Source organism: Pagrus major, chromosome 2, assembly GCF_040436345.1.
Source record: "Pagrus major chromosome 2, Pma_NU_1.0".
NCBI classification, from domain to species: Eukaryota; Metazoa; Chordata; class Actinopteri; order Spariformes; family Sparidae; genus Pagrus; species Pagrus major.
In genome coordinates this window covers 28,248,661-28,392,839 of record NC_133216.1, presented here as the reverse complement: position 1 = coordinate 28,392,839, position 144,179 = coordinate 28,248,661, and the positions used below count along the sequence as shown (strand labels likewise).

The following is a 144,179-nucleotide window of genomic DNA, read 5'->3' as shown; positions in this document are numbered from 1 at the left end:
CTGTCTTTCGTTGGAAAACCGCTTGCACGGTCTCGGACACAGCAAGTTGCTGTGTCGTGATGATGATTGTGATAAAGATGTTCTTCTTCGTTTCTTCGAGTGGTTTTCAGGCTCTGACTTTGTAAACTAGATTTAACTTCTTGAATAAAATAACTGAGGAGGATACGTTGATCAGGCAGATCTTCCGTTGTTAGTTAATGCAAGGTAATCTAAATTAAGTTTACTTCTTCAAAAGCGAGTTACGATACTTAACGGTATAAAACAAATTAAAACAGAACTTCGTTCTGGTACAAACTTAATAAAAGAAGCTAATCAATACTGCGAAAAATATAAAGTGAGAAAAATCAACGCGTGAGCACTTCTGATGAGATCGCTGTCTTGGAGCGTGTTTCAAAGTAAAGTAAAGAGCTTCAAAATAAGTTACAAAAGAAAAACTTAAACAAAACTTTTAAAAACAAAACAAAAACTAAACTAAACCTAAACCTGTAAACAAAACTAAACAAAACTAAAAACTGAAAACAAAACTTTAAAAACTACAAAACAACTGACTCGAGAGACGTGATCTCTCCGTTTTTATTATTCGTAAATCGAGGCGTGTCTAGGCGGGGCTTACCGGCTTTTATCTCCAAGATTTAGTGGAGGTGTTAAGATTCACAGACACTCACTAAACTAAACCGTGCTTCACCTTCTCAGTTTCTCACCATGGCTCAATAGATATACGTTGTCTATCATGACAAGGATTATGACGTGATTAAACATTAATTATACATATTCAGCTTAATACTTGTTAAAACAAAGACATATCAGAGTCATTTACTGGTTATAACCATGAACATATTAAACAGAATATTTCTCGTCCAACTGTATCAGGACTCACCACTGGAGGGCACTGTGGTTCCACCAAACCCAGGACAGATTAAACATTAAAACCTGATCTTAGTCAATCTTAATCGTAGAGAAACGGGAGAAAGACCAGTTTTATGAACTTCTCTTACTGTTTCTTAATGTGTTAGAAATAAGATTGTGAGATACTGACTTAATGGTTAATTAGAAATGGTCTGAAATCTGGAAGAATACAGAGACCATTTGGTTTGGAATGTGAGCAGATAAGGTACCAGGCATAAGTCGTAAATTAAAAAAGACAGAGTAACAGCATAGAAAAACACGTCAGAAGGTGTCCGATGTCCACTCTGTGAATGTTTGTGGATCAGAAGTCATAGAGACAGAGAGAGAAATAGGTAGAAAGTGATCAGGCGTGTTACTTAATCTGCAAATGTAAAGACATTGTATTAACACATTCTGAAGACATTCGTTCGTCCTTCCTGGTGAACTGACACAGGTAACTTCATGACCTGTGTGAGGAGGTTCTGGTCAAAGGGGAAAGAGAGTTCAGAAATGGGAGTTTAGTTGTAAATTAATTAAACTGTCCTCATTTGAAGTCTTTATGGTCCAGGAAACACTATCCTCTCTGCCAGGAGATAAGATGGTCAGCCTGGAAGGCGCCTCCTTCCTGTAAATAATCTTCATCCAGATGAGAAGAATTAACAAGAACAACAGGCCTCAATTTAATGCAGAGGCGATGGACAGAGGTTCCTACATATCCCCCACTTCGATCTGAATGACCGTAGTAGCGGGAACTTTGGATCGATGAAGTCATGATGTCCATCGTCGAGGAGCACAGGTGGCACACTTTATGATCAGAGATGGTGTCTGACTTTGGCATGTGCTAAGGTCTAATCATATAGTAAAGAAAGAATAAGGGAAAACAATACTGATAATACTAACTTGGTTAGTGGAAAGTTCTACTCTTAATCTTATAGAATTAAGGAGCCTGTTATAGAACTGTCAATAGTAACAGTTATCAACTAACTGTGAGAGTCGCTATCAATAACTGATCACTGCACTTGAGTAAGAGTGTTTTGCTCTAACTCAAGTGTGTGTTTGTTGAAAAATTTAGATTTCTTGATTTCATATTGGTTTGTGTCCAAATGATAGAGCTAAATTTTCAATGTATAGGATAACGTTCTCTGGTAATGGTGGATAAATTTACTTCACCAGAAACAGTGGGATAAGATGCAGAAGAATCTTATTTATGGCTGAGCTGTTCACTGAGGATCCAATGTCTCTCAGCGTGTCTGCCGTAACGAACTGACAGGTTGTGTGTGAGCATAATCAACTGACATGACTGAAAGGAGAATGATTACTCACGTAAATATTTATTACACGGTTCATATAGATGTACATTTCTGCTTATTTTCTAAGACTGAATGGGAGCAGCTGTAACACAAGCAATATCCCTTCAGGGATCACTAAAGTATTTCTGATTGTAATTCTGATTATAGCAAGGAGAGTTTTATTCAGAACTTCACTGTGGGTTTTGACCACCAAAATGATGCTCTACAATGATTGGCTTATGTTTGTAGCACCTGCTGTTGTTGGTTGATCTGCGCTCTGATGTCTGGGATTTCAGCTTGAAATTCACATTCATGGCGATTTTACTGTGAATAAACTGACAGCATGAGCTGCAGAGAGTCCAAGATTTAAACAAACAAAATATTCTTACAAGCTTTATAGCTGATAGCTTTATCAAGGATCCACCAATTAATTGTTTAGGTCTGCAACTAAATTACTCAGTTCTGATTGAGTGACAGTGAACTTCTGCAACTGCTGTAACCTGTAAGTCGAATCTGTCAGCCTGATAAACACTTTCTTTGTGTGTAGACAACAGCTGGTGATCAACAGTCTGGATTGTTCCTTTGCGAACAATCTCAGAGTTTGGTTTTATATTATACTTTTCAATTTATTATACACTTTGGACCAAAGGGCAAACGTATTAGATTAACCCCCACTTTGAATCAATTAGTTTTGGTTAAATCAAAGGACTGTATTTAGTTAAGCAGTTTAAATTAGCAGGTTAATTTACAAAGCCTATTTCTCAATTCAACTTTGTAAATGACGCGAACAACAGTGACCTTTGTTGACAAAAAAAAAAAATTCTACTCGCGATTGGCACTTTTAGGTGCTTTAAAGGTTTTATCCTTATTTATGACCTATCAGAGAAGTTTGCATCCCTGTCAAGTCCCATGGGGGTTTTGTGTGGTTTCATCTGGTTGCGATGGATCCACTTAAGCGTCTGCTCTTTCTGGCCTTTGTTTACTTTGAGCTTTTGGGGCAGAAGCTTGCGGGCAAGTCTTCTGGTGTTTTGGTTGGCCTTTCTAGTCAGGGGAGCAGAGGTGTAGTACCAAATCTTGTCCCCCACTTTGACTTTGTCATGGGACACTTTTTGGTCATAGTAGGCTCTGTGGCCCCTTCGTGGGAAGGGAGCTCTGTGAAGCAGGTTTGACAGTTGGGCCTGACAGCAAATTGAGCAGTCTTTGATGTAGTTTGCTACATCTTCCTGCATGTGTGGCCAATAGGCTACTTGTTGGAGTGCCTGGTATGTTGCTTTGGCTTTTCTATGTCCTGCGCATGGAGAGTTATGGGCCTGCATTAGCATCACCCCCCTGTGGCTCTGAGGCACCACGAATGCAGGTGAAGTGAGAGCGTCGGAGACATGTACAAGGAGGCCCTCGACAATGCGCAAGGCAGTGCGTGTGTCATGCAAGTATTTCAAGTCAGGACCGGAGCGTCTCGGTGCTGAAGAGTTGTCAGGAGCATTGGCTACTACCTGAGCTTGAGCGGCAATGCCGATCATTTGGGTGGGAGGGTTGGGAAAAAATTCAGGGTCAAATTGCCTGTGAGTTTTATTAAAGGCACCAGGTTTGGGTTCGAAATGCATTATGTTTCGAGCTATTTTATCTAGGTCCCTGTCGGAGGGGTTTCGCGAATATTGCGCGCTTGGAGGAGGGAGAGGCTGAGAGGAGGGAGACCTTTTATCTCGGTCACGCAGGTCCCTGTCAGTCCGAGACTGGACAACAGGATCTATGGGTGACATAGATCGTGGCGGGGACATGCCTAATTGAGCGTTCCTGTGGAATCTGCTCTCTTTGTTTTCCTCATGAGAGTTTGCACCTGCAGGCGCTTTTGGGAATGAACTATACTCAAAGGAGTGTTTTAATTCCCTTTTAACCTCTTTGAGCTCTGCCTCTTGTTCCATCTGTTCAAGATGGGATTCGTTAACTTGGTCCCTGGCTTCTTTTAGTGCCTGTTGCATGTCATGTAGACATTTCCTTTCTCTTTCTCTGGCCCTGTCCCAAACTTTGAGCTTACTTTTTAGCTCCTTATTTTCCTTGGTTGCTTTTCCAAGGTCTTTGTTAGCATCTTCAAGATGTTTAGTTACTTTTTCAAGTTCATATTCTGTTTTATCTAGCTCTAGTCCTTGGGCATGAAGGACTTGTTTGAGCTCTGAGTTTCCTTCCTTCATTTCAGCCTGTTCCTCTTTTTGTGCTTTAACCTGAGACTCAAGTCGGTTAATGCAGTCTTCTGCTTTAGTTAAGGACTCTTTAGTTTTCTCATGTTGCTTTTTAGGGGTTACTTCAGCTAAAGCATTCTCTAGCAGTTGGTCTCTGCGTTTTTGTTGTGCAGACATCACGATAATCATCTTCCCTAACATTTGCTCTCTGGCTTTTCCTTTCATTTCTTCAGTCAGGGACTGGCGTACTAACGCGGACATTATTTCATGTAGCTCATTAGGGTCGGTCTTCTGGATTTTATCTGCATAATCTGGTAGCAACTCTGTGGTGAGATCCAGTATTACTGAATCTAGATTGTCTAAGGGATTCACTAGGCTCACGGTGTCAGAATCACCGGGCCCTGCCATTGTTTTTAGAAGAAAAAATTCAATTCAAAATTCTATTTACTTTGTTTTATTTATTTATTTTATTTGAGCTTTTTAAATTCTAATTGTTTTCAATTAGAGGTTGGGTTTGCTTGGTTAATTAACTCAATTTGTGAAGCTCAAAAACAGCAGACGTTTTGGATTTCAAAGGATTTGACAGCTAATGTGTTAACAACAATGACTAAAGTATTCGATCTAAATGTGTTTTTCGATTAAAAGTACTTGGATGTGTAGTTAACAGCTTAATTCTTTGACTTGCATGCACGTAGCATATATCAAGATCAAATTCCAAGTAATACAACAAAAATTTCAATTGAATTTGGAATAAAGTTGTCAAATCTGGTTAAAGTTGTCAAATTCGTAATTTACAAATTAATTATTCGATTTACCTGAATAATGAGACACATTAATTCACTGTAGTAGTTATTGCAGTATCACAGTTTACCAATATTACAATTTAGCAAGTACCTGTGTGGGATTTCAGTCTATTAAAGCTGAAAGACAAAATTCAATTAATCAAGTTAGCCAGCAGAATATGCTATTCAAATGTATTTGTTGTTAACAGAATCAGCCACCAGGGGTGTTGTCACAAATTTAATATTCACAGAGTTGGTCATTAGAAGAAGCTATCAAAAGAAATAAAAATATTTTACCGAATCGTCCTACAGAGGGCGCTATCGCAACTTCGGAGGTTTTAACAGAGTCGGCCACCAGGGGCGCTATCGCAGAATTTAATTTTAACAAGGCTACACGAAGAAGAGTCTAGAGGAGGGACTTTTAGCTCCGCCCACTGATATACCCCCCTTGTTTTTCAAGGCTTGGGTCAGTGACGGTTTGGGCTCTGGAGGGTTAATTTCTCAGCAAACAAAGTTACAGCAGTTGAGTTCACTGGTCACACGCAGTGAATCCTGCCACTTTAATTTTTGCACCAACAAGTTTTTCAGCACTTCAGAAAACATTCAACCAGCAACTAGCATTGCATTCATTTACTTGTGTTTTCACAATTTCAACTGATAGAGGTTTCCTGTCCTCCTTTACACAGTCAAATATACTGTCTTCTGAACGAGATTGTTGCCATAGCAACCAATCTTGATACTACACGGGGTAGATCAAATAAACCTCTCACTGTTTGCACAGCTGTTTTCTGTTTAGGTAGCTAATCTAAATCAGAACACACGAGGGTCTGAGCAAGTTACAAATATCTCCGGAACATCGCGGTAGATATAGACTTCATCTCAGAATGAATCTCTAAGCTTTGGCACAGCGCAACAGCTTATGATTCATCAAACCGGTTAATTTAAGAAGTGTGCAGCGACACTTATGCATGCAAATAAATCACAGACCTGGTACAACGCAGGATCTGTTCACGAAACATTAACGCACGGCGGCGCTGAACAATTTTAACTCACAGATCTGGTAATTACAGCGCAGAATCTGTACATGAAGCATTAACGCACGGCGGCGTTTAACAACTCTTTAAATCATGGATCTGGTACAACGCAGCATCTACACATTAATTTCCAACATGCAGCGATGTTGAACGCTCTTTATCACACACGGATCTGGTTACAACGCAGCATCCGTACACATTAATTTCATATTAAGCAGCGAAATCAAATCTCAGCGAAGTTTTATGCTCACACACAATTCAAGGTATATGCAGTAGAGAATATAAGGTTAAGTATCGCACTAATCACTCGGTGGACAGCCAAACAACATTAAACAGCTTTGGGTTTTTGATTATTAAAACCGATGTTTGTCTGTAGGAATCAATTTAATGCAGAGAACTGTGGTTTTAGGTGGCCTCGCACGGACGGCACCATAATAATATGTAGGAGATACACTAATAATAAACACTCGTTAATGGGGCACCACCTCCGTTATTTTGTCTATTTGAATAATCCGGAGGTAATTAATCAAATTCGACTGGACAAGTTTAACTTGTATCAATTTTAATCAATTTCAGATCAATTTATTCATCTCATATATGAAGCAGTGAGATTCTACACATATCCATCGGTTCTCCACATTAAAAACAAACCTGCACAGACAAGGACATGCGGTTAAATATGTTTATTGACTAAATAATTCAGGTTGAATAAATGAAATGGCAATTTAAATGAATAACACAGGTAACAGGAAATGTGAAATAACTAAGTAATGGGTTATTAGTGGAATATAGGCTGATGGTGAGATCATGGGTTAGGTTGAAGCATTTAAATATTACGGTAGTAATTTTTAATACTAACGAGACCCTAACCGAATTTCTCTTAAGCTAAAAGATCAGAACCAGAGCCATAAACCATCTCATGTATCATGTGTGAATCCAGCTGTTGTGAGTGATGGAGAGCCTACTTTCTCAGCCGAGTTGCGGGCCGCGGCAGCGGATTCCCTCGGGTGATTTGCAACTCTAGCTGGCGGTCCGATGGCCGGGGTCAGCTCGTCCGGTATCAGTCGGTTGGGCACCTCGGTCCGTTGTCTTAGGAAGAGGGCAGCTGGTCCCGTACCGATCCGGTGCAGATCTTGGCTTAATGCCCAGCGGGATGATACCGCTAGCGAGCGCTGGGGGCTTGTCACAGAGTCTGTCTTTCGTTGGAAAACCGCTTGCACGGTCTCGGACACAGCAAGTTGCTGTGTCGTGATGATGATTGTGATAAAGATGTTCTTCTTCGTTTCTTCGAGTGGTTTTCAGGCTCTGACTTTGTAAACTAGATTTAACTTCTTGAATAAAATAACTGAGGAGGATACGTTGATCAGGCAGATCTTCCGTTGTTAGTTAATGCAAGGTAATCTAAATTAAGTTTACTTCTTCAAAAGCGAGTTACGATACTTAACGGTATAAAACAAATTAAAACAGAACTTCGTTCTGGTACAAACTTAATAAAAGAAGCTAATCAATACTGCGAAAAATATAAAGTGAGAAAAATCAACGCGTGAGCACTTCTGATGAGATCGCTGTCTTGGAGCGTGTTTCAAAGTAAAGTAAAGAGCTTCAAAATAAGTTACAAAAGAAAAACTTAAACAAAACTTTTAAAAACAAAACAAAAACTAAACTAAACCTAAACCTGTAAACAAAACTAAACAAAACTAAAAACTGAAAACAAAACTTTAAAAACTACAAAACAACTGACTCGAGAGACGTGATCTCTCCGTTTTTATTATTCGTAAATCGAGGCGTGTCTAGGCGGGGCTTACCGGCTTTTATCTCCAAGATTTAGTGGAGGTGTTAAGATTCACAGACACTCACTAAACTAAACCGTGCTTCACCTTCTCAGTTTCTCACCATGGCTCAATAGATATACGTTGTCTATCATGACAAGGATTATGACGTGATTAAACATTAATTATACATATTCAGCTTAATACTTGTTAAAACAAAGACATATCAGAGTCATTTACTGGTTATAACCATGAACATATTAAACAGAATATTTCTCGTCCAACTGTATCAGGACTCACCACTGGAGGGCACTGTGGTTCCACCAAACCCAGGACAGATTAAACATTAAAACCTGATCTTAGTCAATCTTAATCGTAGAGAAACGGGAGAAAGACCAGTTTTATGAACTTCTCTTACTGTTTCTTAATGTGTTAGAAATAAGATTGTGAGATACTGACTTAATGGTTAATTAGAAATGGTCTGAAATCTGGAAGAATACAGAGACCATTTGGTTTGGAATGTGAGCAGATAAGGTACCAGGCATAAGTCGTAAATTAAAAAAGACAGAGTAACAGCATAGAAAAACACGTCAGAAGGTGTCCGATGTCCACTCTGTGAATGTTTGTGGATCAGAAGTCATAGAGACAGAGAGAGAAATAGGTAGAAAGTGATCAGGCGTGTTACTTAATCTGCAAATGTAAAGACATTGTATTAACACATTCTGAAGACATTCGTTCGTCCTTCCTGGTGAACTGACACAGGTAACTTCATGACCTGTGTGAGGAGGTTCTGGTCAAAGGGGAAAGAGAGTTCAGAAATGGGAGTTTAGTTGTAAATTAATTAAACTGTCCTCATTTGAAGTCTTTATGGTCCAGGAAACACTATCCTCTCTGCCAGGAGATAAGATGGTCAGCCTGGAAGGCGCCTCCTTCCTGTAAATAATCTTCATCCAGATGAGAAGAATTAACAAGAACAACAGGCCTCAATTTAATGCAGAGGCGATGGACAGAGGTTCCTACACTCTCATTCATCTTCCACTGTAGCTGGGCCCTGAACTCTCCTCACAAACACCGACACATCCTCTGGCAAATGCAGCTGCTCTTTTGTTCTCCTTTGAAAGACTTTTTTAATTCCTTTAACATCGGAAGAAAGAGAGCTCTTACCTGCATACAAACTTTTTCATGTCACTGACCCACATACCATGCAAAAAAGGGATAAAGACGTACGTCTACGGATAGACACACACAAGACTACATCTGCATGAACATTGCAAAAATGTGTCCACTGTGACTTCATTTCTCTCTCAAACACTGCTGCAATTATACTGCAACTTCTTTTATCTGTCTGTACACAGTGATACAGTTTGGATATACTAGAGCAAGCTGTACGTGCTGCAGTGGTTTGCAGTTTTTCACTTGTCAACTCTTACAGATGACAGTACTCACAGTTACTTACAGTAACTCCTGCAGATGAATAAGACATATGTACAACCCAGGTTCCAACAAAGTTGGGATGCTGTGTAAAACATAAATAAACAGTGTGATCATTCGCTAATCCTTTTTGAAACAAACTCAATTGAAAACAGTACAAAGACAATATATTTAATGTTTTACCTGATCAACTTCATTGATTTTTGTAAATAACTGCTTATTCTGAATTTGATGCCAGCAATATGTTTCAAACAAGTTTGGACAGGGGCAGCAAAAGAAAGTTGTGGAATGCTCCAAAGAGACCGGTTTCGAACATTCCACAGGTAAACAGGTTCATTGGTAACAGGTGATAGTTTCATGATTGGGTTTGAAAGAAGCGTCCTCAAAAGGCTCAGTCATTCACAAGCAAGGATTGGGTGAGGTTCACTACATTGTGAAACACATGATTTTATAAAGTATATTAGTACATGGGCTCAGGGACACTTAAATAAAACACCATCTTCATTTTTTAAAGTAATGCTGACTTTAAACCTGCATTAACTGTTTTTGGTCTTCTTCCAGTTTAAAATAATTGGTAGATTGCAAAGCTATGCTTTCAAAGCATTCCTCGACACTATTCGGCGGGTAGTGTCCAGCGGATTTATCAAAGCTTTTTCACAGAAGAATGAGTTGATGATCACTGAGTGAACCAACAGTAAAGCTGCTGGCTGTAAAAACAAAGCAGCGCACTGAAAAGATATTAAACGCTCCACAGAGCTGAGGGAAACTGCAGAGATGAGTGATAATTCTCTGTGGATTCAACACTGCAAGCGACTCTTTTCACATTACATATGGTAATGGGATTCATTGTTAATAAAAAATCTAAATTACGAAAAACTGACACAATCTGACATTGAGTCTTTGTCTTAGTTCACCAGCACCACCTCCATTGTCAGATTGTGTGGCCGTTTGTCAAGACCAAAGATATTTTTTCCAACACCTCATGCCAATTTTCCCGATTTAGATTTTCCACCAGGCTTGTTTGTTGCTGGGATCGTGTAAACCTGGTGAGCAGGACTGGTCAGGCCACACACACAAACACACACACACACACACACACACACACACACCCTGCTCCACTACAGTGCACCAGAAACTGGACTACTGCCACTCTAATACACACACACACACACACACACACACGTAGTTACAACATATTCTCTCACTCACACTCTGTCTCCTTCTTTCACACACATACACACAGTGACATAAGCCTCTCTGTGTTGGCAGCCACTTTCACGCTCTACGGAGAGACACTGCAGGATTAACTTGAAGGAATGTGTGTGTTAGCAGAAGTCAGTCTATCAATGGGACAACCCCACCTGCATTCTAGTTTTCAGTATGCGTCCTACACACACACCCACCCACACACACACTGTTGTGCTCTACTATAACTTGCTTACATACACACTAAAACACACCAAACACTCACTTCACACATTGGGACATGCTCACTTTGTGTACTAACGCGTGTGCTGACATTCACGCAGTGTGTCCAGTCACCCTTTCTAACACTCTCACCGGGCTACAAGGAGAGAGTTGACAAAAATAAAAGGAGTCAGCACAACTGGCAGCTCCCTGATGGAACGGACACAAACTGATGATGTAAGCCTAAGAGACAAGGAGAAGTATAATGTATAGTAATGACTTCCCAACCCAACCCAACCCAACCCACTGCTCGTCAGCTCACAATTAAATTTTAAATCAATAATTAATACATAAATAAATGTAAGGATTACAGAATGTTTCTGTGGCCAGTTTCAAACAGCTCTGAAAATATCACCTATAGAGCTGGTAAAATGGTTAAAAGAATCTATGAAATGACTGATGTGAAAACAGGAACTTTTTTAGATGCTTTTGACTTCATAATAGTCAGCATGTTTGAATCATCATCGTCATCATATCATGGATCAGAAAGATGGGGGCATGAGATGAGAAGTTATGTAAATAGTAAGATATAAAAGAGAAAAGAAAAAAGGAAGGGAACAGAGGAGGAACGGAGAAAAATCGCTCAGTCACGGTGGCACTAGCCAGGAGCAAAACCTTACTGTGCAAATTAACCTTGAGAGTCTGCATTGCAGGGAGCGAGCGAGAGAATGGAGGGGGAGCAGGCGGGAGGGATGGGGTGAAAAAGACAGAAGAAGAAGAGACAAAGACAGAGGGCAGAGAGGAACATTAAAAGAGGGGACAGTGTGAATAGGAGGAAGGGGGTAATGAATGGAGGGAAAAAGACGGGGTGAGTGAGTAAAAAGATAGAGGAGACAGGAAAGCTGCGGGTGAGCGGCGCTCTGTCAGGAACGAACCATCTGTACATGTGGAGGAGACGAGTTAAGGGTAACGACTGTGGGCGCATACAGGAGCTGCAGAGTCAAACATCACATTTACACCTGGTGTCAACAGTGTTGTTTGCAGTGTTCCAGGTGTTTGCATTCACACCTGGAACTAATAGGTGCTCTCTTTATCTTGATTCCAAGATAATGTTGAACCTCAACATTCAAAACGAAGTGATAACTCTGTATGGACTTTACCAAGAGGGCTTGACGTGCATCATGACACAGCAGGAAGACATGTAGTCAGGTAAACTTACAACTTATTGGGCAGTTTTTTTCTCTTAAAGGGACAGTTCTGTGGCTGTGAGGAAGCTTTGTCAGGACTGAGGGAAAAAAAACCTGATGATGTCATTATCTCAGCATGAGGCTTGAAGACAACAGATATGTAACAGAAAGCACTTACAAACTGTCGATGTAGTGTTAAAGATGCCATGGAGTTGCATGATGAGTAGTGTAGGATCCAGTGTTTTAAGAAGCATGAAACATCCCAGGAAGTAAAGGTCAAGATATCTCAGTCTCTAATGCTTCAGTTTTCATCTTTATTTTTCTGATAGACAGTTTTTAGCATTTTCTGTCTTTAAGAGATCATTTGACAGTGAAGACAAAGAAAGTGACAGAGAACGGTAAGACGTGCAGTTGAGGTCCCTGGCCAAAATCAAACTGGGGAGGTGGTGGTGATGTGTCATGGCCATATAAGGCCTTTAAGCTGCTATACGGCATTTTTGAATGCGCAGAGAGCAGGATCCCCTGTTTGCTGTTACAGCTGGCAATTATCGCTGCGCCTTTATGTGGTGACGTAGAGTGGACGGAGCCAATTGCTAAGGTTTCCCCATTCATTTTAAGGGTTAGGGTAGAGGGTAGTCCATTTTGACCGCAGGTGGTTTTGCAAAAAAAAAAACACAGCCAGCTGCAGCGGAAATGTTGAAGCTGACTCAACTTTTGGAGAAAAGCAGCTTGACGTCACGATCTGGTGGCCAAGCATATAAGCTGGCGATCAGACTACGACTGAAGCCACAGTGAAGTGTAAAGTAATTTGTTGTGTGTATTCACCCAGTTTGGCATTGTGCACCAGTTTAAAACACATCCGTGGATGCCGACGATCACTGTAGGAGGGCCGTGGTAAATGAGGTCACACTGTACAGACTGCATTCACACCTTTCTCAATCATAGTGTGACTCAGACAACCTTCAGATGTTGTCCGATTGCAGTGCGTTAATTTATACATTGCACTACCACGCAGGTAAGCTTAATGTGCTTAACAGTTAATAATTGAAAACATTAAACAAATAAGATACAAAAACATACATAAATATTCCTTACAATTAAATAACATTCAGCCATCCATACAATGCCCACACATACAGTTTGGAAGTCTTTCTCCCGAGTTGTCCAAAGTGATAAGATATCCAAATGCACGCTAACAGTCGGTTTAAAATGGGTAAGAAAGTATATTTCTGCCTGCAACCAACAAGCATAATTATCTTTTTGATATCAGTTGAAAACTATTTCCAAAGCTGTAAATGGTCTGGTTAAATGCAAAGCTCTTTTATCATGTTGAGTCCATGTGAATGAACAAAATAGTTAGATGTGTAGTTAATCATAGGAGACAGAATAACCCATTTTAAATGCATTACTTTAATGTATAATACTTGAAAATAAACACTTGAAAAACACATGTTAATGTGGAAGTTCTCCTTAACTTAACTATAATTCAGAAACACGTAAGGTTTATGTATAGTCTGTATTCATTTAATGTAATCAGGCATTAATTAAAGTTCTTTAATCTATACACGTTGTACACATTATACACTCATCAACTTTGCATTCAATTTGACACTTGACACTGAATGTATTAATCCAATTAGATGAAACATTTACATCTGATTAAAATACATGTGACTTTTACAGCTGTTTTCTAGTCACAGTTTTAGGCTTTCTTCTTTTTTACTGAATGTGTGATCTTTCATCAATATATTGCATATCTTCATAAATTCTATTGCCCCCGGGATGTGAGTCATCTCTTCAGTGAATTCGTTGTCAGTGACCTATGGCCTTCAAACACTCCCTTTCAGCTTGAACTTTGAGTTTAGCAAAGCGGGGTGATTGTTTCCTGTAACATTTATGTCATAAACAAGTTGCACAAACAAACAACTTAAGCCTTACCGGCAGCGAAGCGTGCCTCCTGTTCTCCCTCAGTGAGGTCAGAGTATGAGTTGAAGTCTGACTCCAGAGCTGCTGGAGTGTCGATAGGCTTACACCAGCCTTTCCACTCAATCAGATGGGCCACTCTGCCCTGAGCCATTGCTGTAGGCTTCGTCACATGGTCCTTCACTACCTGGGAAATACCTACACAGACAAACACAGGGGTTGTGCTACAGTTTTATTTTCATGAGCCAGCATGCTTTTACAGTATGTACAAATACGCATGTTGAACATCAGCTGTATTCATTAACTTTCATATGTTTAATGTCGTACTCACCATGCAGAGAGGATCGCGCTAATGCAGCAATCTCTTGAATGGTCAGAGCTCTTCTTGATTTTGGTAACATTTCAACGGTGTCATCAACATTCACCTGAAAGGACGAGAAAAAAAAAGGTGTGACTCAAGGGAAAAACCTGTGCAGAAGCTCAGCTCAGCATAAATGTGAACCAGCCTTTCAATACACCCTGCTATGACTCACAGGAAAACCCAGTGTTGTCTTTTCATGGAGGAGAGACTCCTGTGTTCACATTACTTCAACAACTTCAGTGTACTTCAAGGCCTTAGAAAGTGAAGGTTCTCTCTTTACACAGCAAACTATGATTTTAATGAGTCACAAGCTGTATGCCAGCAACCACACATGGGCACTAGGCCAGTATGATATGAGGAAAATATGTCAGTATTGCAATGATGCTTTGTCTTGTGATAAATAGAATAAATATTTAAGAGTGCATATTAGCAATACAGCTCCTTTTAGGTACACTGCTATAACAGACCCAAAACATTGTTGTACTGTTACAATGATTGACCGGCTGATTGACTTTTAAAGGGATAGTTCGGGTATTTTGACGTGGGGTTTGTATGAGGTATTTATCCCTCATCAGTGTATTGCACCTGCAGTAGATGACCGTCAGCTGTCCGCCTGTGTGGAGAAGCAGCATGTAGTGGCAGCAGGAAGCAGAGCATTGTGCTGCTGTAAACGGTGGGACTGGCTAAAATACGTCTTGCTGCTGGTAGGGTTCACAGCAGTACAATGCCCTGCTTCCTGCTGGCACTGCACGCTGCTTCTCCACACAGGATTAAATGATCTAAGTTAAGCATGCTGTGTAGACAATCAAAGTAATTGTTCAGTATTTTGGGAAATACATTTACTCTCACTTTTATCGTTTGAGTTACATGAAAACAATAACATGTTTTATTTTGTTTGTTTAATCTGCCAAAAATGAGAGTGTCAAAATGATGTGGGATTACAACATGTGCCAGTCTATTGCTTTGCTGGGTGGAGTGACTTCCTGGAGGCTTCTTGTCACCGGGAAGTTGCTAGGCATCCAGCAGAGATTACAGCTCCTTTAATGTTCCTAAAAAGCTGAACTATCCCTTAAACAATTAAGACCTAACATCTGTACAATTGATGGTTGCTGTGTTCACGTCTGGTTTGCTAGTTGGTAGTTGGTGGTTTGGTAGTTGTAGCCACATGAATTGAAGTGGCTTGTTAAATAACTAGGACTACTAGTTTGTTCTCATGCTATAACTCAGAGTATTTTTGCTGTATCTATGGCTTCAGAGGAGCAGTGATAGAAAGAAGTATATCTCTGGTTCTACATTGGCTATTGTATATTTGTACATAACATACAGTCAATTTCTCCATGGACCTCTCCAGAGGTGCCACATGTGGCTTTTAGGAGATTTCATTTTTGCAACTGCAAATATGCAAGTAATTGCATGGAAAAACATTGTGAAAGGAAACTAGAAAAGCTCTGTTTCCAGACGGTTAGGTTAGTAATTTCCCGCAGTGAGGTTAACAGAACCAGACAGTAGACAAAAGATGAACCCCCTCCTCCCCGTCATCAAATCTGTCTGCTCTGTAAAGTCAAACCACAGAGGGAGTATCGGGTGTTGACAATTTCTTTTGTCTGCTAACTCTTTTTATAGCCCTACCTGTACTCACGTGGGAAGCGGGCACGTCAACAGCAAAGGCCACATGCCGAGTTGACGCTATCATGTTGTTCCTCAGTATGGGTCAACACACCTGGCTGACTGAGCAGCTTGATAACGGTTTTAGGCAGGCTCAGTATATCTCAACAAGTGCAGCTTGATTCCAGCCCTGTGGCGACTGACCGCAGCTCACTGGAGCTCAAGTTTCATTGAGAGAAACAACGCTGAGTTACTTGACTTAGACAACTGCACCACTCGTGAACATAATAAACATTTTGATCTTTGCGTTAATTTGAAGTTAAATCTTCCTTTTTTTTCCCTCCATTCATTAATGAGTCAACACTCAACACAGAACACTTCTGATTTGCAGCAAATTAAAAAAACACCAGGCAGCACGGTGAAGCATCCAGGAAGCATCACCCTGACCTTGTCCTGTCAATTCCACTTAATAGCAACCAAATTCCAGCCGAATAACAAACGACAAAATTCTCCATCACAAAGGCCCTGTAAGAGCTAAGGGGGATCCCGAGCTCGTGATGGTATCAGCGGCTGCCGCGAGGCGTGATAATCCTCTTGTGCCACAGAGCAGCTCACAGATCAGAGGGAGGATAATCTGGAGATAATGTGACATATACCCCCGAGGAGGGTTAGAAAGATACATTGTGTTGGTCTTTAAATGAAAAATCAGATGGATGTTAGGACAGTAAATGTTGTCCACACACAGCTGGACATGTTTGATTTGTTTTCAAATCATCGCCCAGAGTAATCGTTTCAGTGTGGCGTGGAGGATTTTATACATCTTCAGGGATATCCAACTCAGACACTCCTGTCTCGCCCTGTCTAATGACCCTAAAGTTGATTTTATTACTGTTTTTCCCTGAGGTGTATCCCAGGACGATGTGAACGCTGTTTCAGAGACAAGAATACTGTTTAGAAAGACAACTAGTCATTTTGGAGGCACTTAACGGTCCAGTTCAAGCATTACATATCAGTGTCAGCTTTTAGAAAATTGGGTCCAGCCGTACGCTTGAACGTCACCTTGCTACACAGCTCCAGTTAACAGCACCGCCGGCTCTGCTCCCCTCCCCCCTCCGCTCCCCCACTGCCCTACTGAACAACAGAGCGAACACAGAGGAAGACATGAGCAGCACTCAGAGCAGACCGAGCGCTTCAATTAGACTGCTGCGCCGCATCCTTTCCATCACACGCTCCAACGACGTGCAGCGCATACATATGCACATTTACACAAAAAAATCTAAAATACGGACCAAAGACCGAGCTGAATTTTAACATTTATAACCCTTAGGTTCAAAGCTTAACCTCATACAGGAACATACTACATCACTCACGAGACTCGTGTATAGTTACTCTCAGAGGAATAGCAGTACAAACACACACATAATGTCAGGACAAGGTCTAAATCTTCACGGTCTGGTGAACACAGACAGTCAAGAATTGGTCGTGATGCTGCTCAGGTGCAATCTTTGCTTTTATATTATGGTTAATTGTCATTTTTGTGAGTCAGTGCAGGCAGAATAGTGTGGCTTCGAGACATCCCAGAGAGAAAGCATGGCAGATTCTTCGACACAACCTGAATGTTAGGATCCGAGAACAGGCAGAGTGCAGGCTGACACGAAACTGACCTCACTGTCTCCCTACCTGCGTCACCTGCACACACGCATGCACACACACATGAATACACACACACACACACACACACACACACACACACACACACACACACACACACAAAAGAACACCTCAATGATTTTAGGATCATGATTTGTTGAAATACATTTTCAAAATGTTTATGTTAAAGTCCCCTCCAGTCAAAAATTTGTTATTTTTCTTGTTCCTACAATTGAATGTTGAGCTTCAATGTGGAGAATGAACAGAATTTTACACTAAGTTCATTTTCACATTCATTGCTCAAGTGTACATTTTCTCTGTGCTCATTCAATGTCTTACTTCAAGAGCAGGACCATGAGCATGATTTGTGACATCATAAAGATTTTTGGATGGAATCTGGAATTTGAATTTTGAACTTGAAGCCTCCAGGACACATACAGTATACTGAGAACGTACTGTACAGTGAAATAGGAGACATCTTGCGTCCAGCAGTTAAACTTGTGAAACGATGGTAGTTTAGCTGTGGTAGTACTGTCTCTCTGCAAACCTGTGTCAGAAACACATTGTAGAATGTTTGTGTACGCCGTAATACATGTGTAGATGGATTCTTTAATAACTTTCATTCTTAGTTATATCAGTCACATCTATGGTATGATTAAGCCTGAAAAACAAATATTAGTGGTTCAGCAAACCCTTTTTGTGGAGATACAGTTATCACACATTGCCACAAGTTTCCAAGACATTCGTATTGATTGCTCTATTTTGGGGCAAATAATATTAAAAATTTGATATGAAGTTATATCAGCAGAAATCTGATTTGTGCCGTTGTACCGGCTGATTGAGTCAAATACCTTTTTCTTATTGTTGTTATTCTTAAATGTCAACTGCAAAAAATACAATGGTTCAGCCTGTTGCTTCAGTTTATTTTTGCTCAGTAGCCCAATCCCTCAATCACACACACACACACACACACACACACACACACACACACACACACGTGGTAGTCATTATACAAAATTACATGAGAAGTCATTAATGGCTTCGGTGGAACGCACTGCCGTGATATTTGCTTCCCTGGTGGAAAATAACCTGAGCATCCTTCGTCTCTGCTTTGCCACGTCTCTGCCTGACTGTGCGTCGCCTCTCTCTCTCTCTCTCCCTTTTATTTCTCTCTCGCTCTACCTCTCAACTTTTTCCACAATGGGAACATTTCTATGGCAACTGGTCACCATGGAACAATTCCTCCTGGTGTACCTGCGTGCCTGATTCACTGATGTCACACACTCTGAACGCCAATCGGCCGCCACGACAGCCACATGAAAGACTCCGGCACGTGCAACGCTCCTTTCATTTACTGTAGATGCTGCAGAGATGAGGCCTCTGCATCCTCATAGCCAAATGTAATCCCTTTGGTAGCGTGAAATATCAAAGGGGAAAAATGCCATATATCCATTTAAACAAATGAACTTACTTGACTTTCATGACTTGAATTATTTCCTCACACAAAATCTGACCAGATATAGCTAACATGTGTCTTCCCTGAAGTGTAACGCATAAGACAGTCCCTGCTCTGTAGAAGGGATGTGATTAGATCATCAGCCTAGCCAACCTGTCTCGCACAGTACCCAGTATTCAATAACAGACCAGCCCATGAAGAGAGAGAGGCTGCATTTCATAATGGATCACTTAGGCGCTGCTAATCGTCGCCTGGCTGGCTCACTGCGACACATCCCATTCACACCCAGATGGTGCGCACCGATGGATAAAAGAGGCAAGGTGGATTCATCATCCTCATTAATCATCCTCATCATCATCATCTCTGAACCGATTCTAAGCATCCGACGAACTTTAGTTCCACATCCTTGGTTTAAAAAGCCCAGGCTGTAGTTTGCCTTAAGGTCCAGCATTTCTGGACAAATACAGTAGGTTATTAAATGTAGCACTGAATAGATTTTAACGCAGCAGAACCCATTTTCTTATGGAGCCACCACCCTTACAAAGTGTCCTCCAAACCCCTTCTTTTCTAACTTATATCTTATCTTATTCAGTGCTACATCAAAGGGCCTGACCTGTGTTTGTCATATGAAACCCCACAATGAAGTGGTCAGAAACTCTGGTGCAACCAGTGGACAGAGATAAGGCTTTTCTCTGGTCTTTTGAAGCTCAAACAAACATTCAAGGGAGCCATTAGAAATGCAGCATCTCAGCCATGCACACATGGTCCAACTGTGCAATCACTCCAGCCGTTGAATAGTAATCTGTTAAGCGGACATTTTGTGATATATTTTGTCCAGAGGCAAGAAGCGTCACTGACATTCCTTTTTGAAATCTCAAATGAATTGCTAATCAGGCCAAATGACTTGCAAATAATTAGAAGGCAACTGGTTAACAGTAATGAAAACTAAAACGGAGAAAGAAAACATATTAAAGATATGGATGACGTGATTAATGAGGTAATTATTAAACCAGGAGGGGTTTAGATAATAATTATCTGCTTAATGTGGCCAATTACTGAGAGACTCCCATCTTTGATTAGGTGTATCTGGTTGGTGCCTCACTAGGTCATGATACACTAGGTTGGGGTAGCTTGGCTTGAATCAGGTGAAGTGTACAGAACATCCCATAGCTTGTTGTGTGGTTAAATACAAATGTCTATGGAGTGCTGGGTTCTTGGAAGTGAAGTGAGTCTGTAAAAGCTTTTAGCCCACATTTAATTTAATGCAAAAATGTCCCCTCTACATGAGTGGGCCTGTTCTCTTAAACGGCACCTGCATGCTTCCACTAAATGTAATGCGTCATTACCTTCAACTGAATGGTCACTATCCACTATAAATCACTGAGGGGTATCATATATGAGCTGGTCTCTCGAGGAGGGGACAGTGCACGGGGTGTTTGTGGAGCTATAGGAAACAAACTGGACAAATCATTGAAAAAAAGAGATTGTTAAGGGCACCTGGCTGAAGTCCAGTGCGCCCAAAGGTGCAGTCAGAATCAGTCTGCGCGCCAAGCAGGTCCGCGTGCTCCCCAAAAGCGCGAGGTCAGACAGGGAGCTTGCCGCGCTCCAGTCCACGCGCAACGAACCGTCGACCGCCACTGTCAGGAGGGAGAGAGCCACGTGAAGATTACAGCAGGTGAACAAGTCGTAAAACTCATAGAAGCCCCGCACTCCAAATGAAATAAGTCAAATGAATATTATGATAACAACGCTTATAAATAAAACGGCATTGTTCATAATATCTGTTTGAATTAGTGGGGCAAGAATGACCGACTGTGAGCTTTAAGGATTGAGATAATCCTTAACGTGTTGTTTTATGGTCAAAGTTGCAGTCACCATGCCAACCCATGCCTCCACGGGCATCCACTGAGGGGCGATGACCATATAAGGGGATGTGATGTTGCCGTATCTCACTGCAGTTCTGCCAAAAGGAAAGCCACATCCAAACACCTACTTAAATAGACAATGTCCCAAAGTGTAAACGTAGGCCTACCAGCCAATTCCTGTCCTGTCAAAAGACACATGGGCTGCGAATACAAATAAAGAGGGTTTTGAAGGCAACCGTGAAGCAGAGGCTCGTGTTAAATGTGAATAGAGAACTCCAAAAATAGTTCAATGTTGTTTGAAGATTTAATGTTAAATTGCTCTTGTGTTGTAGGACTTTAAAGGCGTCTTCAGGCTTGTACCACGCACTTTCACAAAGCGTTTTTATTCACACTGCCTTCTTTTTATTATGTATGGTACAAGTCTAAATGTTGAGCTCAGCGTTCACAGAAGCCTTTGTTGCAGCGTACTCCGCAGAGACTACTTGTAGTGAGATAACATTGGGTGGGGGGGGTGGGGGTGGTATGTGTGAGAGGGGGGGTACTTCCATGCACTTTAAAGCCATGCCATGTCATGCAGGTCAGGCCCCTCGCAGCAGCCCAAGCCTCTTTGATATTTTATGAAGTCGGTTGCGCGTCGTCGGAGGGAGAGAAGCAGTGGGACACGTAAAAAGCAGAGAATAAGGGACATGCCTGTGATGGCATTATGACATTTTTACCTCCCTGATGTTTTAATGCACATTCTCTGACGTGAACAGGCCACGTCATCAACAACAGAGCAGAGGCACGCTGCGGGACGAGCGGCGCTACACGGAGCGCAAATGTCACCAAGCAGCCTCCTGGCTGCAGACGTCACACACCAGCCTACAGATGTAGGACTGCTCGGTTGACTACATGAGTTTAACCTTTCTGCCAGCTGCCCTCGTCATGACCTGACAGGCTCGTGGACCATGAGGCGCTTATAGACCTGCTCCTGTTGATTTTCAGCACCTGGACAGCTCCCCTGCGCCACATGCCGAGGCGCGCTCTCTCTCTCTCTCTCTCTCTCTCTCTCTCTCTCTCTCTCTCTCCACACACACACACACGTGCAGTCCTGCGCGTGCTCGCCACTCTTCAAATCAGTTCTGCAAAACGAGATTAAGAGGTGGGCCTCTAAATGTCAGTGCCTGGCTCCTCTTTCCGGCCCTCCACTGCAGGGAGGCGTTTCCAGTTACTGTCTGTGAAAAGAGCGACTCGCTCGATTAGTCGCCAGCACCCATCTCAAATATTGAGTCCAATATCAAGACCGATCACTCACCCCCAGGTCAAAGACCTGCCGTTTAGCACGCCGAGCTCAAGTTGCCCACCAGCAGAATTCAATATGTGCCGTTTAATTGGGTGTGATGAGATCAGATGCCCGGGGTGCATTGTGTCGCTGAATCTAGGCCACCTTGCTCAATGAAAGTATTGTTGAGAGGAGTGAAAGATGCGCACGTGTTGTGTATCAGACTGATGTCCAGAATGTGACAGTCATCCGAGCCCGGTACATGTGGGCTGCGGCAGCCCCGCTAACCCGGAGGGGATTCACGGTGACACGTCAGCGACTAATTGTCAGAAAAATGCTCACATTTCGCACGGACCTCCAGCCTTTGTTGAGGGCTTTGTTGGGCGGCTTTACTGCCCTTTACAGCGACACGCATCAGCCTTTTTTTTTAGATTTTAAACGACAACATAAAGGCTCTGCATTCAAGTCTGCGATGCAGCGGCCGTGAGCGAGACCAGTGGATGCAGTTCAAATGGCACGGCTGCAGGCTGTAGATCAAAACGGAATAAACACATCTGAGGGAATAAATTGATTTGATTGAGCTCAGAAACACGAGGCACACGTGACCACAGCGGGCGCGATCGAACTCGGAGGTTTGTCCTCTTCGCTTGGAGGACCAGACCGAAACTTGTGGCGGCGTCCATGTGAGGCCCCGCGGTCCTCCTCCATCTGTGGCAACTCTGTCCATTTGTTCGACGTCTTTTTATCTTAATTGATCTCCTTCCCCCTGTCTGTGATCTTTTCTGGAGCGGAGCTGCAGCTCCCAGAAAAAAAGTGTGTCCTCTCCCCTCAAACCAAATGAGACTTTCAGTCTTTCTTCGTTTTATTTTGATATATTTTTTCTCTCGTAGATATTTATTTATTTTGACTCAGATCTCTCTCACTCACACAAACACTCCTTCTCTCTCTCTGTAGTTCCCGTTGTCGTGGAAACTGCAGATAGGGAGACCTCGGCCGTGCATCTCTCTCTCTCTCTCTCTCTCTCTCTCTCTCTCTCTCTCTCTCTCTCTCTCTCTCTCACTCACTCACTCTCTCTGGTATCTGTCGGGCTCTCTCGGAGACTTAGGAGCGAATCAACACAATTAGGTCAAGACCAGCGGCAGCAGTGTGATGTCACACACGTATACAGGCTGAACGCGAGTCAAACAGGTGGCTGCCATTGACCTACTGTATATTACACTCTTGATAAATGTGCACGGTAGCTTTATGTGGGATTTATGAGTCTAGGGCATGTCCTTACGCACTCCGCTACAAGGAGACAGGCACAAGGCGCCATAATCATCAAGTGACTGAGGCGACAGATTACATAACCAATTAGAGTCGGAGAGGGGGGATCTGTACGCGCGGATATGACGGATAGATCACAGTTTGAAAGGCTGTAACAGTTACATCAGCGAGCGCACCGTGTCTGTTTGTGCGTGAGAGGTGGAGATGGATGGATGTAGGGCACGTTTTTGATTTATGGGGGGGCTACAGAGGAGACCCGGTCAAATAAATAACACGATGTGGGGAGATCTGGGGGAGACACGCGTCAGAGGTCGGGGTAGCACATAGAGGACGGGGGCCCTCGGCGACATTTAGCCGCCAGCGGAGCGCCGGGGAGACACGTACGGCAAAGGTGTAAACAAGCGTGAGAGCACATAGATGCTGGCAACAGGGAGCTTGTTTCTTGGCAACGAGCATGATGATGTATTGCTGCATGTGCGCGCCTGTAAGCACCGATGGAGTCCGTTGCGGCTGCGAACTAATCCGTGTATTTTACTTTAACACCAGGAAGAAGTGGATCCCCCAAATTCTTCGAAATAACGAGTTATACACCTGAAGACTTCCGTCGGTCGCATGCGCAAGGATACGAGCAAAAAAAGGGTGTCCTACCTTGCAACTAAACTGGGTCAGCGCGGTCAGAACCATCGTGTCCGGTCGGGTCTCCTCGTCACCAATATACGAGCTGTTTAATAACAGCGTATCCCTCAATGGTGTCAAGAGCACCTCTGTCTTCTCTGCCTCTGACTGGCGTGCCTCGCCAAAAAAGCTTCTTGCAACTCTCGTAGCATCGCGATGTTTAGGCTGCAAGATACCAGCCTCTCAAGCTCTTCCCCACCAACCCCAACTAAAAATGCACCCCTGCGCGCGCACACACACACACACACACGCACACGCACACACACCATTTAACCTCTAACAGACTGACATTTAAAAATCCCCCGTTATCTAAAAACGCGTTGTTCTGCTACATGTAAGGCTCCTTATTCATATGCATATGACTCAGCAGCGCTATCATATGTCTCGCATCTCCGGCACAGCATGCTGTGCACTACAAGCACCCTGATTCACTCCCAGCCTCTGCACCCGCGAAAGGCTGCAGCAAAAAAACAAATGCGAAAATATTTCAGGCTCCCCTCCGGCGTGCAGTGATGAGAGCAGATTTAAAACAACTCTTACCAACTGGCGCTTTGGAGCTGATACAGCCCATACTCGCAGCTGCATGTAGAGCCTCTTAGGAGAGCAAGCTATCAATTTTTTTTTCTTTCCCTAATTTCCTTGTGTAAGAGACGCAGAGCGTACCTCACTGATCGAAAGCCTCTGTCACTCTCCTCATCTACGGAGGCTCCGCTGGGTTCCGGTACGCGCTGCTGTGCTCACACCGCCGGAGTGACGCCGAGGGCGGGGGGAAGTCCAGCCATCACTTCTGCTCCGTGTTTTCTTCTGTTTTGTTTTTTGATTTGCTTCAGATCCATACACATGCACAATGTTTGTTCAGCTTTGTTGTTTATATTTTAGTAGCTTTCAGTTTGGAGTCTCTTGGGTGAGCCTCAGCTCTACGTCACCGGTTGAAGGGTCGGGTCCTGCGGTTCAGCACCACAGAGGACGGACAGCGCTCTGTGAGGCGGCGGCAGCATGGGTTTCTCTCCCGGCTTGGCGGCTGCAGACGCTGGGGTTTCCCCCTCTCGGTTTACTGCCGGTCAAGTCCACGCCACACACCAGCACGGAACCCCGCTGCTGTGCGCTCTGTGCGCTCTGTGTGTGCTCTCGCCTTCGCCCGGTCAGGTAGTAGCTCACTGGAGGGTGACACTGATCCAAAAATCCCACGCTTAACTGCTTATATACAGCCCACACGAGTTTCCGCCTCCTTCTACTGTTTTCCCGTGCTAGGTAGAAGCGGGATGAGATGTGATTGGCTGGTGTCACCTTACATGTCACACAGGGAGAAAGGGAGGAGTTAGCGGTGCGCGCATAAGAGATGCAAGTTGTCAACGAAGGATTGCATTTCTCCTCATCTGTGTATCAGCTGACATGATGATAAATGAGGAACATCCTGCATGTTTCAACAGGTCTGGAAGGGAAAACTGCAGAGTTGGTGATGCAGAGAAAAAAAATAATAACAAGGCATCCAAAGACACTTTTGCAGAAGATGAGATATGAATTCATTTATTTTTTTGCTGTCGAGAACAATCTAACAGTCCGAGGGAGAAAAGGTCACGTTGCACCTATACATGCCCACAGGCGTCTTTTACGCATGGTGTTGTGCAGTGATGCAATTATGGCAGCATTGTGAGGAAAGTGACATTTTTCACACGCAGTCTGACACGTTTCAGGACGGCAAGACCCCGTTTCACACTCCCACACTGTGTAGTGGCCTAGCTGCGGGCTCACTACGACCTCTTGAGTCCATGCGTCCAAATGTGGGCTGCTAAAAATAAGCTGTGACATTCCCTGTTCATGCGTGTTCAACCAAAGTAACCCAATACAGCACTGGTAGAGGGCGTGAATAAAAAACAAGAGGGGTCTATTGCGAGGCCTAATTGTGGCCTATTTGTAAGCGACCTGCTCTTCTCTCCAGGCAGGTCGGCGCTCAAGTACCTCATTTGTTCCTCCGTCTCTTTTAACGCCCACCAGGACTCTAAACATAGACCCGCAGATCTGATGACCCACTCCTCCACTACTTCTATTATCTATTAGCGGAGGAAACATCCGGGCTCCTATGATGGGCATTTTCAATTCATCCCCCGAAACAGGATGATGTAACGGCCACTGGGTGCCCAGTGGGGGCTTGGTTATATTTCAAGACTACGAATCGTATTCCTCACATTTACCCGTGCACAATACTGTTACCTTATTGAACTGGATCATTAGCACAGTGAGATGTAATGTGTGGCACTCATTTAAAGAAAGGAAAAGATTAACCACACACCATTCAGCAAACACACGCCCTTAGGTCTAGATTTCCCTCTGCACGTCTCTGGAAGACAGACACCGGTGCATTGCGCTGACTTTAGTGTCTTATCAGTCATAATATTTCCACAAATGGTCCCCAGAAATGTGATTATGCACGGTGGACCTTTGATGGTTAATGATGGTTTTTACATGCATGAACTTCCATTACAATCCTTGTTTTGTTTTTTGTTTTGTTTTTTTGCGCTCACAAGACCAAGAGAAACAGACAGAGATGTTTCCCCTTTTCAAACCACTTAGATCTGTACAAGAATACAGCCTGAAGCCTCAACAATGGTGCGATAAGATCGCAAGAAACACCGTAGCGCGCCTTCGGTGCGTAAATGCGCGCGACAGAGCCGGAGAAGAAAATGAGGTAGACCATACATGTAAAGCCGGGGGGGTATTTTCACTGTGAATGCATCATACGGTGTCCTAACAAGTACCGTACATGTACTTATCCAAAATGTGCCAACTTCATCAGCAGAAAAAACACTGTGGAAGTGGATAGACACAAAGACATAACTTGGAAATAAACTGGAGGAAATGTGCAGCATTGCTCATCACACGTTCAACATGTGGGAGGACAGACATTCGTCACACTGTTACTTTTGCTCATGTAAGGTCTGTGATGTTACAGCTTAAAGCGCAGGAAGACTGTAATCTTCTGTACCTCCTCTTTTTCCTGCAGTGCGCACTCAGCTCCCATTTCATAACACATCAAAGTTGCGGTAAAGCCACAGCTTATGCAGCCTGATCAGCCCTCTCTCAGTGTGCCACATGGTACTTAGTCCGGTGCTTCAGCGCCACCGAAAGGAAGGCTGGAGTACAGGCAGCTGCGGGAGGCACAGGAGTGCGGAGAGCCTGTTGCGCAGTACAGTGCCTGTAAAGCTGAGAGGCCGCATGGTTGTGGTGGATGCTCTCCCAAGAGTAGATTCCATTTTCAGAGCCTCAGGGTGTCCTGCTCTCAGGGGTGCGAGAAAAAGGAAAAATAAAATGAAGACGAGAAAAGTAATAATACATTCCGTTTGAAAAACAGACCTCATGCACAGTTTACAACGAATATGTGTTTGAAAATAAGTTTGCCTGTACATAGAACTGGCAAAAACTCGTGTTTTTGTTCGTAATGGTGGAGCCACTGTGAGATTACAAGCCATCATTCATCTCCAAATAAACTCAGAAAAGTGTGACTTGGTCATATGCATAAAGGATGCATATGGAAATAAATGATTGTGTGAGGATATAAACTATAGTTCAGTTTTAACATACATTAGAATAATGTTAAAGTTGTAAAATGAGACAAGATAAGGCTTCATTATTTATTCTGAAAAGAGATTTATCATGGTGCAAGTGAGTTTTTGCAAATAATTGTTTTACATACAAAAGTCAAGAAGGATATAAAGTGATAACAACCCAAATCTGTCTTTTTACCGCTTCAAGCCTGAACAGAGATCAAAGTTCACACCAACGGGAGCTCCTCTTTTCAACAGGAAACCCTGCTCCTCTTGACATCACACTGCGTCACCATGTCACACATTTGCATAATCTCCACCAAGCAGCTAGTTTGGCAGGTAAGAATTGATTCAGCACAGTTGCTCTGTTGTTGTCATCTGTGCTGGCTCAGGCGTGTTTGAGGTGACCAGTCAGAGCAGACGGGGTATTCGGGAGGTGGGGTCTTAAAGAGACAGGAGCTAACAGAGCGTTTCAGACAGAGGGGGAATACAGTGCTGCAGTACTGGACAGTATGAGAAAACTGATGTGTTTTTTGAGCACTAAAGGATGTAAACCTATTCCAGGAGTAATTAAAAATAAAATGATAAACCTGAAAATTTGCACAATATGTTTCCTTTAAGTTAAGATTGTTTTTTTGAGACTGGCTGTAAAATTTTTCCTAGTTGATTTCAGCTGGTTACAATGGATTCCAATAGCAACAAGTTTTCACTGAAAAAAAGAAAAAATCTATAAATAAAAACCAGGACCAGGAGCTTCGGTGCCTGCAGAAGAAAAAAATGTTCACCACCACCTACCATCGAGCCCACAGCCTCTAAGCTGAAGAACGAGCAGACCCAGACTGACAAGGAGGCACAAGAACAAACCCTCTGACCCAAGCTACCAACAGCACAAGCAATCAAAGTTGTTGGAGCCAAACTTGGAGGGTAATGTTAAAGGGCTTTTGACCCAGGGTGAGAGAATTAGCTGTTCCCTGCTGCAGTGAGCCGAGGACAACATAGAACAACAAGCCAACAAGCTCAAGGTCACTAACACAACTGGAGAATGTCCTGAAGTGTCCTTAAAAATAAAGAGTGATTTCACTCAAATATTAACACACCATTTCCAACAATGGTCTCACATTCGGCAGCTGTTGTACAAATTTGAACGTATCCGTGGTTTGCAGAAACATAAAATGGCAGCATTTTAATATGGCAACATGGGCGGAAAAGTACATCACCTTTTTTTAAAAGTTCTCCAAGTCTTGTATGTATAACATTCTGACCTGTACAGTCACAAGTAACTAAAGCTGGGAAATCAATGTAGTAGAGTTAAAAATATACTGTATTTGCCTCAACAAAGCAATGAAGGTATAAAGTAGCCTAAAAAAAAGAAATAATCAGTTCTTCAAAATACGTCAGTGAATGTACGTAATTACTTTATTATGTTGTAATGAGATCAGATGATGAAAGACATGAGTCATGGTTCCTGATTGCTGCCTCCTTCATACCCATAAATATAACTTCAGTACCAGACAAAAGAGTTTAGACCTCTACTTGCAACTCACCTCAAGCTGTTGAGTCTCACTCAACCAAATGAACTACAACTGTGTCTTGACTGTACGTGTGTAAAAGACGAGAACAGGCACATTATCTGAAACAAAAATGAAGGCTTCCGGCCAGTCTGAGCGAGTACAAGGAGAGTCAAACTCAGGTCTAATAAACTCCAAACCCCAACAGATGTCCAAAATAATTAGCACAATCTGTCACCCAAAGATAAAAATAGATGATCTTTAAATATTTTTGCATTATTAATGGACTGCTGTAGTAATGACAGCAAACCCAGTTGCCTAGAACCTTAATTAGCACTGGAGATATTGGAGGAGAGGATAAAAGAAGCCATGAGTCATTTTGACTTTTATCTTGTATCACAGGTAAAACAGTTATCATTTTAATAAACTGAAATCTCATTGGCCTCGACAATCTCAGCATCCTGTGTCATTCTATGCCAAATATAAAAAGGTATATAATCTTGCAAATATGATCTGACATACAGCGTGCTGTATCTGAAAATATACATGTAGAAGTACTGTATGCTGGCAAGCTTTTTCAAAGTGAAACCTGAGGAAATCAATGGATGAAAGCACCGAGGAATGAACACCAAAATAAGAAATCATCCAAAATAAGAAAAAAATCTGCCTGCCAGCACCTCCAAAGTTCACTAACACGTTGTATCTTGTTTTTTCAAATCTGAACTCTAAAAGAAATGTAAAAAAGACAAGTTACAGCAGAAGCTGCTGCTTCTGGCTCCATATTAAAAGTGCTTAGATATAAAAGTGGAATACATCTTCTCATCTAAATCTCGGCAGCAAAACTAATTAGTGCATTTCACAAAATGCCAAACTGTTTATTTATATGTACAGGGGGGTGAGAAATCCATAACAACTGTATTCTGTAGCATGTACATTTAAACACATGAAGCTTAATGCAGAAGAAGGAAAATAAAAAAATCCAACTTTGCCAGTCAAAGTTGAATTTTTGATATAAATTGAAGTGTAAGAGGGTTGTTTTTCTTCTTTACCTCAATAAGCTCCCATCACAATTAGCTGAACAATGCATTGTTACAAGGCTGATTTGAATAATTAAGGTTCTTCAGTATGGTATGAAGGAGCCATAAATGTCAATACGTGACATATGCAGTAGTATGTACGGATCAGATTATATAAAGTGACACACAAACTATATGCTCAAGGACCGTTTTATTGGAATGATACAGGGAATCAATAAAGTGCCAAAATAAAACAAGATACATTTACATTCAAGGGGTTCTGATCAATAAGGTATTAGAGTCAATTTTCTTTTAGTAGCCAAGTTTAAACAATAATGCTTCTGATGATTTTATACCTTTCTTTTGTGACTTCTAATAACCTAATTCTCTCTCTTAAAAAATGCTCTACAAGAGGCAGCGTGGTTCAAGAGGCCACAGTGGTACACATCCACCCTGCTGAAGTCTTCCTGACTGAATCCCTGCCCACTCCTCTATGGCCCTGAACTCTGACCTCCCTGATGTAGCAAGCGGAGTGAGATCAGTGGGGTTCAGTGAGAAAAAAGGGATCTTACATCACCACTGTAAGTGCCAGCAGCACAGAGAGAAGGCTACTTAGCAAAGCTGCCGAGCCATGAACTGCCTCAGCTCCATTCCTGTCGTTGATCAAGGTGGTGTGAACCACAGGTGCTTCGGTTTGCCTTCCCTGGCAGTGCCTCTGGTCGGCGCCCACGCAGGCAGCGTAGGCCATGGCGTGGGCGATGTAGTTCTGCTCCTGGACACCCTGGAAAAGGTGGGCCATGGGTCCACGTGCGAGCACTGCCACATCCTCTCCACTGTGGGTGGCTGACTCTGTGGGGACGGCAGCCAGCTGGACGTAGTCTTTAGTTTCTGGAAAAGAGACAGCAATATTTCATTACATTCATTTAACACTTTGTCCAAAGCCACTTACAATGATAGTACTTATATTACATTACATTAGTAACTTTATGTAACCAAGAAATTCTTTCAGAGTTTATTACAGCTGTTTGTATGCATACAGGGGTTGTGCTTTCATAAGACAAAAGACCAAAAAATAAAGTTACACTCAAACTTTTAGAGACTGATCCAGCCTCTCGGCGCCCTCCCAGCTGTGACAGATCACAGTGAAGGCTGTTATGAGAGAGATCTTTTCAATTAAGTCTGCATAAACAAAACAAGCACTTATAACGAAGTACACCTGGCTCTCTTATCTTTCCTCGTTCCCCCAGAGGCAGAGTTTTCTAATTTATCAGAGTGAGAGCATTTGACACACCGGAGGTCAAACTGACCTGCATTCTGGCCCGCACACTTACATGAGACACAGATCACACATATAAGCAGCAAGTAAGAGCATACATTATAGTGTTGTTGTTTCCGTTATAGTGTGTTTGAAAGTTATACAGGGTGTTAGTGAGTCTCCATAACATTGATAATAGCATCATGAACATGTTTATTGTTAGATTAACTGTTAGTAAGTGTTTTAAAAAATAGTTTTTGTATACCTTAAAGGATAAGTTCACCCATAAATAAAATGTAGTCACTATCTACGCTGATGGAAAGTCAGGTGACATTCTGTAGTTCACAAAACATTTCTGGAGCTTCACAGAAAGACAATGTTGCAGCATTCTCCTAAAAAAAACAAAAAGAGACATAAAATGGCTTCATACTGCCCGTCCAGCGTAATGCAAGTCTTCAGAAGCCCTCAAATCTCAATCAATTTGGGATCTCAGGGCTTATAGAGATTTAGTTTACACCAGAAAAGCTTTTTGGGTGAACTTATCCTTTAATAAGAAATTGTTTTCACCTTCGATCCATCGCTGCAAGATGGCTAACTAAAGCATGGTTAGCTGAAAGTATTCATATTAATAAAACAACAAAAAAGCCTCATGAAGGTTTAAAAATGAAGTAATACTTAAGTTAGTCAAATTCAATAAATGTGTTTGTAACGCTAATATAAACAGCTATACGACACCAGCAGTCTTAAACAGTCTATCAACTGCTTAAGTTTCTTTTAAGTGCCTATAGATGTCAATGATTTAACTATGAACGTGCTTATATGCTAGTATTAACACTTCTTATTCTTAGTCCTGTTATTGTTAATAAGCATCTTATTAGGATTCAGAATTACCTATTAATTAATGTATATTACAAGGACCGTAATATAATGTGTAACCGGATGCCAGCTAATGCAGCTTTGACTGAAGTGTGACTGAGTTTTTCTGACTAATGCAGAAAAGATGAGGTGAGACTTTAATCATCCATGAAGAGGAAGGCCTTACATGCTACTTTCAATTCTTACTTGTACAGTAATCTATTGATTCTTGTTGTCATATTACCTTAACTGAACTGTCACTTTCTTTTCTGGTTTTAAAAAACCAACATCGCAAACTAAATTAGTAAAAATGTCAGAGAAGGAGAAAGCACACCTGATTATATTATAAGGAAAGGTTATACTGTATTATAGGAGATAGATCTAAACTCAGGGGGGGGATGTAAAGGTCAGTCCAGTTGTTCTGAAATAGTTCTCTCATCCCCAGTGTTTTTGTCCTCACACAAAAGATAAGACACACACAACATAAGGAAAATTAAGAAGTAACTACTGTATGTAATCAATCAACTATTCAATCGATCTATAATCAGCTATATATGATATTGCAGAGTGGTGCAGAGAGAGCAACCTCCTGTTCTGTAAAACAAATTGGATAAATGTTGATTTTAGAAAAAAGGAAAAGACATTCACCCCCTGTCCACATCAGTGGAGCTGAGGTGGAGCAGGTGAACAGTTTTAGGTTCCTGAGAATCAACAGAGAACCTTTCATGACCATCACACATCACCACCCTGGGCAGGAAAGCTCTGAAACAGTTTTATCTGCCAACTTTTACAGGGTAGAGATAGAAAGCACCCTGCCATGGTTTGTTGTAGCTGGTCAGGGAAATTGTTCAACCGAGGTCTGAGATATTCTTGTAAGGAAAACAAAGAAACATTGAGTTAGTCTTACTAGTGTCGACTTTTCTGATGTCTGGGCGCGTGCCGTTGGTGATTTTGTGTCCGGGTCCATTGCCATACATCAGAGTGGTATAAGGCAACACATCCTTCGCCCACAGGGGAGATTTACCTGGAAAATACAGAAAGAAAATGGAACATTACCTTTAATTTATCTTTCCTATTTTTCTCTGTTTCTTCTCTCAGTCTCAAGGTGCTAAACACATGAATAAATGAACACACACACACACACACACACACACACATAGGAGGGGGGGGCTCAGGATCCCCAGGGTGCTGTGAGAGGTCTACAGCTTGTTGAGTGTCTCAGTGTTTCTCTCCAGATGAGCCATTAGCCTGGCGAGTCTCCCCGCTGATGAAGAGCTCAGAGTTTCACAAGCACATTAATCACTGCTGCACCGCTGGGAGGAAGAGGAGGAGGGTAAAATAAGGATACAACTGGAAAGAGAGAGTAGAAAGGTGGGAACAGCACAATACAACACAAGTGCTCAATCAATACACTCTTTGGAGGCAGACACAGATGATGTTTGTGGGCCGAATCTTTAATGTGAACACCTTCATGCCACAAATATCATTGTTTTTCTCAGGATTTTATTCTGGCCAGGGTGGAAACACCTCTGAAACAGTATGCATAGTACAATTCAGTCCAAACAAGAAAAAAATCTGGGAACTTAGCTATCTTAGTATATCAACAAACCTTTAGATTACAGCCTGCAAATTACAGTGTAAACATTTTGTACATAGCAGGTACTAATTAGTACTAATTAGTGGGTTCCTACTAAAAACAAATATAGTCCTTTAGGAGAGACCTAAAAATGTAATTACACTGCAAGTTCTTTTTTTAATTCCCCAGTGCACATTAAAGTGTAAAGAGTACAGACTCAGCCTATATTTGGTTTCACATTCGGAATCTTTAACATCAGTTTTGATCAAATTGATCCTAAATCGGACCCCAGAACACATTATTGCTCCGCGCTATATTTACATCATTCTTAAAAAATACATTTAATCATTTTTTATAGCTGCAGCTATAGAGATACAGTAATTTCCAGGGTTAGCCTCATGATGTGAAACTGAAGCAGCCAAAAGGAATTCAGACACCATTCATTTGATTATTTACATCTGTGCTTTTCCTACTGTCTTCTGTAATAAAGGTCCATTGCATGAATACATAAATTGTGCTCTGGTGTATCATATAAAAAAGTGAACAACCCTGACATCCAATACAATATAGAGAAAAAAAATAATTATTTGAACCCTTGATTAAACCCTCTGTCCCTCTGTTAATGTCATAGGTTCAGCTCGGGTTTTAAAGGTGTAATTTGTAAAATATGGACAGAATTCAAAGGTAGCTCCAAAAATATATAGGGCAACATATCACCAGAGTAACCTACAGCTGCTGCTCACAACACTCTTTGCTGTAGTTGTCTATTGATTCAGCCAGCTGTTGTTAGCTAATTAGCTCTCTTAGCTGTGGTGCTAGTTGCCTTGTTAGCTTACAGTACTGTACTACATCCTCAGATCATGGAGGAGTCGTCGTGGAAAAAGGGGCTCAGCTCAGCCTGGCTCAGCAGCCTTCCGGTGTACACGGCTGGGACTGAATACAGCCTCGGTGACTGACAAAGGTCAGTTTGAAGACACAGTATGATACAGTATGGAGATGATTTACAGCAGTTCTGGCCAGGACTATGACTTCAGGGATGAGAAGACACAGCAGGTGGGAACAGAAGAGGAAGGCAGTGGCAGAGGACCGTGAGAGAGTCGGGCACCAGCAGCAGGTGATCTTACTCGGTGAATTAAGGATTAATTTTGACCAAACCAGAGGTGATTAAGGAAAGACTGGCCAAGACTGTTTTGGTGAGTTTGATGAAAAAGTGTGTTTTATGCTGAGTTAATGATTAGTTAATTAAGCTCCTCTTAGTTCAGTAAAAGAGAGAAACTTGAATTCAGAAGGTGTTCAGTTTGTTTTTATCTGTTCAGTAAGGAAAATAGGTGTTAAAGTGTTTCCTTTATTTTGTTTACTCACATCTCCCAGCTATCAGAAAAATATCATACAACCGTCTCTTGCAGTACAAGGTGGCATTACGAGACAGGAAGGGCTGGGGCTAGCTGGTTAGCATGCTTACTAAGGTAGAAATCCCTGCACACAGTACACAGACGTCTTTGACATAAGGTCAACACTGTTGTTTCTTCACACGCTGTTGATAATGTTAGTTCACTTTTTAAATAAACTTTACCCAAAGCCTCTGGGTAAAGGAGATGGAACAGTGATGGAGAGGAGACAGAGAGCTGAGGGAACATAGGTAAGGAGCAAGTAAGGTTGATAAAGAGACGTTCCAAAGGGAGATTAACTGCAGAGAAGGACTGACAGAGCGAGAGGAAGTTAAGAGAGTATAATGTAAAAGAGAGAGAGGCATCGGCGTTGATGGTCAGAGACAGGTAGAAGGAAGAGAGACAAGAAGAAAGCGAAGGACTGAAATAGAAAGGCGAGGGAGAGAAAGGCTGCCAGCTATATGTGTTTACCCAGGCTGTAATTGCCAGGGAGAGAAAGCAGAGGAAATGTCAAGCTGCTGGTGGCAGAGGCACACTGAAGCTGAGAGGGAACAGGCAGACACACTCACACTCACACACACACACACACACACACACACACACACACACACACACACACACACAAAATGCCACCTTGGTTGTCTATTGTTGTGAGATATAAACACATGTGGAGGAGAGGGTAGATGGATGGGGCAAGGAATAGAGGTAGAAAGGAGGAATACAAGGAGCTGAGGAGTGAGCTGATGCAATACCAAATCAGTATAAGACATTCAAAAACTTGATATGGCAACAACTTTTAAAAGAAATAGCTGTGAGCTCATAATTACCCAGAATGCTCTGTCCTCGAAATGGGTATCCATTGAAGGTGAAAGGGTGGGAATGGTCAGCCATCACTATGGTGAGAGTTTCATGCTCTTTGGTGAGTTCAAGGCCCTTCGCAATGGCGTAGTCTAAAGCAACCGCCTCATGGAGCGCCATGTACGCCCTGCCAGCATGGTGAGCCTGGTCAATACGCCCACCTGACCACACAGAGAGAAGAAGGGGTTAATGAGGAGAGGCAGTGAAGTAAAGGCTTCTGGTACTGATCGGTACTTTGAGTGACAAAGAGGACAACTGGTTCTTTCCCTTAAAAGTTATTATGTTGTGTAGTCTATACATCAAAAGAAAATTGTCTTAGTCATTTTAAAAAAACTGTTCACAAGCCATTTTACACAAATGATTCGGCACTTGACTTGAGGTTTGCCGTTACGAGACTTTAGACTTACTCAGACTTGACTCAAAAGTTTGGTAAATCACTGAGGAGGGTAGTGAATTGTAATTTTAATGAGCTACTGAGACTGTTCAATACCAGAAAACACACTTGCAAACATTGATGCACACAGTAGATGTGAGGTGGAGGTAGATTCCAAAGTTTGAGCTTTTGGGATCAGTTAGAAATGCGATACATTTCTCTTTACACTGTTACAGGTGAACAGATGACTTATTCATATGGAGGCGAGTCTGAAAAATATCTCCTGGAATGGAACAAAGATGAGGAAAGGTTGCCCACTTTCTCCCACAGAGAATTTTAGATTCACCGTCTTGCCGGGGGATAATGCTCACGTATTTTTATTTTTAAATTCAGCCCATTCTTCTGCTCCTGTCCTCTCCACAGGCCGTATTGGAAAGTGAAGTAGACTCCAGTTAATAAGTTGTGGTCTCAGTGAGCTGTCAGTGATTGGGTGCACCATATGCCTGCTTCTATTTATACATTTGCCTGTTATTTTAAAGTCATTGTGAAGACACTTAGTAGCACAACAGAGTCCCCAGGCGGCTGCCTCAGATTAAAGGAGAGATGGATGAGGAGGCCAGTGAGGTAGCCGTGTGGAACAGGAACACGTCAGCCAACCATACGCGGTAAGCACACACTGCGGCAAACTCATTGAGCTGTATGCAGAATCAATGTCAAATCACTTGATCCACTGCAGGTACACACTGTTCTCTACCATGGTGTTTTCTGGAGGTTGGCGCTACATCAGATACCACGAGGATCACCTCAAAACAACTCAATATCACTGCTGAAGGTGCTATAATACAAATGTAAATGCACAACAATTACCAGTGTGGTCGTTTTCTGGTCACTTGGGACCCCTTTGTGATTAGAACAGGATCAATAATTCAATTGACCCCCCGAGACTAGCCAAAGGCTTTTCCCCTATTTTTAGCAGGACCTTCACCTCTCTGGGGATGTCATTATCCAACCCTAGATGGATTAAGTGATGGGGAGTGTGTGGAAGGTGGGCGAAGCGGTTGTCCTCACCCTCCACTAACAGAAAGAAGCCCTTAGGGTTTTTCTGGAGGATGCGGATGGCCTTTTCTGTAGTTTCGACAATGGACGGGTCCATATTTGGGTCCCTGTCTGCCTCAAAGCGCAGATCACCTGGTTCAAACAGAGCTGGGCAGAGAGAAAGAGAGAGAGACAGATTTTAAAAAAAATGCAACAACCATATTTTTTCATGTGAAAGTACAGTATGCTTGTTTTTTATCAGCCCACAGTGAGTGGAGGTGCAGCAGAGAGGAAAGTCCCATCATCCTCCTACTACTACCACTATTTTCAGCACACAGGAAGTGATAAACCACAGTGTGGGGGGAAAATCCAAAGTCTCCGCAGCAGCAAGAAAGTCCAGGAAAAGCTTGATGACTGTCTTTCGACATTTCATCCACACCGTCACACATCATGAAGAACAGATGGAGCCCACTGACATAATGAAACTTAGCTGTTGAAAACCATGGGGCATTAAGCAGCTAAAGATTCACATATTTACATCAGGAGTTGGTAGAGACAAAAATGAAGCAGTTTAGAATTCTTTTTTTAACACAAATAAATTGTGCCACACATGCAAGCAGTTATTATTGTGGTGTGTTAATGATACGATGAGCATATTATTTTGAATTAAGAGTGTTCAAAAGACATTCACAAGTCACTATGATACGAACACAACAATCATAATAACATGAAAATAACAGCTAAATGTTGATGTTGTCATAGTAAAAAGAACTGTGTGCTGCTGACCGTAAATTTGATAAAAGACTCATGCTGTGAATGTTTCAGCACCTTGAACATTATGTAGGTCAGGTACAGTATTTTGAGGTAAAACATCTATTCAAGACTTAATACAAGATGAAATCAGGAGCCTGGAACCTGGTGAGTAAACGAAGGCCACTGCAGGCCTATTGTTGGTTTGTTCATCAAGCCCTGAGGGGAATGCTTTGCCTTCATGTAACACTCGGCTCTGCTGGAAAGCAAAGCATAAGAGGGCAAAGAGAAATGAAAAATAAAAAATAAAAAATAACTCACCCATGAGGTAGTCAGTGGTTTCAGGGTCAACAGCATCAAAGTCTGTTTTGTTCCACACATAGCGGGCGACCTGCGTGACACACAAGACACATTCCATTCACAGACAAAGTGGAAGGAAGACGTTAAAAGTCTTTCGCTTGAGTCACTGAGCGAACTTTAGACCTTTTGTAGACTGTACTAAAATACTTTTCTCGCAGTGTTTATTGACAAATGATGGTATCAGTATTACATGAAATGACAAGCTGAGAAGTTTTTAACTCTTTAAAGCAACTTTAACTGTAACTTCTGGGTGATTTTATTGATTGCAGAAATTGTACTTGTTTCTAAAGTATCTAATTAAAATCATTATTTTCGATTTTATTACATGAGCGGGGGAGAAGAGTATAGAGCTAATAATCACTTATTTTAATAAGAAAATAAGTTTTGGAATGTGGGAGTTATTCATGGATAACAAAGCAGAAAGTTATTCTGGTGATGAAAATGTCTAACAGCTCCTTTCATTCAGTGTTTCGGATGTAAACAAGTGTGGTAATGACACAAATCAACAATCGATGCTCATTCAAAAGTGTAATGTATACTAGCTCACTCTAAACATGACATAAATACTGGTACTGGTAAATACTCTTTGAAGGGGAGGCCCCTAGGCCCTGAAAAAGTGACAACATACTCGTGTCTTCATTTGACACCTTGCTGCCTTTGTAATTTTGCAGCCTCCTTTTGGTATGAGACTCCCTGAAGCTGTTGCTATATTTAAAGGCTTTTTTCTTGGTCTCTGAGTCTTAGTTAAACAAAAGTGGTACCTTTCCAAATTTCATGCTCTGCCACTCATTGATGAGGTTGCGTCCGTCTTTTCTTTTGCCCCTGGAGGCGTAATCCCAGGGGTATTCTGGGTCCTTAGTGCCCCTAGGGGTCATGTACTTTCTACCTCCACCAATAATCACCTAGAAACAGACACACACCAGCACAAACACTCACATTCAAATGTAATGTAAATTCATTCTGAAACAGAGTACAATTGTCAAGGGATAATACCATAAGAATGATCTGAGTTATGGAGAAGCTTACATCTATGTCTGTGTTTGAGAGGAGCTGGGAGGAGATGTCGGTGCAGCCATCCTTCTTGGCACCTGCAGGCATGTCAGCATCACTGTACCACTTCCTGCTGGCGGTGTGGGCGTAGGTGGTTGCTGGGGTGGCATGTTGCACCCGCGTGGTTGTTACAATGCCAACAGACTTACCTACAAGATCAATTTGTTTCATGCTTAATGTGTAGTAGGTTTATATAAGCCTATATGTACAGTAAAATTTGCATTCTGCTGTATCCTTATGTAATATATGAATAGCTTTCAGGCTGAAGTCTGAGCAGCTAGTAGGGTGATGATTGAGGCATTAATCAGCAACTTTCGAAACCCCCTGTAGATCCTGAATATCATAATTATATATGGGGTAGTAAATTGTCATTTAACTACCTTGATGCCAGGCACCTCTCTTTAAATTACTCTTAAAGCCTCCCAGTGGCAGCACAGAAAAGACACTGTGGCACACAGCAATGCAGTCCAGGAACACTGAGATGAATGGGCTGGAAGCAACATTCAGACTGCACCAGTTTTCAGTAGGATTTATCATTTTCCTCCTGTGTTGTGCCATTCGTGCCATCCTCTCCATAAACATAATGAGTTCCCTCCCCAGACAGCTTAACAACCATTCACACCTGGGCTCACCTAGCCCTAACAACCCACATGAAGGCCGGGTGGGTCAACGACCCACAAGTGGCCCTAACGACTCTGAAACTCAGAGCTCACACGTGTCCTTAACGACTCTGTAAGGACACTCCCACACAGAGTTTAAAAGCCTGCAACTCCCCTCCAGTTAGTTAGAACTGAAGAAGCCTCTTGGACGAGAGGTGAAACATCTTCAACAAACTGAAACAAGTCCAGTTACCTACGATACAGCACTTAAAGAGTAAGTTAACACCATGCTGAAACAGTGTTTTGCTGCCCCCAGTGGTCAAAAGTTTTCAAGTCTTTTTCCAGCATCACTGATGTTTGTGGTTTGGTGAGGTCAGGATTGTGCTCTGTTGTACCTGTAACCGCAACCCAGTGATGTCACGGGGTCCTGGAGCACACCTGTGCATCTCTACAGCAAGTTGGGAAGTTAAACCACTGGAGGTCAGCAAAGACAAGATTTTCAAGGAGTGTTACTGGAAAAACGTACTCTTTGAATTAAATTAATTGACAGAAAATTAATTGTAACAATTTCGATTTTGTTAAGCAAAAATGTTTTCTGGCTCTAAAACGTGAATATTTGCTGGTTCTTTTATGATGCGCTGTGGACTGTTGTTTGAACAAAACAAGACGTCATCATGAAAACATCACCATGGACACTGGGAATTTTTACAATTTGTTGTTAAGATTTTGTAGGACTTCAACAAGTGTTATTCCATTGTTTCATTCAGAGGACTCAAGCAAAAATATATGCAAAGTCAAATAAAACAAAAAACCCACAGAATTTATTGTTGCAGAACTGCTTTTGTTTCTTCTTGCCCTTTTACAAATCATTTTAAAAATCATTATCTTGCAATAGTGATCCAGGCCCCCCAGGTTGGGAACAACTGGCTGAAATGTTCCTTTCTTGCCACATTAGTTGAGGACTTGGCTGTAAGGACCATTTCTAAAATATTGTTTTGAGACATCAAAGACTAAAAACCACTTTCTTATTCTATGTAACACACACAAGTATTCACACACCTGAGTGTCAGTCTCCGGTGCTGTGCTGGGGTCAGGGCCACGGCTCTGTGTGTGTCTGTTATTAGATATTCATGGCCACTGATAACGTGGAACATGATAAGACTCAAGGTCCTTCCTGTGCAGCACATCACCCTGCAGTGTAACTTGTAGCTACAGGCTGCTGATGCCCCCGGCTCGAGGCACTGCAGCTCACAGCAGAGCGCTCAGCTGTAAAATCAGGTTGTGCTGAGGCGGTATAAGACCTGAGGGATTTTCTTTTGTCAGGAAGCTGAACTAAAGTGTGACACGGCAGGGCTGTGTCAGGTGTCTGCCTGCTCCCTGACAAAGAGTCACAAATTCCCATTTGTTGGTTCAATCACAGCACCGTTTGAAGACAGCCTGCATTATTTTCCCCCTCAGCATTGTCTGTGCAGCAGAGAGCTGTATTTCGTATGAGTCAGTCTACATTTGCAGAAAATTGTCACTATCACTAGTAACAGTTGGTGGTGTTAGTATGAGAATTAGTTTGGCATTTATAATAGTATGATAGTACACATGAGGATGGCATGCCCATTCTTAATCTCTTTTATAATATTGTGATTGGGCTTAACAACCTTCACAGAGCACAACATCAGACTAGGAGTTGTGTATCTGGATCTGGATGTGTGAGCCTGATTGAGACCTATCCACACAGACTCAGTGCTGTGATTGCAGCCAAAGGTACATCTACTAAATACTGACTTGAAGGATGTTTTCAATTTAACATTAAAGATGTTTTTTTGTAAATCTGATGATGATGATTCCATTTATAAAAGCAATAAAAGGGTAAAACGATTAAGGGGGGGAATGATGTATATAAAATAGTTTTAAAAAATGGTTTGGTTAAGCATGTTGTTATTCACATTGTACTGTGGGGCTTACCAGCATCTTTGGCCCACTTCAGGATGGACGTGACCTCGTTGCCCTTCTGAGACTTGCAGACTCCGTTGCGGGCGGCTGCACTCACTCCGAGGGTGTTCAGGTTGGTTTTCACTCCGCACAGATACGCTGTGGCTGTGGCTGCACTGTCTGCAATCTGGAAGTCAACACTGTAGGTCTGCACAACACACACACACACACGCACGCACGCACACACACAAAGATGAGGCTGAAGAAAATATACTGCTGGACAGCATGAGATTAAACTTTAATGTTCCCTGTGTGGAAAATTGCTCTTGCAGCAGAAAAAAGAAAAACAGAAAAGAAAAAATGAATATTACAAGCAACAAAATAAGCAACAATTACATATCTGTTCCCTATAAAGTAGTCTAAATGGAGCCCTTACAATGAATTTGTTCTCTTTATATTTTTTTCAAATGAATCTGAGTATCTTGTTACTTGTTGTTATTGAAAAGCAATACAGTGTTAAATAAATGCACTTTTAAATAGGTCTAATAGCAGCATATATGCAGGGTATGCAGAATAATGGCAGGAGGGTACATTAGTTGTGTAACATTAATAGGTTAATTGTATGCTATCTGTGTAAAAACCTTATTTAAATGTCTAGAGTTGAAAGGCATTAACTGTATCTCTGTTTTGCTAAGCGTCTTTCTGTCTAGCCACTATATCAATATGATAGATAAACTCACAATTAAACAGGTTTAAAATCTGTTTTTTAAGCCACACCGATGTGAATTCCACATTTTATTTCCTCCGTTTTCCCGTGATAACAAGTTAATTTCATTTGTTTTCTCGAGATCTCGAGTTATTATCTCGAAATAACAACTGCCGTTTGCCTGAGATAATGGGATCATTTTCTCGAGATCTCGAGATAACAAAACTAAAATTATCCCGTTATCTCAGGAAAACGGCAGTTGTTATTTCGAGATAATAACTCGAGATCTCGAGAAAACAAATGAAATTAACTTGTTATCACGGGAAAACGGAGGAAATAAAATGTATGAATGCATGGCCCTTTAGGGCTTCCGTATTTTCAGGATGTTCAAAAAGGGATATTTGTCGACTACCGATGATAGCTAGGGAAAACAGTACATTTGGGTATTAGCTTTAGCTAAAGCTAGCCGTGGCTGTCTCGCAGCTAGCTTCGTTTGCTTTATCTGTGTAGTTGATTGTTTTTGTGTAGGCAAAGAGTGAAGTCTAAAGATGACAGCAGCAATACAAAGCCAGAGTAGAGTAACTACACAGCCAGTAGTAGGCTGAGTTATGGCATACATTGTTGTCACAAAAATTACACTTTTCTTTTTATATAACAGTACTTACACATCTGTGTACAAGTGGAGGAAGAAAATGTAACTTTAATTAGTCTAACTAAACTCTGTCTACATTTTAGAAGCATAAAGTTACACCTCTCTGTCTCTGGCCACAGGGCTGACCACATTTATATTGCAACCAAAGGCAAAGAAAATATTCATTTTTCGTTTGCGTTACTTGAGCAAGTTTGATCACGAGGTTATACATTTGTAATTGCCGCACGAGTAATGTGAATAAAAATAACCGTGAACCACATCAGTATGAACCATCAGAAGGATGCCGAAACAACATGATATTGTTATATTTTCATAATATGTGTATAATGAATAAATAATATATCTCTCTATTCATCCACTTAAGTGTGTGTGTGTGTGTGTGTGTGTGTGTGTGTGTGTGTGTGTGTGTGTGTGTGTGTGTGCGTGTGTGTGTGTGTGTGTGTGTGTGTGTACCTTAGCCAGTCCCACACTAGGGAAGGTGTCCATGGTCATCACTGTCTCCTCTCCAGTCTGGTTCTGCAGCTGTCCCTTGAGAATACGTGCTGCTGTGTAGGTTGTGATTCCCATACCTGATGCACACAACACACACACACACACACACACACACACACACACGCACACACACACACACAAAGATGAGGCTAAAGAAAATATACTGCTGGACAGCATGAGTTTAAACTTTAATGTTCCCTGTGTGGACTTAAAGTAGTCTAAATGGACCCCTAAAAATGAATTGTAAACCAATCCTTTCAATATCTTAATACAATTAATTTGTTCTCCTTATATTATGTGCTAATGAATCTGAGTATCTTGTTAGTTGTTGATATTGAAAAGCAATACAATGTTAAATAAATGCACTTTAAAATAGGTCTAATAGCAGCATATATGCAGGGTATGCAGAATAATGGCAGGAGGGTGTGTTCTACTCATTCCAGCCTCAATGTGATTAAATGACAGTGTTGCATAATCTACCATCTCCAAGGAAAAACAGGATGTTCTTGGCCACATTGGTGTTGAGCTTCCTGTCCAACACTGACTGCAAAGTCTGCTGGGCCTGCGACCTCCAGAACTCCGGGTTCTCCTCTTCCACTGTAGGTGAACACACAGATCAGACTGGGTTTGATACAGAAGTAATGGTTAATGTACTTCCTCTCTGAACAAACTTCAACTTTAAATGTGACTGATACAGAGAATCAAAGGGCTGGTCTCAATGTGAGCGTAAATTAAAAAAAAAAATCCAGCTGACTGCTTTTTGTTCAGGCCTTCTGGGACTTGAATGTGGGTGTGTAGCATGTTTGTTTGTAGCTGTCACACCACCCTCACATGCTCTCTTATCTACTGAAGTACATCTCTCTGTGCTGTAACAGGTAGTTTGTTATGGTCGTCCAGTAACAAGCAGTATGCTGATGGCAGCAAGTTACATAACTCCACAAGTACTGAGTGTGCTCGTCTGAAAAAGTTTGGAAGCCCTTTCAAAAACGAGTGGGTAGAAAAGTGTACAAAAGAGTAAATGATTTCAAAGGATGAAAGGAAAGGTGGAAGCTGAGGAGCCATTAAGTCAAAAAAGGGAGACGGAAACGAGGGTAAAAGACAGAGCTCAAAGTGAGAGACAGCCCTGAATGGGTGGTGATTAGTTTTAAAACAGAACACAGAAAAAAAGAACAGAAGTCTAACCCCCGGGTAAAAAAAAGGTGAGGATCATTAATCAAGCTCAGCATTTTCAGGCCTATGTGATCTTAAGGAAAACAATGCTAGTTTGTGATAAGTTTAAAAAAAAATGATACAAAAATGAATTAAAAAATAAAAAACACTGTGTTCACTACTGAAAATCTGCAGTTGAAACTTGAAATAGTTTAAGTACTGAAACAGTTGATGTTGCTGAAGTGGTAGTTGCAATACAAAGTTTAAGTGGAAGTGAAAGAAAGTTGATGTGTCAGCTAAAGTACATTACTGAAAGCAGTAGTTGTTGTTGCTGTGCTGGGTGAGACCTGAAAGTATTTTAAGTGTCTTTTTTGAAATGTAAGCAGTTGAACTGTCAGTTGAAAGAGTGTGAAATAAAAGCACTGGACGTGTCCACTGGTAATGTGTAACCACTGACAGCAGTCGAGTGTCAGCTGAGGAGTAAAAGTTGTTCAATTTCAGTCAAAGTAGAAGAATTGCAGTCACACTACACGTGTGTGCACTGTGGTAGAAATGTCAGTTTCAGTGTCAGACCTGATATTAGTTTTCAGCAGAAGTAAATTCAGTTTAAGTGTCAGTTGCCATGTAACTAGTGAAAGCTGTGGAAGTGTGAGGGAAAGTGTACATATGACACATAGAGACAAGGAGCATAAAACGTGAAAAACTGAGAGGTATGAAAAGGTTTACCTAATTTTATAAAGTACAATAGGTTACAGTGCTTTAAGGTTTGAGTTTGGAGCTGAAACTATGAATGAATTTGAAAGATTTGAGGAGGAATTGGCAACATTCAAAGATGGGGGAGTTTTCAGAGCTAAAATTGTGGGAAAAAATGTAATATTCCAAAAGTATGATAGCAAGATAGCTAAAATCTGAATAGAAGCACAGATCCTTAATGAGATGAGTTTGACTTAAAACTCCTCAAGTTTGACTCAAGTTTCCAGAAGATATTATTAGAACATAAAAAATACACATATATGAGTGAGCACCACTGAAGTAGATCTTTTTTGTCTTACCTTTGGCACTGGAAGATCCAAATGCAAGCAGCAGAAAAAGAGCAGAGATGGCCACCCTCGTCAACTCCATGGCCACGTTCAGGCTGGAGAAGTGCTGCTCTAACCTTCCCAAAGATCAACTCTTCCACTGAAATAGGCTAAATCTGGTCTCCGGTCACACAAGCTGCCAATCATCGTTATCAGCATGCCATAAATGCATAATGACCAATGAGCCTTTGGCAAATTTACAACCTCTGACTGGAAAGACTGTGTCATGGTTGGGTTGGCAAAAGTTGGTAGGAAAAATTTATAGAAATCCACATATAGCTAAATGACAAAACAGTTAATAATGAAGAGCTGATATTCTGTATATGTGTTGGTTTGATCCAAAATAGTTTTGGACAAACAGTTTAAATCTAAGAAATTAATTATTGACTGCAGTTAAAGCTTTAATGATGATAAAAATGTATTTAGAGCATTATTTATGATGCTGTGCTGAAGATCAATGGATTGATAATGAGTGTACCAAACAACTGTGTGTGTGTGTGTGTGTGTGTGTGTGTGTGTGTGTGTGTGCGTGTGCGTGTGCGTGTATGTGTGTGTGTGTGTGTGTGTGTGTGTGTGTGTGTGTGTGTGTGTGTGTGTGTGTGATGTTTAATCATAAGTGCACTGTATCTGACAGATAATGCAGCAGTTACGTAAGTGAGAAAGTCAGAGTCCACTGGGACTGAGCTGGATGGCACCACCACACAGCCATCTATTTCCCAATGAATACATTAGCAAGAGAAGAATATTTGTATCAGCTGTCATGTTTTGTTTGATTGCTTGTTCAAAATGTCTCCATCACAGATCGTGATTAAATAAGAGGCAACACAGCACCTGATGTTTGTTTCACTTCTTATTCGACAGGTACAATGCGTCACACGGATAATGGAACATTTAGCAGAGCTAATGAACACCTAATGTTCCCGATGAGTTGACTAATTAGCCTTGTAAATGTGGATTGGCCCTTGGTGATGAGGACTGTGGTAATATGGTGATATGAAACATTTTTTTTGTTCTCTTTCAACTGTCACTGGAAGCAGGGAGAGCTACTACAAGGGGGAAAAACACACATATGGTAAGGGATTCAATAAACTGTATGTGGGCGTCACTTTGGTGTAACCATCATTCATAATGAAGAGAAAAAGATTGTAAAAGATATTTAAAAAAACAAGTATGAGTCCCAGAGAGAAACCTGGAGTGCAGCCTCAAAACTCAGTTATAAAAGTAGAAAAAGGTGGAAGGCACCATCTTCTGCAGCTTTGCATTTTATTAAAGGGGGCATATTATGCTCGTTTTAGGTTCATAAATTTACTTTAGTGTTACTACTAGAATAAGTTTATATGCTTTGTGCTCAAAAAACACATCAGTTTTCTTATACTGTCCAGTGTAGCAGCACTATAGCAGCACCCACGACCCCCACCCATGTCTGAGATGCTGTATTTTAGCTCCTGTCTCTTTAAGGACATATTTTTACATATTTCAATCTAGCTGATGTGTGGCTAATATATCAGGTTTCTTGGAGAAATGTTGCTCTGTCTTCATGATTTGATCACCTGCGTTCACACACTGGAGTAACAAACATGAGTCATTAGTCAGTGTGATGACAGATGGGTGTGGGGGCTTCAGGTGTGATGAACTGACATCACAGTTGAAACAATTCAGGCAATCCGGCTTTTCACAAAGATATATTTATTCTTAATGCTACAAATACATTTCCATTCATCTGTAACACCCAAAACAAAACACAAAAGCATTCTGAACACAACTAATAGAAACACTAAAAATACTAATGGACATTATAAGCACAAGTAAACTGCAGATAATGAGACAGATGTCGTTAGTAATATGAATGTTTTACTCTGTATTTGTTCAACATGCTGCTAGTCTAAACTCAAAGGTTTTCACTCAGTGGACCATTTTTCGTCTTTAATTTGACCCTCATTGTTATAAAGTTACTTGTAACAGTTACTCATAAAAGTAATAGAGTATGTACTGTATTACCTTTAGTAGTAAAGGGTGGGATTTATAAATAAACCTGACTTTGACCTTGATCACACTCTCAGAATGCACAGCACCTGACTGCAGCTCTGTGAAGGAGAAGCAGTGTGACAGCTGAATGGGTTGGTGCGGTACGCTGCAGGTCGTGTGGAACCGGCTGACATGTCGTCAATGATGCCGGTGAAGAGACGTGACCACACCGTGTCCTCACTGGTGTGGTACTCGGCAGCCAGCAGGACAGCAGACTGTTGCACACACCCGCTGCCATCTGCTACAGAGTTATGATTCATGATGGTATGATGTAAGCTCATTACTTAACTGTAGGCTACACACGGCGGTGTGTGTTTGTGTATAACTACAATGATCCCCGTGGGAAAAAAAAAACAGGTTGTGGCAGCAGGTACACAGGCAGAGCAAAGAGAAGCAAAGAACATTACAAAACACACTATTCTAATGTTACAGGAATATAGAGGTCTAAGTGAAAAGCAACTACCAAGACTCTTGATGCTGACGAAGCACAGATACCACGTGAGACCAACGGCGTTATACTACCGGCAGACAAACCCTGTTATAAGCTGGAACCATTTTGTCAGAATTTATGCACAGAGATGAACAAACAACAAAGATTAATGTAAAAAACAACAAAAAAGTGATACCATCTTTGAGTGAAGTTATACTGTATATAACACATTCACATAATATAATGAGAAATCCTGAAATTTAAGGAAAGCAATATGTGGAATATAAACTGTCTGTTGCCATATTTTTCCCCACATCAGTCCTCCCATAAGACAACATTTTTGTGTGTGTGCACTTAGTAGTGTCTTGGGGTTCAGTTCAGCTGCTGCTGTGGATGCTGAGGTCAGGGCAGAGAGGTGCTGGCAGCTGAGCTTTACCACTGACCTCCAAAGCAAATCCTGGGAGACTAAGAGGGGTTGAGGGGAGATCTTCAAGCTGCCAAAAAAAAGAATGTTTCTCAGTGTAAGTGTCATTATATGTTGGGCCTACACTTAAAGCACAACATTTCCTATATTCCCATGGTAGCAGATCATATATAAGATACTCCTGTATCTCTAAAAATAGCATTTAGTTATGTCAAGGATACTTTAAGTGTCATATGGTATGGAAAGGTCAAAGCAATCAAACCCCCTACAGTTGCTGATTGGTCTAGCATTTATCTTCCAATGTGGATGTTCCAGACTATCTTGCAGTTAAAAGGGAGCTTGTGAGCTGTACAATGGTTCAGTGTCATTTTTTCAGTTAGAATTTTTCCCTCACTGAATAGTTTACCGTTGGTCCAATGGATGATGGACGATGAATGTGCTTTTCACTTGAATCATGAGACTGAAACTCCAGTCATTATCTACCCAGCCCGATGCTGATGATACGTTGGGGAAAGTTTCGTAGTCAACAAAACATTTCTGGAGCTTCACAGCAAAACAGGGTTACACCATTCTCCTAAACACCTGAAGCAGATGTAAAAGAGCCACCAAAAAAACACAACGAGAAGATATCTGTCTTTATGTTGCGTTCTCTTGCTTGTGCAAGCCGTACTAGCATCCACATATTTACTCCTTGTTGTCTGCATACATTTCATCATACTGTCTCTCCAGGTGAGTGGAACCATCTTGCTACTGGTGAACTTCATCGCTCTTCTTCAAACCTCACAAACGACCAGACTTTTGTCCAGTTTTTCTTCTTTCTTTTAAAATCCAAATGTTCATATGAGTGAATCTTTACACCCCTGTTGAACAGCCATGTGAATGTGTGTTACATGTATGTGTTTTCCTCTAGTCATTTCACACCTGTCACGTTTGTGGGCTACAGTTTATTTCCTGTTTTATGTTGAAAGTCTCTCCTCATGTGCCTTGTATTGTTCAACACTTCCTGTCTTTGTCTTGTCGGTGTTTTCCCTCACTCTTTGTCAGTTCGTCTGCGTTCTTTATGTCTGGTCCCCTGTCCTGTCTCGCTCCTTGTGTCTTCCCTGTGTTTGCTGCCTGTGTTCCTTGTGTTATCCTGGTTTCCACTTAGTTTTGTTTTTGCTCTTTATATTTTTTTGCTTTTGTGGCCTGCCTTTGTTTTTGGACATCAGCTTTGTTATGAAAGCTCAATTTTTGTTTCTGCGACCCGTCTGTCCTTTGTGTACATCTGTGGATTTGTTTTTGGATTTCTTTCTCTACTCTACACGCCTGTACACTGATTCTCAGTCTTATATAGCCCATGTTATATCTAAAGTTGCAAATCTAAAGGAAACTATAGTGACTTTAGATTCTGTAAAACATCTCAAGCAATCTAAGTAAGTCTAAAAGGTGCAATATATATAAGAATTTTAGTTTAAAACATTCAGAAATGAACAAAAACTAGAGACCATCGTGTGATGGGATCCCACCAGCTGTGATGCCGTCATCAAGTTCAAATTCTGACTCGTGACTACTGAGGAGTCATGGGTAGAACCAAACCCATCTTTGAGCTGGGCCTTCATTTTGACCTCAGCTTCATTAGGTAATCATTCCATACATTTCTTTCCATACCCCCTAACTCCTGCAGCCCCTAGGCCTGGCTTTGTGAGAGGACAGCCAGTGAGTAGAAGACAATAGTGATGTGAACATTAGTAACAGTGCAACCAGTCATTATTCTCATTACTGCCCTCAGTGTGGTTTCAAAATAACATTTGTGTCATGATTTCGAGTGTTGGTGAGGATTTTCGGTGTGTTTTTCTGCCTGTGTGTGATTCAGAGGTGCAGTGGAGGCTGGCAGTGGTTCCTGGAGGTTTGGAGCTGCTGCCTCACATACCTGCAGCGGATCTCATTATCACTCCAGCTTAAATACTCTGGTCTACTCTTCACTCGCTGCCAGATTGTTTTTGACTCTACTCCTTGATCCAACCTTCGAGCCTCTATTAGATCCGTGAACGCTTGTATTTTGCTCTCCAACCAACCTAAACCTGTTTTCTTCTCAGCCTCTCCAGTGTTGGCGTCTTCCACGAGTTCCAGCCTCTCAACCCTCCGGGCCTACGCACCTCAACCTCCAGCCTCCACTCGCCCTGAAACTCTCTGAGCCAATCCACCTGTGTCTCACTCGAGAATAGCCGCAGCACAGCCACCACAATCCTCAGTGCTTCACCTCAAATAACCCCTCTGCTTTGGGAGCCCTCCTGCAACTCTACCTCTGCCAGCTAACTCAGGACCTGCACTTCTTTCTGACCTTTTTTGTTAAATAAACCTCTTAAACCCTTCCTGGTCTGGTTGTCCGCTCTTTTGTCCTGCAAAAAACATTTTCAATCGTCACAATTTGTCTTCCATTTTCCCCCATGCCATAAAGTAATAAAAATACTTGGGGTTCTCTGGTCTTTCATGACTTATATCAGATATACTTGATAAAAGACGAGGAAGCCCAAGTACTGCCACTTCTACAGAAATGGCTTATTTTAATTTATAATGGAAACTGAATGACTACATGAAACAAATGTTAAGAACTGTATTAGATTGCATCACATGGCACCGAATCGTCCTTGTTGGATGGGCACCTTTAACAGTAGGATGTGACAGCCAGTGGTTTCTGTTTCTTTTTAAAGCCCTGAAGGTCAACATGCCACCACATCAGCTCTTTATTAAACTGCTCAGAGTCGCTATTCAATACGCTCTAGTGATCATATAATGCTCCAAGTTCCCCGGGTAAACACTAAATTTGGGAAAACTTTATTTATTTGTATTCTGTCATATTTTTATGTACTCATTCTGTTTACTCGCTCTGTGGTTATGTTCCCTGTTTGTTATCACATTTTTGCACCTATTCTGTTTTATTATTTGTGCTCTTGACATCATTGAAAATGAGAGCTTTCGAGATTTAAACAAAGGTTGAATGAATGAATGAATGAATTGTATCGGAGCCCCTGTAACTAGATATGTAATGTGTGTCAAATGTACTTTTAAGGGAGAGATGCACACCATGACTGTTAAAAAAATGTGATTTAACATTTAATTTGTCAGACTCAAATGAACACAATTAAATACAGTCTGTGTACATCTCTGGATTTGTTTTCAGTTTTTTACCCGCATAAATTGACTGTAGAAATAAAGATTTAGCTTGTGACATGTATTTTCAAGCAGAAAGCTCAAATATGAAAAGGTTGGTTACAGTTGTATTTTGATATGTTTTCTTTTCTGTTGTTTGAGGTAAATTAAATTAATGGAATTAAATTCATTGATTATTCCTGAGGACATGTACAAGCTGTCATGAAAAACTATGTTGTACTCTATGTGGGTAGTAGCCTAAATACAGGACAATGGCCCCCTCTAGTGTATTTATGGAGCTCCACTCAAAGTGAGCGTTGCAAAAAGAGACAGATGCCGTGACAGACACAGTGAGTGAGCTCACCTAGAAGTGGGGCTTATTTGGGATTTACTTGCTTGAATTCACCAACATTACAAACTGAGATGAAATCCTGCAAACACTTCTAAAGCACTCAACAGATGTGCACAGAAGGGTTTCCTTTAAACCATTTAAAACTCATTAGCAGGCAGCAGATGCAGATAAATACTACAGAACAAATGTATGTAAAACCTTTTGCAGATGGCTTCAAATGGCTTTCCTGCAATATCCACAAACCATCAAGCAGATGTGCAATCTTAAGTAAACCAGAAACTCTTCTCCGTGCAGCCTCCTGCTTTTTCATATGCTCGAATAAAAAGCCAGTCTGTTTGCTCAATTGTGTTTGCAGATGAAGGATGTTGCTGCGGGGTCGTACGGGTCACAGAGGTTCTTCTCTGTCGCATGATGACATGAAAAACATTCACATTTAGCTCAAATGTTCACCTCTACACATCAAACACATAGCCAATGTTTAGCATGCTCATGTTAATAATGCAACAGGAAACCTCTTCTGTACGTGAAGACTGTCGAGTGTGTCCACTGATCTCAGCCTTTACCAAAAATGAGTCATGCGCTGGAGGATGGACGAGTAAGTGGACAATCATTTCCCTTAAATATGATAAAAACAAACACTTATTCCTAATGATGATGGATAAGCTGTGAACTTCATGACACAGGCTACATGTTGATGAACATCTTTATCAACCATCTACCAGTGTTATTTATTAAAACCTTAATCAACCCATCATAAAGAGACATTTGTTAACAGTTACTTAATGCGTATTATTGTATTAATTAACTGTTTGTAGTTTATGGTTATTACCGTATTAACTAATATCAATCGCATCTTTATAAAATATTAAATAATGTATGGACTAGATCTGAATTAACATGAACACCATTAGAAAAAGATTACTAGACACATGAACTAACTGATAATTAACTGTTACTTAATGTTTATTACTGCATAACTACTGTTTATTACTGTTAATTCATCCACCATCATATTGTTGCCACTGTTAATGGAATCTATATAAACTGTTAAATAATGTATGAATTCACACCTTAATCAACATGAACACCATCAGTAAATGGTTACTTGACAGGTTAGTTAAGGTGCAATATGTGAGAATTTTAGTTTAAAACGTTCAAAAATTGAGCAAAATTATCAACAGAATGAGAAGAAATATAAGTGTTGACATCAACAGCGTCTATGCACTGTGTTGAGGAGGTACTTAGTGTAGTTAGCATGGTAAGCAGCTAGCCCCGCGCCTAAAAAACTCTTTCTCCCAGCAATCCAAAGCTCCTGTGCAAACTACAGTAATAGTAGCTACTGTAATGGATGTATACAAAAAATACAGTTAGCAGCATGTAGCAGTCACTCTGGTGATAAGTCGCCCCTATTTGCTGGGAATATGTATTCAAGGTGACCGGTTCTTACATATTGCACCTTTAACTATTAACTGACTATTAGTTAATGCTTATTGCTACATTAACTAATGTTAATTAATGTACCCATATTTTCAAGTGTTACCTTTTTTTTGTCTTCTTTTTGCCGCAAACATCTATGGGACCTAATCAAACCCTATGGTGGACAAACTCTGGCCCATGGGCCCCACGTTGGGCGGCCCTGCCATAAAGCCACATTGCCAGCATGGCTAATGAACCCGACCCTACTACACCCTTTTGTTGGTATTTAAATGTCACGTGCATCTTTTCAACCTTTTCTCATCTCACTGTGTAAAGTCACAGATAAAACTGAATTAAACATGTGGATTCTTCATCAGATTAATAGCATACAAATGCTCAAAACATGCTGATCCAGAAGGTAAAATGCTGCCTGTGGGAGCTCACTCCCTCTGTGGAATCTGAACTACACCAAACTGAACTGTACGGTTGCCACGTGACCTCTTACCAATTCACAATACCCTGTACAAATATGCTTTGGAGGGATTACATGGAAAGGGAAGATAGGTACACCTGTGACGCAACAGTGTGGAAATGTCATCTGAGAACTGGGTCCAGCTGACTGTGATACTGCAGCCGAGTGAAAGCAGGTTAAAGATAAGACGATTCCCTCGAGGCTGCATGTCAGCAGGGAGAGAGCAGGTCTCGTAACAAGTGTGATAAGCTGATAAGGGTAGTTTAAAATGATGGCCTGACTCCGGGTAAGGTTACACAGAGGTTGAATTACAGCCTACAAAGGTTTCTGCTGTCGATCCATTGTGCGGAGCGCTGTTTAACAAAGGACATCTGAGTTTTGGTGTTTGGTTAAAAGGGAAACTGTTAAGAGGTAGATGTGACTGCAGAAGTCTGTGGGCTGTGCAGCAGAGCGCTGCAGTGATGAAAAATAATCGACTGCCTACAAATGTTCAAAGTAAAAATGTGGGAACGTCGAGGTGCTGGGTTAGGTTTTTTTTTTTATTTGCCTGACAGAGTTTGCTGAGCATGCACCCTCTCAAATGCATTTAGGAGCTGTCCAGCACAACCACACTTTCTATTTGAGGCTGGTGCTGGGGGCTGAGTGTTCAGGCTGAGAGCCCACTGCCCTCCCCCAGCACTCTGCAGACTTGAACTGCCAACTTTACCTCTCAACCACAGGAAAAGTCCACAATACAGGCTTATTCACAGGCATGGGTTCCTCAGATAAAAGACAGTGGTACACAGAGCAGCTTTTTAAAAAACTATGTTGGGTAACAGTGTAAAAGCTGGCGTCTGTGTCACTGCTTAAAGTCTCCCTCCAGTCAAAAATGTGTTTTTCTTCTTGTTCCAACAGTTGAATGTTTGAGCTTCACTGTGTAGAATAATGTATGTGCAGAGTTTGACACTAGAAGGCTCTTTTCACATTCATTGCTGAACGTGTACGTTGGAAATCTGATTTTAAGAGGCGGGCCTACGAGCATGATTTGTGACATTACAAATGTGATCTAATATTCAGCATATACAAGTGTGATGTGGAAACTTGAAACCTCCAGTGCACATAGATTGTGAGTGGACTGTACAGTGAAGTCGGAGACATCTTGTGTCCAGCAGTTAAACTTGTGAAATGAAAAATATTTGCATATTCCTGGAATTTTTAATGAGGGAGAAGGAATAGGTGCTGTTTTAATGATTTTAATGAAGTAATTATAGTTTTTTTTTTGCTTAATAAACACCTTAATACATGTGTGGAGGGATCTTTAAGAATGCAGTGTGATATGTGAGTCTTTGGTCTGTGAGAGGAAACCAGAGCATCCGAAGGATATTCATTACCTCTCTCTTTCCTGCTTTAATTCAGACAGATATCGTGTGCATGGAACGTACTTCTCACTGCATAGCTACTATATTATCATGTACTAAGTCGTGTCTAACCTTTATGGGTGTTCTTGACATTGAAAAGAATAGGGACCCCAGCCATGATGTATGTTGTATTATGCTGTTGAAGGAGTTCACCCAGAATGAAAATTCAGACATTATCTACTCACCCGATGGCGACAGAAAGTCAGTTAAAGTTTTGTTGTATATGACCTCTTTAAAATGTACATTTTGACCAATGAGGTTTGGTTATACGTAGCACATTTGTGCTTTTAAGTCTTGTTGAAAAAGAAGGAAGTTTGCACTATTTCATATATAGATATATTGCACAGTATATGGATATAGTTGGTGAGGTGGACCAGTTTTAGTGTTTGAAAATTATCTGACCCGTTTTTGTTTTGTCAAGATAGTTAAGGAAATGCAATGAACATTTTGTACCTCCTGTGTATAAAGTGTTAACTATTATTATAGTTTTGTAATATTTCAATGAATTTCTTGCTTACATATTAAGTATTTTCAGTAGAGTAGTACAAAAGCTATAAGACTCTCTGACAGAAATTCTCTTACCAAATTGTTGACCTTCTATTTTGCTAAAATGTGTCCTTTCTTGTGGTGCACTGACCGATTGGTGCAGTCGAGTATCAGCGCCAGGAGTAGGTTACATTTCATTTAATCTCCAACAGCTAATGCTGGTTATAAGTGAACATCCATTCTGTGTGTCTGGGGTGTACAGGACAGCATAAAACAGTGCCACAGCTGTAAACCCTACCTGCCACACCTACACTACAGACACCAGCTTCATACTGTATCTCAGTTTAAACCTGCACTTGTTGTGTTGAAGTTTGTGAATGTTGGATCAACTCAGACCCCCCTACATAAGGCTACAACTTGCAGAAAATGCAGCATAGTAAATCAGAAATAATTCATTAGAACTGCCTTCATATAAACACTCAGATGTCAGTGTACTGAGAAAATACTGCACTGCTTCAAAAAAAATTAATCTGTTCAACATTCAACACTACAAAATCATTTAGTTGCAACCATATGGAGCTATATAAAAAAGAGACTGATAGAATCTCATTGCAGTCCTGTGTATGGAAACCATGACAGGATGAAAAATTGAACTTTGCAGAAACATTGCTGTGTTTCTTGGCTGTTTGACCATCTTAGCCAACTACTTATGTAACCAAATAATGAAGGTTCAACAAAGTCTTTCTGGAGTTCCCCAAGAAGTCCAGCACTGTGAAACCCCGTCTGCAATGATCACTTTAGAAAGGACTACATCATAGATGTGTCAGCCATCTCGATCTACAGTTATACAAGCCAGCAGGCTGTAAATCTGAAGACACTGCCTCTGGGACATGGAGTACTATTAGTGTTCAGTCCATTATATCACTGTGTTAGCAACTACAGCCCCCACAAATTCAGGACTAGTTGGTGTGAATGCTAAACTGTGACAGTCTTGTTAAAACTAGGTGTTCACATAAGCAGCCTGTACAGTTCTATGGCCCATTTAGTTTTACAATTCTAATATGCAATTGTTTTAATTTTCAAGTAAAAAAAGACAAACATTTGCTTGTTCCACCTTCTTAAATATAAGGATTTACTGTGTTTTCTACATCATTTAAGATAGCATATTTAGAGTCTGGTTTTAGGACTGTTGGCAGGACAGGAAGCAATTTGAAGATGTCACTTTGGGCACCAGGGAAATTGAGACGAGACTTTTTTTTTTAAAACATTTTTTGACATATTATAAATGAAAACAATGAATCTGAAAATAATCAGCAAAATAATTTAAAATGAAAATAGAACCTTATTAAAAGGAAAACTCCACAGGGCACCTTCTAACATCCCTCAAGGTCAGGTAACAATGGTGCCATGTAGAAATTCAGACTTCTGATCAGAGCTGCTGGTTTTACCATTTTTTTCAGGTTTCCTGGGTTGACAGCCGGTAACTAGTACGGAATCTTACTCTGGTTCTGGGCACAGAGCTTACTTTGAATGGCTGGAGCAACACAAACAGCAAGCTTTTGTTGTGCTGCTACAGTTAACGTACACTGGAAGTGATGAGCTCTGTTGTGGATCAGAGAGGCCAGTCCTACATGAGCAGGAGAATCAGCCTCCAAACAGTCTTCAAAAACGTACAAGTATGGGAGCTTTTCTTTTATTGGCAACAATCTTTATTATCTCTTCCAGTTTTGGATGTGAAAAGAGGCATTAATTTTCTTTAATTAAATATCTTTTTAATAAAGTAAAGCAAAAAAATATTTACAAATTTTCAATTAAACTGTAATCAATGACTTGGGTTGGATAATTACAAGCACCTTCTGCCAGCTGAGGAGAGAAAAATATAAATACAGGGAAAAGAGCTTTTTTTCTTTTAAAAGAAAGAAAAAACAAAACAAAAAAATAAACAATCCGTCATATATTTACAGAACTCTCCTGAAATGCATTTCCACTTGTGGAAGCAGAAAAGGCCTTAGGATTCGTACTGTTAAACTATCTTTAAGTCCTTTATTCATTAAAGATGATTTTTGACTGTATACTTTTTTTTGTTTCAAGTTTCAATAACGATATTTTATCTTTTTAAAATCTGACAACAGGCTTTGTAGGAAGGTGCAGCCATGAACCCTCACTCTTGCTCTCCCTTTATCAGTCCACAGTTTGTTTTTTGAAGCGCAGGAAACAAGTGAAACAGACACACTGGAAGGTAAACTGGGGAGATGGGGTTGGGTTGAGGGGTGTCGGCAAAGCATAGCCACTCCCCAGCAGCAAAATGGTCAATGTTCATCACCCCTCCCCATAGTGACACCGTTCTCGTAAAGTCTGCGCGAAATCCTCGGGCGTCCTCAACCGTTACCTTGACTCTCATCTGTAATGTCTGTTAGACAGCTCTCGCCACTTTTCTTTGTAGTTTTCTATTTTATTACAAAACACACACTCCAATCATCCAACACCGGAAAAAACAAAAGCTAGCCGTCTACATAAGCGTGTCATGTAGATCAAACAGCGTACATGTGACATGACAATGTTGCTGTGTCGTGTCCACATGACAAAGGATGAAGTCATCAAAAATATAGATGTGAACAGCCTTTTAAAGTTTCTTTTTTTAATATATCTGTCATTAAGCAAAGTGTCTTGAATAGTGTTGCCGTGGCGAGAAAAAGCCATTTGAAAAAAGGAGATAAACCTAAAAAAAATACTGAAGGAAACAGCATTATCTCCCACGGCTTGAAGCGTTTCTCGGCATTCTCTCTCATATCTTTCCTCTCTGTTTTTATTTGTTTCAAAAAAGACATTCGGTTGCGCAAGGAAAAACAAGAAACCCAAAAACAAAAATGAAAACAAAATAACATGATCGAACGTTCGATCCATAACACAATCTCTCCCAGTTGAAGAATTTTTTTCTTGCTTTTTTCTGTTTATGCAGAAGGATTTTGCTGATTCAGAGTCATCTGAATCATCCACAGAACATTCACTTTCTCTAAGGATCCTCTCTCATCTCCCAATAGTTCTCCCAGCGGTCCGAAGGGGCCCTAGCTGTTGTCGGACTCGTCCTCGGCCTCACGGAGCCAAGTGAAGAAGGCTGTGACGGACTTGAGGGCCACGCCCTTGCCCTGCTGCTCGGCGGGGTCTTTGCTGGACTCCCACTTGTAGAAGGCCTCCTCTTTGATCACGTCTTCGTCATAAAGACTGTCAAAGAACATCCGCAGCAGATCTGATAGAGGGAGGAGAGAGAGGACATGTTTACAAAACATTTCATGACAATTTAATCAAAATTTTAAAACTTTCACTTCAAAAAGCCTAGGAAGATATACTTATCAGAAAATAATCTGGAGAGTCATTTTACTTCCATTATTTTTATAGAAATAATGCACACAAACAAAATTGTAGAGTCTCTGAAAGAGCTCACAAATTTGTGGTTACTAAAACAGCTACTTACTGGCAGGTTGCTCCATCTGCACCATGAGGGCCTGCAGGGCGTACAAAGCCTGCAGCTCCTTCTGCTCATCCTTCAGATATTTCTGCAGCAGCTTGGCCCTCTGTTTGATCTTCTCACTGTCCACCCTGTAGGGGTTCTCACCTGCAGGCAGGTATTTCAGGGAAATCTCATTTAACAGGACTCCAAAGGCATGGGTAATGAGTTTGCACTGACCTGACATACTACAACAGTTACGACACTTGACTATTTTTAGTAAATCACTGACAGATTTTCATTCATTCATTTGGGTCTACACCAGCATATTGATTAGTTTAAGTCTCATTGTTATCTGAGTGCACTATCAGTAGGCTTAAATGAGTAATGTTAAGGGTACATGGTGACTCACAGATGACTGCTGACTGGCAGACGCTTGTCATCAGAGCTCTGACAAACAAGTTGGAGGAGGTCTGCTGCTCATCAAGGTTGGCCTGCAGCACACAAACACATGTATTTACACACACGGAGGAAACTGGAGCTTCGAACAAAAAAGGAAATATGAACTAACAACATAATGTTGAAGCCTGCACACACTCGAGTTAATCACATTATTATGTCGACATCTGAAAAGCTTTTACGGTACATTTTAGTCCAATCTGGCCTTAGGTTGATGTTTAAATAGCAACCTCATGACCAGTCCTCACTTTAAGAAACAACCTGCGATGAGTTTGGCTGATGTCATTAATATGTCATTTCAAATAAAAGGTCATGCTTGACATACACATGACTGAAACCACATTGCAAGCCCATAAAAAAAGGAGGTTAACACCATGAACGGAACCAAAAGGAAATGAAGATGGAAGTAGAATAATACTGGGAATTACACACAAGCAGGAATACGAACCTCAACCCAGTCAAAGATCCTCTGGTTGTCGGCCTGTTCCTGGATCATTCTGTCCAGCTGTTTGGTCAGCTCTGCAGAGTTCAGCTCCTTCTTTTTGCTTTTCTCTGACTCGTCGCCCAGTGTGAACTCCACATCCTAGTCATCACCATGGAGACAGAAAAGGGCCTCATGCTCATATGTTCAACATAACTCTCATATTACATCTACTCACTACTCTTTTTATTCACTAGCTGAAAACAGACTCACATTGAACTTCAACACAATCAGTTCTGACTATAGTTATATGGAAAACAGGTTGTTACACTCTTTGTTAAGATAATCGTCTACAAGTTTTTGATTCTACAGTACAGTCATTGGTCCCTTCTATAATAAATGACTAAAAATGACTTAGCGACTGCTCACCTTTTCTGTCACAAACTTGTTGACGTCTTCATCCTCTGGCAGGAAGTCTTTCCACTCGAGACCAGCCTCCCTCCACATTGTACCCGCCTTTTTATGGCTCTGATGAGAAAGATGCAGGTTGGATGTAGACTGATGGGCACAGTCACTGATCAGAACGTTGCCAACATGTTGCTAAAGAGCTTTTCCCCATCTTGCATCTTAGTATAAAATGTATGCATCCCAAAAAAGATACAATGTAATATAGCTAAGGAGATATACTAGATTGGTTCTCACCATTCCTTTGCAGAGTAAAGAGAGGATTTGGACCAGCAGGACTCCAGCTTTGCCCAGAGGGATCAAAGGCTTTGAAATCTCCCTGGGGACAAAAAAGGTCAACATAAGTTTGACATCCTACTAACAAATTAAACACAACCCAAAACTTTGTATCCTCTTGCACATTTCATTTTCTAACATGTTGAGGGGCCGACTGAGGCCCGAGACTAACCTGAAAAGTTCTCCCATGGGGATGCCTCCCTCATGGAGCATAGGAGTGATCAGTTCTGCCAGGTACAGCCAGATGTGGGGGATGTCTATTGCCATGTCTTCAGCCACCTCCAGGATTTCCTGAAGCCTGAAGAAACACAGACAAAGTGAACTAACAGATGAGAAAACTGAGCAGTATGGCACCAAGCTGACACATACATATGGAAAACTTAAAAGAGGTTTTTTGGCCAAGCACAGTAGTTTATAGATTTCTCAATTTCAGCGACTGCTTCAAATCATTACTTTTATTAGTGAGTAATTGAAAACTACTTGACTACAAGTTAAAGCTGGCATTTCCTCCTGTGGGCTTCAGTTCCTTTTTAAATCCTGCTGTTATAAACTTTATTTCACCACATGAAACGTCTTACACACGCTATATGTAGAGCTATATTCCTTCTCCTGCTGCACCACCTCCCTGGGGCTCCATACTGACCCTTTATAGTACTGCAGTGTTGGGAGGGTGCCTGTCTTTATGAGCTGGTGCAGCAGCAGGCCCATGTGCTCCCTGGCGATGGTGCTGCGCTCCAGTGTCGACTCCAGCCCGTTTCGTACGAACACAAACAGCAGCTGAGTGCTGTTCATCTCCTGCACACACTGCAGGGCCTCCTGTTGGGGCACAGAAGGACATACAGATTGTTCCAACTGTTAAGCAACACTAATATAACTGTGCCTGTAATATGCATGCACAAGGGATTTATAGTAAACAATGAACGCAGGTACAGGTTTTTCTACTTATTGATAGAGTTTCTCTTTGTTCAGCGACAGGCCTCCTGCAATCGTACCAGAGCTGTATTTATTACTGCTAAAGCAAAATGAACATTTCCTGCTGCTGCTGCTTCAAATTAAGTTTTCAAATGATCAACTATGTTGTGACCATTATTGTGAAGCAGCCACAGGACATTGACCAAGGTAATGAACTTTCACAGAGGAAAAACGTTGACTAAAAATGAACCTGAAAAAAGTAACACAACTAGATGTAGATCTGTACTCCTCATCAGTGCATACCTTCATGTCGTTGATATGGAGGTACTCCTCGATGATGGCTGTGGACTTCTTGCTCAGCTCTTCCTCGGTCAAGGCAGGCTTTGTGGGGGTCTGGGGAGGTGGCGGGGTGGCTGTCTCCCGCTTCGCTGCTCACACACACACACACAAAAAAATATCAATGACAATCCTTTTCCACAAATCTGAATTTATGCTAACTTTAACAAAAACTTGCAAAAGTGTACATAATTCCCAAGGTTTTTGTGTTGTAGAACTGATTTGAGTGGAGTTTGCAGAGAAATTTGTTCTTAGACAACTCTCAAATTTTTTAAAAATTATGTTTTCATTACGTAATATCTACACTACCGCTGTATGTCATGTCACCTACCATTCTCTTTGCTCCTGGCTCTCTCTCTGCTGCTTCTGTCTCTGTCGTCAGTCATGCTCGCTACTCTGCGTACGGGATCGGCCGACCCACGCTGCTCCCTCTCCCGGCTCCGTTCTTCATTCTCCCGGCTGAAGCTGCGCTTGGTGACCTGCAGCCGGTTTCGATCACGGTCGTCTCGTCGCTCCTCCCGTCTGTCAAATCGGTCGCTGCCTCGATTAGAGCGATCGAAGTTATCGCTGCGCTCTCGACTTGAGCTGTTTCTGCAGAAGTACAGAAGGAAAGCAGAGTCTCAGATTAAGAAAACATAAAACACACATAAAGATATACAACTGCAAACTCTGTAGGGCCCTGTACAGCCCTCGGATCCTTGTTGGTGAAAGATTCTTTCTGTCTGGTTCTCACCTCTGAGGAACCCGTCTGTCTGAGTCCAGTGCAGAGCCTGCTGAAGATGAAGACTGCTGTAAGGCTGAGAACCTGTTCAGAGTGCTGGTGGCTGGGCGGCCCCCCGCTTCTGAGCCTGAGGATAAAAACACACATGTATTACATTTGAGTTTCAGCTTTGAGGTGCTTGACTCCATATTTATTTACTGCATAATAACATCACTCTCACAAACCTACCAGAATCTGCAGGTTTGGCGCTGGTGCCACCGCTGCTGCCCTTACCCCAGCTCCCCCATGTGCCTTTACCTCCTGGGGCAAGCAACTGATTGTTGAAATCAAGAACAGGAGTCTGAAAGAAGAGACCGTTGCTTAAAAACACACTTCCTGCTAAAACTACAAACAGGATACAACATTAAACAAATATTAAAAGGTTTCTCTCATAGGTCCTGTTTCAGGTAAAGTGATGTTCTGATATAAAACAAGTCTACGACAGAGTGAGAAAAGATAGTTTGCTGTAAGTGACAATAGACTGATTAAATACATTGTACGTAAGGTGAAAAGTCGCCTTCCTCTCCTACCTTAGTGATTTTGCTAAGGCGAGAGGTGTCAATAGGTCGGTTCTTGGAGATGGGCACTGTATTCCAGCCCTCGTCCTGGGGAGGTGCACCACGGCCTGGTGTGTGAGGGCCTCCACGACCCCCTGGACCTCCGCCACCCATCCTGCCTCCAGGACCTCCGCCTAACTCCTTCTTGGAGACAAGGACTTGCTGCACCCTTGCTTGCTCCCTGTGCTCCTCCATCTCAGCCTCTTTGTGGATCTGGTCGATGGTCTTGGGGCCCTGGTCGCCTCGCCGGGGAACCCAGTTGTTCTAGGATGGGGAGGGAGAGATTGAGTACAGGGCAGAGATGACTGATGACAAAATAATTCACTGACAGTTCCAGTTTTTTGATGATTTGACCTCATGGGACAGAACATTTCTGTCCATATCATTAAGTCCTCTTACTTGTTTTACATTTTTTAAGATTTAATTCCATGTTTGGTAGACTTGTATTACAGGTGACACTAGATACCCCTTGCCTATGTTGTTCATAGGAGAGACTAGAAAGGGATTACGAGATCAACGTCCTAGTGATTCTTAACTCTTTTCTTTAGCCTTTGCCTAGAAAGGAAATAAAAATGTGTGTTTCACTGTGAAATCGGGCCCATGTGCTGACTTGAAGCAGCTGATTTTGGCCTGTAAAAACACTGAAGACAGCAGGTTTTGTAACACCATGTGGGCGGGACTGGGAGCATAACTACAGGACTGCAGCATTCCTTCAGAGAAAGAAAGAAGCAGCACGAGAATGAACTGGCTTTATAACACTGTACCTGAAATGACCATGAGACACAAACTAATGAAAACAGTAACGCTGTGTTTAATGAACTTGTTAAAATCCTGTTAATTCAGCTAAAAGTAGAAGTGAATTAATGCGCTGCTTGAAAAGATGGTGGAGGGCGTGTTGAACAGCCTATGGCACACACCAGCGCTGCATTAAAGAGCTGAGGATGACATTTCTTTTTTAGCCCGTATATGAGACTCACGGAGGCCAGGGCTAAAGCACAAGTATGGCTGTCTCTGGGGCTGTGTACAGCACCACGCACAGCCACAGACTACATCTTAGAAAATGCTGCTTTAAAGTTGGTTTAGCAGGTTCTCTGTCCATACTGAAATGCCTACATAAGAGAAAAAGGCCAAAACTGAAAGGAATGGATGTGTTTTCAAATGTAGCCAGCTTAGAGTAAACAAAAGGACCGTTCTCAGACCAAACCCTCCCCACTCCCACTCCGTCACAGAGTGCCATTTGTAGTCACACTCACAGCTGGATGAAGCACACTTCATTAAGGTGCAGTGCAGTGACGAGCTTTAGGCAGCATTTCTTCTTTGTAAACATCTTCATTTTGACTCTGATGTTTATAAGCTGTTTGGTTTTTGCAACTGTAAAAACACTTAACACTCAAATGAACGTGTTTTCTTTCTTCTAGACTAGAGGAGGGTATATTTGTAATGTTACCTTTAAGCTGTCTGGATGACAATGGTAAATGTTTATTGTAGTTTGAGCAGGCTATGTTTGTACAGATCAGTCACATGGAACCCCAAGTGGCTGCACTACCTAATGATGCTAACACTAGCTAGCAGACGTTAAAGTTGCTAACACTAGCTAATGTTAAGGTTGCTAATGCTAGTTAGCTAACATTAAGGTTGCTAATGCTAGCTAGCTAATGTTAAGGTTGCTAACGCTAGCAAGCTAATGTACTGCCCTAACGCTAGCTATATAAAGCACAATAATGCTTTTAAGGAAAATAGACTTTTATTCTTCACCTTTCTAAAAGCTCTAAACATGTATTATTTAAAAAAAACATCTGTCTAAATAAAAATGTCATCTATATGACCTTTAATGTGGCAGACTCTCTGCAAGGAGGCACAAACGGAGTGGAAGTGGGTATGTAGAGATTGTACTGGGTGGTTTGGAAAAGGCCTATAGTCCTGTAACACAGTCTAACAAATGAAAACTATCATGGACATTTACTGTTGGTGCTCAGTCTTAAACTCGTTTGTGCTGTGTTTATGCTTTACCCGTCGAAGGTCCAGCACATCCTGCAACATGAAGCGGATCCTGGAGGAGGTCTTCCTTTCCTTTATGATTTTCTCCATCTGGTTGAAGTACTGGTCCATACGAGGCTGAGGATGACCAAAACAGTTTGATGAGTCTATCTTCTACACTATAGTTTGAATCAAAACTAGTTCTAAATACACATTTATAAGCATGCATATACATGCAAGTGTGCATGTGTGTTGTACCTTGGCCTTCTCAAAGTCTAGGTCCTTGCCGATGGTGGACAACAGTCTACAGAGGCACTCCAGGGACTCCTCGTCATGGTTTTTCAGCAGCTTTACAATGCAGTCATGCATGATGACCTCTGTGAGCATTTTAAGCTTGAACAGCTCACCGATGAACTTGATATTGCCCAGTGAGCGCCTCCGGGCCTTGTCTTTAGAGTCTTGTAGCTCCTCAATGAGCCGCTGCTTCTCCCCCTGCCAGAGAAACAATGTAGAGGGTTGAGTAAAAAGGAAAATGTTAAGGATGGATGGCAACTCAATTTTTATGAGACGGTATGACACCTCTGAGGCAGCCTCCAGCTCCTTCTGCTTCTTCTCGAAGATCTCGTCATCATCTTTATCCTTTTCAAACTCCTTCTGGCATCGATTTAGCAGCAGCTTGCGGAAATTCACAGTGGCTCCCGGCTTATCTGGGGTTGTGACTTTAAGCTGGAAAGAGCAGGAAAAATGTAAAAAGAGCAGGAAAAGACAGGGTGCAGGGTTATGTATATCTTATTTTCTCCTCAGTTCCTCCATCCCATCAGTGGTCCAGACCTGTGGCACTAATTAAAGGTCAATCACGAGACATTTGAAAACCACGACTGCCACAGTTACCACATTACTGCATCAGCGCTGGGCAGAAACAAATAAGGAAACCAACAAAGGATGTCATATTGGTTTTTAAGGCTTCTACGAACATAAAGATTTTTTTTGTTTTTGTAAAGTATTTTGAATTATAAATGAATCGTAAATAAAAACGTCACTATTTTCTAGTGTTTCTTACCTATTTCCCCCTATTTAAATGATTGTTGGTCACTATCATAGCTTGAGGACCTTTATCAAACACTAATTTCGTCATGTGTTGTGTTCTTTCAGCAGTCAGCGGATTTTTGAAAGCTCTGTTGTGTCATTTCCTTCAGTCAATGACGCTGACAACAGACGGGTCTACATGCACTTAGATAACCAATGCAGAGTGTCAGCTAGTAACACCTTAATTATGATACAATTTCCTTATCAAATACCCAGTTTATCAGCCCTGGGTGAGGTGACTGATAAAGGGGCCCAAGGTAAGATACAATGCCCCTGTGCTGATAATCAATCTGCCATATAGTGATATAATAGGAACTGACTGATCAGTCCAATCAGCAACTTACTTTTGTCAGAAATAATGTGGTACTATTCTCCCATGACAGGAGAAAGTGAGTATGTTACAGAATTAAAACATTTGTTGCACTTTAAAGCTACACTAATATTGAATATATCTTATGCTTTAATGGGAACATTTCAGATTTTACTTTAACAAGAGAAAGACTTCAAGAATGAGGACTATTCTCTTCTTTGACTAACAAACAGTATCTGAGGAGCCTTCTGACACGACTGATGAAGTGTTACTTGTCTTCAAAAAGTATTCTGCACAAACAGATGCAATTCTTAGAAAGACTAATTATGTAAAAAATACTTGTCTTGTGTGGATTTAGTTTAGTCACCAGAAAAATATCTTAGTCTAGTTTTAAAGCATTGACTTGCAGGCTTCGGTACTTAGACAAGACTTATGACTGAATGCATCATATTATATCAACACACCACTGAGCGAGCTGCACACCTAAAACTCAGTCCTTAGAGTAAAAATTCAAGCTTTTTCAAGACATGTTTTCATATTGTGTGGCAACACTTACCCCCATAAGGCAGCGGCACATGTTGGCATAGGCCACCGAAAAGTCTGGCTCGGAAATGGCCTTTTCGAAGGTAAGATCTATGACTCCTTTCAATCTCTCCTCAGTGTCAATAGTCAATTCCGTCACCTGTTTCATAAGCTGTTGAAACTTTTGAGGGGTCAGTTTGTTGAGGATGCTGCGAACCCGTTTAAACAGCTCCTGGGTCTTAACGTTTTCCTGATCGTTCTCCTCCTCGTCTCCACGGCCGCGAGTACTTTTCTTCGTCGACGGTTTCCAAGCCTTCTCTGCCTTGTTCAGCTGCACATCGTCACTGAGAGACATGGTGGTGATGATTTTCCTTGGCTCTTTCCTTTGCATCTGCTGAGAACGACGTGGGCCACCAACTCCGATGCCCATGCCTGGAGGCTAGGAAAAGGGATGAAGTATTTTACTTCAATGTCTATGACCTTCAAGTGCAGAGCTCTTGGATCACATATAGAAAATGTTAACTTACTGGTCCTCTGTTTCCTCCTCCCATGCCAGGCCTGCCGAGGTTGGCGAAGGAGGGTGTGAAGTCGGGGCCACAGTTCATTCCTGGTAGACGACTGGGGTCTAGTTGACGCAGTGGGGCCTTATTAGCCTAAAAAGACAGAAATGAACATCAACTGAAATCTAATTCTGATATTATCTGAGTCATAATGCCGTCATCATTTTGTCTTTATATGTGTCTGGTCACAATTACATCCAACCTGTGCTTCATTGGTGATCATACAACCAACAAAACTAACTTCCACTTACTCATAGTTTAGGTTTCTTTTGCTCTACAAAGGACAGATTGTATGTGGCGAGGGAAGGGGAGAGGCATTTATACAGCACCATTTAAGTTACAGAGGCAATTCAAATATACTTTTCAAACAACAAGAGGAAATATATGGCCTTGTCTTTAGTGTTAGATGTTGCACCTTGTCTAGGACAACATCACTGATGGCTGGCAGGCCCTCAGGCTTGTTCATGCTGGCCGAGATGAACTGGAAGCCCAGAAGAAACTCTCTGTCGTACTGCTTCTTCTCCTCTGGATTGATCGGCTTCCATTGTTCTGAAAGAGACACCAAAACAGAAAATGAGCAGGATGTCTTTGTTTGAAGACATTTTAAAGTTACAAATTCCTCAGTATCAATTCAGAATGAAACTGAGACATAGTGTCAACAGAAGAGAAAATGACCATGGGGCAGTATAACTGTAAATATTGTCATGGCTCATAATGTCCACAACATGGCAGATAGGCTTTCACATAAAAAAATTAAATAAATAAATAAATAATTAAATGAATAATAATAAATAAAATGCTGTGACCTAAAATTCACCTACAATTTAAAAATCACAGCTTCTCATGGCTTATTGTTCAAATATTATGTGTTGCCATCACATAGGTATCGTTTTTCACTGAAAACTCATATCAGCGGAAGCACAATCAGCTAAAACTCCACTCCCTCATTTTCAACAAAGCTAGCATAACTGTAGTCAGCTGACACATCGCTGACTCATGAACATAGGTTAGATAAGAACATTGTTCACAGTGAACTGCCAGCATGTGGCACTGAAAGGTATCAAGTTTCAGAGACCCACCCTCTTTGTACTGGTACTTCTTGTCAGTGGAGGGTGACTCGGGGGAACCCGGCTGGATGTTCTCGGCGTCCAGCTTGTCCTCCTTGTCCTCCCAGGTCAGGTCTGCCTCCTCAGGGGCGGGAGGCGAAGCAGCAGGTGGCTGGGTCTCCGGTGCTCGGGTGGGGGCTGACTCGGGCTCCGGTGGGGCCACTACCTGCTCCTGGTTCAAAGATAGGGAAGTGGTTAGGAGTGGCTTCCGGTACATTAAAAGGAACAGCTCAGCCAAGAGTAAAAATTCTGTCATTATCTACTCACTCCCATGCCAATGGAAAGTCAGGTGAAGTTTCGTAATCCCAAAAGCCCCAAGATCTCAAAAAAGTTATTTACACTCTCGATAAGTGGTCGAGCTTGTGTACCTACTTCAGATGGGGTACGCACTAATGTTTTTAGTTTGGCAGTTACAGTGAAGATTTTGGCTGAAAAAAGAAAGAATTTGGGATCTCTGAGCTTCTGAAGAGATGGATAGTGCTGGATAAGCTGTATGGAGTATTTTTGCTGTTGTTTTATTGCATTTTAAAACAAGTCCCCAGCTTCTTCAGTTCATTAGGAGAATGCCGCAACCTTGTTTTGCTGTGAAGCTCCAGAAATGCTATGTGGACGATGAAACTTGCCCCCAACTTTCCAGTGGGCAAACTGTTCCTTTCAAAACAGGCTGTAAAAGCATTGGAATTACTGCGCACACACACCTCTTTAAAGGCATCCAGTAGGTCTCCCACTGCCTCCTTTTTGTTTAGATCCTTCATCTTCCTCTTTTTCTTTGGCACAGACACAGCAGCTACAGGAAAACAAACCGAATCAGTCCCAGCAGCAAAACCATTTCTGACAGAACAGTTTCTATTAATGACGGAGGACAGAGATTCAATTCTATTCTATACTATCAAATATTTCAGCACGTTGTCATTAACTGACCTTGCATAGTAGTTTCTACAAGGGCGGGGGTGACTGTCTGGGGAGGAGGAGTGTCCTCCCTTTCCTCTGCTGTGGAAGGGGGGGGAGTGGGCACCGTTTCTGGGGTGCTGTCAGCTATGGAAACCATCTCTGCAGGAGATGGCTTCTCTTCCTCGGCGGCAGACTGGGGCACAGGGGTTTCTTCTTTGACATCCAGGGAGACTGGAGGAACTGTTTCTTGGACCTCAAGCTGGGTAGGTGCTGCGTGGACAACTGGATCAGCAGGAATCTCCTGGACAACGGCAGCAGGAGCAGGCTGGTCAACAGGTGCAGGTGCAGCTTGGACAACAGGCGTAGGTGCAGCTTGAACGATGGCTGTGGAGGTGTGTACGACAGGCTGTTGGCTGATGTCAGGCTCAGCAATGGGACTGTCATCACGCTCAGCCGAGCTGACAATGGGCACCTCAGGGTCTTGGGGGGCTGGCAGCGGCAGGCCGTTAGGGAGGCGGAGCTCCTCGGGCTGTGCGATGGGAGACTCCAGAGGGGCTTCCAAGTGACTGAGTGGCAACACAACCGACAGTCTTTCTGGCTCCACCTCTGTAACACCGTTAGCAGTGGAGGGAGGTGCAAGAGGAGAGTCCGAAGAGACAGCTGCCTCTTCTACTTCAGCCTCCTCCTCTTTCGCCACCTCCTCCATCTCCTCTGTGGCTTTCTTGTCTGTTTTGTCTTGTGCAGCAGAGGTGGGCACGGGGTCAGGCATGGGTGCAGGGTAGGCGGGGACCTCAGGTGCTGATTGAGGGGGTGGGGTGGGTTCCCTGGGGGGTGGGGGAGCATCCATTACATCTGCAGCAGGAGCGCTGGGTGCAAGTGTGGAAATAGTGTCGAGCGGGTTGTCCTCTGCTGCTGATAATAGTGGGGGTGAAGAAGGCTTAGTGTTCGTGTCAGAGGAGGTTGCCTCAGTGGGGATAGGGTCACTCTTAGCAAGTTCAGGAGTCTTTGACAGAGGAGGGGGCGTAGGCTTCCCGCTGTCATCTGGAGGGTCAGAAGAAAATCTCGTTAGACTTCACTGCAGCAGCTCATGTTTTCAGAATCCACACTTTTTCCTGCCCTCTATACAGAGCATCAAAGGTATTTATGGAGCCTTTATAGACATGAGACCGCATTCACAAACACCTGATGTACTGTAGCATCAAACATTCCCCAACCACATACTTATTTTGAGCCATCCACTTCCTGTGTTCATAACAAATATGCCTTGGTTCTGTACAGGTACCTCAACACTATCAAAAATGGAACGAACAATAGAACAGTGTGAAATAAGCCTGGCAAATATTAGCAGCTGAAGTAAAATCAGAAAATATGCAAAATTATAATTGCAAAATTGTAAATGATTTACTTCAGGGTTCATACAGCTTTTAGGAGTGAAATACAAGCACTTTCAAGGTACCTAAATCTAAAATATATTATTTATCTATTTTCATTTAACCCAACCAGATTTATCCTGCCGGTCTCACTCACTTCTTGCGAACCTTTAGACTACCACTGCCCCAGTGAGTACTTTAAAATACGTACTTTACGTATTTCAGTCATTCTTATCATGGCTATTTAAACAAACAAATATGAAGGGATAAAATGTTTCTTGTTCAATTACCAAAGATAATTGGTTTAAATGATTTGACTGTCAATGAAACACCAGATCATGTTGAAAATCAAGTAAATTCAAATTAAAGCATACTCCTAACCTTGAAAACATAACAGTTAAAATTAAGTTTTTAAAAAACTTTCAAGACTTTATACAAACCCTGATAGTTGTATCTTTTTGTGACTGTGTTCAATGCTCTGTATGTGGCACTCACCTGGTCTAACCACTGCAGGTGTAGCAGCAGCTGTGACGCTCTCACCGTTGGCCTGGGCCACTGCTGTACTCTCTGTTCCAGATATGGCTGTCTGTTGGACACACATGAATAGGTAAGGTATGACTTTAGTGGTGAGGACATCACTAACTTTTCGCGATTAGGGGGAAAAAAAGGTTCACGTTAGTTCCTAGTTGTCTATATGAGCCGCATGTCAGGATTCTCGGAGCAAATCATAGATCAGTTTGATTTTGACAAGCTGGCAATCTGCAGCATTCCCCATAAAGTAGTAACATATGGACAGAGCAGACAAGTCTTCTTGAATGTATTTAACATTCTAAAATAAATCAAGTTGATAGTGACCCTGTATAAAATACTTAAAATACTTTTTAATATGGACTAGGGTCGGGGACTGACAGTTATTTTCATTGCCAATGAATCAATTAGTTGGTTGGTCTAAAAAATGTCAGAAAATGGTGAAAAACATTCTCAAATGCTTGTTTTGGCCACAGCAAAAAAATATCCACTTTTACTGTCATAGAGGAGTAAAGAGACCAGCAAAATATTCACAGGAAAACTACTCATAGAATTACACGATTATCAAAATAGTTTGCAATGAATATAATAGTTGAAAGATAATTAATCGTTGCTTCTGTAATAGATCCTATAGAAGAGCAGTTGTTGCCAGGTAACAACTATGGACAGTTAACTGGAATACCAGTATCGAGTATAAATAAAGAATAAAGTGACTGCATATACAGTCTATGGCAACAAGTAATGGGGTTCCCCACATACACACTAAACTATTGATGCTCACTTCATGTCATAATGGATCTGTTTCATGTCTTTTATAGCTACATTTTATGGTTTGCCAGAGTAAATTATGAAGCTGACCTGTGGTGGGGTTGGGGTAGAGCCACTGCGGCCCCCTGACATAATCTCCTCTGTAATGTCTCGACCTCCTTGGTTAGGATCTCTTATTCTGATCTGTGGAGGAGAGGGAAGAGATCTGCTGTTAAGACGAGAACACAAATAATGAAAGGAAAGAAAGGATCGAATAAAATAATCTGTATGTGAAGGAAAGCACTCGAGAACAGGCTACTTTCCTACTACAAATGAAGAAGATAAAGGATAAAGACAAAGAGTTATACTGTTTCAGGGTGAGGACAGTATAACGTTAAATAGGAGTTGCCTTCCCATGATGCAGCGCCTACAGTGGTCAGCCCTTTCTGCATCTATGACTCACTAGCTGCCTCTGATTCAATGAAAGCTACATTTCTCACATTGTGAACAGAGGCACACCAGATCCAAAAACTAACCGCCATGCAAATTCCTCTGCTCTGCAACTGAATGCGCTTCAGCCTGTTAGTCACCAGTGAATATGTCTGACTGAGCGAGAAGCAAGTTAACCAACTTTTAGGCTAATTGTCAAAGAAATTCTAATGCTAGTTTAAATTGTCGTGACCCGTGAGGACTGCAGACAACATACAGTTTTTCTTGTACTCGCACACAACACTCAGAAAAACAGTCACAATCTGATCACTCTTACTGTAGGAAGTCAGAGCTGTCATGAAACTGGGGTGAACCACAACGCAAGTGACACATGTCGTCACTAGACAAGGATTAAACTGCAACAGTTAACAGTGAGCTGCTAAACACGGCTGCTCCCTGGCCTACTTTTGACTTTAAGAACAACAATATTTGCTTGTTGCTACTGACCTTTACCTGGTTGAGTCCGACAGAAACTCCCCTCCCGGAGGATTACTAACCCTAGCGGGCCTCTCTCATCCTGGGGCTGAAGTAGCTGTTCCAGCAGACTCTGGAGGTGGACTTTAAACCCAACAAAGCAGGACGGTGGCTGGACGGAGCCAGTGTAGTTTCATCTCAGCTCAACTCACACGCATCCAGGCTGCGATAGAGGGCTACACACCGATAGAACGGGACAGAGCAGGGCTGGGCCTGTCAGTATGCTAGCTAGCAACTTGACTCTCTCCCTCTCTCATACGCTGAACAGAACAGGGAGGGAGAAAAAAAAGGATAAAGCGACTGGCCTTGTAAAGCTATGGTATTGGAATGCAGAAGCCCGCCCACAGAGACTAACAGACAGTTAAAGGGGCCGGAGGGGCAGGGTAGGGGGGGAATGGGAGGGTTTCCAGGAAAAAAAGTTATCCTTATCAAATGAGCTGAAGCTAGTACAGAAACTCCCCCTTTTTCCTCACTCTCTCTGTCTGCTCGGTCATCCAGCACACTCAAGTCGCTCCTCAGACTTTTTCTTTTTTGTCATGCTCACCCCTTCTAAAAGAAGAGGAAACCAGTACACAGGAGGAGGAGGAGGGGGTGCCACAGCAGCAGAGGAAGGCTGGTCGGTCAGCCCTTCCGGCTCAGAATGGGGAGGAGACTGGTGGCCACGTGGAGCTGAGCTATGTGCTGACATGTCCTTCACCCCCTCCCCTCTAGATATTCTCTTTGACACACAGCGAGAGCGAGAGCAAGAAAGTTTCAAGTAGAAAAAAGACAGTTTGCAAGGCCACAACTTTTGCATGTCACCAGATACTAAGAGGGACAAGATTTGGAAAATGGTGGCAATTAAAAACATGACCACCATGGGCTAGAAGATACTTGAATACTCATTTTAAAAATAATACAGTTAAAACACAACCGCTCCTTCTCTTTCTCTATATGACTTGCATGCACTACAAAAAGGGTATGTACCTTTGGGTAATAAAATAGCCTTGCAGTTCTACATACGTCTGTCCTGTTGACAAGAAGCAAAATCTCTACCTGCTCTCTATAAAGTGCATCACTCCCAAAAACCAATAATACAAAGCTTGTAGTGTGAACTTATTCACACACAGACTCCTTGACTTACAATCTTATGGCTGACGCACAAACATCACACCCATCCTCAGTCACTGCCTGTCATTTCAACTCTCACGATGTACGTTATACATTTTGTGGGAATGTCTGTGACAGAGACCGTGAGTGTGCCTAGGGCCTTGAAGCCTGTATTGCATCGGTAGGGGCCCATGGGAATGGGCCAAAGTACACCCCAGGCAACCACAGTCGCTGATAAGCAGCTGAGTTCCCCAGGGAGAGGGATCAGACATTGTGCAAATCTTGTGGCAAAAGAGTCCCAACATTTAACACCGACAGCATTTTCCTGGCAACACACTATATAAGGCCTAAATTTATGAAGGTTTCTACATAAAACTACAAATGATGACAACATATTTCTTTTAACAAAGCACACATTGGATTTGGAAAGTCTAATCTGCTGAAGACAAACAGAACAGGTACTTTCCAGTCTCTATGTAGTCACAAAACTGCTCAGTCAGGCCAAAGAATCCCAAACCCACACAAACTATGGCTAAATCTCTACGCTTAACAAAGCTAGTTTCAAGACACATAGAACAGAGTTGATAAAGAGAGCACCCAAGGAAATACCATGCAAATACAGCCGTTAGATAAACATGTCCGAAAGGTTCATGTTTGTGCCTCTGTTACCATCGATTTTTACAAAAGGACTTTTACAGAGATGATTCAGTATATACACAGCTGTTTTTCTCAAAGATTAATAGTATGGCAGCAATCTTTGGTTGAATGAAAAAAGTAGCATCTTGTGAATAAGCAACTTAACAGTGCAGGAGACAATATTTTTCATTCTAGCTGGATGCAAGAGTCTGAGGAACCTGGGAAGGTCTGAAAATAATTTCGAAATGTAACCTGCGTCACAGAAGTCTCAAATGTAAAAACGATGATTACATGAGAGGCACAAACTGGGGCTGCAGTTCACAGAGAGCTACCACATACCAGGCGAGGGCCATCTTAGAGAGCAAAGAAACACTAGACATACTGTAGAACTAGGGAATATGTCGCACAGGAGCTGAGTCTTACAGCATACCAAGTGGAGGTCAGGTTCACCACGATCTTTTTCAATCTGTAAACTGAACTCTATGGTCAGGCTCAAGAATGACTCTAGAATCATCTATAGAGAGATTACAGCATCACAGACTGGCTGTATTATCTAAAAAACATCAGGTCCTTGACTAAATAAACGACTTTAAAACTGAAAAGGTCAATCCAAAACATTAATTTTTCACATTCCTCATTTCCTTTTCTACAGTGATTCTAACATGACTAACACTTGGGCTATAGGCTATAGGCTATAGTAGCCTTCAAGCCCCCAGCAGAGACGAGGAGCGTTCAACAGAGGTCTGTTAATCTCATTTCTTTCTAATTCAACACATTTTTTTTCTAGTCTTCAGACCCAACCGATGATGACTGAAGTTACATCACTTGAAACAATCAGACATCATATAGCTCCCTCTGGAGACAACAGTTAACTGTTTAAAAAAAACACATATGCGGTAATCCCAGAGACCTGATGTGTATTATAGGTGGGGTTCCCCTTTAAAGACAAAACAACTATTTTCCAGGGTGAAAATCATCCAACTGCATCAAATTATTTACTTCCCCCCCACACACACACTAAACTGTGGTTGTCCCTCAGTGATTACCAAGGCAGCTGGATTTGCAGGATCATGAAATATCATTGGGAGATCACGTTATCTCACAAGCTATGCACTTGTAAACGAACACACATCTGTTCAACCAGGCATTGTCCTAAGAGGAACTACTGGCAGATACAGAGGGCAGCTACAGGTAAAGTTTAGGTGAGATGACCAGCGAGAGAAGAGACTATCTGTTTGAAAACAACAATGGCAGCTCCCTAAGAGGTTAGTGTGACTGCTGCTATAGCATCACTTTTATTAGAACTGGAGTGTATATTTCATTGAAAGAAGAACAAAGAACGGCACTGAAGGCTTTTCTCATATTCGCTCTTCTCTCGACTGACTTCATGAGGAGTTTGATTACCAACTGGTTCTGCTGGTGGGAGTTGGTCTGATTGGTTGAGGTTAGCCCGTGATAGACAGAAAATCCGTCAAATCACCTGCCATGGTATCGTGCCTATTCTTTTCCAAACAGTTTCTAGCAGCAATTCACAATGGAACGATTATTATAGTTTCCAATGTCAAAAGTTGTGGATGGTTGGCTCGTCTTCTGGGCTCTCCTAAAGGATTCCCCAAACTCCTGTTTTTTCAGCATTCTTCTGCCTTCTGCCTATTGTTTAAAATGTCCTCATCTTAAAACAATATAAAAGACCTACTCAGGTTCACTGGTAGTTCATTCTGCTTCATTCATAATTTGTGGGGAATCTATAAATCATAAGTAGGTAATGTGGAACCCCTGAACCAGAGGTCCATTCTCAATAATCAATTTCAAAGTCTAAGATGAGTTGTGTAGTAGAATGCTGACATTCTTCTGCCTCACTGCCTGCAGTCTTTTCTAAAACAAAGCTTGTTTCCTTGTTGTAGTAAACAACGACATGTGTGTGCTGTGTGTAGAGAATATTTGATCACGCAAAAGAGAGGCAGTGGACAGTGAATGCCAGCAAAGCAGAGAAAAAGAAGTTATCAGTTTGTATATGTTGTGGATCGGGCAGTAATGTAGAGTGTAGATCACAGTGAGTCAGTGTGCCAACACTTAAGGGCACTGTCCGCTGATCACAAAACATATCTGAAGTTTAGATACAATCACCGGGGGTTACGTAGGTTCAAATGGAGGGTATTATACCAACGGTAGTTTGGTGGAAACTTAGCTAAAAAACAGACTTGCTGCAATCATGTGCTCCCACTAGAGCCTTGTTACTAGGTGGAAACCCATAGGTATGTCCCATATTTAAGTTCATTTAACTTAGAAATAAAAAGGATGGCTCCATTTTATATTTTAATATAATCACTAGCGACCTTACTTCCGGTTAGGAAGCTGTTCCATAGATCCCAATGGGCATTATTTTACAGAAACAAACTTCAGCTGTCTTTTGACTAACATGAAGGTGTGCAGTCAAAAGCTGCTGATGTTCAGAAGTGATATTTTATAACACGTCGTCTAAATGTTTCTTCCTGCTCCTCACTGACTTTACTCAGAGTGAATACTCATTTTACAGATGAGTGTGACTGTCCGTGTACCTGTCTATAGGAGCCTCCTGCATGCGTGCATGTTTAGGTAACATTTAAAGCAGTTGCATCAGCACCAAAATACAGAACATCACATTGACGAAGCATGTTTTTTTTTCTCCTACCAGACAGAGAGAAGAATGTAATATGCAGAGTCTGCATATCACCAGGTGTATATGCAGATGTCTACATAAAGGATGCTTGAGCTAATCACAGAGTAGCTGTTTGAGGCTGGACTTTTCTCATGAGCAGAAAACCCTCATCTAATGTATTCAGATGGAATTAACATAAAAGTGCAGTGCCATTGATGAACAGATTTTATCCAAACAGGGCTAATATAAAATATTTTCATTTTAGGTTAACTTTTCGAAGTTTGTGTCACTTTCCAACTAACATTTCCCAAACTCCTGTTTTTTCAGCATTCTTCTGCCTTCTGCTATTGTTTAAAATGTCCTCATCTTAAACAATATAAAAGACCTACTCCAGGTTCACTGGTAGTTCATTCTGCTTCATTCATAATTTGTGGTGAGACTATAAATCATAAGTAGGTAATGTGGAACCCCTGAACCAGATGTCCATTCTCAATAATCAATTCCACCCTAACCCAAGTCTAAGATGAGTTGTGTAGTAGAATGCCGACTGTACCTGTTTACGTTCCCGTTTGGTGTGGATATGTTGGGGAGGTTGAGGTGGTGGTTGCTGCTGTTGAGGGGCAGGGTTCATAATGACGGGTGCCGCCTGCACCGAGGGTGTGAACTGAGGCTGGGCGGGGTAGTAGGCCCCTGCTGTGGATCAGACAGAGAGAAGAATGTAAACACATACTGTCTTAATCTTATAGCCATAACCTGATACAGACACAAAGGACATATACACAACTTAACACCACAAAGCTAGAGTTGACACAACAGCATTACAGTCTATATTGCTATTGTTCTTAAAGGCTTGTTCTGCTGCCATGAGGCAGTTAGAAAAGCTGCATCCAAAATGTGAAGGTTTGTTTTCATAATGATTTGCAGCAACAGCTGTAGTTCTAAGTCCCAACAGTTATAATGTCATTACGGTGATGTAACTACACTTTATTAAAGTCTTCTCACTGCCAAGAATGGATGCGTTACACTTTAGGCATCCCTCAAATGCTCTAGCAAAGAACAACTTAGAATATGTGTAAACATGCTTCACTAAACTTCAATCCCTACAGTACAAAAGTAAACAATGCTTAAGTTCGGCTTCAGGTGTGCTGGCAATATTCCTGTGAACACTGTAGACACCTTGCAGGAGGGAGCTGGTAAAATCAGCAGCATTTAGTGTATTGTCAAAACTCTTTGTCGAAACTGGAAAGGGTAATCTTAGGATTAAGTTATTATTAATGAACAAATAATTAAATGACAAGTTTGGGGACTTAAAAAGGACTAATACAGATCTATTAAACTCTACAAGGACAATCAGACCAAGTCATCAGTCAGCTTACTGAATAATTTAATTATTGTCAAAATGATGATTTGCACAAATCAGGCCAGTATGATTATCGACCAATCGTTTCAGCTGCAGCCCAGAGAAACTGGTGACTAAGTCTGGAAACTAAGTATCAGGTGATTGTAATCTAACATCTTCAGGAAATACCACAAACTTCAATTGCTTACTGTCCAAAAGGCTCTCTTCTCATTGCTGCATCTAACCATTGCTACAGTGGAGTATTACATGTTAAGATAAACTGCAACTATCACCTCTGTCATGATAGTTCCAGTAATCCACTTGGACGTACATCGAAGCCTCAAATCTGCACTTTTGTGCCATCTCAAAACCGCCCTTCATGTTCTATCTGAATGAAAGTTAACAGTAGCAGACATGGCACCTGGAAGGCCCAACAGGTAGGCCTTCAGACCATGACACAGCAGTCTCTGCATCGGTGTCCCTTATTTCTTAACACCATGGATATTTATTATGTTTGCAAACTCATAAAGCAAGCTGCTACCAAATAAAAAAAAAAATCCACAAGTTCACAGAACTTCTATTAGCCTTCCCAGTCAATAATGTCAACAAGACATCAAACCTTCTACATCAGATTCAGTGAAATTACCTGGCCTTGTAACTGGCCTCGGCTGCAGACCAAAACCAGCTGTAGCCCACGTTCAACAAAAAAAAAAAAAAAAAAAATCCACAGATTGAAGAGGCCTCTCCTTCAGCCCCGCTCAGCTTGCGCCAGCTCTGCCTCTCTCTCCCTCTGCAGGCATTTCAGTCTAACTCACATTACTGAGTCTGCATTGTTGACCAGGAGCAGCGCAGCCTAAATATAGTCAAAACCCCACACCGCCTGCCGCACAAGAGGAAAAGGGGGGAAGACAGGCAGAGAGAGGGAGAACAGGAGCATGCTCAAAACCAGAAAACTGGAATGAGACTTTTCTTGGACGGTGTCCCGATATAAATAAGAGGCTCGAGATATGACTCACAAAGTGCAAGACATGGGGAGAGCAGATGGGGGGGGGGGGCTGTAAAGAGACACTAGGAGACACCTACCCTCAGAGTCCTGCTGCTCTTGAGACCCACGGTTCCCCATGCTGAATGTCTGCTGAATGCAAAAGTGCGTATGGACAGAAAAAGGAGGAGAGGGGGTTGCTCTTCAAACCCCCTCTCTAACTTCTTCCTGTTCACTCTACAGGTGCCCTCTCAGAATGACTTCTTTTAATGCTCAGCCCTCCCTCTTCCAGCGTGTCTCTGTTTTGCTCCTCCCTCTGACCTTCCTAATTCCTCCCTGCCTTTCACTTTTTTCCCCACCTTCCTCCCTCCCCTCCCCTCCCTCTCTCTAGCGAGCCCTGGCAGGAAAGCAAAGCTACTGAGTTGTGTAGCTCTGATTTGCTTGAAGACTCCCCCATCTCTCCGCCCTGGACAAATGATACGATCCGTGCTGGCAGGGATGTCACAACCTACTACAAAGGGGGCGGGCTACAAGTATGTACATTGGAAGAGTGAAGCAAATCACTGAGCTTGAGGGGTGGGAGTCTTAAAAATAGTCACCATACTCCGTCAGCACTGTGTATGTGTGTGTGTCTCTATCTGACTGCTAGAAAAGGACTCAGTGGTCAGAGAGACTGCACCACTTAGAGGACAGGGGGGGTGTTGGAATGATATTCTGAGATTGTAAGTATGCACTTACCAAAATTGTTATAATGGGCATTTTCAGTCCTCAAGGCAAAAAACCTGATTATATGCCAATCTACAGTAGATCTGTGTAAATTTGCTGTCTTTTTGAGATGGTGAGACTTTGCCCTGAAAGACCCTTCACTTTCAGAGCCAGTGTCGTGGTCAATCCCATAAGAGACCACTGTTTGAGAGTTGTGTCTCAGTGTCACATGACCAGTTATTTAGGGTCATGTGCCAAACTAGTATCATGTCACGTCATGTGACTCGCAGAGTGACCACTGTGACACACCCTCAAACACAAACACATGGAACGTAGTGTCCTGTGGGGTCATACAAATATCTGTCATACATTACCACCAGTAGCTTATTAACCAATGTGAGGAGAGTAACTTATCTAGAAAACAGATCACTAAGTCTGGCAGAGTCACACCAATAAACATGACAGACATATAAGATCTACTGCGGGCCTCTGGTGTGCTGCCATTACAAGGAAAGGCAGTAAAGTAATTTAGAGGTGATCCAATTTTCTGGAAATCACATTTCCTGTTTGTGTGATCCCTGTCAAGTTTTGGTCCAAATTATAGAACTAGAAGTGTCTCCATCAGGGTTAAGCGGATATTTTCAATAGAACATTTTTGCTGTTGTCATTTTCAGCTGTGATTGTAGCATTTAAAGCAACAGCTTCAAAATCAATTTGATAGTACAGTGACTTGTAATAAGTTGAATGGTGGATCTGTCACAGCCACTCCACCCCCCTAGCATGTTTCTGCACTATGTAACTTCAGTGAGAGGGTAGGATCAAAGCGCAAATACATGTTTACTTCAAGATACAGGTTTAAAAGACATTATCTTTGTTATGACGTAATGACCTTTGTTTGTAGTTAGCACCTACATTATGTCTGACAAATTGTTACAGACCTGGGATTTGTATTTACGACAGTGGTGTTGCTCAAACTCAAACTGTGCAGGCACAAAATCGCACAAAACGCAAATTACTACGTTATGTTACTGTAAAGATACAGCATATATTTAAACATGGTGGTCCAACCTAGCTGATGTCTCCACTGTGCTTTGCTTGTGTCTTTGATTAGCCAAAATCTACCCAAAACATCTCACCACTGGTTGGACTATCTGCTAGCTTTGGGTAAACTCAAGCTGTCATTTTTAGTCTGTGGCCCAACAGGAAAATTACTTCTCTGAATGAACTTTAGTATGATGTCGTTATTAATGAGCTTTGATAAGCATCACACATGCATTTTAGATGAATGCACTCTGAAATAACATCATGAAAAAAGACAATTAAATTGAAGGGCTGTCACATGACTGGCTTCACAACCCAACAAACATTTTGTAAGCGTGGGATCAAGTCAATCTAAGGTTTTTTGTCAAACTTTTACAGATCGACACGCCAGAAGCAGTTGAGAAAATACCACATGACAATGTAAGGATTTCTCTTGTATACCATCTCAAATTTAGAAAATTCACTACCTTCTCAATGTTAATGATTGACAGATAGAAAGCCTTAATATCACAATGATGTGAAAAAGCCTGAGAGATGCTCACTTCATCCAACAGATAACACGAATGCAACGATTAATCATTTTCTTATGCAAGCATAAAATAATACAAAAGGCGAATTAATTGGTATTTGAGGTCAACTGCAACTCAAAGAGTTGATCAAACTATACTCAAATCTATATTGTATTACTCCAGAATACATTGGTGATCCAGGTGATGAAGTTTAGGGTGAAATTTAATATCAAAATGCATAGTGACCATGTACACCATACAGTGCATAAACATGGATGTGCACAGAGCATGATATGGGAAGCCTAATAGGAAGAACTGTGTTTTACAGTCCTGTATTCAGGCCAGTGCATTCTATTGCTGATGAGCTACAGTTTAAACAAAGACAACACATAGTTCAGATGCCTGCTAGTGGGGGGTCAGCAAGTTTGTTTTCAGGCCATCATCACTTCTTGTGTGTACTGACACTCAGCCACCTCTAGAGGGTGTGCCAACACATGGGATCAACAGCAAAAATCTGTGATGCTGTACGTAGTAATATGACAACAGAGTATGTTTGGAATAAACTCAAATTAAATGTTTTGTCATTTGTATGAACTATGATAGATACATTATTTGTGTAGTGTATTATAGAAACATGCTCTCACACTGTTATGTAAATACACAAAAAAAGAAAATTAATCTGTGATTCTCGATGCAGACGTCATCTATGCTCACAAGCTTTCATTTATTCATCTGGAATACTCTTCTCACTAAACATGCTTTGACTATGATAGTCAGCAAATTTTAACTTTTCCCAGAATGTAGCCACACCCCTCAGGGACAACACAACTGCACTGTGTAACTGCATTTCATTATGACCATATGCTCTGTGTTGGGTAGGAAGAAAGGCATTTCAGCCGAGTTCTTGTGAGACAGTCTGAAGAGATATTGTTGTTCTTTGGTTCTGAGAAACTTAGATGTTTAAAAAAACAAACACATGTGTGTATGACTGGATGCATTCTTAGCAGGTACAAGGAGTTTCTCTCCTGCTGGTCTGTTACGTCTCATTGCTAATGTTCCCATGCCTTCTTAAACATTAAATACAAGGAATTTTCAAAGACTTTTCAGGGCAAATTCCCAGAATTTCAAGGAGCAAAAATGACAGTTTGAGATACGGATCAAGGTTAATTACTGTAATTATAATGAGAAAACTAGCAGGCTTTACAGAAGCTCACAAAGAACAATTAAAAACAGATACTTGAATGCATGAACTTCTCAACTGTGCTGTGTTACAGTGACTGAAGAAAACCGTAGGAGACACACAGACAGACAGCGGAAAATTTCAAGGAGCTATTCTGTAAACATTGATATGAAGAGACATACAAAACAAACAGGAAGGCTCCCGCACTAAAGGCTTAGGCGTAGGCCAAAATAGGACAGAAGATGGACAAAGCTCAGATTTACAATGCCACCGAGAATGTCACAAACAACCTGAAAAATATATGGACTGGACAGATACAGCAGTGATGTGATGCTGAGATGTAAAATTATAACGGGAAAAGAATTGTACACAACAATTGCCTTTACTGACGTGATATGCAGGTCATCAGTAAGTTGCAGGCCACTCCCAATGATCTTGGGACTTTGGCTATCTTTGTCAGTAGCCATTTTGCCCACACTGGTGAAACATTTTTCTTGTGTCACATTGAGCAGTTTGATGCTATGTGTTTCTTGTTTGCATACCGCTACTTTTAACTTTCATAACTGTTTGGCAACATATCTACTGTGTAATGACATTAACTGAGCTGGACTAGAGTTTTTGGTGGAAACATGGCTTTAGTGTCTGCCTGTGTTTGAGTGGTTAGGTGAGGCCCCAGGTAGAGCCTCTTACCATAAGTACCATATTCAGCGGGGCTGGTGCCTGGGTAGAAGCCCGGGGTGCCTGCTGGGACAGGGTATTGCTGGGGTGTGGCCACATAGGTTGCTGACCGGTACTTAGAAAAGGAAAAGAAGAGAGAAGAAGGGCAGCAGGAAGCGAGGAGGGGTGGAGAGACAAACAACAATATTAGATGTAGTCATAAAAGCAATATAAATAAAGTGTAAACAAAGGCCTGCATTTTCATTTCATTCTCTTTACATTACACAGCTTAGGGCCATTTGAAGGTACAATATTTTGTGGATGCAATGTTTATAGAATTGATTCAAAAAAGAAAAAGATGACAGATGTCACGACGAGAAATGTGGGGTGTAATGTTGTACCATCTGGCTTGGCTAAGAAGAAATTCAGGCAGCATCACTAAAACCAAGTCTGTGCCCCCTACCTGTCCCGGTATGAAGTAGGCGGGTCCCTGTGGTGAGCTGGGGAAGGGCAACTGTTGCCCGGGGATCATCATCATTTGGGAGCCAGGGCCCGCCTGGTAGACGTGGGTGGGTGTCACAGGCCTCGGGCCACTGCTGGGAGGGACACCCCGCGGCCCGCTGCTGGGAGGCAGGCTGGCCCTGTTGGTGTAATAGGGCTGGAGAGGTGGCAGGTGGGAAATGAGGGAGAAATGTGGAATATGAAGGTGGTGACAGACAAAAGAAAGGTGAGAATGGAGGAGTGATTGAGAGGATGGGGAACAAGGACAGATGATAGAGGGGGACAAATAATGACAAAAGAGATGCCACAGGAAAACGTGGCAAGAAGAATGGGATGCAAAGAGGGGCAGAAGAGAGAGCAACAAATGAAGGAATTATTAGTTATCTCTCTTAAACCTCTGACATAAAAACCATCCCACATTCCCTTGTATAATTTTTTGTCTTGGTACAAGTGGAGCTGGCTTGTCCAGCCTAAAAGCTAGGCTCATAGTTTGTCCATGAATCTATGGCTAGACTCCAACTGGAAACATATTGGCTCTGCCTGCCAGAAGAGATAAAGCAGCTAATGCTGGTTCATTCAGAGCCTTCTCATTGACATTCTGCTGCTGGCCTGGGAGCTAACCGTCGTAGCCAGCAAAATGACACCAAGCCAACAAAGCACAACACTGCCAAATATTAGACACACACATGTGCACTCCTCAAGAGGGTGAGAATAACAAAGACATGGAGAAACTGGAAGAAAGAGGAAATTGAGTTACCTGTAGTGACCTGAAGCCTCCCTTCAGCAGCGCAAACACAGATGACACACAGACACACATCAAATGGAGGCAAGGAGAGGGTGGGAAGAGAAGGATTGAGAAAGAGAGCACCACAATCAGTTAGAGCAAAGCCCCCAGAAACTGTCCATTCTGAGCCAAGCAGTGAATTATCAAGTAGCATGCAGAGAATAGGCAGAACAGTGTATCCAAATAAACTACATCTAGTTACTCTCAACTACTAAAATCAACAACTATAACTGGAGGATGGGCATCACATAGATGTTTACTTTTTTCAACCAAGAAAGAGAGCAAATAGTTTTTTGGGTTTTTTTGTTGTAAAACTAATCGCTCTCTCCTAACATTCTTATAAAGGCTGTTTTCTGGTATTTCTTTACATAGGACATCTTTACATTCATCTTTATATTTAGCTACAGCTGTCATTCATTAAAGAACGATTTTATTACTCAAATACAATCCCAAATGTACAGTAAGTGCAGTGAAAATTAAATGAAAATACCTCTTCCGACATAGTATGAAACATTGTTAAATCTCTATTACCAGCAGTTAATATTTTCTGCCATCAAGCTAAATTTATCTTAGAATTTTTGGTATACATTTCATGAAACAAAGAATGTTTGTCTTTTATTTTCAATTGGGTGGCAGTAAGACTGGTTTCAAGATTGGAAAACTATCTTTCTATCTTTCTTTATTTTCTTTATTTGTTTTACGTTTCCTAAAAGCAACAATGGTCACCTCAAAATATTATCATGTTATGATATAAAGGTATTTGGTCAAAAAATATTATGCTATTGATTTCAAGATTGCCTAGCATTAGTGTAGCTCTCAGTGAGGATATGTACACTTATGCACTTTTGGTCCTAAAGTCAAAGCACACCTTGGAGCCTGTCAATCTTCTCTACTATTTGTAATATGTGTTACAGGTGTTAGTCAGTTGTGCTGTTAGTACCTGTTGGTGTATAGGCCGGGGCCCTGGGGCAAACTAGAGGAGGAGAGGCAGACAGGACAGAGGTTAAAGACAAAAGCACAAGATCCATGCTTCACTCTTTACTGACAAGCTCCTTCCAGTTCTGCACCTTTATAAACTGCACTTTAAAAATCTTCTGTTCAGGCAGTCTGAAAACAGGAGGAGGTCTTAGATTTTTAAAACCAGTCCAGGTCAGGTTTAGTCATGTCAATTGACAGGTACTGCATGTATATATATGTTTTACACACATATTTTGTACATATAATGTTCTATAATCAGGGCAAATGGGGGAGCTGTAACAATAGTGACAACTGCGTGGCAGGTTGACACAAACTTGGTGCGCCAGCTTACACTGACTGCGTCAGACTCAAGTCGGGTTTGGATGTAATAAACAGAACGCCTGTCTAGTTTGGGTTTGGCTGTATGGTTGGGTTTAGACAGAAAAATGTGACCTGTGCTGCACTCTAAACAGATAGCCATGCCCACTGTCATAACGACAATTTCTTCTTGAGTGTTTATTTGTTTTAGACAACTGACATTTGCTTACCAATTTATGAACAATAATATTTTAAGAATTATTGAAACACTAAACATGCATCACATAATTAACCTGACGAGTACAAAAAAATTCTCTGAAAATTGGGGCTGATTCAAATGCTTCGAAGCTTCCATCGTTGCCATGGTAGTAGAGGTCCAAATCGGTATTTGAATGTTTCTTATCTGTTTTTTAAGAGGAAGGAGACGCTGCATCAGCTGCACGGAAAGGACGCAAAGACTGATAAAGAGGGAAAATGGAGCTCCTCCATTGCATTTCATTAGTTGCAAAACCAACGCACATAAACCAGGTCCCTGCATGTGATAAGACTGCACAGAACAGTATCTTTAAGCAGAAAACTATCCTGACAAGGGAGAATTTCTGCTCTCGAGGAAAGCTCTTGAGGAAGGTATACCCCTAAATGCTTCAAATATATGGTCAATTCTCACTGAAGCTTCAGAACCCCAAAAATGGTATCTGGGACAGAACTACTAGAAATTATTAAAACAAAGGAGTAGGAGTGAAGGAGTTAAAAATCATATAAATGATGTAGATAGGGTCACTCAGTGTGAGCATGTTGCAAATTAAGCTGGGATACTTTATGAGGTAGAGTGCAAAGGATAGGCGGACACTGACACTTAAAAATGGTGCAGAACTGGTGAGAAGTAGGCAAATAGACATGCAAGCATTTTAAGAATTTCACAAACTGATTTTGGAGAATGTCAAGTATTTTTTTCATTTGGAAGATTTCAGATGGGAACAGTGAGCAGCGATAATGCCAAGTTTGCACACAGTGTGAAAAAAAGACCTTGGCACCAATTATTCCAATTTTTTAATCCTTATTGTTTTGTCTGTCACTTATTCGACAAAAGTGAGAGTAAGGCATTAAACAAAGCAAATCTTAGGATCCACCACAGAAGTTCACTCAGTAACTTAAGTGTAAAAAGTAATTATTTTCTGGAATAAAGCAAAAGTCCACCATTGTAGGTGTGCTGTGGGGTGGGTGAGTCGTGGGCTGGCCTACCTGTCGGGGCTGTGGTGTTGGGTTCATTTGTGGAGGTGGGGTGGCAAACACAACAGAGGGGGGCTGCCCAGGGGGAAATGAGGGCTGCAAGAGACAGGAAGTGATGTCAACAGCAGAAGAGTGGGATGCAGGAGGAATAGGGAGTGAGATGTGGTCAGCAACCGTACTGGTACTGATGTCAAACAATAGCATCTTTTCATATTGAAATCTTGTAGTGAAGGAATGTGTGAAAGAGTGTTCTTTGGAACACACACTGCACCTTGAGCAGGAGGAGGGGAAACTTGATTATACTCTCATTTTAATAGTTGACAGTAACGATGAAGATGCTCTAAGCTACACTGTCAGATGCCAATGTGACGGCAAGGCTTGGAAATTGACATACGGGCTGTTGTAAACATGGCCACCTGCTGCAAACATTCTCCACCAGAGAGTGCATTGTTGTGTGATCTGCTTTCCATTAAGTGCATAACAACGCTGTCCGACAGCAGCCCCTTTTCTTTGAGAAACAATGTGGGAGAGACCAAGCTGTTTTAAAAAGGGGCCAATAGAGGAAGTTAAGTAGCCGGGTTCCTTACCTGTGAAAGGCCAGGGGAGGGGGCAGGGTGGGGGTTGGAGGGGGATCCTGTTATAGGCTGTGGTGCTTTATTCATTTCATGGAGTTCTGCATGGGGAGGCAGATGTGGACCTGTGTATAAATCTGACAAAAGAGAACACGGTGGTTAAATGGGTCTCCATTTTTAAATTAATAAAGTGATGTATATTTAGTAGGTTAAAGTTTACTTGAATAGGTCTTTGGAGTTAAGCCAACATTCAGAAATAACTGGACAATTTAAGTCAACGTTGATACCTCCTGTTAAAAGTCACATAGCAGCTCACTTTTATACTTACATTTATGAATCTTTAGGTCCTAAGTGTGGTTACACTGAGGAACGTTTTTTCCTGAAAGACAGACAAAAAAAGAGAAGCCTTGTTAACATTACAAGCTTACAAGGTAAATTTATTGTATTTTTTTAAAACACAAGGGTTTAAAAAAATGAAACTATGTTTGAGTCCTTTGTGCTACACCTATATCACAAAATGGAGCATTGATGATAATTGAGGAGTCTCACAGCCTGGGGAATGAAGATGCTCCACTGCAAACAATGAGCATGTATTTGCTAATAGCACATTTCAATTTTTTTTTTTTTTTTACTGAAAAAATGACTAGGTACCAAACAGATGGATGTGGATTTCTTACGACATAAGAACAGCATATAACAGACAGACATTTTCTGATGATACAGCTCAGCAGAACCAGTCCAATGTGATGATAGTGTCAAAATCAACATACAGGCAGAAAAAATGATCATATGATAAATTGGTGTGAATTTGAATTGGCTGGAATTTGAATTAACTAGAGATGATCTTACAATGAGCTCACATCAGCCGCAACACCTAAATCAGCGTGCACACATGGCATGAGAAAAGTGAATTAGGCAAAACAGGTGAATTGTGCCAGATCCATTCAATATGTCTTTCCATCCTCGCATGCTCATCTTTTAACCTGTTAGTATTGAAATACTGTACGTGTTATGCGGAAATATCCCACTGTGTGATACATGGAATGTACAACATAAAACATGATACAAATGACCTGTTTCGCCAAACTGACTTCTCTGGTGTCTTGTGTTCCATTGCACTATAAATATGGATTTGGCGTCACGGCTGGTGTGTTCTAGGGTTGGGCGATAAAATTTTCCAACCAGCCACCGTCAGCACATCAATCAGCCATTGCCGATATATTCGCGCAGGTGTGTGCCAGCACTGCATGCTTTTTCTGCAATTATGGAGGAGCTAGTTGTAAAAAGGCAAAGACAAATCACAAGTTTGGGATTTTTGTTTTGTTTTAAACCAGACGCAACCAGCAAGTCAAAGGACCTAACTGAAGCAATTTGCAGCCTCTGCAAACGTTTGGTACTTCAGCCCTGTGATCTTCAGTGCACAGGGATGAAATGGATTTGTGCTGGAAAAAATATGGATACGAAATGCTGCACATTGCATTTTTCAGTTTTTGAACTCGTGTATAGATAAAAAAAAAATAAAAATTGAGTGGCGGAGCTGCACTGCTGGTCAACTTGCTCTGGTAACTTGCACGCAGAGCCCCACTCCCCAGGCAGTCTGCCAGCATTTCTTTGTGCTAAACAATTCTACTCCTACTCGACTTGTTTCTATTCACAGAAAGAAAACCACAGATTTTGCCCGTTCCTATTTTTGGAGCTTACAGGTTAATCATACATTGAGTGAAATTTTCATGGAGGCGCACCATTAATTTAGCAAAATAAAATGTCAATAATAGACCAAAATATGGGCTCCAACAAACCAACTGCCGATGTGTTGAGCCTATCGCCAATAGAAAATATATTTGTCCAATCGCCCAACCCTAGTGTGTTCCCATCACAAGACGATCCATAGTTTGCCTCATATCTTTAGGGTTACAGCATGTTCAATGTATAGTGGTATGAAAATTGACAATTATCATACTGTGTACATTCGTTTATAACGATATTACCAAGAACACTTCGACATGCAGACCTGGGGAATCGAACCAGCGACCTTCCGACAACAAGACACTGGCTCTACCCCTGAGCCACAGCCGCCAGTTCACGCTAAAATAGGTGTACCATGACCACATTTTGCCATGCTGACACAAGAAATACCAGCCACACTGTCGCTGCTGGTAGCCATAGTTTTACAAACAATAATTCTTGTTAAATCCATTGGCATGGGATTAATTAGTTAACAGGGTTAATCCAGGTGAATCTTAACCAGCATTGCCAGAGCAATGTGCCTCGGGTTAGGGTTAGCTCACATAACAACAGTCAATTTAGCCCACAGGGTCTAGTTCAGCTAACTACTTCTTGTTTTGCATACAACCTTCGTATCAGGACAGGCAGAAATAGGTTACAACTTATCTGGTAAGCCAAAAACCTTTTCAGTTTTAGATTTATTACAGAGAGATCCACCTTAAAAACAAAGCAGGATGAATCAGTAGTGGATCGTGGTTAATGGATCATAGTTGGCAATGGGCCTGGAAGACATTAATCAAGGCTTTAATCAAGACTTGTGAAGAGAGGGTAAAATTACACCAACACAACTAACTACAAACAGAACCAAAATGTAAAAACAAAACTTTCATTCTGATTTTGTGCTTTTAGATCAGCAAATGTATGCATTTAACAATGATGGTTACCAGAGGCAAAAGTGAAACGAGTTTTGTTTTGTCCATCTGCAAAAGAAACTACAGAGCATTACAACTGGATGTTAGATGATTGGAGGAAGAGGAAATTTAAAGTTAAACTTTGTGGAGAGATAGATAGAAAGAAAGCGGCAAGGAAAGGGTTTATGGTCAGAAAAGATAAACAAAGTAAATACTACCTTGTAAGGAAAAGGAAAGAAAATGCAATGCAATTTTTTCGGGATGTCTCCTAACTACTTTAAGTAGACTATCTCTAACTTACATTTGTTAATCACTGAACAAGCGGATGATTCATTCATTTTCTCATTTGATCCAGTCACAATTACAACACAATCTACGTTCAAAAACAACCGTGTCACTGTTTGTGAGCTTACAAAATGTTACATGACACAGATAATATCATGTTACACAGTAGAACTTGTCTGCTTGATGTCAAAACCATTTTTGGCCAGCGCTTTTTCAGCTCAAGTACAAGTTCCTCCTTGTCTATCTAGGTGGATGATTCCATACTGAGAATACAGAATATCAATGTCTTTTAACTTAGGAAACGTGGTCAGCAGCATTTAGATTCTGATACTTTATCCTACCAATATAAGATATTGGCATTGTATCTGTAGAGATCTTTTATTTATCTGTAGTAAGACTGGGCAATATATGATCATATATATATATATATATATATATATATATATATATATATAGTTATGATATGAGACTATATAACATCTTTGGATTTTGGATATCATTATATCGTGATAGGCATTAGAGTTGTCTTTTCCTGGTTTTAAATTCTGCATAACAGTAAAGTGATGTCATTTTCTAAACTTTCTAAAATGTTCTATTTGTTCTAATACTTGCCTTTAACCACTTCGTCATTATATCCACATTATTGATGATTACTTATCAGAAATCTCACTGTGTGAAAGCACCAATAGTCATCCCTATAATATTTTTGCAATATCGATATTGAAGTAGGGTGTATTTGGCCAAACATATTGTAATATTTTATTTTGTCACCTAGTCCTAACATTTATGAAGTGCTTTTGAGAAGATTTCAAAATATTGAGGTACACATTGTATGTCGAGATATGGCCTAAAAATATCATGGCCATACCGCGCAGCTCTATTCTGTAGCTTAAAATTTATTTACCTCCCCGAGTGAAACAGATTCAATTCACTTTTCAATATATAAGATAACATGAGGACTGAAGGACAAATCAGTAACCCAAATTGGAGACATTCATACACCCACACCCCAATGTTATTTGTATATCTACAGAACCTTTCGTCCAATCTAATTCACACTTGGCAGGTTTGTTGTCGAATTAGGTGCAATTTGGACACGTGACATGTTCAACATTAAGTGAGTATACAACAAAAGCAGAAACGAGTGGAGAGACATGGTTAACATGGGTTTTCTATTTTTCCACAAGAACTGGAGGTGAGATTTTAAGTTTCTGTCCACAGTAGTATGCTAGCTAACGTTAGCTACAATGTTTAACGTTGCTTGGTAGCACCATCAGCTGCTCCAGGATGCCTCTCTCATCAGTTGTTGCAGTTCGGCTCAAAAAGTACAGATGTAATCATCCAGATTTTAAATCCAGAGGCTAGATCTGTATACCCCTTGCATTACCAAACGATCTGTGTCGAACAGTAAGTTTTGAACAGGCACTTCACTAACGAACCAAAGTTCAATTGTTTTTATCTTCAATGAACATGCCTCAGTTCAAACCTCCTACAGCAAGAGAGATTTTGTATCCACTGGCAGACTTCCATTGGCAACTTTTACAATTGCACCAGCTCTGAAATTTCCTTTGCATTCATACTGATAACACCTTGACATTTGTATTTGATAAACAAACCCCTCATAATGCAGTGCTTGTCAGAATGGTGACTCTTGACATGTTTTAGTGCATGTTTCACCCCACTGACTCAAGGGTAGGGTTTCTTGTATATTTCATGAACTCAGCGGTAACAACACACAAAACTCTCTCTACTCTTTCCAGCAGTCAACGTCGCCATGATGTCAATGACAGGGAAATGAGCCACATTCGAAATCACATTCATCCGTGGACAGGATTGCTGTAAATGATCTCAAGCTATACTGTGTATTCAACGTAACTAACTAATTTTGATCAATAGAACTGACTTGCAATTTGGTACGGATGCAGACCGATTTTCAATTTAACATCGAAATCATGACACCCCAACTCAAAGGTCACTTCCTGATTTCACTGTAATCATCTTTCTTAGATTATATGGTTCTTGCAATAGAATAGAAATAGAATAAGGACAGCACTCCAATCAAACTGTTTATTCTGGCCACACAGACGTTTCGGGCAAGACGCCCTTCTGCGTGTATCAGTGGTATGTTTGTGTGTATTCTGGCAAAATCACTGTAAAACTACACATGTGTGCTAATTATAGGTTATCCAACGCTGCACAACAGATATACCCTAATAGGGGGAGCTGTATCCTTTGGAAGGAGAGCAATCGACCACACAGGGGCTCATACAAACAAAACAAAATCTCACAACAGAATAGCACCTAACTGTATCACAGAAACAACAGAGCACATGTTTGTTTCACAGGAAACAAGTAAGTGAAATCTCCTCATTCAGTCCCTTTGGAATCAGAGTGTTGAGTGATTGCAATAGTGACACATTTAGCATTTATAGTCAAAGCTTATATTTTCTCTGCCATTGCCAAACACATATGTACACACACACACACACACACACACACACACACACACACACACACACACACACACACACAGCAGTGTAAAAAGCCTGAGTCATGATGAATCAGGGATTTTTTTTTTTTTTCAAAGAAGAGGAAATCACGCTGCATAAATAGTTAGAATGATCACTGTTGCCATGACTATATCAATACAGACAAAAGAAGAACAAAAGATAATGGCTAATGGAGCGAGGGTTTCCATATGGCCAGGTGAAATCCCCTACTTAAAGAAACACTGATTGACAGACATCGAGGGGAGGCTCATCCCCAGTATACTGGAGCCTTGGAAGTAACAGAGTGGCAGCAATATACGTTAGGGTGAGGTAGGTAGGTAGAGGGGTGTCAGGTGACAGTTCAAAGGCTCTTCCACCAATAGAAAGATGGTCAGACTGAGTGGGGCTAACTGGGAGATGAAATGCTGAGTAAACAATCTCAGGGCTAAAAAAGGGGTCTCAGACTTACAACCTACACTGCCTCACAGGCTTTACTCTTCTCAGCGAGGAACCCAAACAAAACCTTTACTTGTTTGGGGAAATGCTTTCCCCTGAAGTTGTAAGACAGGGCCGGCTTCTCTAACAACTACTGTGCCAGTGACACACAACGTCAACACCAGGCAGGTTAGTCTGCAGAATTATTTAGAATATCAGTAATCCGCACAAATTCGGGGTACAGTCACTACGAGCATAAGGGGTACCATAGAGGCCCTCATTTTTGCAGGAATCTGTGCTTTAGTGGAGTTATATGAGCTAACGCACCCTCACCCCACACTCTAATCACACACAGTCCACTCATTTGAGCTGGTCTGACATGCACTGTGGAGATCCAACCACCAAACCACGGCTGGTGAGACATTCTCCTTCAACAGTTGCATAACTCTCTGCGTTCACTCCTATGATCCTCTGAGAAGCAGAGGGGGACAAGAACATTTGCTGAAGAAGCTGGCTTTCATGTCATCTATAAAGGGTGTAGTCACTGTCTGTGCACACATGATCTAGACTCACTGTACCAAGAGCAACTGTTGTTAAATAGCTGCTTGCTGAGAATGGACCTTACCAATTGTATCTACGCTGAGAACCAAAAGCACTTCACTGCCTGGTGACGTCAGCGAAAAAAAACATGAGTCATGGCTTCATGAGTTCATGGCCTGCTGCAGATTAACTACTTTGCAATGTCATAATATACATTGCACATGATTACCTATAAGAACTACTTAAATTCCATTTGCACACCTTAATTGCTGCTCAAATCCCATTACCCATTACTTATGGCTTTAGTAACTCCTCTTTCACACAGTTCAATGGCCTGCAGCCTGTGATAGCAGTCTGTACCTGCCACAGAGCTAATGTGTTCGCTGTGGTAGTTACATGGTGACACAAAAAGCTCTTGTGGTGCTAGTAGGGATGCACGATATACAACGGACAGATAAATTATTGGCCCAATAATGGAAAATTTACATTATCTGCAGATAAAGAAATGATAGCCGATAAAACAAAGCCAAATTGCTTTTGTTGACTTCACAAGTGCAGCATCTACACACAGTAGGGGATGGTATGCACCTTTAAAATTGTTTTGTGAGCAGCCAATAAACACAGAGAAGAACAACAAACACGCTGATGTTGCACTCATAATGTCAAACTGCTGCACCTGTGTAGAGCCACGCAATGTAGACAAGAGCCAACCATGTCCTCACTGGTGTGAACGTTTGGTTTTTTTTTTGTACAAGAAGAACACAACACGAGGGAAAAAGTCCTCAAGTTCAACCATAAAATCTTATCACAGCTTTGGAATATCAAGTAAACCATCTTTGTTAATTACATCTTAGCCTTTCTTGCACACAGGTGTGCATAAAAATGTTGGTTTCTATTATCGGTTATTTTATTGGTATCGACCATGAGTCAGGTAATTATCGGTTATAATATCGGCTGAAAAAAATCCGTATATACTGCTCTTGTTCAGTTATCCAATCATATATTAGATCAGGTCGGACTTGTCAACCGTCACCCTAGCAACCAAGAAGATGGAGGAGAAGCTTGTTTGGTAGTGTCTGTCTATCCTGAACAGAGACAGACAAGCCCATTTATGGTAGCAAATTGTCTGGACACTGAATGTTTCTGGTAAGTGTTGTGCTTCTATCGCTCTACGCATGGTAAGTTCGTTATAAGCTGTGTCGTCAGCCCTCTGTTACCGTACATACATACGCTTTTAAATCCATCGCCATTCACGCAGCGCTTGAACATCGTTCAGTCGGACTTCCATGCTCATCAGCTGTCTGATTGGTACTACACATGTGCAACCCTCTAAGAGATAAAAAAAAGAAGTGAGATGTCTCACTCCTCCGCAACTTCCATTATCAGCTCCAGAAATAACCCATGATGCATTTAATTCAGAATGATATTGATAAGGATTTTTTAAAACATGTTTTGAGGTCTTCTGGATGTAGTCTGATGAAGTATATGATCTGCTGCTTTCTACTGTTGCCTGTTTTCCCAGCATGTTCTTGGTGACAAACTTGACAGACACACAAACAAACAAAAGACAGAAAGGCAGTCTCCTCTCCTAGCAAGGGGAAAGAAGTCAAACAGCTATTTTCAGCGAGTTTACCAGAATTAAAAAAAAAAACACTGAACATGCTAATTTCGATGTAAAAGTGGTAAAACAACACTCAAAATGTTAACATTCACTTCAAATAAGAAAGCAATTCAGTGAACGGTTCACCTTGTATGCACATAATTACAGCATTATCTTCTCGACATGTCATATATCGGCAAAAAATGTTTATTTCAGGCCGATGCCGATCTTTCATTTGAAAGCCTTTACTAGCTCATCACTTGCCGACATAACTGTGCATACCTAGCTTTGGTCCACACTTCATAACCAGAACCAACACATTTTGATCACATTAAGGAAAGGTAAAACATAAAACTACAGCAGCTTTACCAAACACAAAACAAAACTGAATAAAACAGGGATAGATTTGACAGAAGACACACATTCTTTACAATACTGCTCTGCCACTGACATTAGTCAACACCTGAAACAAAATTGGTTTCCCATCATCACATTTCCAACCATTAAGTCCAACCAGCGAATGTGACTTCCTTGAGACATTGTACAGACAGAGAAAGTTCAGCTCCGGTGACACAGCATCACACCAGCACAGCCTGTTCTACCCAGCCCACCCCCCTCATGTTGCTCCAGTTAACTCAAATCCTGCCAAAACCCACACATGTCCAGACTCTAGGCTTTCAACTTTCACAACAGGAAGCTCAGTTGTGTCCTTATGTCAGGCAAACTGTGATAGCATGACTCTGACACGTCATGCATTTGTCTTGCGATTGCACTTCTGCTATTAGTTTCGTTCACTCTGACAAAAGCATGTCTGAGATCACTGCAGAATATTCTCCTGGACTGATACGTGGTAAACAAGGATCAATGTTTATAGACGGACAGGGGAGACACATCTGCATCGAGTAGCTGTATGGTGATCATGCATAGGAAACTGCATCCATTTTGGACCCACGTTCTCTGTTAAGGTCACATGTCTGCAGTCCTCAACATCAGCCCCATGCCTGCAGCAGCAAGCAGGCTGAAGTGATCAACAAACATGGACATTAAACATACCACTGATGCCGTCCTCTAAACCAACTATCTAACTCAATGTCAGTGTCAGAAGACAGCTGCGATGCTCATGCCAAAGCTAACTATCCAGCGGTGAAACACCGGTGTTTCCTCTGCTTTAACAGTGCGTTACTACTGCTGTGGCACAGGGGCGTGTCTGCCTGCGTGTCTACTCACACACGCAGCGTACGACAAAGACAGCTATTTGCATGGCATTACAACAAACCCACACTTATCGAGCGATCGGTCTAGCCAAAAGATCCACAAATATGGGTGCGAAGTCGTGCAGCTGTGTGATGTGCCGTTAGCCATGTTGCTAACTTTCCTAGGCCCAATCTGGATTTACCACGTGGTTTCTCCTGCTATTGGCGCGATGCACGCCCCAGCTGCCGGCTGCATGTCAGCCACACCTCAACAGATATCAGCTATGACAACAATCTATTTCATGAAAAGCATGAAACATACCAAACACACGACGCTTTAAGGAGTCGGCAGTGAAGACAGGCGTGACGACGCTCGTATCAATGAATGGGAACACTAACCTAGATAACTGTCAAGCTAAGGAGGTGGCTCCAGGGTTGTTAGCTCATAAATTCCTCTTCAGAAGCTCAATATGCGACTCAAATTCAGCGACTAGCTCTGCTCGAAGGCTTTGGCTAGCTACATATAAAGACAGCAGCAGTGCTGTCAAAGATGTCGTGACAACAATGAGTACTGTAACTAACGTTAGCCAGAATGAGTCAGACACCTCCGTATCATTTCGCAAACATCTCGCCCAGGGTAACAGCAACATCACCACTGCGACGACAGCCTACATTCACACTGATGCGTTACAGAGGGGGCTGTTTATTGGGGGATGCTGTTGGGAAATTATATTTACCAAGTTGTCGTGTGGCATAGCTTCCATTACACCGGCTAACCTGGAGGCACAGCGACCTGTCAACCACCTCAGCAAGGCCCTAACGAGTATGTCACAGCCTTCAAAGTTCAAAACAAGTGTCCTGTCAAATCAGTCTCCAAACCCTCCTTCTCCTCATTTCTTAATATATGACAGCATATATTGTCACATAGGCCTATTTTTATGTTGTCTGGGTAACTAGAGGAGGGACGTGTGTTTGGCTCGTGAACACAGAGACCCTTCTGCATGAACAACAGGCTGACTGTTCACAGCTACATCTTTTAAGCACCTTTCCATTGCTTTGCCGCCAAACATAAATGGTTTCAGATATCTGGCACCAACATTACATGGCTATCAAATGGTTTCAGGTATCAAGTTATCAGTCTGCTATGTGTTTACAATCCCACTTCTTACACAGCCATGCTAACAAATGTGAAAACACAAGTTCCCATCACTTTCTGCTAGGAGTCTGGCACCAGGGCAATACACGGCTTCAACAGAACCAGAGTGATTTATCCCACTGCCAGTTATTTAGCCCACTGTGTGGCTAGTTAGCAAACGATTGGATAGCTAGCGGCATAAATTACGTTAACGGGCGAAAACGACAACATTGAGATGCGACAGTCGGTCTGCCGCTTGCTATACTTAGTACATTACACACAATATACTGTGTTTCCAAACGTCACAGGAGTAAGGACTCATCTTTGAGTCCATCACAGTATTAGCTTGCTAGCCGGACTAGCTAAAGTGAAGAAAGAACACCCACGTCGCATTAGCATTGAATGCTAGCAACCAGCTAGCTAGCTAGCTAATCCCTGAAAACACAGCAGGGACAGCACTCAGCAGAAACCACTGAAGAAAGTCACCACAGCTACGTATATCTCCAGGCTAAAAGGCGACACATACACGTGGAGGTCCTTCCGGAGTCTCTGTGTAACAGCAACATGACACTTTTGTGAAAATATGAGCATTTAAAATAAGAATTCAACTCAGGACCGCGGCCGTTACCTTTCTCTCCTTGAGTCCGCAGAGCCGGACGGACGGAAAACCTTCCCGGAAGCCGGTAGCTAGGTAATTCCGGCAAAATCCCATCACGTGAAACTTTCCCAGCAATCGTGATCTCGGCTGTAAAGACTGTCTGCACACATCCATGCTGTGTGTACACACCTATTGCGTTAAGATACATGCTTAACTAGATACATTTTGATTTTCTATAGTTACCCAAGACATTTCAACTTCGTTCAATAAATAAGTTTCCATTCTTATGCTGACAGAAATAAGGACTGCCCATCTCCCCCTCAGGTTAACTTCGTTATCATTTATAAATTGACCATTGATACACAGTTTTATAATTCATTTTAAATGACGGAGATGTATACACAGGAGAGGGATGCAGAGGAAATACGTTACATCACCTTCTTAGAGGTTTAGAAAGAGACACTCAGGTACATTAATAGTATCTTTTGCAGATTTCTCCATAAATACACACACACACGTGTATATATAGTGTGTTTGTATAGAATACCCATAAGTGTGTGTGGTACTAAGACTTGTCTTTCCCCCAAGCGTCCGTAGAAGTGTCTGGTGTTGACTGAACAGCTCCTCCTGGTGGAGAACCTGCAGCCTGCTCAGCTGTGATCAATGTGCTTGTCAGTATTGTGACAGGTGCATTTATAAAACATAGAATATCATGGAAAAGTTCATTTTCCCCCTAAAATAATCTAAAAAGTGAAACCTTCATATTCTAGATTCATTACACATAAAGTGAAACATTTCAAGACTTTTTATGTTTTCATTTTGATGATTACAGCTTACAGCTTGTGAAAACCACAAATCCAGTATCTCAAAATATTACATTATTACATAAATCAAAAAAAAGATTTATAATACAGAATGTTGACCTTCTGAAAAGTATTTTCATGTATGTACTCAGTACTTGGTTGGGGCTCCTTTTGCACAAATTACTGCATCAGTGCGGCATGGCACGGAGGCGATCAGCCTGTGGCACTGCTCAGGTGTTATGGTGGCCCAGGTTGCTTCGATAGCAGCCTTCAGCTCGTCTGCAGTTGGGTGCGGTGTCTGTCATCTTCCTCATGGTCAGCAAACCAGTTACTAGTCCTGCTTTTCCAGCAGGACTAGTAACTGGTTGTTATTACTAATGTGTTATAACTAATGTTATTACTGTGGACGAGCTGAAAGCCACACATACTTTTCAGGTTGACATTTCTGTATTATAATCCTTTTTTTTTTATTGATCTTACATGTAATATTATAATATTTTGAGATACTGGATTTTTGATTTTCATGGGCTGTAAACTGTAAGCATCTAGATTAAATTTAAAAAAGGCTTGAAGTTTTTCACTTTATGTGTAATGAATCTAGAATATATGAAGGTTTCACTTTTTGAAATGAATTAATCTTTTATATTATAAGCCAGCCATGACATACAGTGCTTTGAATCTAAATGGACAACACAACACACAGCACTCGCATTTCCACCATGTGGATCTGAGTTTTTATTTTGGATCAACCTTTTACATTACTGTAACAAAACCAAAGAAAACAAAACAGAAGAAAAAAAACGTGATGAAGAGTACATACTTTTAAATGCTCTAATTACAAAAGAGGACCAAGAATGTAAGCTGTGGGGAAAAACACATTTGAAAACTGATGTGGACTGAGCAGTTGTTATTCATTTACTGATGAAATATACAGAAGTGAACAGTTCCCACTTTTGAACGGGCCCCGGGTCAGTTTAACAGCTTGTTCAGCGCATGTGGGATTGATGGATTAAAATTATAACATGAGGAAACCATCTATGTAGAGAGAATGAGGTCCCAGTTTGACCCTCCCTGTGTCATCTCAATCCAATTAACCAGACCCAAACCATCCATTTTTAATGACTGCTGGAGCTGGGCCACAAATGGTGACGGTGAGAAGACTCAGAGAGGAAGGATAGGCCTGCCTTGCTCTTTTCAGCCACGCAATAAACTACTTAATATAACAACTGCCAAGAGCCATGGAGGGCTATCCTTTTACACAGAGCAAGAGGCAAATGCCGATGAGAATGGGTTATTTTTTGCAGGGGGGCAGTCTAGGTTTCATAGTTGGGATTCTTGCGGAGGATAACAAAGCCTTCCAGGATGGGGGTGACGGGGAGGTACTCCTCTGTGGCCAGCTCGGCCCTCTCTCCATGAGCCAGCAAAACCGGTGTGGTGTGGGTCTGGAAACCTGTGATGGCCTTTGGCTTACCCGCCTGGCCCACGACATCCACAGCCTGTAGACAGATGAAGGAAACAGTCAGAGCTAAATTCTTGGATTTTGGTTGCTGATCAAATTCTCTAATTTCTCAACAACGTATTTATTTTTGACTGAAAACACGTGTTGGATGTTTGTCTACACATCAATGTCCTCAAACAATTAAAAATACATTTAGGGAAATCTGCTCATTTGGAGAACTGATACCACTTTATATTTCCTGTTAAATGTGAAGCTACAGCTAGGAGACTATTAGCTTGGCGACTGGAGGCAGGCTCTGTCCAATCAAAATATTTGTTTAAGCCATACAAAAACTATGAAAAAATAACTACAAGTTGTGGCTTTACAGGGTTATGTGCCTGTTTCTTGAGCCGGTAACCTGTGACTTCCTGTAGTCTGTTAGTTGCCTAGCAACATAATAGTGACGACAAGATATAACGTGTTAGGATGAGATGAGATAGCACTTTATTTATTCTGAGGGGAATTACTAAGCATGGATCAGTGAGCATTAGAGGTCCTTTTAGGTAGACGTTGTTACCTTTGGAAAGATCAAAGCTAACCGTTTCCCAGTCTTTGCTAAGCTAACTTGCAACACATTTCAGACATGAAAGTGGTATCAATCTTCTCATCTTATTCTCAGTCAGAAAGCAAAGGTCCCAAAATGTTAAACTATTCCTTTTAGAGTCAAGCAAGTTCAAGAAAATTAGATGGTTGCTCTGTGTAGTAAAATGTAGATTACACACTGTGTCTGGTGCACTTGAAAAAAATTGGAAAAAGAGTTCTTTAAAAACTAGAAGGCAATCCAGGCACTCCTTTAATATGTTTTACATGTGTAAAACATATTAAAATATATAAAAAAGCCTTTATTATAGCGACAGTTATAAAAAAGGCAAATCATTAAAAAAGCCAACACTTACCTAAGTACCCACTTTGACAACTAAGTTTAAATATCTAACGTTCTGTTTAAAGCTTAAATTTTTTAATCTGTAAAACTTAACTAAAATATTCCCTTAACATTTGTAAGTCTAGGAGAGCAATAACTTTTAAGATATATACAGTTTTCCTTTGACTCAAATACCTGTCAATATATAATAATTGGACAAAGCAGAATTTCTACAAATATGCCTGCTGGACTAATTCTGCTAATAATAATAATTCTAGGCTTCACCTGTCCAACTCTGACAGACACAGGCAGTGGCCGTAGCTCCTCATCGAAGGTGACCAGCATACGTGGCTGCATGGCTGCTACCAGGCCGTAGAGAATGTAGTGAGATTTCCCCAGGATTACTGTAACGCACACAGTGAACACAGGGAGAATATGAACACAGAGACATCACTGACAGAAAAAAACCTTCAAATATCAAAACAGAAACTGACAAGTTGAAGTGTTTGTGGAAGCTGAGAGCTGAGGCTAAAATTAACAATTAACTTACTGTTCTTGACGTCAAGGAAGGAAACAAGCACTGTGAGCAGTCCAGCCACGGCGACCTGACTCATCAGCTGCCTGTCGCTATGGTAGGGACAGAGTGTCAGTGTGCCTTTGCCCAGGTGAGTCAGACCCTGTGGAAGCACAAACAGCACAGAGTCAATAGTAGCTCATACACTTACCCAAAGGTTCACTGGTGTCTGGTACACAGTGCCTTTTGTGTGGCCGCCTACCTGAGCCAGTCGGACCATGAAGAGATTGTTAGGGTCTTTGGCGTGATACTGGGCCAGCTGCCGTAGCATTGCAGCCAGGCGGGCGTTATTTGTGCCTGAGGAAATGGAAAAAACGAAGAGGATGTTAAATATATCGAGGAAGTTAACATTGGACGCACTCCCAGACAAGGCGGTGGCCTTGTGCATCATTGAAAATGATACACAACTTACACCTTCAAGTAGCTCAATGCTATTTTAGTGGGGTCAGCTTTTATTTATAAGACACTGATGCATTCTGATGAGGACTGACACATTTGTCATTCAAACATTTTCAATTTGCAGAGTTTCAAACTTTCAGCACACCGAACCTCTATGTAAAATTAATAACCATTATGAAACGGTAATATTCACAGCAATTCTAACATGACCAGAAGTTATAGCAGATAATGTATTATATTGGTTTATGGTTATAATGGCATAACTCTGAGACACTCTGAGCAACGTATCTGTTTGTACTCAAAATACGAAAAACTAGTAGGTATTAACATTAAACAGATAAGGCTTTATTTTGTTTTTTTCTATTGTCCAATGTTGCATCAAAATGAATGTGTTTTGCAAATTTATTTAAAAAACATGAAAAAAAAAAATAAAGCCAAGATAAGTCATTATTAGTAACTATTACATCTAATTAGTACTACTGTGCATTAAAGCACCCAAGTCAAGAATTCTGAAACAACCACACGATTTTAATGTCGCAGCCATTAACGCACAGTTAACATTGTTAAATGTAATGCTTATAACCAGACTTACCACTGCCCACCATGCCCATGGCAAAGATGGAGTTGTGGGACACCTCTGGGTCAGCATCGTGAGAAAACTTGCTGAGGGTGTCCAAGATGTTCAAACGAGGGTTGGACACAGAAATGAGAGCCAGGGCAAGTGGCACCGCTCGCCTCAGGGTGGGCTCGCCATAACGCAGCTGATGATATAATTACAGAGAAAATAAGAGAGGTTAAAACACGTAAATACACACAAAGACCAAGAGAGGAATAACAATCTGGCTCCCATTATTCTAAACGCCTATATAGCTGTCACATCCCAGTATATAACTGACAAGAAGGAACTTGTTGTGCCATGATCTTATTTTAAGTACGAACAGAGCAACTAATGCCAGATTCTAAAAGTAAAGACAGAAGAACAATATATGGAGTAGGATCAAAAGCAGAGATGAAGTAACTTGCATCAGAAGAAACAACACAAACAATGGACAGAAGCTGAGGTCTGAAAATATGAAAGCACTGTTGCTCTCACTTTCACAGTGTCTTTTTGAACAGACATTGGAATAAAAAAATGTTATGTAGATCAAAAGAATAAGAAATGAGAGGTGGAGAACAATAACATATTCAGTAAAAGTAAACAAAAGAACAAACAAGAACAGAAAGCTGACAGTAAGCTGTGCTACTAACCAGGTGTCCAAATGTTCGCAGTGCCATTTCAGAACCAATCTCCTCCCCCATGGCAATAAGGGCAATACCAAGAACAGCTACACCCTGAGAGTAGAACATAACAGACAACCATTTCTTCTTTTTTCTCCACAACACAAAAACTTCACAAGCATCCATAATATAGCTGAAAAAGGAAAAGTTATTAGTGGTAATTATTTAGTCCTTACCTGGTGGGAGCCCATGTCAGCAGCAGTCTCCTTCTTATCTTTGTCCTTCTTATCCTTCTTGTCCTTGTCCTCCTCCTTTTCCTTCTCCTTGGCTTCGTAGTGCTCACTGCAGATATGGAGAAGCTGCTGCACCTTCAGCACATTTCCAGAACCTGAAATGGAGACGAGGCGAATTGTTCCAGTGAGTTAAGACCGTTTTGGAGATGCGAAGATTAAAACCAGCCAACGTTTGCACTAAAGGCAGATGTTTGGTTGGCTTACATTGATACCAGGGTGTCTAAACGTCTCAAGACATTTACATTTATTTTTTAAGATCTTTTCAAAATGATTTTTTAACCAAATATTTCTTATTTAACCATTGCAGGTAAGTATAAAGGTAGGTGGTATTAATCCTGTGCAGATGGAGGTTTTATGTAGGAATATGGTTATTTGAGTTAGTTAGGTTAATCTACATTTTGCAAACAGGTAAGTGCAAGTATAGTGAGAGGACAATATTAGGTTTATATATATTAGCAGTTACTTTGGTGACATACTGCTACGTATTTCTTTGAAGTATGAATTCAAGAGGTGGCCTTTAAAAGGCCCAATATTTATAAAACTGAATTTAAGACTTTTTAAAAGGATATGTAGACACCCCAGAGTCCATGCAGAGATCGCGTAACGGCTCTCTGCACAAGTAGAAAACAAACTAATTTTGCAATGACTGGAAGATGGTATTATGAGACTGACCTGCGTATGCACAGATATCCACTAGTGTGTTGGCAAAGCTGCGGAAAGGTTCAGGTACGACCTGTAGAGCTGCCAGGGTTGTCTCAATCGCCTCTCCTTTCCCTATAGACAGAGAATAACCAACAGAACGGTTACAGCAGCTTAATCACAAGAGAAGGACAGAAATTATGCAGTGGTAATGGATCTGACCTCTAAAATATATCTTGAGGTTGAGGAAAAAGCTGTCAGACACCACATACTACTTTGTTTTTCACCAGTTTAAAGAATATCTAGTCATTATGTTAATATCATAGTTAGTCACTCTGAGGCCTGTGAATGCCAATGTTTACCCAGATGGTTGAGTCCCAAGCCTAAAGGCAACCAGCGGGCATACGAGTCCTTCAGCTCCTGTTCGTTCTTCTCCATGATGGTCTGGACGATGGTGGAGGTCACGTCTCCGTTACAAGATCCTACTGCGATCATACCGCACGCCAACGCCGTCACTCCAACCACCTGGAGATTAAAAACAAAACACTCAAATGTTGCTAAACCAGACATATGTAGAGTGAGACTACGCTTAAAACAAAACACTCATCCATACCTCCATGCTGGATTTGGAGTCTCCCATGACAGGGAGTAGCAGAGAAAGGACATCTTCTCTGTTGGAGCCAGCATAGGCCAGGCCCAGTCTGAAATCAGGACCACAAGGATTACGAACACTTTATTGATAACCAAACGAGAGATTCAAGTGTTAAACAGCCTGTCTTTGTGTAATTTAAAAAATGTCCCTGTACATATGCTCAAATGTTTAACTTTATTCATGTGAACAGTCTCCTTACCCAAAGATAGCTCCTATCCTCATGATGTTGCTGTTGTGAAGGACGTAGTCAGACAGCAAGGCGAGTGCTGGGTCACACTCGTTCCTCACACCTGAGTTGACAATGCCACAGGCCAGGAGGGCACCAGACTGCACAGACACAGAGAGACATGACGCAGGTGTAAGAAAAACAAGATGATAAACAAGGAAACAGTTTTTCCTCCTAGGTAATAACCCTAGGAATGATCATAAAATAGATAATGGCTGCTTAGCCAAACTCAACACCCCATAAAGAAGCAATCCTAACAGAGTTGCACTCAAGTCAATACAAATAATTATGCAAACTTTACGCGAATGTGTTCTGACTTTCTTTGACTGATGACTTTATTAAAAAACTGCCAAGACTTATTTTTTGATGGCTCACCTTAAAAAGGTTGTGATATTATGTGATGGTAATATATGAGCTATATTATGGGAAAGTTTCCTCTACTTCCTAGCCTGATGTTTACCTTGATGTAGTCCTCGGAGGAATATAGATATTTGTCGATCTGGGTCAGACCACCGTCGACATCCCACAGCAGGATCATACCCAGGGAGGCTGCTGCACTCAACATACCTGAGGACATAAACATCATCTTTAGTCACTGAACAATCACAATCAGAAATCATTGTGAATACGAGGGTGTCGATATATCAGATAAGAAAAGTTCAGTAAGTAATATGGCTACAAAGCCTATTGAGTACTACAGCTACTACTGTATGTGAGAGTACTGGATGTTCTTTTACCATGGTCTTTGTTCTTGTACAACCATTTGTTGCCATCGTCTGTGAGCAGCTTGTCCTGTCCAAAAGCTGCGTTGACAAAGCCATTCACGAAGGAAGAGGCCAAGTTCATGCGAGCTGAGTCCACCTGGGAGCCACTGCCTCCAAACCCTATCACATACAGCACAGAGGTCATGCAAAACCAATGAACAATCAATACACAAAATGTATTTTCAGTCACTTCAGCCTGCAAATCACGAAATACAACAGCCATCCTTAATTTACAGTACATATTGTCTTTATGTAGACTGATTTAGACAGAGTTATGTCTCTGTCACAGACCAATACCTAACTGAACATACACAAATTGTGGATATGGACTCACTGTTGTTTTCCAGGTGTGTTTTGTAGATGTCATCAGGCACTTTGGGTTCCATGATGTCCAACTGAGGAGGACAAGACGTGTGTTATTAACAAAAGGTGAAATTAAATCCCTTTCCATGAACCATACACCATTTTTTTTTTTGCAGTGCCACCCCTCCCTCTCAGTTCCTAGTGATACAAATCATGTTGTGCCATCAGCTTTAATTCATGCCGCCTCCATTCACTTGTCACCTCCTCCACTGGTAATCTTTTCAGTCTTATCCCTAAATTCCAGCAGAAGCGCCTCCGATCTGCCACGGCAGCAGAGCTGATGGGTTTCACTCTAGTCTATGTGTGTACTTCCACTGCAGCTCCGGCAGTCCGGACCCTTCCCTAGCAGATACGCAAGGCTTCTATTTTTGCCGGATGCCGGCGCACGGCACATCAATTCAGCCGAATTCAGCACAGAGCAGACAGGAAGTCAGACACCGAAACAAATCACAACATCCGGTTATTTTTCAGAATAAAACACTCTCAAGTCTATTCTAGTTTTACATTTGTTCTCTGCTCTACACACTGGTCAAACTATTTCACGTTCACAAATCATACAACACACATTGTTATGGTTAACAAGGGGTTGCACATTTAATTGACCATTCGGTATACACAGAGTTCGCCTAGATAGTAACAAAAATAATTTGCATATCTATATTCTATGGCACGAAATAACTCTGTGATAAACTGTATGTATCACGTGTCTGCAGCTGATTACAGTCCAAGCCTTCAAGCTGTTGATTGTTAAGTTACCCACTGGATTGCTCGACAGAAGTCCAAAATTATTTTTTCTTTTAATTCTGCGCTTTTTGATGCTGTCGCAATCCATTATCTGAGACCTTTGTGATACACAGCCCGAGAAGTTTCTTATCAGCAGCCAAGCTTGACAAACATGAATCCAGCTTTGAGTTTGTCTGAATTTTTGAGAACATAGAAATGTACCACTTTATAGGGTGGTAAATAACTTTTAAATGCAGAAAATTCCCAACATGCCTTGAGAGTAAAAAGTTAAAGGTTTTGTCTCAGATGTCCTACATGTCTCTTACCTCTCTGGCCAGGGCCAAGAAGTTGCTGTTGAGCTGCACGTTGGACATGATCTCTGTCAAGTCCTCGTAGTCCTCTACGTCCTCATTGAGCTCCAGGAACATGCCATGACGACCCAGCATGAAGGCCATCTGCTTCTGGATAACTCTGCAAGGGACCAAGAGTTTGTTTCTTCATACATCAACCAAGATGACACAGCAGGCCTTCCATTACCTAACATCACTTTTGATGGAAGAGATGGGGGATAAAATCTACAGTACTGGCTCTGTGCTAAAATACATTCCAAACTTTAGCTGAAGCCATTTTGAGGCTTCAGGATTATTTAAATCCCGTTCCAAAGTTGCAGTTGCTTTGAAACAAAATTCCTTCTTTTTATTTCCTTGGACAATGTTTCTTTGCTGAGCTGTGGAGGAGAGATAAAAATTCATACTCTGAAGACTGTTATCCTGAAAGCTACTCACTTGATTTGACTAACTCTGACTGCTGAAGCCTCTTACGCTCTTCAGCTTAAGTTTGAAATGAGTTTTTGCACCAAAAGTACTGCAGATTTTGTCCCCTTAAATTTGTATCAGAAGTATGTTACAAAGGGATCTGGCCACTATTACCTTGGCCTTCTTGTCTGTTCTAAAAGTACTGTTTATTTAGTCCTTACATGTCTTTACAGGATGTGAAGATGTTTTCCACTAGCTCCACATCGTTGAGCATCAGGGCCAGGCGCAGGGCTTCTGGGTAACGGTTGAACTTCCTGAAGATTTTCAGGGCACATCTCAGCAGTGCAGAGTTTTCTGGCTCAGGAACGTAACTCACGCAGCTGGAGGACAGTAGCAGAAGGTTAAGAGATGAAAAGGACATATTTCAAGTATCTACATGTGTACAACATGCTAAATAATAGTGTTGGTGTCTTATTTGCAAAATATTCAACCTGAACATACCTAGTGAGGTACAGGCAGACTTTGCCGTAGGCGTTTTCATCAATGTAGTCCTCCAGCATTTCCAGTCTCTCGATCTCCATCAGCAGGTCGCAGGCCTCATGCTCGGCATTGTGGGCCATGTTGTAGGGCACAATCTCTTTCACTAGTTTTAGCAGAGTCTCCTGCTGTGTCTTGTCATTCTCCTCCACCTCCTGCCACTCCTTAGCCACCTCACCGGCCAGGTGCCTGGAAGATGTCAGAAAGAAAGGTACTGGATATTCAAATTTCCTGTTTTTAATCCCATCATCTGCCCAGTGTCTGTATAAACGCTTTCTCTGCCAATTCAGTCATGTACATAATTTTCTTATTCATGGGGTGACCTTTGAGTGAGCCCATACTTTACACTAACAATAGGTCTTATGGTGACATTGTACACCAATAGTCAGTGGAGGGAATGGCATCACTCTCCATTTCCAGTACAATTAATTTGCCATGACAACCCCCGCTTCTGTCTGTATAGTTTTCATTTCTCAGTGTCATTTCTCAGAGGCTTCTTCCACTTGTCTTTATGAAAAGCTGAAACATAATTTCATGCTTAATGGACATCAACTACTGTAAGGGCTTATAATATTGGAACAGCTTAATTTTTAATAAAACTTGAGGACAGAATGTGATAGCAATTGACAGCTAATCCTTGAGTAGGATGTTTTTAATGTAAATGTGACACACACCACATACAAAAATACCAGCAAATAATCTCAGCATTTTGTCTGTTTACAATGCCGCTTCTCCAACAATGACAAATTGAATGTATCAGCTGATGATGCAGAGTCGTGTCTTACCTGACATATTCATGTCCCCAGGAGGCCAGCTCTTCCTGAGAGCCCAGCAGACGGTACTTCAGACACTCTCTCTCACCGCTCATGGTCATGGCCAGGACTGACACCACGTCAGCACAGAAACGCTGCAATTAAAAACACCATACATGTTTGAACTTTGGCTGTTTTCAAACAAGAAAGCTGAACATTTGTTGGTACCAGAGCCTAAATATGAGGATTTGCAGCTTTTCCCAGACTTACATTAAAATACACTAAATATCTTATTGTTTTGAAAAGGTGGACAAAAAAAGACCTCACTTTGGCCTCTCATAAATGACGATGTTAAATTTTGACATTGTCGTTTTTACAGAACAATTAATTGTTTAGAAAGTCAAGAAAATAAGTGGTGGACTAATTGATATTGAAAATAATTGATAGCTGCAGCTGTAGTTCATAAATATCTGCATTGGTTTTAACATCACTGTTTTGGGGAAAAAAAGTAACAGTTTTAAATAAAAATGAATAAAATAAAATGTTTTAAAAGTCAGATATTAGTCAGTAAATTTATGACAATATGATGTGAATACTACAAACACCATGCATAAAAATCAGTTTGTTTAATCCTGAGGAAAAACACAGTACAGGTGACTGCTACACACAGAAAATATTCAAGATATGGATTGCCAGAAAAAATGGCTTCAATGTGAAGCTTCTACTCTACATATCTGCATCCCCCTTTAGAACCCTTTATTTTTTTCTTTAATAATTGGGAGTCAGGATTGCCATACACATCAGTCTGCATTTCTTTGTGTTTCAAGGAAATATGCACCATATTTCATCTGGTGATTCTACTGAAAGTTGGGCAAAAAATGTGCCCGTATATAAATTTCCTCATTTTGTGGCAGCACAGCAGAATCTCACCTTGTTTTCTCCAGGAGCCATGCCGTCATAGATCTCTTTGAGCTTGCCATAGTGTGGACGCAGGAATTTGAGGGGTTTGGGTACGGAGGTCATGGAGGTGGTTGAGGAGCGGATTAGTCTGCGTAGCTCTTCCAACGCAGGACGGTACAACTCTGTGTTCTTCTCCTGCAGATGTGTAGAAACATGTGAGGTTTTTAGCTTGGTGGGGACTTGTACTCCCTAACACACAGGAGCTGTTGTTTAAAAAAAAAATAGCTCTTATACTTACACCCAATCTCTCCACCATCATCTCCAGGTCCTCCTGTAACTGCTTGTCTTCCTCTGACTGAGACGTAGTGAAAGAAGAGAACAGCATAATCTGTTATTGACAACAAAATCTTGCAAATGTAAAAAAAAAAAAACAAGGGTTTATTTGTCACTACTGCACATGGTCTTAAAGAGGAGAGAGAAGATTGCAGTTTTATGTCGATAATGTGATGATGGACTTAACATTTGTTTACTAATGCTTTCATCTCAAAACTAACCAAAACCTTAAACTGCCAACAACCTGATTAATGCTGCAGCTGCTGCCTAACAGTATAGTACATTATAATATTGCTTTGAATACTTGCTGTAAATCAGGTACCCATAGTGACAGATACAGAATATTGATTAATGATCTTGTAGATGCCTGACATAAAGTGCTGTTTGTGAATTGGCATGCACACTAAGGATGAAGGTTTAGCACTAGCCACCACTTACATGACACTAAACTTTGTCAGTGATGCATCTTTCAAGTTTACTAGCAACTTTAACGCGAAACCATGAAAAAGTCCTGTTATATATATTTTTAGCAGTGCATATCTGTTTGGTGCATTTAGAGCTACTGTATAGCATACTTATGGTTTATTGTTTATATAAGTCATGCTAGCCACTAACTAAACGGAACAAAACAATCTGGCCAGCGTTGGCTACAGACTACTACAAGCTAAACTACCAAGCCAGTCTGTTGTAACAGTAAGTGAGATGCAGAATAAGTAATACTATGTGGTGTGAGACTTCATTTGTCTTCAAGTTAGCTGCTGTGTCATACGGTACGTTGCCACAGGGTAAACCTGGCTAGCTGAACATGCTAGCACTTCAGTGAGAGAAGCTAACGGCGATGACACTACAGACAGGGAAGCAACATAACGACTGGGAAGCTAACATTAGCCTACCGGCTGCGCTAGGCTAGGCTAAAGTTAAAAGCTAACTGGGTCACTTCAGCTGTACAATTTCTAAGAATCACGAAATTCCAACAACTCAAAGCGAGTGTGCTTTATTTGAGAAATGGGTTTATAGTAACGGGGAGCCTGTCAGTCATCTACCTTGAGTGGCAACGACTTCGGCCTGCTCAACCATGTTGTCAAAGCGGCAGTGACTAAGGCAAAATAACACGTCTGCCTGTAACGCTGGTTGCCACACATTTGAATGAGGAAAATACCAAAACGTACCAATTCTTGCTCCTCTTTCTTATCCTTATCCTTCCCCGAGGGCTGCTGCCCCTTTTCCTTGTCCTTGTCCTTCTCATCGGTCTTTTCGGGCTGCTTTTTCTCTTTGTTTTTTGCCTCCTCCATAGCTGCGGCTCTGTGAACTGTCGGCTAGCAAACGGAACTGAGAGGGAGTGCTTCTTCTTCGGCACAGACGGCGTGTTGTGATTTCTCTTTACCGCCCCTGCTGGTGGACATTTCACATGCTTGTTTAGGGGTACTTCAGGTCCCGGAAATACACGGGAACTTCGAGTGACAACTTTACGGTGAACAGGAAACAAAAGCAGCCAAACGCCCCGTGGAAAAACTATGATTTTTATTGCTATTTAGTAGTATTTACAAGCATCCACATTTTGAGTGACATATTTGAAGCCATAAAACACGCTGTATTGCGACTTACACTCATTCAATACAAGTTGTTTCGATCGATTTTAAGCATTTTCGACAAATACATATTAATAATATAACTTATAGACCATTTTCACTTGAGTTATACATATATAGATGGTGAGAATGTCATAAGTGTTACAGTGGCATGAGAAGATGCGTACGAGCTCAAATCTCCCATGTTTTTGGAGGTAATTTTAAGTAGCAGTGGAGCGTGTCATGTGACCATATGGAAATAAATCACATGCCCCTGACTCCTTCCCTGTTTATATCAACATGGCTTTTCAAACGTGTCGCTTGTTTCTGTGCAAAGTAACCTTACTTTTCGCTGTTTCGCTCTTTGTTGTGGCAGAGGGACAGTTTAAGGGCTTCAGGAAGTTTATTCGGGTGCAGGATAGCATCCATGGAGCTGTGTTTGAGGAGCAGTGGTTCCCCCAGAAGCTGGATCACTTCAATGGTGCAGATACCAGAGAGTGGAAGCAGGTAAGTCTGTTGATGTGTTATGTGCATCCTTATAAGGGTTGAAACATATTTTGAGATCACCAAAGTGATCAGATTTAGCTCGTCATGGGCTTCAGTAAGTGAAGCATATTGCATTTGTGTTGAAAATGATCCCATCCAGTACATTTAGACAAGTGTTTCAATGTGCATCTGTCAAAAACTTAACCTTCTTGGCTAATTCTAAAAACTACATGCATACTGATGCAAACCTGACCACTGACGTCCCCTCTGTCTGTAGGTTTTTTCCTGACTCTCCCTTTCTTTCCCATCAGAGGTTCTTTGTGAATGAAGACTTCTACAGGCCGGGTGGTCCAGTGTTTCTGATGATAGGTGGAGAGGGCCCGGCCAATTCAGCTTGGATGCTGGAGGGCACCTGGCTCACCTACGCAGAGAAAATGGGAGCACTTTGCTTGATGCTGGAACATCGCTTCTATGGAAAGAGTCGCCCAACTGTGTACGTTTGATCTTTTTGATTTAATCCCTGACCTTGATGACATCTTGATGGAGCACCAAGAAAATTCAGACACATAAAAGTGGTGCAACAATTAGTCTAGTATGCCGACGACTCAATTGGAAGAAAATTAATCGGCAACTATTTTGATAATCGATTAATTGTCTCAGTCACTTTCAAAGCAGAATGGTAAAACGTTTTCTGGATCCAGCTTCTTAAATGTGAGGATTTGCTGTCTTTGTCATTTATGACAGTAAATGAAAAGTCTTTGGGTTTTGGATTGTTTGTTGGACAAAAGAAGCAATTTGAAGGCGTCACTTTGGGCTCTGGGAAATAGTGATGCGTATTTTTCACAATATTTTTTTTCATTTTATAAACCAAACGATTAATCGATTAATAATAGGAAAATCGATGGATAATTAAATTAATTGTTATTTGTGTATGTATGTATGTATGTATGTCACTTATGGAACTTGATGAATCTTGGTTGTGAATTCTCATTCAGTACTTTCAGAAATGTTGCTTTTCAGACAACAGATTGGTTCAGGTCTTTCTTCTCTTTGTCACACAGTAGTGTCGTCACCTTCTGTAAAATAAACAAATAGTTCCCCAGTTGGGATTGCGAAAGTATCACTTTACAGTATGAGCCGTGCCAAAGGGCAGCCGTTACCATCATTCTGACCACGAGTTCACTGCGGTTTGAGCTCTTCCAGCATCTCTGGTTGCACAATACTGTGGGATCAACAAAAGGACAAAATCTGCTGGGCAACAAGCTTCATGTGTTCAGTGTGTACAGGAAACGATGCTGGTGCAGCTGTTTACCACTAGATGGCAGCGGTGCATTTCGAGGACAGTCCTGGCCCTGGACCATGTAGCATTGTTCAGACTGAATGATGGATGTACTGCTCACTCAAACTACTATTTAAATTCCCTCTCCTCTTCATGTAGTGACCTCAGCACAGACAACCTGCGTTACCTCAGCAGTCGCCAGGCGTTGGCTGACCTGGCACACTTCCGCACCGTTGTGGGAGAGACCCGAGGGCTGGCCAACAGGAAGTGGGTGGCGTTTGGTGGGTCATACCCAGGTTCTCTCGCTGCTTGGTTCAGGCTGAAGTATCCACACCTGGTCCATGCCTCTGTGGCCACAAGTGCACCTGTTCATGCCACTGTTAACTTCCCAGGTATGAAGAGAGACTGCATGACATGACCACACACACACACACACACACACACACACACACACACACACACACACACACACACACACACACACACGTCACAGTCACACACACTAATATTGGTCTTCAATTTCATCTTATGAAAATAATGGCATTCCTTTTTGGATATTTACAGTTTTAAACTCTATTTTAAAGAAACAGGAAATGTATGTTAGATCTGCTACGGGGAAATGAATTATAGATGCTACATAAAGAATGACTTGAGACTGTTTAATTGTATGTCAAATTCAGCTTTACATGATGCACCAAACAACCCTTAATTAAAGAAAAGATCCTCTTCGAAATTTAATTTAGTCTGTAATCCCTGCAGAGTGCTCTCATGTGAGGATCTTTGTCGACTACATCAAGCATTTAATTGTAATTCACTGCAATTTTCCAGTTTTGTTCAGTGTCTTGGAAGTAAGAGTCCCAGACAGATCAAAGATGAGCAAGGGTTCACTTTCTTTCTGCGTCTGTGTTGTGTTTGGCTGAGCTCGTTGTTTTTCTCCGGAAGGCTGCAGGCTGGAATCAAGGTCAGATTAGCTTTGAACATGGTTCTGTACTGTTCCACCCACACACTCATGCTATCTGGAAGACATGATCACACACATTCTCTTTGACAAAAGGAATATATCCAAGACAAAACACACAGAGAAGAGTGTACATGGTGTACTGACGTCAGATGTCTTTTTGCTCCCCAGTCCATGGCACCACAAAGTTATTATTTCCCCAGACAGCACTGCAGTTAGTCAGCAGTAAGAGGCTGGCTTTCACTCCAGGTGGAAATATTCCAACATTTTGTAATGTGGAGTTTTTCCCTTGAGAGCCTGCTATTAGAGTTTCATAAACTGTGAAATTTACTTTGGTTTTGACTCATCATTTCACTTGCAACCTCACCGAAACCCTTTGAAACAAATACTTTCTCCAGCACTCGACTAGAACTGGGTCATCATTTTGAAGATGAATTGGTGCTTTTGCAGCACCTTAAAATAGTCCTGTATGTTTAACTGAGGCTCTTGTGTATTATTGCGGTCTTTTTATAGCAGCCCAGGTTTAAGTGTCCACCCCTCCCTGTGTTTTTATGTTTTGCCAGAGTACTTGGAGGTTGTGCAGCGTTCGCTGGCCTCAGAGAACGCAGAGTGCCCCCTACTGGTAAAAAAGGCTTCAGATACCCTTGTGGAGCGCCTGAAGGACCCCAAGACCTATGACAACATCACCAAAGACTTCAAGTACGGTGTCTAAACTCTCTGTAGACCATACTGTCTTTTTCCTGTAATTTACAAACAAATGGCTACATTTCAACTGAGCCAGGCCCCGGATGATGTACGTCATCCTAAAAGTTCTGGGAGTTGGAATGGTATTCAAACTTTCTTTTAAGTAACTCCATAAGTGTACTGTCAAGCAACTAACTAGCTATGTAAAATGATTTTTGATGACTATCTGGAACAAATGATTTTGCGATTTTTTTTTTTAAAGATATGATAAGACAGTGTTCTGGGATACATCATGATACCTGTGTAACTGATGAGGAAAACACATCCTTAATGGCAAAGTTATTATTTTTTGCTTTCAGTGTATGATACATTTTTAGTTCAGTTAATCCCAGACTCTGGTACACTTCATTCCCTATCATTGTTTTAGCTTGCCTTCTGCTTCATACATTTTCTTGCATTTGCTTGTCTTTTATTTACAACGGGTTGAATTTCATACATTTTTGTACAAATCCTCGGAGCCAGGTTAGCGGTTTCCAGTCTTTATGCTAAGCTGAGCTAACCGGCGTTAGCTTAATATTTATCGAACAGACATGAAAATGATATCAGTAGTTTTATCTAACTCTCAGCTAGAAAGACAATGGTTATTAAGCAACATTATGTAACTTTTGACCTTAAAATAAGCTTCAGAATCATGTTGATGGTACAGTGTCTTGCCTCCACTCTGCCTCACTCTCACTTTTTTCTGCACTATGTAGCTTCAGTGAGAGGGAGTTTATTTCAACATACAAGCTTTCAACACATAACATTGTGATGATGTAATGAGTTTTGTTTGTAGTTAGTAAACTACATTACATCTGACAAATTATGACAAAGTCCAGGAAATTGTATTTACGACAGTGGTGTTGCACTCTCACACTAACCCTAACCCTGTGGGGGGTGCCAAATCACACAAAATGCCATTTTCTACATAATGTTGCTTTAAATCAGCTAATTTTCAGACAGTGAGCAGGGCAGCATAGGAAACGGCACTGTTAGATTTAAACTGTTGGCGTCAGTGTAGGGATAAGTGGACTAATGTGATACCTCTGCTCTGTTAGGAGTTCATAGAGCAGTGAGGGTTGTCTTGGTTCCTGGTTTGAGTCAGGTCCTGTTACAGCTTCATGAGTGTCCCTCAAGCCTTTTTGGACTGAGCCTGGGACTCAGGAATGTCAGACCAGCCAGTGTCACCCCCCTCGGATGAATGTGATCCAGTTTATCTACATCTGTTTATTGTAGACCCATCAGCACTGCACTGGTTGTCTGTGAAAAAGCTTGTAAACCAAAGTAAACATTTTAATCATGTGGCACACACAGTTTATTGTTATCACTGTAGTCAAAGGTTTTAATGGATGGCTTTAGTGTCACGTGTGGAGCCATGAATATCACTTTAAAAAAGGGGTGGATCTTGGCTTCAGCATTTCTTTTCATTCATATTTTCTCAGCCACTTGTTACTTTATTTCCTTCTACATTGTCTTCCATGGTTGTCAGTTTCAAGCATGAGGTTATTCTTAGCATGTTTGCTGTACGTCAGCAGTCATTACGGCTGTCTGTGGTGTTATTTTATGTTTCCGTATTTTAGGTCATTAGAGCGACTGTAAGGTCAGTCACCATGATGAATAAACAGGCTTAAAAGGCTTTTATAATTGTGTGGTCAGTCTCACAGAAGTAATAATGCCATGGAGACACACTGAAGCAGTGTGTCTGTGCTGCCCTGACCACAGTGGACATCTTTTATTTTAGCTTCTTGCACATCATGCAGACCTTAGATGCAGACATGTCCTCATGCAGGGACAAACACACAAAGGCCAGTAAGGTGGTTTGGAGCCTTGTCCAGCTGCCAAACCACAACGCCTCAGAGAATACAGTACATGCGTCACGATTTCATCATGAAGGAAATATGGTTCGCTGCACACCAACTCATACACACACTCACAGATAAAATCAACATGTCACAACATCACTTTAACAAAGAAAAGGTCTGTCTGATTGCCGAGAAAGTATAACAAAAGCTTTCATTTTTGTTTGACACCGCACCTTAATTACTGTCCATTTGACAAATGGACCTTATCACCACATGTGTATTAACTGAATGAATCACTGTTCTACTGAGATGTGAAATCAACTGTTCAGACTCGAACTTCTTGTGAATAAACAAGACTCAGAGTCTGCAGCCATGTTACCAGCTCTGTGTGAGGCTGTAAGCAGGGAAAGCTAAATGTTAAAATTAGCATGGCAACAAGCTTAAAATGCCAGTGCTAATGCTTATGTTTATCATTAGCATGTGTAATGTTTATTGTGTCTGCCTGCATGATAATATTTGCAGTGATGTAGTGTAACTAAGTACATTTACGCAAGGACTGTACTTAAGTACAATTTTGAGGTACTTTACTACTTTATACTTCCACTCCACTACATACTGGAGGCAAATATTGTACTTTATACTTATTATATTAATTTGATAACTTCAGTTACCTGTTACTTTTCTGATTGCATGCTGCATCAGGGCCATGAGTGCATTTTTAAATTAACTTATTTTATCAACAATCAGATTTTTAAAAATCAATAAAATACACAGATTCAGATAATCAGAAAAATGCTGAGTGTCGGATCTGATAATTGGCTACATGTAAATATATGTGTAATTTACTTTTACCTGTACTTTTGATACTTAAGTACATTTAATATCAGATACTTTTAGACTATTACTCAAGTACTATTTGTATGGGTAACTTTCATTTTTACCAAAGCAATATTTTAACACAATATCTTTACTTTTACTCAAGTATGACTTTTGGGTACTTTCTACAACACTGAGCACATTTCCCTCTTATCTTCTGTACATTTTGAATATCCGACACATATTCATGGCAATCCTATTTGTAGTTGTAGAGACATTTCACTAAAAAATCTAAAATATCAACCTCATGCTGGTGCTACAGGACAAGTTAGGGGGCCACCAAAGACAGTAGGATGCATGTTTTGGGAACTAAGGAATGTCTGTACGAAAATGAATGCTAGTATTTGTTGTCTGTCCCCAGAGCTATCCCAGCCACGCCAGCCAGTGTGGCTAATAACGTTTTTTATTCTGAAGTTGGAGAGATTAGTTGAAACTTTCTGAATAGTGGTCAACACAATCCATCCACAATCATGGTTCAACACATCCATGGTCTATCGCTAGTTATCATACAGAAGAACCTGGTTCAAAGACAAAAGATGGTAAGATGCAGTGTATAAATGTCACAACACACTCTGGTCTAACTTTGTCTTATTTTATTCTTCATCCCCCCCACCTTGCCTCTCTTCCTCTACCTCCCAATTCCCCCTCCTTCTCCACTTCTTCATCATCTACCTCCCTATTCCTTTGCTTCCTCTCTTCCTCTCTTCCTCCTCTCCACCTCCAGCTTGTGTTCCAAACTGCAGATCCAGTCAGAGATGGACTCGGCCTACTTCCTAGAAATGCTTGCTGGCAACTTTATGGATGTGGTCCAGTACAATGAAGACAATCGGGCGTTTGAGGTGAGAGATAGTAGACACATGCCAAACAACATCACTAAAACATCTTAAAACATGGATTTTAGAGGCAGATACTGAACAGTTACTATTTTTTAAATTTAGTTGTTTCATACCAAGATCAGGATCCATTGCTCACAAAGAGTGTGTAGACCATCGTGAGGTACTGAAGCTCTTTATTGCGTATCACACTAATTATAGACCATATTCACACTGCGACCATTTTCCTCTGACGTCAGGCTCATGGTGGAAAGGTTAAATGTTGTTCTGCCACGCAAGTCATATAAACGTATGTCATCTGACAAGTTATCATATCACCGCTTCCTGATTGATCAGCAACTGAAAAGACAATGGATAGTGAAAAGTAGAGTGAACATGAGGCCATATTTCAAAGTCTAGCACCGTGTTTGATTTGAACCCATTAGCTTATGTTAGCATTCAACCACTTCCTAGCTAATATTATAATAATTTTACTGTGTGTCCTTTCCTATTCTATTCAAAAATCCACCTACAAGCACCTCAAAGGCTCTAAATGATTATAAATAAATAAACTGACAAATTCCATGTTGAAAATAACTGGAGCTGAGCTTCAAGGCAGTTTGCAATCTTTAAAGACTGACCTCAGACATTATTCCAGTATAGCTTACTAAATCTCCTGATATCTGATATAGAAACAATATATCACATATGACATGATTTATGCATGTAGAACTGAGACAGAAGAAAGGGAGAGTTTGTGTGGAGCCTTTGTAGGTCAAGGGTCAACCCATTATTCGGTCTTGGTTGAGTGGAAGGCAGTTATGAGGTGTACAAGGGTTTACAGACAGCCCAAGCAGTATGAAACATAATAAACCTTGCATTGTTTAACAGTGAGGGGCCCAAAGATGCCGCCTTGTAAGACAGTCTCCAAGATTGCTCCAGGGGCCGCTTGCTTGCTCACTTTGTTAGTATATCTATACGAGAGGTGGCTTCCTTTTAGCAACATAAATACACAAACACAAGTCTTCAGCCATGACAGGACCTCTGTGAAGCTCCACTTAGACACAGCAGTGCTTTGACCTAAATGCTAATGTGGTCATGCTAACAGGCTCATAGTGAAAATGCTAACATGCTGGTTAAACAGGTATTACAGTATGTTCACCATTTCAGTTTATCATGTTAGCTAATATATGGAAAAATACCACAAAACAAAGTGTAAGGCTGATAGCACTGTACTGAACCAATTGAAACTTTGACGTGATGGTGGCACAAAAGGGATAGGTCACGACACCATCAAAGTAAGTTATCCTCTGTGGACCATGAATGTCTGGAATTTCATAGCAATCCATTCAATATTTGTTGAGATATTTCAGTCTGGACAAAGCCAACATATACATCACTAACTGCCGTTAGCTTATCAAACAAAGGGCCTGAACACCAAACAGTACTTCAGTTAAGTCAATGTTTAAAAACCCTTAAATTTGCATCATCGCCCCAAACTCTGGCAAAATGATCTCCTCTCTGATAAATCCATCATGAACTGTCAAGTCAAACCAAATATTAGAAGAGTAAAGTTCAGCTGAAGCAGGTCTGTCATGTGACCTGATGTCACTGTGCCTACTTCTGCAGTTTATTTAGGTCTCCTGATTAAGTGAACACTGGCATCAGTCTCATACCAACTGCGCACTGGCTGCTTGTAAGTACCCCTGCAGGGCTTCTGCATTCAGCATCAAGGGAACCCATCCTGGGCAGCAGAAGAAAACTTGTGGAGTACAAAAGTGTTGCAGCAGAAACAGAGATATCATTTTTCTTTTTCAACGCATTTATCCTTCCTTGCCAAAAACCTGGCTTTCTTGCCAAATACCTGGCACCCTAACATTACTCACAATGCAACTTGACCCCCAAGGGTTGGAGATTCGGGTGTGTTTTGCAAATAGCAGCTAATGTAGCCTCGAGCTGCTTGCCATCAGCAGAGGTGAGGTGTAGCCTACAGAGGTCCACACCCCCAGATGTTATTCATTTTCAAACTGGTAGTGCTCAGGGCCAAACTGACTCTGACTCAATCACTTGAGGCAATGTATGAGACAGCTATTTCTGCAAATACAAAAGGCTTTATGCAACTTTTTACACATTTTCAGTCGTACTCCTCAAAACTCTTCGATGTGTAGTATTGGTAGCGTCCCCATTTAAACTTATTAATGGGCAGCTAGTGGAGGACAGAAAAAGGGTAGGGGGCCAGTCAGTTCAATTTATTGTCTGTTCAGTTGTAGGTTAAGTGTCTTTTAATGACATACCTGTTTTCAGTGCTGTAATCCAAGACCATTTTTTTCATCTTTCAGAAGACAATAAAGGCAACAAAATAAAAAACTCTGTATCACGTGTCACATTGTAAAGAAAGTCCCGTACTACAGTTATATACATAGAAATTAAATTGCCCAGCCTTTGTCCTGAAATTGTGAAAAAATCCTCCAGCTTTCCCACTGTGGTGGATGTAGTCCACACTATGTGTCTCACAACATGTTTTCTATTATTATCTGTCACTGTACTGTTACTGTCTACTTGCCTTTTCCCTCTTGGTGCCCTTTTTTTTTTTTTTTTTTTACAAGTTACCCCTTTTTTCCCCTCCCCTTTCTTCATCCCATCCCCTCTCTGTCCCCCCTGGTGCCTTGAGGAGACGTGAGTCCGGTTACCAATAAGCTGATGTGAAAAAGTAACAAAAGACTCTGTGGTCTCTCTGGTTTCCTGTCGCCCCAAGCTAAAGAGACGCTTATAAAAGAACCGAGAGGAGCGGTGGGCCAGAGAGTCCACAGCACCAGTGGACAAACTCAGGCAACAGCTGCCTCTGTGACACAAAGGGCTGGGTATAGGGCAAGCTACCAGGTTTTAGGTACCACTGAGGAATTTTGGTAAGAACCAGGGCCGAGGTGTAACTCTATCAGAAGAGTCAGAGCAGTGGCTTCACAGTTGAGGGGTTATCAAAGGGGTGCTTTATAAAATACGGAAGGACATTATGTAACAGCGCAGCCTGGAGAACAAGAACTAACAGTTCCTCTTTTTACTCGGAAGATGCAGAGAGATGCAAATAGGACAGGAATCATAGGGTCGTTTATAGTTAACAAGGCTTTCATTTCACACTTAAGAACAAATGTAACTACTGCAGACTGTTCACTCCTTCAACCCTCATTCCAAGGCTACATTTCAAAGTGAAACCTATGCAAATGCCTTAAACCTGTATTCTTTCTAAGGCGAGTCCTGGGGCGACTCCACTGGTTGGAAAAGGTAGTCAGATTGTCAGATTGTATGTAAGCTTATGACAACATTACTCCACTTTAGTTCTCACTTGATTTAATACCTCAGTAAACAGTTTCCTGACAACTTTCTGGTCTCAATCACTAGTTTTAAGTCTTCTTCAATACAGCATGATGTTTGTAAATTATGGTCCCATTAACAGTAAAATAGAGAATAAAACAGGGTATGCTGTAGAGCGTGGCTACCTTGTGTTTGGCAGGTTGTCAGGGGTAGAGGACAGAGGCACAGCACTACGTATCCTTGCCAGCTACACTCTCATCCAAATAAGGTCACGTCTGGTTCCAAAAAGCCAAAATGGCGACAACTGTAATGCCAAACTTAAGGCTATACTCAAACAACTGATTCCCAAGGTTGAAATGCACTGTGAAGCACCTTTGATGCATTCACATGTCTTGTGATTATGGCGGGAAAGCCCTGTAGCACAGCCCTCTGAGCTCCTCACCTCACATGTGCCTTTATACACTAACTAGCGCTAACCTGTGATGCTGCCATCTCCTGACACAGACCATAGATTTTTAATTTTACTACACAATATTTTCATGGTATCGGATACATTTTGTGCATTTTGTCACCAGTTGGTCATTTATGGTTGTTCTGATGCTGCAAATTGTGGATGGGGTATAAAACAAATCTCTTTATTTCCAATGAGGTTTGTTCAGTTGGTGTGTCCACCACTTGCATCCCGACTGAAATATCTATACTACAGCATGAATTGCCATGACATTTTGTACAAACATTCATGGTCCCCAAAGTCTACTGACTTTGGTGATCCGCTGACTTTTCCTCTAGCACCACCATGGGGTTGATATTTGTATTTATTTGTGTATTTGTTTTACGCCAACTAGCATATATTAGCATTCTAAAGATGATGAACATGCTGTAAACATCATAATGCTACGATTGTCATTATGAGCATTTTAGCATTTAGCTCAAAGCTCCACTGTGCCCAAGTACAATCACAAAGACGTGTTTAAGTGTATATTATCTTTATATGGATATATCGTATGGTATGCATTTAGTGGAGTCTATCACCAGTTGTTTGTTTGCTTGTTTTGTTTGTTTTGCTGCATACCATGGCCAGGGGACACTTTTTTTTTAAATTTCAGTGGAGGTTTCCTGCTAAACAAAGATTTTAATGTTATGCCATTCCACAGTCTGTGGAAAACATCAACAACCCTGACTATATGAAACTTGAGATGAGATTGTTTTTTCAGCTGCTGTTTCCAAGCCCTGACAAAAAAATCTCACTTATCTACTTTTGTGTCTCACCATGCAGATAGTTCATGTTTTAATGTAATGGCCTCTCGAACCTCCCCTGATTTGGGTGAACCGATGCTTCAACTGTTTGCCTACAGCAGTCCATTGGGTGGCAGAGAACAAAAAAACTTATAGACCACAACCATAGAATGCATGGTTGTGGTCGCTAGTGTGTGGCCATAGACTGTATAAAACATAGACGCAGTCTCCTCGACGTCACCCATCGGTTTCTGAAGAGCCAATGTGAAGCTTACTCCTGGCTAATTCCAAAAATGGGCAAAGAGGTGGAGCATGGGTGGAGCTGAGGCAAGCCAGAGCAAGCCTGGTTGTTGACAGCTAGCTAGACAGCTAGCAGCTAGCTGTCACTCAAAGTGGCACGCCTTTAATTCATAGATTTATATAAGAATTAGATTGCAGATGCAAAGATGGCGCCCAATGAGAATTGCTTGCGTAGCGCATACGCCCAAAAAGTTTTCTGGCTTCTGTGTTTACTTCCTCATTATGCAGCCCGTTGAATATGCGCAGTAGAGTTTCCTCCGCTGGCCCCGCCCATGAGTTCCCGCTCGGCCCATAGACTATACATTGTGATGACGTCATCGATTTTAAATCGCTTTTCTCAGCTTGAGGAAAGTTTAACAAATATTAAACCTCCATGGATCAAAAATTCATAATAGAAAGAGTCGTAATCAATCTTGTTTGCAGTTCTTAACTTTCGTCTTAGTGGGATTGCCTTGCCTCAGGAGCAGGGCTTAAGTGGCCATTAGAGGAACTGTTTTTTTGGCACTTTACGTTGGCTTCATCTTTTAGCCCCTGAGCTTGCTGCTTTTGTGTGGCTAACCAGTACAGACAAAAATGACATCATTGGCAGAACTTGGGGAGGGCAAATTGCAGCAACACCAGTATTTTCCAAATTTTCAGGAAACATGAGGAGGAACTTTTGCTCTTGTCATTAGGTGTCTCCAATATCCATTGGTGACAAAACATTTTGCCTTTGAAACTGAGTCTTAACAGCTTTCTACTTCCAGTATATAGTGATTTCTGAACTTATTTAAAGGTGTAATATGTAAGGAATTGCCACCTGTTGAATTCATACTCCAAACAAATAGGGGGCAGCATATCACCAGAATAACTGTTACTTGCTGCTAACCATAGCTGCTGTTAGCTCAGTTAGGAGCTTTAGACCGTCTGGAGGAAGAGGTTTGCAGGCCGGAGGGACCTGACTGCCTCTCAGTAAACATAGCCGGACAGGGACTGAACAGTACCGAGGTGATTTACAGCGGCTCCATCCAGGACTATGACTCTTTAGCATAATGTAAAAAATCGCTTCATCATATTCTGTTAATCATTTTAGGTAATTTTCAAATGTTTTAAACTAAAAATCTTACATGTTGCGCCTTGATATTTTTGTCAAATCAACACGTTAGGGAGATCCATGACTGCAGAACAATGAGATCATTGTTAAAATTAATTTATTAATTTGATAACTTGTACACATTCGTGCCTCCTGTTACAATAAAGCCTTTTATTAATACATTCACCCACAGAAAACTACTCATAAATTGCCATTTTTCATCTTACTAGGAGTACTTAGTCACCATAAAATATGATATATTAAGGTGATAAAAGATTTTAATAATTTTAAGTAATCTGCTGTTTTTCCTCTTTGGTGTGGCTGTGTTCTGTCAACTTAGGGTATGGTAGGCACCAACATCACCATCAAGGTGCTGTGCAGTATGATGGGTGACACCTCACTGGGGGAGCCTTATGCCCGCTATGCTGCTGTGGCCCGCCTCATGATGGACACCTTCTTCAGGAAATGCCTGGATGTCAGCTTCAGCACCAACCTCAGAGACATGACTAATACATCCTGGGAAGGGTCAGCTGCAGGGGGAGGTGGGTATAAAAATGAACTGGGAAGTGGTATTTTTGCATGTGTAAACATGGTTGTTCTAGTCCTTTCTATTTTAAAATGTCACCATAATAACTGTTGAAAAACATCTATTTTGATGTATTTTTGGGTCCATTTCGTTGGTTGGTTGTCCGATGGTGTGTATTTGTTCTTATGTCAAGTATTAACAGGCATAGACATTGTAACGTCACACTGACATTTTCCACTGTCATACTCCAACTATAGCAGCCTTAGGAGGCCAGAATATAACACAGCCACATGACAGTTATGTGTTGAATGTGGGATGTGGTCACAGTCGTAATGTTGCAAACCCATTTTGGGTGTTGTCAAAGGGCTGTTTTAGGAAAAGTTAAAAAAAAAAAAAAAGGAGACAGTTACATCACTTAAATACTGAATAAGTCATGGAAAACAATACAGTTTTTATCTTCTTTGGGTAACGTTAATATCAGGTTTTAAAACATCCAGATTTTAGTGAGAAATGCTATTGTGAGACCACTTTTTTGTTTTTACTGTGTTGTTTCTTGTTGAGGCTCTCAGTATCAAGTAACGACTTCGCATGTTTAACCAAAAATGGGTTTTCTGTGGTCGATGTTGTACCTTTGCCCTGGGCTGTGGTTCCAGTTCACAGCTTCAGTTTCATGAGTGGGAGGGCTGGAGGGGGATCACTGGAACAGGAAGTGGTCTCTTAAAAAGCCACAGGGATGTGTTTAACCCAACCAACCACCAGCTTGTCATGTGGGTTTCAGTTGGACTCTTTCCTCTCTTAATTGGGGCTGAATAACTAAAAGTAAATACTTTTTAGGAGGAAAAGCCATTCAAAAACTAATTGTTAGCTTTACCTGCCCTGTGTCAGGGAGACAGTGGGTCTACCAGACCTGCACTGAATTTGGATTCTACCAGAGCACTGATTCGCCCAACCAACCATTCACCGGCTTCCCTCTTGAGTGAGTGCACTAAACATTGCCTCTCTGCCTACTCATAATTATGTTTTTATCCCTGCACTTACTGCTATTTCCACATCTTACACTGGATAGTTTCTTCCTCTGTTTCCAGCTTCATTACGCGTGGCATTGTTAATCTGTGTTTTCTCATTTAGGTATCAAGTGAAACAATGTGCACTCTACTACAATGTCAGTGCTGAACAGCTGGCAGAGGCCGTGGCCCAGACCAATGAGTATTATGGCGGCTATGACATCCGCTCCACCAGAATAGTTTTTCCCAATGGGTCCATTGACCCCTGGCACGCTTTGGGGATCACGCAGGACATCATAGCTGACCTCCCGGCTGTTTTCATCAAAGGTAAGAAAGAAAAGGCGTACTTTGTTTTTACAGCTCCAGAGAAAGTTGATGTTATACCGTTGTCTCGATACAAGATTTTAAAACATTAGGATTTAGTAACTCTTTTATTCATTGTTTTTACCACACTGATACCTTTGCTGCTATTCAGCTTGCTAGCTTGAAAAGCAATCTAGCTCACAACAACTAGCTAGCAAGGCCGATGGACGGCTTGTTAGCTGGCACTAACGTGAAGGATCGCCTACATTTTTCCATCTATTTAGTTGTATAAGCACTTATGTATGTATCAATCTGCTGATTAACATCCATCTAGACATCCACATAAAAACTGTTTAAACAAAAAGTGAAAGGTTTTTGGACTTCTAGGTTAGCCTAGCTACATATAGGCCTAGCCTCTTGTTTCAAAGCAGAATTTCTAGGCATGTGTTAAGAACCTGTTGAATTAAAGTCAAACTTCAGTATCTGTACAGTGTGGTTTAAATCATATTAAGTAACATGCAGTACAAAATTTAAGCCAAAATATCTTATATCTGATCTTGTGTATGTACAGTAATTATAACTGGTGCTTTGTAGGTGCACCTCTCCTTTGACCATAGTTCATCATTAAGCCTTTGAGGAACTTTTTGAACCAGTGAATTTCAAAATCCAAACTCTGTCGAGTTACACAAGTTAAACGTACTACAAGGAACTTTTTATCGGTCTCAATTTAATACTGATGCCCCAATAAGACCTGCATAGGAAAACAAGACCTTTAAAGTGAACATTTTTCGACATAGTTATTCTTAATGCCTGTCACCGGGTCAGATCACACCCCAGCTATATCTTGCTGTGGCTTATTTTTATGAAGACATAACATTACGAGTAAATTCTGACAACTTGAGCCAAAAAAAATTTGCTATTTTATTAGCAGCTGAATCTATTAGCAACCGAATCTAGCTAAAGGATTACACATAAAGTAGGCATATCAACAGCACTAAAAGAAAGTTACTTTGGTTCATATTGTTATATTACAGTTATTAATCTTATATCTATCTACAAATAGATAATAACCTCATCGCTATAAATCCTGCAAAAAGCTGTGTTTAAGAAAGATAATAAAAACAAATGCACATGCCAGCCACATCAAAATGTTTACTCCATACCACTTTTGTCCACAGGGGGCACCATAATAAACAAATACTGAAAGTTCCATTAAACTGCTTTAACTGTAGACTGACTTTCACTCGTGGTTGCTCTACACTACAGAAGCCAAACAACAGTTTCCGAGTACAACAATGACTTACTTGTTCAGCACTAGCTTTATTAGGTGGATAATTGTTCTTGTAACTCAGAAAATCTCAGTTTTACTGTTTTTCGCTGCCACATCCTTTATATTTCTATTTTTTCTCTGATCCAGGAACAGCCCACTGTGCCAACATGTACCCTGCCAGGAGCGAGGATCTCCCCCAGCTCGCTCTGGCCCGTGACCACGTCTTCTTACTGCTCCAGCAGTGGTTGAAGCAATGACTGATCGCTGAATATGCCAATCAATAGCTTTGCAGAGCAAACTGATTACTGTTTTGTCCAGATCACTGACACTGGAGTGAGACTGCTTATTTTACTGCCACTTGTATGACTGCTTGAAATGGCACTTTACACAAGCATAAGAAGGTACAATTTTCAGGTATTAAATGAGAGACAATTTTGCGCTAAATATGCTGAATAAATATGTTTTTATGACTGTAGACGCTATTTCTTGTCTTGATATTGCAAAGGTGAATAGGCTATAATGAAAAATTAGAGCGATTTGGCTGGTTTCTGGGCAGTGTATACAATAAACTAGGAGCAGTAGTTAAGTTTGCTTTCGCAGACATGCTTTAGAATAGTCCCAGATAGTCAAATTACATTTTCAAGGAGGCAGGTTTAACCGTAAATGAATTATGTCTGTGGATGCACTCATTATTGATTATTTGAACTATTTGATTAAAGACAAATACATAGCATCATCCAGAAATACTTGTTAACAAGAGCAACATCCTCCATAACTTCTTGTTTTACAAAAGAATTGAGAATTTCATCACATCTGCCTGTAAATATAACAGTCTTATCTTTGTGTGGTCAGCGCTTGACAAATACATTTCATATTGAGAAACTTTGTCTTCCGCAGCAAGCTTTGGAAAGTTCCAGAGCTTTCAAAACAAAAGTTATCAGTCAGTATATCAGCAATGACTGCACGCTTTTTCATTTCACTGTTGCATTTCATGGTTTGATAACACACTGAAAATCGTGTTTAAACAGGCATCAGTAAAACAAAGATATACAACTTTTTTTTTTTCACCAGAGAAATGCCAAGAAATGGCCCCAGTTCATGTAATTGCATTGGATACATGTTGCACAAACATGCACACATCTGGTGTTGCTCAGCACAAGCTTAGTCTTGTTTGGTGATAAGAACTAAAAGTTGTCTTGGCTCCTCAACAGGAGCGTAATGATATCTCGATCAGGATCCAGCGATGGTGTCTTGGGCGCACCAAAAACTTCTGGAAATTGTGTAATTTGTGCAACACATCGCAATGTTCCCACTCAATGGATTTAGTTTAGGAAAATTGAAGTGGTCCTGAAGGCATGAATAAAGTACGCAGCTGTGTGTACATTCACTACCTCCTCAAAACACAGACACAATGACCCCACTTTGCCTAACAGTGTTTGTTTTCACAACAGTCCCATCTCAGCTGGACATATAAGACCCCCACTCCCAGCACAAACCACACACCCACAAAGACTGCAGACCATTCCTGCTCTGAATCCAGCCCCACTATAGCTGTCCCGTGCTGTGGCACTGAGTAGTAAAGCCTCCACCCGGATATTCAGTCAGAGGCTGTGTGAAACCAATCTATTAAAGCTGAGGTTGAGTCCCCAAAATAAACATGTGGAAAATATATTATCATCACTACCCACAATCCTTTCTTTGTTAAGGTAAACATTTAAGATGTATTTAGTCATAATTGCCCATACACTCTCATTTAATCCCCTGTAATTGAACCCCCCATGCACCTACTCATAATCCTCTCTTTGGCTGCAGCAGGGATGTAATTGAGCCTCAGCCTTTTTTTTTCCCAGGTGTGTCTGTGTGTCTCCACCTAACCGTATCACCTGATCAGATGGAAAAGCATCAGGTTCTCCTTTGTGAATGTGCCTCAGTTGTGGGCAAGTTATGCCAAAATGTGCCTACTTAATCTACTTTTTTATCACTTGGAGGTGATGTAAATATAAAATCACATCAAAGTTGGATAAGACCAAACTTCCCAATAAAATGGTATAAGAGACCTGTTTATTTAGAAAAACTGACCTTTTTTTTTTGTTAATCAATGCTCTGTGCAGCAAACTGTAATATTAAAGAAAACAAGACTATCTTACTTTCTCATCCGAGCATGTTGCTGGTGTTAATGCTTTGTACTGGTACTTCGCGCTGGTACATGAATGCATCAAGGAAAAGTGGAGCCTCGCAGTAATTTTCCAGAGATTACAAAACATTCAGAGATGACTGCTCTTGAATGTTTCCAAACATTCCCATCAGTCACTTCCTGTTGTAAACACCTTATTAGTTTTTAGCTGCGTCAAGTTAGCCGAAGTGGGCCAAACAGTGCCGGAAGTAGCTACATGGACGAAAACATGAAACTTTTTTTTTTGCCTCCCAGGAAACTATGAGAGGTAACTTCGTTAAATGCAGCAACGACTCTGTTTCACAATGTGAAAATGAGGTCGTTTTAGTTTTAGAGGGTGTATAACTATTGTTCGGTGTGAACGGACGTCGTAATGTGGCTTTATTTTGAAAGTCAACCGGAAGCTCAAATCTTGTCTCTCTGAACGTGAGACTAACGGAGCTTCTCTCTTCATGCTCGACTGTCTGTTAGAAGGCGGAGTTCAGTCCAATAAAGTCCTCTGTGAAACAACACGGGAGTCAGTATTAGTTCTCACTTTCACTGGAATAAAGAAGTTTAATTTTTCATTTACACTGTGGACGAACCTTCGCTTTTTGTCGGGACCACAGTGCAAAGCGGACTAACAAGGTCACAGTTTCACCTGCGGGACACATCAGACTGTCGTCACCTCGTGATAGGTAAGGACTGGCGTTTTTAACTTTTACAGAAGATTAAACAACTGTTCTAAATAAGTCTAAAAGTTATACCTAGCTTAACAACGTTTAGCTTGCATTAAGCACTCCAGCAATGTCCTGCTGCTTCCTTTTTTAAATACCAATGTGTGTAGTTGATATAAAAGAATTCAGAGACTTTTAGCCAGGTGGGTTTTGATTGACACCTTACGTTAGCTACAAATAATTAACGTCAGCGTGCCACAGAAAAGTGAAATGTAGGTTAACGTGACTGACATTACAATAGTCCCAGAGAAAAGTGCGCTTCACATTCAGTGTTGAGCTGTTTTTCCTCCGGGTGCAGCTTTAATGTGAATCATGGTGGTCAGAGATGGCTTCTTGTCATCCGTGTGACTGCTCAGTTTGATAAAGAGCCCACAAAATCACACTGAACATCCACTAAACTCACACTTAACCAGTGTTTTTAGACATTTTGACGGATTTCCTGGAACTTTGCCAACAAAAGAAGGTTATAAAAGCTCACAAAGATAAATTGTGTGTGTGTGGATTTCGGTTGACCAACTGCGTGTAAGGCTGTTTCACTGCGTTTTGAAGTTTGTGAGAACAATGTCAGACATTTAACTGCAAATCCAATCCGCAAATAAACCCAAGGCTCTTACCGAAATCCACATTTCACTCTGAAACTGTGGAAATAGCCTGAAGCTGGATGTCTACACAGATGATAACACTGATGTAATATGTCCCTCTAAGAAGTAAGCAAGCCAGCAGGAATCCTGGCTGGCTACGTTTCTACTGCTTCAGTGAGTGGGGTGCAGGCTGAATCATTTTCCTAAAATGGTCCAAAAGATTTCATTCGATCTAAAATTGAAATGAAAGAACAGCCCAGTTTCAGTAGGCTGACCAGGGTTGGACTGTAGTATTTAAACAGTATGAGTAAGAGTTAGTCAAACCATGCAGCATGGGTAAACTATAAACTGTTGCCTAAGGTGCATGTGATGATTGTGGTTAGCTATGATGAGTCATATGGACGAGAGTTTTTAAGGAATGCCTAAGGTTGTAGATTGATGTTTTCATAAATCTGTTGCTAGTCAGATGGTAGGTCTTATAAAGATGAAATATAGTTGAGGTACACAGTAGGTGATACTAATAATCACTGTCTGTTGGAGAACAATTCAACAGACGGACTGCCATGGTTCTCACAAAATGCCTCTAATGTTTTGTTCTTTGCTTCTTACAAGGTGTGAGCATAAAATGAGGCACCTGTCATTATTGTGCCTGTTGGCGCTGGTGACCTTGTATGGCGTTGAGGGTGTGCTGTCCCAGGCTCCCTCCTACGGTGAACGGGGCTCTGATCTCGGCATACAGGTATTTCAGCAAGTAGTCCGCGCCAAGCCTCTTGAAAATGTGGTGCTTTCACCCCATGGGGTAGCTTCCATCCTTGGGATGTTGCTACCAGGAGCCCATGGAGAGACTCGGAAGCAGATCCTCAGTGGTCTCCGTTACAAGAAAAATGGTAAGGAGCCCCTCTGCCTGTAAAGGACTGAAGTCTCAGTGTTTGTTCAAATTTGGTAAATTAGTTCTCCTCATGAACCAAACTCGCTGCATGTTGTTTCACATTTAAACCATACGCAATAATTGAAAAAAATAATTCAAAGTTTACTTGATCTGCACAGGCCCATACAAGATGTTGAGGAAGCTGCACAAGACCTTGACGGCTAAGTCCAACCAGGACCTTGTGCTAATTGCGAACGCCATGTTCAGTCAGGAGGACTTACCCATGGAGGAGGCTTTTGTAGCCACCAACAAGGCCAACTTCCAGTCTGAGAGCAGGAGCCTGGACTTTAGCCACCCAAATGTGGCAGCAGATGAAATCAATGAATGGGTCAGCAATAAGACCAAAGGTAGGTGTCGTACTGTAGCAGCTGTGTACACAACATTAAAAAAATCTTCAAGAGCCCTTGCAAAGGCAGGTGTGAGCAACAGCTGTGAGCATGTATGTGCTTGTTTTGACTCGTCCAATTTGAAACGGAAAACAGTGAGGCGGCCAGCTGGTAACAAACAATAACATAATACAGAGCGGGGGCTCTCTCTCTCTCATTCCGACTATACTCTTTGTGTCCATGGATGAGTGCTTACATGAGCCGTTTTGACATGGCAGATATTTGCCGGCGAAAGAGTGGTGGGCTCTGAGTGCATGCAAAATGGAGAGAAGTTTACCATTACATCTATGACTTTAGTACCACCCAAAGCTCCAGCACCATAATCATATTTGCTGATGACAAAACCGTACCGTGCCTGATATCCAACAACAATGAAACAGCCTACAGGGAGAAGGTCCAGACACTGGCTGTATGGTGTAAGGGAAACGACCTGACCCTAAACACAAAACAAAAACTCAAAAGAAATACTTATTGACATGTCTGTGTATCGATGGGAGGAGACAGAGGGGGTTTCTGGCTTCAAGTTCCTAGGTGTCCATGTATCTGAGGACCTAACCTGGGGCCAGAACACCCCTCACCTGGTCAAGAATACCCAGCAGCACCTCTTTTTTCTGAGGACCCTGAGGCACAACGCTCCCCCCAAAACTGTTGGCTAACTTCTACTGCTGCACTATAGAAAGCCATGTCCTGGTTGCTCCAGGTCGCCAAAACAGCTCAGGGGATTGTCGACTCCCCACTCCCAAAAAATCATGACAGACCCCACACACCCTGGACAATCACTGTTCACCACCCTCCCCTCAGGCAGGCTTAGAACAATCATATAACCCATGGCACTCTCTCACCCCACTCCACCAAAATCATCATACAGTATATATCAAAAAAGTTGGGCACTTATAGTTTTTCCATGAACTAATTGATTGATTGACTAATGGTTGCAGCTCAAGTAAAAAACCTCGACTTTGTATTGTGGCCAAATTTCTACCGCTTGGTTGGCGTGTGCTTATATCATGCTGCATTATTACTTCCTCATCTATGCTGAAGTGAATATAAAAAGAGATGATGTTTTTTATCGAACCTTTCTGACTGAATAATGCTCCTGTGTTGCATATTAATCCAGGTCACATCCCCAGCTTGATCAAAGCAGACATGCTGGACCCGGCTCTGACCCGTCTGGTTGCAGTCAACGCGATCTACTTCAAAGGCTTATGGAAGTCTCGCTTCCAGCCAGAGAACACCAAGATGAGGCCTTTCAACGCAGGCAATGGAAATGTATATAAAGTTCCAATGATGTCCCAACTATCTGTCTTCAACATGGGTGAGCAGTGATGTGTGGCACTTTTCCACTGATGGCCTGCTGTGTGAGACTAACTGTTTGAATATTTTTAATTATAACAGCTTAACAGTATTAATGCTTTTGCTTTGATATCACAGACTGCTTACAAAGTTTTCTTTGTTACATTTTACAACCAAATGAGATTTAAAGAGGTTTAAAGCCATAACTAGAAGGCTCTGCTGTAGATGGTTGCAGTATTGGATTCAGACTGGTTAAAGTGAATTTGCCAGATAAGAAGGTGATTATTTTTATCAGTGATGGGAGTCAGTGGAGACATGCTGGTTTTGTGGGTAGGTTGTTGAGGTATGTTTAGTCATACAGATTTGCTAGATACCGGAATAGTGCATTATCCATATAATAATATAGAATGAGTGGACGGCAGTACCTTTTAAAGGGGACATATGTTTTATTCTGTCATGTTAAATATTATGTTACAATGTTGGATGCTCATATTGAACAAGGTCAAAGTTTCAAATAATAAGGTATGTAAAAGTAATCCTTGTGAGCAAAAAGGTTTCAGATTGCTCTGAATGCTATGTGCTATGTTTCTTTACTACTTTTGCAAGAATCTATTGTCAGCTTGTTTATTAGACGTCCATGAAGTACAGTCAGTCGTTCAAGTTTATGCTAGATTGTAATCCTAGATTTGCGAAACTCTTGTGCACGTGCACTTGATTCAGCAAAGGTTTTAGGAACTCAGGTTACACACTATAACAAGCTACAAAGTCAGCACAGGGAGGAGGTTGTGGTGGATGAATGGGAAACACAGAACTTGGACTCAGGAGACTGGGGATTGTGTCCTATGTGAAACCAAAAGTCAACGTTGACCCTTTATTTTACAGATTTACTTGATTTTTAGGTTTGTTTGTTTTTTTTAAAATAAAAGTTTTAGTTTTAAGTTGGATTTTGGTTAGGCAAAAAAGAAAACATTTCTGAAGTAGATGGGTGCCGAATAAAAACATTTTTTAAAAAACCCACATAAATTGGTTCCATCCAGCCTAATCCAAGTCTCTAGAAGGCCTGAGATCCAAAATTGATGTAAAAAGATGTTATTTACAGCCTTTTTTATGTCAAAATCTTCACTGTAGTTGTTAAGCTAAAAGCATTAGCATGCACCCCGTCTAAAGTGGGTGCACAAGCTTGACCATGACTGTGTGTCAGAATTGGATTATGCCGGACGAGCTGTATGGAGCCATTTAAAAAAAGAAAAACATTTTAAAACAAGTCCCCACCTACTTCGTTGTTTAGGAGAATGCTGCAGCACTGTTTTGCTGTGAAGCTCCAGAAATGTTTTGTGAACTACGAAACCTACATAACAGGATAGATAATAACTGAATATTCATTTTTGGATGAACTTTTCCTTTAACTCAACATTCAGTTGGAATACATTTCTTTGAGTTACCACTGTATGGTTTAACTGTCACCAAATCAAGTTTGCACAAATGGCAACAAATGGGCCAAATGGGGCTGCAATCCCAGCCAATGCCACTGTATGATTCATGGGCTTGTACCGAGGAAATGCAGGCTGAGAGCTGCCACATCCGTAGGACATTATTTAGTCCTGTGTGAAATGAAATGATATACCAGTCAGTCGTCTATTTTTAGACGAGTGTCAGAGTTGTGTTAGCATGGTGAGTGCTGTGGATAGATTCTCATACAGTGCTAGAGTCAAGCTAAGGCCATGTTCAGTGGTGAGGCACAGATGTCTGTGTCTTTCTTCAGTATTCTGCAGTGTGTTGACTTCAGTGTACAAAGTCTGTGTTCCCTGGTTGATTGGATTCATTCAGACAAATCAGACAAACAAGACAAATTACCACTCTGAGGTCATAAAGAGAGCACATGTTTGTAACAGCTGGAAAACTCTTGGCAATGGGTTGATACAGTTAGTTTTAGGAATATAATGGGACTTACACGTACTTGGCTGAATGACTTCAGAACACAGTGTGCTGTGATTATTTAAATGGCCATATGAAGCATGGAAATTGATGTTTGTGACATGACTCTGGTACTGTCGTTAAACCATAAATTTATTTTTTTTGCAATTAAGTGCCTGCTGTAGAAGATGAAAATTTGTTAATTAAAAAGTCATAGGAACCATACAGTCCAGCATACTCGAACACAGTATCCCTGTGTGAATAAAAAGTCATAATCGTTATTTTAACATAACTGTTTTGCTACTCCCCCATGCTAAATTATATCACACAATATTATTTCACCTCAGAGTTTTGCAGTTGCTGTGATAAGCATATATCATATAGCATATATCAGCAAAGTGATGTCATTTTCTAAACTTACCAGACTGTTCTACTTGTTCTTATACTTGCCTTCACCCACTTAGTCAATATATCCACATTACTGGTGATTATTTTCAAAAATATCCGGATATTTGATTTTGTCCCACATGGAGTTCTTTAACAGAAAATCCTGGCAAAATGGATAGTTGCATAGCATTAAAAACCTTTTTACTTCTTTATGAAAACGCAAATAAAGTGGAATTGCATAAATATCAGCTCATGCAAGGAAAAAGAGGAATGAAATTGCAAAGCTTTTACAGATGTTTAACAGGGAATAATGTTGTTTTTTATAGGGGTGCCGATACCAAGATAACCAATAATTTCACATTTATTCCTAACCTATAGTTTATGCATGTAGTGAGCAAACATTGATTTTTTAATATTCCACAGCTCTAATAAGATTTGTTATGAATTTTTCCCTCCTGTATAAACCCTATCAGATCATTCAAGTTGCAATCGTGTTGTCTTCCTCTGAAACTGTACAAAAACGGCCACACTGTGAACGACATGGTTGGCTCTCTAGTCTACACTGTGTGGCTCTACCAGGCTATAGCAGTTTGACATAATGAGCTAAACAGACTGCATTTGTTTTCTTCTTCTTCTCCATCTTTGTGTACTGGTGGATTACAAACCAACTTTCAAGATGCAAACCGCTACCTACTGCATCAGAGTTTGTAAATGCTGCAATTGTGAAGTTAATGAAGGCAATTAGGCTTCATATTATCAGCACTATTTATCAGCATTTTTCAATGTCGGGCTGATAATTTATCAGTCTGATATATATCCTGCTCCTCTAATTTCCTTCCATTATTCTTGCATCACAAGGAAGTGGAAATAATGTTGTGCAGTCTTTCAGTGACAGAAGTGGTTTAGGTTTTGGACGTGTGTGAACAGAAAGACCTTTAAATTAAAAGAAGACTTTTCTGCAGAATTGTATTCTTTAGTCAGATGTACAAAAAAGAAAAGTGAAGTATCTTGGTTCCCAGTCAGTCATCTGTCCACTCAACATTTTTAACAGATACAAGAAAAATCTAGGAAGAAAAGAGATAATTCATGACCCCACCTTTTGAAACTATTCACCCTTAACCTCCAACTCTCTGCCAGGTGTGGCCACCACCCCACAGGGACTGAAGTATAAGGTGATTGAGCTGCCCTATCACGGCAACACCATCAGCATGCTGATAGTTCTGCCCTTTGAAGAGGATACGCCTCTGTCCCGTGTCATCCCGCACATCAGCACAGCCACAGTCCTGAGTTGGACTACACTGATGCAAATGAGAAAAGTCCGCCTGCTCATCCCCAGGTAAGACCAACACGCAATACAATGTGTCTGTTCTTAAGACTTCTGTGATCGAATTTGACAGTAACACTGTATGCATGTGTGTGTGTTTATGTCTGTAGGTTTACTGCTGATGCCGAAGTAGATTTGGAAGCCCCTCTTTCAGCACTGGGAATAACAGACATGTTCAGAGAGGGCAAGGCAGACTTCAGACACCTCAGTGAGTGAAAGCACAGTCAGTCCAAATCCAAAGGTGACGCAGTGCGTACGAGTATGTACAACAAGTTTATTTTGATACGAGGAATGCTTGAAAATATGAAAGCATTGTTGGCTGTTTAGTGCCAGAGCTAGTAAGTAGTATGAATTGTGTCTAGCTGTCCAGTGTGAAAAACAGGACCCCTCCTGTTCTCTTTCCTTTCCTCATCTTTCCTCTGAATCAAAGGAGCTCTAAGTGAAGTGTTCTACTGCCATCATGTGGCAGCTTTGCAGCATAAACAAAGGAGTTCATAGGATCACCCAGCACAAAAATCAACTAAGTTCTGTCTGACAGGTCTGGATTTTTCCTCTATAGCCGTCATGTGGTGCAATGTGACAATCAGTTAATGCTTTTATACTTTGACTAAATGATTAATCAACCAGGCTAATACTAAAAAGTAGAGCTCATTAGAAGCCGCATTAGTCTGTAACTTTGAAAATTCAGTTCACTCTGCAACATTCCCTGGTACTATTATTATGGTACCATACACCTCCTTTTTTTCCCTTTTTGGTCATTATTTATGATATATGAGGTCTCGCCTAATAATGCTCGCACTCTGTTATGTCTTTGTGAGCTCTATGTGACGCCACAGAAGATAAACAAACACATAAGAAGTGCTACATGACCTGCTGTCAGTCCCTATAATTTGATTTCCTCATGTGGGTCCAAGTTGGGCGTTGTGCAACAGCCTCTGTTGATGACACATCTTTGATTAAAGCGATTCCGCTCAAAACTGGTGGAAATGTGGGCTGGTTTGTTAGATGGCACTAAGGCACCAATAATCTTGAACAGAGATGTTCTAGAAGCAGAGCTCATGTGGTGGAGAACGACACACCAAACTCACCTAATGGTTATTTTCATTGCTGATTAATGTCAGAAAATGGTGAAAATAGACCATCTGTGTTTCTTAAAGCCCAAGATGATGTCCTCAAATGTCTTTTGTCCACAGCCCAAAGACAGTCAATTTAATTAGAGGATTGAAGAAACCAGAAACTATTCATATTCAAGAAACTGAAGTCTGGGAATTTTATTTGTTTCCTTGGAAATCCCTGAAATTGCAGCTCTAAATCTAAGTTGTCTTGCTTTAACAGATGCGACAGCACTGTGATGGCACTGTCAGACCAAAATCTGCCTGGCAAAGTTAACTAGCCTGGTGTGACCAAAAGCAGGGGGAACGAAATGGCGTGGGTAGGGTCTAACATATAAGCTGGAGCAGCTAGCATTGCTAGAATGTTGACAACAGCATCCCTTCTTCTCTGCTGCTTGTATTTAACTGGCAGTTATAAAACAACCAATATTTCCTGAAATATGAGGTCAGTCCCACCCCCTTTCTCAAAGCAGCTGGCTGGACATTGGAGAACCATGTGGCTTCACGTGTCGAAGTTGAATCAGATTGATCTCTGCAAAGTGAAGCAGGCAGGCCCATTTGCAACTGGAAGCGAATGAGTCTCGCCCTGTGATGTCAATTAAACACTGTCCACAGAGTCTAGATGAGTAAAAACAGCTCTTTGGGTGAACCATGGTCACATAGGGCCCTTAAAGGAAAAGTTCATCCCCAAACGAGAATTCAGTAATAATTTACTTTTCCCTATGCCAATGGAAAGTCCCAAACAGCATTGTAGCATTCTCCTCAACAACTGAAGTAGATTGGGGTCTTGTTTTAAAACATTGAAAAACAACCTTAAAAAAAGAGAAAACATAATTGGCTCCATACAGCTGGTCCGGCGTTTTTTTTGTTTTCTTTTTATGTTTTCAAACAAGTCCCTGTTTTTTAAGAAAATGCTGCAACACTGTTTTGCTGTAAAGTTCCAGAAATGTTTTGTGGATTATGAAACGTGACCTGACTTTTCATCCATCTGGGGATATGTAGATAATGACTGCATTTTCATTTTTGGGTGAACTTATCCTTTAAGGATTTCCCATCAAAAGTTGGTGTAGTTTTTACCACACCCATCGTGTTGAATGTGGACAGCATTGGCTGGTCAGTATCAAAATTGTTCATAAAAAAGATGAAGTATCTGTGTTTCTAAAGTGAGAATAAACATTTTTTGTTTTCTCAGGTGCTGAGCCTCTGCATGTATCCAAGGCACTCCAGAAAGCCAAAATTATAGTGAACGAAGATGGAACAAAAGCAGCAGCTGCCACTAGTAAGTATTTGTACAGTGAGCCTTATCTTGGACTTTTTGTGCCAAACACAAAGCTGTATTTTTAGTTGATGAAAATGTTCTATATAAGGAGTAATCATTTACTTTTTAGTACATTCATAACATTCAGTAATCTCTGCTCCTATAGTTTCTGACATGGTTTTACAATGTTCTTGCTTTTGTGTTTAGCTGCCATTTTGCTGGCTCGGTCCTCTCCACCCTGGGTTACAGTGGACAGACCTTTCCTCTTCCTCATCAGACATAACCCGACAGGTACAGTCAAATATGCCCATCACATTTAAAGGTGTATATATAATATAAATGTATATAGAAGATCTAACATCTGTACAACCACATGAGAAATAAACTAGACATAGCACCATTTGGCAATATGGTTAAAGGTCCAATAAACAACATTCAGCTGCACTACATGTCAGGGAACAACTACTTGCCATGTAAAGATATAACGGGGTAAAGACATCCAGAGCATAGAGTGACGTCACCCTCCCTCTTGCTGATGCTGAACTGTGACCGCTAGTGGTGCTCACTTTGGGCATGTGGGACCTTGTAATCACCGATTAGGCTTGAGCCGGGCTCAGACTACAGGAGAATCTGTCTGATTTAACCCCGTTTTGCCCCATCCAACAGCCAGAGGAGAAATCTGGGCAGAGAGCTTGGTCATCCCGAGGGTGGGCCCAGATTATCTGTTATGTGAGGGGTTTTACAGATCCAATCTTAAACCTCCTGAACTGATCCAAACTCATTGGGGCCGCCCCAGTAAATATTAAACTTGTTTGATATCTTGGATTTAAAAATCTGGACGGCCAGGTCAGTACTTCCACAATAGCCAATGAGAGAGATATTCCGGAGCAGCTGTCGGTGTTGCCAACCGACATTAAACATCCTTAGCCCTTGAGGCTAACGTTAGCTCCATACTACTGTTGGCAGATAATAAAACCGACTGTTAAAATCTCACCTCCTGTTCTCATTGAAGAATGGACAGCCCACGTTGACCGTGTCTTCTTGACCTTTTTATAATCCTGACTCGTTTCATCTACTATTTCTCACTGTAGTATTAACGTTACTGAAGCAGGTTGTCTCAGTTTGTTTACATTTAGAGATCACATGAGAATGATCACGTGAGCTGCTGCATTATTCTTTAATCATATTGACATCCTATAGTGTGTGATGCACCGTTATTTTCTTTTCTTGTAGTGTGTGCAGGTTTGAGATTGGAGAGAAGAACATCTGTGAGGATTCTTCTTATGAGAGGGATACAACAGTCAGTTAGGATTTTAAAAGCCCTGTAGTCTGAGCCCAGCCTTAGTGAAACCAGGTGACCCAAAGAAAGTGGTGCTTGTGCATAATGAGTTGTCTCTGTCTCTGTCTCTGTCTCTGTCTCTAGGTACGATTCTCTTCATGGGCCAGATCAACCAGCCTAGAGCCTAGCCATCACTGCTCAGCCCCTGGTAGCATCACAGGCCAGCACAGGAAATGCTTCTACACTGCCATGCATGAACACACACACATGAACACACACCTACACACTCACTCACACAAACTTTGCTGTAGACTTATGTACAGTGTGGACATATGTTATTTGTTTTAAATATTGCTTTTTATGTTACCCTGTTTCTGTAATGCATAACAGACTAAATTTTCCAGCTGTTTTAATTTTTTTGTACACTTTTTTGAATTTATTACATTTTTAAAAGACTTTGAATGTCAGTTGTGTATTTTCTCAACTCTGGACTAGGATAATAATCAGTTTGTTTATCGTGTTACTGTTTCAGTTTGAAAATTCTCCATTTCAAGTCATGTCACTCCAGTCTGTTCTAAGTTTCACTCCTAAGTTATGGCGATGTAAATCACATCTTGAACACAATGTATTCAGCTTCTTGTTTCCCTCGCTGAGGAAGTCTTCTGTTATTATACTTGCTTCATATTTGAGCAAATAAATACACATATTTATAACATCAAGGATTTTGTCTACCTTATTTTCATAGTAGTATTCAAAGCAATGGAATGTTTGTCTCCATGTGATGTTCTAATGCTTTGTGTTTGTATTTTGATTATAACTTATTCAGCTACAGAATTAAGTGATACTGCTTCTTAACGGTTTGTTCAAATGTATGGCTTATTTATTCAGCAACTGTTAAAACATCAGTGGACTTTCCAAACCACTTCAATCGTTGAGGGTTGTGGGTTGCA

At 41.2% G+C, this 144,179-nt stretch overlaps 6 protein-coding genes and 1 non-coding gene across 13 annotated transcripts in view; 2 read left to right on the top strand and 5 right to left on the bottom strand.

The window, feature by feature from the left end:
* fam131ab (family with sequence similarity 131 member Ab) overlaps positions 1 to 24,032 on the bottom strand; it is a 30,066-nt gene extending 6,034 nt beyond the window's left edge. Inside the window, exons 1-3 of the mRNA XM_073480147.1 lie at positions 23,997 to 24,032; positions 14,216 to 14,309; positions 13,900 to 14,082 (exon numbers count right to left, since the gene is read on the bottom strand). Coding sequence (XP_073336248.1) covers positions 13,900 to 14,082; positions 14,216 to 14,309; positions 23,997 to 24,032 — 313 coding nt within the window. The remainder of the gene's footprint in view (positions 1 to 13,899; positions 14,083 to 14,215; positions 14,310 to 23,996) is intronic.
* Positions 24,033 to 30,657: 6,625 nt separating this feature from the next.
* alp3 (alkaline phosphatase 3) lies at positions 30,658 to 46,235 on the bottom strand. Its single transcript, XM_073495392.1, has 11 exons — positions 46,166 to 46,235; positions 44,445 to 44,561; positions 43,926 to 44,041; positions 42,148 to 42,322; positions 39,566 to 39,738; positions 39,301 to 39,441; positions 38,501 to 38,570; positions 37,463 to 37,597; positions 35,991 to 36,182; positions 33,107 to 33,223; positions 30,658 to 30,977 (listed from the first exon to the last, which is right to left on the bottom strand). The coding sequence occupies exons 1-11, from the start codon at positions 46,233 to 46,235 to the stop codon at positions 30,658 to 30,660; spliced, it is 1,626 nt and encodes a 541-aa protein (XP_073351493.1).
* An 11,765-nt stretch (positions 46,236 to 58,000) lies between these two features.
* Positions 58,001 to 100,108, bottom strand: LOC141008237 (eukaryotic translation initiation factor 4 gamma 1). Of its 7 annotated transcripts, none has more exons than XM_073480503.1 (32): positions 100,094 to 100,108; positions 89,481 to 89,531; positions 89,168 to 89,289; positions 88,593 to 88,676; positions 87,016 to 87,048; positions 85,254 to 85,448; positions 84,824 to 84,926; positions 78,931 to 79,070; positions 73,163 to 73,255; positions 72,272 to 72,362; positions 70,437 to 71,447; positions 70,214 to 70,302; positions 69,489 to 69,687; positions 68,825 to 68,958; positions 68,377 to 68,502; positions 67,884 to 68,288; positions 66,511 to 66,657; positions 66,190 to 66,423; positions 65,965 to 66,069; positions 63,928 to 64,218; positions 63,587 to 63,698; positions 63,371 to 63,485; positions 62,969 to 63,228; positions 62,605 to 62,729; positions 62,033 to 62,205; positions 61,562 to 61,687; positions 61,351 to 61,432; positions 61,078 to 61,176; positions 60,676 to 60,810; positions 60,181 to 60,262; positions 59,796 to 59,936; positions 58,001 to 59,570 (listed from the first exon to the last, which is right to left on the bottom strand). In XM_073480503.1, exons 3-32 carry the CDS (start codon positions 89,240 to 89,242, stop codon positions 59,389 to 59,391), a joined length of 5,187 nt encoding a protein of 1,728 aa, XP_073336604.1. In that variant the 5' UTR covers positions 89,243 to 89,289; positions 89,481 to 89,531; positions 100,094 to 100,108; the 3' UTR covers positions 58,001 to 59,388. The 7 variants fall into 7 exon arrangements, with proteins under 7 accessions (XP_073336604.1, XP_073336612.1, XP_073336620.1 ...); XM_073480511.1 differs by having other exon boundaries at positions 84,833 to 84,926; XM_073480519.1 differs by lacking the exon at positions 87,016 to 87,048.
* LOC140992442 (small nucleolar RNA SNORD66) lies at positions 66,728 to 66,794 on the bottom strand. Its single transcript, XR_012178050.1, has one exon. It is a non-coding gene; the product is annotated as a small nucleolar RNA SNORD66 (small nucleolar RNA).
* Positions 100,109 to 101,572: 1,464 nt separating the features above from the next.
* Positions 101,573 to 113,716, bottom strand: psmd2 (proteasome 26S subunit ubiquitin receptor, non-ATPase 2). The gene is made up of 21 exons (XM_073483917.1): positions 113,524 to 113,716; positions 112,320 to 112,376; positions 112,052 to 112,216; positions 111,155 to 111,276; positions 110,334 to 110,558; positions 110,054 to 110,212; positions 109,404 to 109,548; positions 108,326 to 108,386; positions 107,965 to 108,111; positions 107,688 to 107,794; positions 107,201 to 107,328; positions 106,963 to 107,050; positions 106,712 to 106,874; positions 106,383 to 106,484; positions 105,654 to 105,805; positions 105,448 to 105,531; positions 104,792 to 104,960; positions 104,003 to 104,097; positions 103,777 to 103,903; positions 103,512 to 103,630; positions 101,573 to 102,362 (listed from the first exon to the last, which is right to left on the bottom strand). Exons 1-21 carry the CDS (start codon positions 113,644 to 113,646, stop codon positions 102,180 to 102,182), a joined length of 2,721 nt encoding a protein of 906 aa, XP_073340018.1. The 5' UTR covers positions 113,647 to 113,716; the 3' UTR covers positions 101,573 to 102,179.
* A 482-nt stretch (positions 113,717 to 114,198) lies between these two features.
* prss59 (serine protease 59, putative) lies at positions 114,199 to 130,353 on the top strand. The gene is made up of 9 exons (XM_073493271.1): positions 114,199 to 114,429; positions 114,720 to 114,901; positions 115,847 to 116,079; positions 117,209 to 117,344; positions 120,771 to 120,885; positions 127,116 to 127,317; positions 128,187 to 128,277; positions 128,430 to 128,632; positions 130,026 to 130,353. Exons 1-9 carry the CDS (start codon positions 114,223 to 114,225, stop codon positions 130,133 to 130,135), a joined length of 1,479 nt encoding a protein of 492 aa, XP_073349372.1. The 5' UTR covers positions 114,199 to 114,222; the 3' UTR covers positions 130,136 to 130,353.
* A 2,132-nt stretch (positions 130,354 to 132,485) lies between these two features.
* serpine2 (serpin peptidase inhibitor, clade E (nexin, plasminogen activator inhibitor type 1), member 2) lies at positions 132,486 to 143,948 on the top strand. The gene is made up of 9 exons (XM_073491860.1): positions 132,486 to 132,728; positions 133,961 to 134,235; positions 134,396 to 134,623; positions 135,780 to 135,977; positions 139,394 to 139,592; positions 139,691 to 139,788; positions 141,885 to 141,971; positions 142,158 to 142,241; positions 143,374 to 143,948. Exons 2-9 carry the CDS (start codon positions 133,974 to 133,976, stop codon positions 143,415 to 143,417), a joined length of 1,200 nt encoding a protein of 399 aa, XP_073347961.1. The 5' UTR covers positions 132,486 to 132,728; positions 133,961 to 133,973; the 3' UTR covers positions 143,418 to 143,948.
* The last annotated feature ends 231 nt before the right edge of the window (positions 143,949 to 144,179 follow it).

Bases quoted from the DNA above. Each gene is read 5' to 3' on its own strand.
- alp3 (XM_073495392.1), bottom strand. From the start codon at position 46,235: ATGGAGTTGACGAGGGTGGCCATCTCTGCTCTTTTTCTGCTGCTTGCA. The intron at 44,042-44,444 runs GTAGATTATGCA...TGTGTGCATCAG, and splicing joins CCTGTTTTTCCTTGGAGATG to GTATGGGAATCACAACCTAC. The intron at 33,224-35,990 runs GTAATTATGAGC...TGTATTTTCCAG, and splicing joins TCGAGGACAGAGCATTCTGG to GTAAATCTCCCCTGTGGGCG.
- LOC141008237 (XM_073480503.1), bottom strand. From the start codon at position 89,242: ATGAATAAAGCACCACAGCCTATAACAGGATCCCCCTCCAACCCCCAC. The intron at 84,927-85,253 runs GTAGGGGGCACA...TCCTTTTCTAAG, and splicing joins CCTACTTCATACCGGGACAG to TACCGGTCAGCAACCTATGT. The intron at 68,959-69,488 runs GTGGGTCTCTGA...TGTCTCTTTCAG, and splicing joins GAAGTACCAGTACAAAGAGG to AACAATGGAAGCCGATCAAT.
- psmd2 (XM_073483917.1), bottom strand. From the start codon at position 113,646: ATGGAGGAGGCAAAAAACAAAGAGAAAAAGCAGCCCGAAAAGACCGAT. The intron at 104,098-104,791 runs GTAAGTCTGGTT...CCATTTCCTCAG, and splicing joins CATGGGCATGGTGGGCAGTG to GCACAAATAACGCCCGCCTG. The intron at 102,363-103,511 runs GTGAAGCCTAGA...ATCTGTCTACAG, and splicing joins TGTCTGTCAGAGTTGGACAG to GCTGTGGATGTCGTGGGCCA.
- prss59 (XM_073493271.1), top strand. From the start codon at position 114,223: ATGGCTTTTCAAACGTGTCGCTTGTTTCTGTGCAAAGTAACCTTACTT. The intron at 116,080-117,208 runs GTATGAAGAGAG...ATGTTTTGCCAG, and splicing joins TGCCACTGTTAACTTCCCAG to AGTACTTGGAGGTTGTGCAG. The intron at 117,345-120,770 runs GTACGGTGTCTA...CTCCACCTCCAG, and splicing joins AACATCACCAAAGACTTCAA to CTTGTGTTCCAAACTGCAGA.
- serpine2 (XM_073491860.1), top strand. From the start codon at position 133,974: ATGAGGCACCTGTCATTATTGTGCCTGTTGGCGCTGGTGACCTTGTAT. The intron at 135,978-139,393 runs GTGAGCAGTGAT...ACTCTCTGCCAG, and splicing joins ACTATCTGTCTTCAACATGG to GTGTGGCCACCACCCCACAG. The intron at 141,972-142,157 runs GTAAGTATTTGT...TTTTGTGTTTAG, and splicing joins AAAAGCAGCAGCTGCCACTA to CTGCCATTTTGCTGGCTCGG.